The following is a 142,616-nucleotide window of genomic DNA, read 5'->3' on the forward strand; positions in this document are numbered from 1 at the left end:
CATGAAAGGTGGCTAACACCTCACACAGACTCTTTTCATCTTCAAAGCTTTCCAGAAGACGTTAGCAAATGAAGGAGCTGAGCGCTATAGCCATTTTCCTGGATAGAGAAAACTCAGACCTTGGGGAAAACAGGTGGGAAAAGAAACAGCAGAGAACTGCTTGCTCCTGAGTTTCCCAAAGCAGAAAAAGCAAACAAATCCTCACCAGGATGCTTATTAAAGTGAAGCACAGACCACTAATGGACGATTGCTCAATGATAATAAAGCATTCATTTATTCATACACGTCACTCAACTCCTGTAATTTAATAGAAGCATCGTGTTGGTTTTTTTTTTGCAATGTTACAGATGGGATTTGCCACTGCTACCTTCTAGGATTTTCTTTCTTTCTTTCTTTCTTTCTTTCTTTCTTTCTTTCTTTCTTTCTTTCCTTCCTTCTTTCTTCCTTCCTTCCTTCCTTCCTTCCTTCCTATCCAGCCTATACCCCTCAGATTGCTTCCCATCCCATATTAAGTCATTGAGTTTGGCCAGATATTGCAACTACTGCAAAAGTTTCATCCAACTACTTTAAAAAAAAATTTAAACGGTGTTTTTATTGTTTGTAAGCCACCTAGAGTCACTGTGGGTGAGTAGGCGGCTATATAAATTTTCTAAGTAAATAAATAAAATAAAGATGAATGCATTTGCACGGGAGAATTTTTTTTCATGCATATATCTTTGGTCTAAATTTAAGGAAAGATGAGGTTAGGGCTATCAGAACTTTTGGACTGCAAAGTTTAATGCAAGCACTAGATGGCAGCAAAGAGCTGTAGAATCACACTGCTTTGCTCTCACCCTGTGGTCATTCAGATTTTTGCAAATCTTGGAAGACTTTCAAATATATTTTAATACATGTGGCAAACTTTTAAGCCAATTCAGATGTCTCTTTTGTGATGGTAATAGATTCGTGTGTCACTTTTACCCAGTTTGGGGTAATTTACCCTGGTTGGGGAAGCTGAACTTCCAAACGCTTCCTGGTTTGGCCCTGATCTCTGGTTGTTGTTGTTGTTGTTGTTGTTGTTGTTGTTGTTGTTGTTGTTTTGTCTTTCTCTGTAGAAACCATATGTTCTGCTGCTGTATCTCAAGTCTTTTTTCTTTTCTTTTTCAAATATAGGAGATTCTGACAATGCTGGAGAAGATTCCCAGGCACAAAAATAACTTTTCAAGAAACTGGGCTGAACGCTCTCCTTTGATCCTTCTCTTGAATTGCATCCCCGCTTGTCAGAACTGATACCATTTCCTGAATTCTGGGGTAAGTGGTTTCCATTCTTGCTGTCTAGAATCTTGTTTATCTACATCAGCGTTTGTTTGTTTGTTTGGTTGCTTTTAGGAGGGAAAATAAAATGCTTTCTCTCTGAGATGTCCCCTGGATCCTTACCTCACTGCTCATCTGCGAAAGCAGAAGGCTGATGAGATGGGCGAAACCGAGACTTCCATTGGAGAAAGCCAGCAGCTTTCTCGGGGATTAATCTGGTTGCTATTGTCACCTCGATTAAAGGGAATCGTGCTAAAAAAACTCCTCTTAAAGCCACGGGGGTAGATTATCCCCCTTTTTGATGGAGGATGGAGGCATTAAGCGTTAATCTATCACGGACAGGAAGTGGAAAACGTTGAATGGGACATCCATTTTCCCAGAGGGAAGACTCTAAAGCAGTGGTTCTCAACCTGTGGGTCGGGACCCCATTTGGGGTCGAATGACCATTTCACGGGGGTCGCCAAACAACACAGTCCGCCATTTTTTCCCCCTTTTCCTTAGCTGTGCTGCTCCCTTTTATTCTATTGGCTTTTGAAAGCCAATAGAGTAGACTCTCTTGAATAGAGTCTAATTCTATTGGCTTTCAAAAGCCAGTAGGAATTGTCCAGGCTGTCTCTGCCCTGCTGAGCCCACCAAAAGTCCCATTCTGCAAATGGTGCTGCACCAGTTGAGTAGTCCTCGACTTACGACCAGTTGAGTAGTCCTCGACTTACGACCGGTTGGGGGTCGCGACATTAAAAAGGTTGAGAACCACTGCTCTAAAGAGTCTTCCTGAAGTTAGGAGGGCACATTTGCTCCATGTCCTTCCTGATTGTGTGTGGTTGTCAAGTTACTGTGCACTTCAGTTTATTCTTTAAGACTATTATTTATTATTTATTATTGCTTTGATGCTGTGGGAAAGACCTTAGGAAGGTCCACAAGACATAAAAGGGCCAAGTTTGAAGACCCCTGCTCTGTAGCATCCAAACCAGCAGCAAGCAATTCCCTCCTTTTGTCGATAAGCAAAATGCTTCCAGATGGACAGCCACCTCGTTCCAACAATGGAGGCCCTAGTAAAGGCTTAGCAGACATAATTCCATGCCCCTCTTTATTTTATTTTATTTTTTAAATCTAATTAAAGCAGCACTGACCCATGTCCGTGTTACTAAAAGGAGATGAATTGTATATATCCGAGTTGATTTTGTACAACCTCCACATTCAACTGACACATAATTCTCTCTCTCTCTCTCTCTCTCTCTCTCTCTCTCTCTCTCTCTCTCTCTCTCACACACACACACACACACACACACACATCCACATGTTTGCCATCCATCCTAAACCTTTCAGAGGACGGTCACTAGATCTTTAGTGACAAGGATTCCAAAATCAGCTTCTTCATTTGCCTTTCGCCTCTGGCTGGAAGATTAAGGATAAGCTTCTTAATGGAAGCCAAGTGTCATTTAAAAAAAAAAAAAAAAAGGATGACACATTTGGATATGTAAATCTGCCCAGGAGATTTGGAATTGGACTCATCCTAAGCAGGTTTCCCTAAGCCCTACAAAAAGCAACAGGATTCTTACTTACATGTCTTGGATTGCTCGTCTACATTTGCTTGTATCTATTTGAGGATTGATCGGATATTCTGCAACCCCAGAGACTTTCTCTTAACCCCCTCAGCTTGCCATGAATCCTTGTTATTGATTCGAGCGATTGCTTTTTTCACTCAAGGCCCGGAATGAACGCAGTAATGAATATTGCATGAAATATTCAACAGACCCACACTGCAAACCGGAAACCTGCAAAGTCAAGCAAACATTTGGAACGCTTAAACACCATTAACATTAACAAAACCACCATCAGTCAATTGCAAAAGGCAGCTTTACTTGAAACAACTTACATCCTGCGACAATAGCCTCGCTACTATTAAAACAGCAATATCTGCCTGCCCTTGTGAAAGATTTGACGGGTGGTGGACAAAATGCCAAATCCAGCCTAAACATCTGGCTGACTGCACAACAAAACATCCCAATAAGGCGGATTGTGAAACGAAACAGAAGAAATCGTAGATAACACGCTCAGCTCAGGCAAGAAGATTGTAGAAAGTGATGGCAAACGAGAGTCACAAAATGATTCACTGGAGCATCGGTAAAAATTATCACGTGCTATTAGTGAAAAACTGGTGGGAACATATAGACTTGAAAAAGTAATAAAAAACGAGCAAGTTGAAATAGTGTGGGATTTCTGAATAGAGCCTAATAAAGTCTTGGCGCATAACACAACAGATTTAGCTGTGGTTGAAAAGAAGAAAATGAGAATAACTGATGTGGCATTACCAGTACAAAAGAAGGCAAAATAAATAAATAAATAAAATGGAGATCACAAAGCATCAAGATCTGAAAAATCAAAGTTGAAAGATTATGGCATAAACTATCCATGGCGGTCCCAGTGGCTATCGGCACACTGGGTGCCTTACCCAAATCTTGGACAGCACTTAGAAAATGTATACATTGACAAACTTTCCGTCTATTGGTTGCAAAAGGCCACATACTTGGATCCGCATATGTGCTATGCTGGCCTCCTAGATTCTTGGAAAGATCTTCATGCAAATGAAGCTAAAGAACTGGCAGCTGTAACTTCAGATGGTTTTTTGTGTGTGTAACAAGAATAATATAATAATACAGCTCACGTTCAACCTATCTCAACCTCACAGATATGTCCACGGAGTTTTATGGATCATACAGAACAGCTTGCATTGCCTTTTCTTGAGATCTTTTCCAGCTTCTGGATCCAGTCTGCAGCCCTGGAATTCCTAAGCAGTTTCCCAGTAGGACTAATCCAATCTGAATCTGGCTACCTCCTCATCCCAATTAATACCAGTTTAGGGTGGTCACCACTGAGGTTTTTCTGATCCTTAAATAAAATCGGAAATCATAATCAAAGGTACTTTTTTGTGCAAACAACCCACAGCCTCTGGTAAAAGTCTTAAAACTCTCGTGCTGTTCTTTTTCTCATCTCACAAGCATCTGGAATTCCCGTTCATTTGTGGGGTTTTCTCTTTTAAAAGAAAGCCATTCTCTCTCTCTCTCTCTCTCTCTCTCTCTCTCTCTCTCTCTCTCTCTCTCTCTCTCTCTCTCCCTCCCTCCCTCCCTCCCTCCCTCTCTCTCTCTCTCTCCCCCCCCCTTCAGAGCAGGAGAAGGACTGATTGACAGGCTAAGCTCCCAGGCTCCAACTCATTTCTTAGCAATGCAGCCGCAGGGAGCACAGAAATGCTGGTTTTAATTGCTCAGTTTTCCCTTCTGACGCTCAAGCCAGTTTCACTCTCCCAGCAGAAGGCTACCCTCGTGGTGTGCCAGCTGATCACGGCCCCGCTAATTGGATCCGGTGATCGGAGTAGTATGAGGAGGGGGGTTGTTGTTGGCTGGCCCTCTCTTTAGTGGCCTTCTGTAGACCCCTCCTCCCCCCTGCTCTCAGCAGATTCTCTTTCCACCATGTCTATTTTTAATAATGCGCTGGTAGGCACTGCCAGTGGCATCTTATCTGTGAGATGGCTTCTTGCTTTGGGACAGAGAACGAAATCCGATCTCACATTTTACACAAACAGGGAAAACATTTCTTCCCCTTGCACGACAAGGAAGATCTATTCGGTCTCTGAAATGTTATCAGAACCTTGTCTATGTGTATATATAAAAAAGAAAACCACACACAAATACACACACGCAGCACTATGCACACGTACACCCCCACCAAAAAATATATATACCCTTGAGTAAACAGGCATCAAAATGCATGCCATTTTTAGCACAAACTTTTTTTAAAAAAAAAAATTGCTCAAACAGATATCCCCCAAAACTTTGAAATTTAGGATATTCATCTACTCCATATAACTTACCTGATTTGTTTGGCATTTTACCTATTTAGTGATGTTAGTGTTAGTATTATTTTAGTGTTAGTGTTATTTTACTTAAGTATTTTATTTTACTGGTAAACTGACCTCTCCCTAGAATATCGAAATGATGGAATGGTGTCGGTGGTAAACATGTTCAGAGCATCATTGTATGTTTCAAGTTAGAATGCATATTTTATTTCTATTCTAATTACACACTACTTCTCCAATTTACCAGTTTGGGGGAATAGAAAAAGACATGCAGATAAAAGCAGTTGGGGGAGGGAGTTGCTTCTGCAGGCGTTAACTTCCACTGGGAAAGTGATCTGAGTTTTTCCGGCCTCGTTTTTGCTTTCTGGAACAAGGTTATGTCTGTGTTATTTACTCTGGCTGGGATTCAAAAAGACAGACCTGGCATCAAACCGAAGAAAGTCTTGATACCTACAATGAAATAATACACTGTTAGAGGATGTGGTTGGGCTACTCACTGCCCTTGTGAGCATGAAAGAAGCCGAGATGACAGTCTCCGTAATTTTGTAGTATTGTTTCTTATCGGTGAGGGTGACAACAATCAGGCACTTCCATGATTGAAAAGATGCTGGATTAAGTGCACAACAGGAACATGTTTGAAGAGACCTTCTAAAGAACAAGGCTGAAAAGCTGAATCCTTGCATGGTTTTTATTTAGTCAGGGGCACAACCTGTGGGCCTCTCTCATCCTCTCAAGACAGCCATCCAAATATCCATTCAAGGTGCCTCAAGCATCTCCAGATGCCTGCTGATGCCAAGGACACCAATCTGGGACTTTCAACATCATAAAACAGGTGCTCCTGCACCAACGGAAAGCTCCATTCTGTAAATGAGGCAATGAGATTACGTTAAAGCTTCCTTGTAATGAACTTATCTTAATCAACAGGGAGCTAATTATTTATCCCGTTCCACACTTCTCTGAATTTTGCTCGGCCTTTTGTACGTTCAAAGGAGTCATCTACAAAAGCGAATTGGGAACGCCACGTCGGGACCCCCACACGGATTTGGTTTGCAGTTTTGTTCACTCAACGTCTCCCTTGAACCAGGCTGCACTTAGTTTTGTGGCTTTCACCACACATTGTAACTTCCCATTGTAGAGTCCAACAGCCACAGTATGCTTGGCCAAAAAGTGTCTAGCTAGTTTGTGATTGTCACTGATGCATGCAGGAATTTTGATAGGGCTTTGTTTCGTGGGTTTTATTTGCTACACAAATGGGAGAGCACAAATTTGTCTTTGAAATATACATATATTGGCTTCACGAGATCCCAAGAAAGACATCAGAAATCTCTGCCAGAGCACCCTGGAGTGCTAGGAACAGCTAAGATCCTGCACAAAACCCTCAAACTGCTAGGTTTCTAGTAAAGGATCCACGATTGAGAAAGACAGGGATCACTCATAAGGCTGAGAAGGGATTTTTTTTTTAATGTAAAGATTCTGGAAATCAAAATCAGATGCCTTCTTCCATTCTTTGCTTTTCCTTTTCAACTCGCACTTGGGCTTGGCTCCCTGTCAGGAATTGTCACTGCTCTGAATTCCAGAGGAGTCAGTTGAACCTGAGCAGATAATTCAGCTGATATCAGTTTGTGTCTCCTGACAGGGATAAAGCAGTTGGCATCGCGTAACTAATCACAAGATTAAAACATGAAAAAAGTAAAAGCGCCCCAAGACCAACTGCCTCTGAAGGGACCCCCGAGGATACGGAGCCGACAGGATCTGCCGCTTGCAAGAAAGATGACACTGCCAAGATTAGACACTCCAGTGAGTGACGTGGATTAAGACACTTCTTGCTTACGGAGAAAAGGCCATCTGCAAAGGAACGGAAAAAATAAGTCGGTATTTCTAGCCTGGCCTTCGGTCTCCAAACAGAGCCCAGGATGGCATTGCAAGCAATGACATCAAGGTCATCTGTTCTACAAATACATAAAACATGGAATCATAGGGTTGGAAGGGATCTTCTATCCAACCCCCTGCTCAAAGCAGGAGACCTTATACCATTCTGGAAAAATGGTATTCTCTTCTTGAAAGCCTCCAGTGATGGAGCACCCACAACTTCTGATGGGCAAGCTGTTCCACTGGTTAATTGTTCTCCTAACGTCTAGGTTGGACCACTCCTTAACAAGCTTCCACCCATTACTTCCTGTCCTGTCCTTTGGAGAATAACTCAACCCACTCATCTCTGTGCGAGACCCTCAAGTACCAGAAGACAGTTATCATGTCCCCCTTCATCCTTCTTTTTGATAACTAGACATACCTAGCTCCCTCAACCACTCATACCACACTGTTGAGATTGAGGGGCTTCCAAGTCAAAGAGAATTGCCTTCCGCGTGGGAAATTCTTTTGGGAGGAGGGGAATAAGGTGTAGAGCAATTGGTGGAGAACATTAGGGGATGAAGGGTGGAACATTCTCCAAGAAGATCTTGGGGGAGTCACTTTTATTCTCAGAGAATCTTATGGCAGGACAAGAGATAATGGATGGATCATCGAAGAGAGAAGCAACTTAGAACTAAGGAGAAATTTCCTGAGAGTGAGAACAATTAACCAGTGGAACAGCTTGCCTCCAGAAGTTATGGGTGCTCCATCACTGATGGCTTTCAAAAAATAGGTTGGACAATCTTTTGACCGGGATGATATAGGTTCTCCTGCTTGAGCAGGAGGTTGGACTAGAAGACCTCCAAAGTCTCTTCTAACTCTGTTGTTCTATGTTCTACCTGTTGTTTAAGTGCTTCCCTTGACAACATTTCTTTACAAATCCTGTGACTTTGTCCCCACGACCACTGAAAAGTTCCTTCTAGAGTTCAACTAATTTCCATCTTTCTTCTTTATAACAACATACTTATTCTCTCTTCTATGTGCCACCCCTGCAGATATCTCAAGAGCTTAATGGTGACTGCTCTTCCGTGTTATCCTCACACTCTCTCTTCCTCAGGCTAAACAACCCAACTCTTTCAGCTATCCCTTTAAGGATTTAGCAATAATAAGATCAACATCTGCAGTTTGCAGATGAAAAAATCTTCCAGCACTTAAGCTTTGGGTAAACACGCTGTCTTTTGGAACACTCTATATTTTAGGTCACTACTTCACACAGTCTTCTGCTAAAAAAAAAGGTTATTCTCTGAGAGAAGACTTTTTAAAATAAGCAAAAACATTCTGGTTTTTATAATGCGACTTTGGTGTTCTGGTCTTATTGTTTGAAGGAAGCACAAAATTTGTGAATACGGCCGTGTTGTGATAAAATCGTGCTGAGCAGGTAGAACTGGGAATTCTGTTTCTAGAGGCTTCGTGGACTTTCAAAAAAAAACCCTTTCAGTCAGATAATCTGTTTGGAAGCTAATACAATTTTGCAACTGCATGTCTAAGGTTTATCAGTTTCCTGATGAAATTTTTTTTTCATGGTGCAATTTCCAGAGCTTGGAAGAGCACAAAGATTTATTTTAATTTATTTCATTTGGCTTATATTTTGTTCCGATCATAAATGATTCTGAGCATCTTATAAACCTACCAGAGGTAAATAGGATTAAAAGAGCAAAACTAGCCAGACAAATAAGACAGCATTGTAAAATATTATGCTAAGGAGCCATTAAAACCAATGCCATCTTATACTATACTGGGCATCAAGGTTGTGTCCAGCTTCCAAGATAAAATGTAGAAGAAATCTGACAGAAGAGATTTAAAAAGTTTAAGGTTGAACTGTGCAGTTCTTGATGCTCTCTGAGCTTGATTTTCTTGCAGACGTTTCATTACCCAACTAGGTAACATCATCAGTGCTAGAAGGGAATTGGGTGGGAGGAGGAGGAGGTCATCATTAGTGCTCTCTAGAGATTGGCTGTTTTCTTGCAGACATTTCATTACCCAACTGTAACATCATCAGTGCACTCATTCTGTGTATCAGTGGCTTGGACTGTCAGTGTTGTTTGTGGTGATGGATCTTTGATTAGATTTGATTGTTTGTCTGAGTTGGTAGTTCCTCGATAGGGTATTATTTATTGTTTGGTCTAGTGTTCATCTTGGTGTTAATCTCTTCTCATCTGGATATTGATTGCTGGCGAGTACATGTTCTGGCCTTTTAGTTTCAGTTTGGGCTTTTTGGCTGCCTCTTTGGAGAAGTGTGTAGACGTTGTTTATCTCTATCTGCCTGTTGAGAGCTGATTTGTTTGAGCGCCAGGCTTCGAGGAATTCTCCAGCATTTTCCAGCATTTTTAGACTCGGCTTGATCTAGGATGCTCACAATTTTCCAGCTGAAGCTATCGTTGAAACTGTCCATGTGCTGTGAATTTAATCAGAAGTTAACGCCCAGAGTGGGAATGCGCACGGTCGATCCAACTTGCTCGGTTTTACCAAGGTGACTATTTTTCACTCTTTGCAGCAATGCACATCAGGTCGCACATTTCATGCAAATAGGTCTTCTCTTGGGGAGGGCCAGCGTCTTACCTCTCTTTCGGCAATGCGTAAGTGACTGCCATATGCACCGAGCATAACAGATGCTTTTATAACCTGCTCTCAAGGCTGGGAACGATGCAGTAAATATTTATTTCTCTCTCATTTCCCTGGTGAAGCCAGCCAAATTATTTCAGCCTCTCTGCAGTAAACCCTCCCTGGTTTTGTCCATCTCTTGAGCAATACTACAAAAGCAATAAATGCCATAAATAAAGGCTCTTTCCCTTCCAGGATACCCCTAATCAGCTGATATTGTCTGAATACTCTTTTTTTTTTTTTTTTGCCCTTCAGTTGGGCTAAGCCTCATGTTGTTGAACAGGAACCCCCCAAAAATGTGCATTTAATGTTTTTGAGCTTGTCTCTTCCTTTTCAGCTCCTGAACCGTTAAGTCGCTTTACCGTTAGGCCTCTTTCTATCCTGACAGGTGACTCAAGCGTGATTTGAGAAATCAGTGGCATGTGTTAAGAATGTGCCAAAATTTCCATTTGCCGTGACTCAGATGCGCTTGGAGAAATAAATAACTTGTTAAGAATTTGCCCGCTTCAGGTTGCCACGTAAGCAGGCATGCGGAGAACTCTGGAACAAAGCAAAGGATTTGTCTGAGCTGAGGTCAGATAGCGTTCGATTCATTGCATCTCTTCCTTTAATATCTGGGGAGATGGCCTTACGGAGGAGAATTTGCGCTTTTTTAAAAAAAAATGGCAGATGCGTTTCCTTTCCCCAACAAACGGACAATAATCTCTTCCTATCATAAACAGCTGCTTTTGAAAAAGGAAAGAAAATGGGGGATTTCGTTCCTCTTCCCTTATTTCTGCCATACTGTAGTTTTCCAATAGCGTCTGAATGGTCAGAAGCTTGATTCTGTAGGCAGTGAAATGCAAGTCTTCATTGGACCGAGTTTAGGTTTAAAATCTACATGCTTTCCCAACATCTTTTCTAGCCAAGGGTCTAGAAAAGATGTTGGGTACCTTTTTGCTTTAAACAGGTCCACCATATATGATAATACGTACCTGACTTGATGTAAATTACTTTTTTCATTGTAACTTCAAATGGCCAATTCTTGTAAATCAAGGATTATTTGTATAGTCTTCAAGCTCTTATTTGTGCTTGAAGCGATAATACAACTTTTCTAAGAGAAAGGCAGAGTTCAGCATAGATATAGCAACTTTTTCAGTGGGAGGGAAAGAAAGAAGAAAAGACATTTCTTGAAAGACTTTGGGGAGCTTCAAATTGGATATTGAGAGCAACTTTGAAGAAACATTAAAACGGAGTTCCACCTTAACTGTCCTATCTCTGTGTCTCCACAATTTAGTACAGTAAGTGAATTCCTATTTCCCCCTCTGCTTTCCCTCCTGTTGTTATCCTTGGCGTAATTCATAACAAGAATTCTAAACTGAGCCATCAAGAGAGCAGGTATTCAGAATATTTACTTAAGGCTCCAGTCAAGATGTCTTTTTCCTAGCTGTTGTTTTGGTAAGATCTTGCTTTGGCATTGGAGGGAGGCCAACAGAGCAGCTGTTAAACAGGAGATAACAACAACTGGGAAAAAAAAGAGGACAATTTATGTCTATCTTAGTCTCCCTACTTGCGTTTTGGGAAAAAAAAAACAAAAAATAAAATGGGAACAGCCAACTTTTTAGCCCTTAAAAATGTGAAGATTGTGAACTAGTGCTTTTTCGGGGGGGGGGGGAGAAATCCTTCTTGCTTAATTAGTGTTGCTGGGTCTTCTTATTTATATAATAGGAAAATAGGAAACAGAAAAGTGTACAAAATGTGAAAAATAGGAAACAGAAAAGCTACTGTTAGTGACAAGAGAAGCTTCCTATATAAACGTATTATTGGTCCTCAGGCTGAGACATCGTAAGTTATCTGGCATGCTAAAAAGTGAGTAGTGAAGTGGCCAGATTTGTGAGTGATGATAATAATGATCTCTTTAGATACTGCATGGAGTTTTGCAAAGGAAAGAAAAGACACTTCCACCCCAAGAAATGCAGAATCTAAAATTTGATGTCCAGGAGATAGAAGCATGGTGAGTGTAAAATCAATATTTGCTAGATATATATGTTGGTTTGATTTTTAACAGCCTTGCACTAAAGTACTTGTTTGATGGAAATAGTTTACAAAATGGGGAAGTTTCCCTTCTCTTTCCTTCTTTCTTTTGATCCTTCTTCCCTCCTTCTCTCTGTTCTTTCTTTTTCTCCTCCCTCCTTCCCTTTCTCCCTTTTTATTCCTTCCTTCCTTCCTCCTTCCTTTCTTCTTCCCTCTCCTCCCTGAAGGGATTTTATTGTGCTTATGATTTTAGTATGTTTGAAGTTAGCATTTATTTTATATATAGTAACATCCCTTCTTTCCTTCCTTCCTCCCTCCCTCTTTTTATTTTCCTTACTCCCGCCCTCTTGAATCAAATTTTAACATTCATTAATCAGAGACAGGTACAAATACAATAATTTCTTCAAAACACAGATTTTAAGAGGCAAGATCTTCTCTGTAACTAGTTTCAGGCAGTGTACAATATTTGAATGAATTTCTATGCCCTTTTGACCAAAATGAATCTCCTCAAACTCATGAAACTGAATGAAAGTTTAAAGTAATATATAATGTCATGTAATATTAATGCTATTATTAATCCAATAGAAATGTAATAATTTTGCATACATAATGAAGAGGCCTGGGCTGATGGTGATTAATTAGGTCTCTGGAATATGATGACCATCCAGTTGAAAGCACTGATTCATTAAGAAGAACAAAAAACCAAAACAGATCTAGGGGTTCTGATTAAAAAATTATACACAGATCAGCAGAGCTTATTTTGCCTGTATGCATTCCTTCTAATGCAGCCGCTTTGAAAGTGTTCAAATGCCTGGTTTCTCTTTTGTGAGATAGATAGATAGATAGATAGATAGATAGATAGATAGATAGATAGATAGATAGATAGATGGAAAAGGGATAGATAGATGGAAAGATGGAAAGAGGGATAGATAGATGGAAAGAGGGATAGATAGATGGAAAGGTGGATAGATAGATAGATAGATAGATAGATAGATAGATAGATAGATAGATAGATAGATAGATAGATAGATGAGACAGAAACAGACAAGTAGGGAGAGGGAGAGAGAGAGATTGGTGTCAGGTAGATTGGCCCCCAGAATCAATAACAAGGGAGGGTGCTGCCCATCATGGGCACATCCATGCTCGCCAGCTACTCTCCAGCCTTCAGAAAATCTCAGCATCGAAGGCACATTAATAGCCATCCATTTGCAGTCCCTGCAAACTGCTTCAGTTGGAGATGCTGGCTCCGGACACGATTTCCCCTGGCATTGAAGGAGCCATTAGACTTCTGCAGTGACTGCTCGAGCAGTGGGCATCCTTTGTTTGGTACCAACCGTTGCTTTTCGGCCATCATTGTCAGAACAAAAGCTTTGCCACCCCCATTGGGTTGGTATTTCTAGGGTCAGCCCAGCTGGCGTGCAGGATCAATAGCTTGGACGTTAGAAGTGCAACCGGGCCATTGAGAGAGGCACTTCATCGTGGCTCAGCTCCCTCAGCTCTTGATCTCTCTCTCTCTAGATTCATACAGGTCACAAACCAGGCCCTAAATCCAGGTTTAAAAGCACAATTGCTCTCTGGTTTCTAGTCAACTTGCACCACCCACATACAGCACCTGTATTGCTTCTCACCCTGATAATTTAAAAAAAAAAAAAAAAACGATATTGGAAACTTTTTCCTGTTTCCAGGACTTGGATAGCAGAAATGTCCTCTTGCAAGAATTTTATTTTATTTTATTTTATTTGCGGTGGCTTGTTACTTTTTCTAGTTGTGGTTTTTCCAAATGTTTTCTTTGTGGACCCGACCCGTTTTAGCATGCTAACCTAGGGCATTACTTTAATGCCTTAAAAGCTCAGCCTCACTTCGCCTGCTGAACGGGGCCTCCACTTTCTCTCCGCCCTGAACGTCTCCTTTCTCCGCTGACCTTTAAAGCCCTCCAGGGATTTCTGTTATTAAAACCGATATCCTGAATTTTTGCCAGGCGCTTCGCAGCATCGCTTATCCGACCCCCCACTGCCCAGAAAAGTAGGGAAGGGCTGGTTCCCCCTTACGCAGCCCTGGGGTTCCTCTGGATTTGCGCAGCCCGCTTGCCCCTCTTCAGACGACCCCTTGTCCTATCTCGAGGAAACAGTCCCCCCCCGGGGGGGGAGGATGGGTGGCGCAGAAGCAGCTGCGCTCTGCACGTGGCCAGAGGCTCCTTCTCTACTCCGCCTGCTTGCTAAGGCGAGGAAAGGAGGGGCCTTCTTCGTGGAGAGCACCCCACCGAGGAAACGCCACCCCTCCCCGCCCACTAGCTCCGCTCGCCGGCTGCGCTCCGGTCTGTCCCCCGTCCCGCAGGCACCTCCGCGGGCTTCGCCGCCGGCGCTGCCAGAGGGCGAAAGGGGAGGCAGCGGCGGCGGCGGCAAGCCGGGAGAGCCCCCCCCCATCCCCCCGAGGCGCGCGCCCGCCACTCCGCTCCGGCCGTCGGGTGGTGGTGACAGGCGGAGGGGCGGGAGTGCCCGAGAGCGCGCCCACCGACCCCCGAGGCGCCGTCGGGAGCCCGAAGAGGCGTGGACGGGACAGCCCAGGAGGGGAACCGCGAGCCGGAGCGACCCAGGCGAGTGACGGGCTGGGGAGAGGGAGGAGGGAGTCGCGATGGGGTCGCGATGGGGTGCCCCGGGCACCAGGCTGCCGATGGTGGCGCATCCACCCCTCCTGGCGCCTCGGGCCGGCGAGGACACCTCGGGTGGGTTGGCAGAGCCTGCTCGCCAAATATAGCACGTGCGCGCCTCTTGCCAAAGGGGGCGGGCAGCGTAGCACGCCCCCTCCCCGCTCCTCCCTCCCTCCCTCTGCCCATCGGTGGGGAAGGCACATCTGGAGAGGCGGGGGGCCGGCGCGCTCTGCCAGGGCGCGTGGGCTTCGCTTAGCAACCCAGCCTCGAATCCACCTCCGTTTAGGGGGAGGGGAGGCAGGAAGGGGAGGGGGGGGGAACACCTGAACTGAAACGGGGGAGGGGAGCGTACGTTCCACTCTCCGCCGCTGCGTCCTCCCCCGCTTCTTCGTCACCACCACCCCCCACCCCCCCCCCGTCCCCGTGTCCTCGCCGAGTTGGAAGGAACTTTGATAGCTTGAAGTATTTGCCGCGCGTTCTCGATTGTGGCTGAAATTCCCACGACCTGCTCCCCGCCGGCTAACTGGACCCAGCCTGGGTTTTTGTTTTGTTTTTGTTTTATTTTGGGGAGTTTGCAGGCAGGTCGATGGAGGCTTGAGCGGCTGTATTCGCGCGCGGTGCGAACTTTGCCGCTTTGATTCTCTGGTGGCTAGTTGCTGCTTTCGCGTTTTTGGGTGCGTCGATTGGATGCCTCGATACCGCAATCGCTAACCAGGTTCAGGAATGCGGACCCTTCGCTGGGAACTCACCACAAGGGGCCCAAAAGCAGCTGGTTAGATTGCGCCCGGGGGAGGACCCCGCAGCCATTGAAGGAGAACGTCTCAGTGGTTGAACCCCCAGCCGGGCGAGCAACAGTTCCTCAAGACCAGCCTTGGGCTCGTATGATTCCCCCCTCCCATTCCCAACCAGCCCTTGCCTTGATGGGCATGGCGATGGGAGTTGTAGTCCGCCGCTTCCAGGGAGTGGAATGATAACTTAGAAACGGTAGCGTGTTCTGCTCTTTTCTACCCTACTCATTTCTGGAAACATCCCCAAATTGGTATATGATCAGATTAGGGCACTCTGAACAGTAGTAATAAGTGCAGGGTCCAATCATGCTGGAGCCCATCCTCAGGGGACTTCTCTCACGCTAGAATGTATGCTTGAAAGGAAGGCAAAACCACTGGACCCAGATTGGATCCTGCAGCGTTATCCTGGATGGAACATGCATATTTGTCTTCATTCGTGAGTACCGTAGTAGTGGTCATTGGTCACAAGGTGGATCTAAATGACATCCTTTCCAACCTCTCATGATGGGAGTGTCCCTGCAGCTTCCAGGCAACGTTGCTCCCTTAGACTCAGTTTCCATCCAGAAAATGGGAAGATTTTTAGCCACTGGATATTTTTTGTGCCTATCCACACTCCCCCCCCCCCCCCCGCTTATCACTTATACAGTATTCCAGTCATTCCGGTTGGGGTTAGTATAAGACTGCTTGTTAAGCAATTGGTGCCATAATGAATTCTCTTCTTTGCTGGAGGCGTCTACAGAAAAGCTTTATGGCCCTCTGCTGGAGATGCTATAGAAGTACATTCCTACACTAGGCATGGGGTCAGTCTGGATGACCTCCAAGATATTTCCTACCCATAAGTCTTGGATTCTAGTTTGGGCGGCTGAGGTGACAGAGTCTTCTGCCAGGGATCCTTTGAGCTAAGCTGCTGTGAGATACCTGGAATTGTTTAAAAATGGGCAGTCAGAAGAGCTTTAAGTAAAATACATATATAATAAGCCTCTGTCCACTGCTTCAGCTGTCTATTATGAAAGCTGCCTTGTAAGCATCTGCAGTGTGGCTCATGTTGCATTACCAAGTGCGAAATTAAAAACGGCAGTTGATGAGTGAAAGTTAGGACCAGCATTAGCCCCGGACACAGCAAAGGTTTTAAGGGATGAGGGTTGATACCTGTTTTAACTTTGTTCAGAGATGTGTCAGGATGAAGCTTGGATGTTGGGAGGGGGGGGGAGAGGGACAATAGGGTCTTCCAGAACTGAATTGTGGGTTGTGAAACAGATGGAGCTGCAGGAGACATCGTGGATGCTTTAGAACCTGCAGAAGAGAGATTTTTTTTGTGCAATTTGGGAGGGCTTACTTATATCTCACCTTTATTATTTTTATAAACTAGTCAAGGCAGTGAACTTATCTAATACACCTTCCTCCTCTTGTTTTTTCCACCACAATAACCCTGTGAGGTGGGTTAGACTGAGAGAGAGAGGGACTGGCTCAAACTCACCCAGCTGGCTTTCATACCTAAGGCAGAACTAGAACTCACTGTCTCCTGGTGATTGACCTAAAATCACCCAGCCAGCTTTCATGCCAAGATGGGACTTTTGTTGTTGTTATTAGTTGCGAAGTCATGTCCCACCCATCGTGACTCCATGGACAACGTTCCTCCAGGCCTTCCTGTCCTTTACCATCTTCTGGAGTCCATTGAAGTTCACACCTCCTGCTTCAGTGGCTCCATCCAGCCACCTCCTTCTCTGTCGTCCCTTCTTCTCTTGCCCTCCATCTTTCCCAGCATCAGGCTCTTCTCCAGTGAGTCCTTCCTTCTCATTCGGTGGCCAAAGTACTTGAGTTTCAACTTCAGGATCTGGCCTTCTAAAGAACAGTTGGGGTTGATCTCCTCTAAGACTGACCGGTTTGATCGCCTTGCAGTCCAGGGGACTCGCAGGAGTCTTCTCCAGCACCAGAGTTCAGAGGCCTCCATTCTTTGGCGCTCAGCCTTTCTTATGGTCCAACTTTCACAGCCATACATTGCAACTGGGAAAACCATGGCCTTGACTATATGTACTTTTGTTGGCAAGGTGATGTCTCTGCTTTTTAGTTTGCTGTCTAGATGGGACTAGAAATTATTAACTCTCAGTTTCTAGTGCCTTAACTCATTGAAACAAGCCAATACATTCATTTGGACTGTTTTGTGTGAAGGGTTCCCCAACTCCGCCTAGCCAGGGTTGATCAACTTTCTTGCAGAATTTAGGTAACACTTCACAAAAAAAGTTTATTTCGCCCATGTTTCCATTTGCTCAGTGAATACATTGAAGCACAAAACCAGCATAAATGAAAAACAAAAAGAAATTATCCAATGATATTTAAACTGTCAGGATGTGCTGATCTGCAACCATTAAGCTAGGTCAACGCAGCTCTTCAGGTTTATAAAATGTGGTTTGCATCTCAATTTGTCATGTAAAGCCAGCCCCTAGTTGAGGAAATTAGGGTCAATTCATGCCTTAAAGGGTGAACCAGAGATTGGAGGAGACTGTTCGTGGCAAGGAGAATTAAAAGGTGTCTCAAAACATTTCGGAATCACCCTCCCTTGATATGATAAGGCAGGTCTGTAATATCTCAGGTGGATTATGATGCTGGTCCCTCAAGAAGAATATTGTAAAAGCAGCCCTTTGGGGAGAAAGAATGCAAGGACTAGCTGCCCTTTCCTCCACCCAAAATCAATATTTTGAGGCAGCTCCATGTCGTTTTGCCCAATGACAGCTTTGCCTCCCAACAGCCTCGTAATGTGTGTTTTTGCTGAGCTAGCTTTACAAAATGAAGGTTAGTGTGCTCTTTCCTCCAGGGACAGGGACTGGCTCCAGAGTCACGAGTTTCTTTGCTAAATATATACCAAGAAGAAGGTGTACCAAAACCCAGTGGGGTCGTCTATAATCTAAGTGTATCTCAGATTATGGATAAGTTGCGTTTTAAGCATATAAATTGCTCCAGGCTGCCCCCTTCACTTCTGCTTTTGAGAGCACAGCAGTGAGAGAGAGAGAAAAAATTCTCCAGCTTTCCTACGACTATTATTCCATTAGGGAAGCAGAAGGATTTGAAGCACAGTCAGTGAAAACCAATGTCATCATAACACTCTAGGTTGTTTGTTTTTTTAAAAAAAGCGTTGCAAAATCTCTGCCACAGCAATTGTGAGTACGGGATAGGACGCGCAGAAGGATGAATCACGCACACACAGACACAATCCTGCACCTGTTTCAGGGTGGGTGGATTTGAAACAACGCAGGATTCTGTTCAATTTGCTCTTTTTTTTTTTCCAATCCATTCCTTGCCCGCCAGCTCTCTGAGGGATTTATTTACTGGCTGAATTGATCTTGCTGAACATTTCTGAGCAATCTGCAGAACTGAGACTAAAGACCATATTTGAATATACTGGAAGTGCAAAAGGAGCAATTAAAAGACAACAGTGCACTGGCTGGGTGAAGGGTAGAAATTCAATTTCTATAGTTGATCCGTTTGTTAGTTGATAATATATTTCCTTGATCCTCTCTTCTTCCAACAATATTCTCCTTTTGTCTACATTAAAGAAATATAATTCTTAATACATTCAATACATACAGAGTGGGGTATAAACATTTTTCTAGTATTTATACATATGACAAAAACATCAACATACTGTATAACCTCTTTTCTAATCAGCTTATGTTTCGATTGTATTTAAAAATAATAATCTTATTAAATCATTTAAAAAAAATAAATCTTTCTTAGATAAATGTACTCCAGCAAAAAAAAAAAAAAAGAGAGAGCGTGCAAACTTTTCAAACAGCCTCCGTGAAATTAATCAAAGGTCCTCATTTTATGAGCAGCCAGTTCTCGTGCATTCCAGTAACTTGGAGGTGTTTCTATGCAGGACCACGTAAGTGGGTTTGCTGCAACTGGTGGAGAGCAGTTGCTTCTGGATTCATTCCCTGAATTTTTCCGCCTAACTCCACAGATTGATGTCTAAAGCTGATCTGCAAAACAGAAAAGAAAAGAAACTATTCAGCACAAAGAACATTGCCTTAAGACGATGCCTTAAGGTTTGCTTTGGGGAGTTTTGATGAATCAGTGCAGCATTTGGCTTGAGGGCCCTGCAAATCATTTGGGCCACAGTGAGTTTAGGTAACCTCTTCCAAATCTATACACTCACACGGACACAAACACACACACACAGAAGACCCTCACTTGCATCTCTTGCACGTCCAGTCACGTTGGTGAGAAAGGCAAACCGATAGATCCGTATTGAGGTGGATCCAGAGAAATCTTATTTCTTGCTGGTTCTTTGGAAATTAAAAAAAAAAAAGGCAAAATGGAGTCCCTCCACCCAGTGAGAAAAAGTGAGAACGGCCCTTCCTAAGAAAAGGAAAGAGAAAGACCTACACCAGAGATGGCGAACCTTTTAGAGACTGAGTGCCCAAACTGCAACCCAAAACCCACTTATGAATCGTCGAGTGTCAGGTGGGTGTGGCCCATTGGGTGGGTGTGGCCAATTGGGTGGTTGTTGTGGTAACGGCAGACTGGGTGGGACTAAAACGTTCAATCAATTTCAACTTTGCAAGACCTTTTTTTCCCACGAGAAGTTGAAATTGACTGATTAAATCTTTTTTTTTTTTTGCATATGGCGGCGGAGGCCTAAAGTGAAAAGGTTTTATAAAACCCAGCTGAAGGCCTAGGACTGGATGATGGCGCGCATGCCCACAGAGAGGGCTCTGAGTGCCGCCTCTGGCACCCGTGCCATAGGTTCACCACCACTGGCCTACACCCTGTGATGATAACCAGGCTCTCCTTGATTTGGACATTTTATCAGAAACTGCTATTGAGTCTCTTTTCCCAGCAGATAAAGCCATCTCAGTTGTCGTTCTCACTCGGATACCAGATATGGAATTCCCTTACTTTTAATCAGGAGTGTTCAACTGCAGCAAATTTAAGACTTTTGGACTTCAACTCCCAGAATTCCTCAGCCAGCACGGGAAAATGTGCACGCTCCATCACAGGAGGTTCTTAAGAAGATATTGGACAGCCATTTATGCAGAAGGGCATAGGGTCTCTTGCTTGAGCAGGGGGTGGAATTAGAAGACCCCTGTTGTTCTATTTTTTTATTATTCTAAGATTTGGAAATCTAGAAGCCCAAGATAAGGAAGGAACAGTCCTGGGACCTTCCCACATCATTATTATTAGCTGCAGCCCCCTTGGTCTTCCTCCAGATCAGCTGCACATTCCCACACTCCTGCACTCCTTTAATATGCCACTGAGATGATCAACTGGCATTTTTCTCTGCAAGAGGTAGAATTTACAATGGTTTTCACCTTGACAGGAACAGGTTCAGCTGGCAAGTAAGGGTTGTTCAGCCTGTTCAGAGTGCCATCAATCTTAATTCGTTTGACCAGAGCAGAGGAATGCAAGATAATAGGAAAAACTCCAGATTTTGCCTGAAAACCTTTTCTGCTGCTGGCCAGCATTTGTTATGAGTCTCGGTCACAGGAAAAAGGTGCCCTTAGCCTGGTGGGCACAGAATGCCTGAGGTTGCACACTTTTAGAACCATCTGCAGAGTTTTGTGTTAGGTGGTGTTGTTAGTTGCGAAGTTGTGTCCGACTCATTGCAACCCCATGGACAACGTTCCTCCAGGCCTTCCTGTCCTCTACCATCTTCTGGAGTCACTTTAAGATCATGCCTCCTGCTTCAGGGACTCCCTCCAGCCCCCTCATTCTCTGTCGTCCCCTTCTTCTCTTGCCCTTCATCTTTCCCAGCATTAGGCTCTTCTCCAGTGAGTCCTTCCTTCCCATTAGGTGGCCAAAGTACTTGAGTTTCAACTTCAGGATCTGGCCTCTAAATCAGTTGGGTTTGTGGCAACTGATAGATGGCCTTTCCTAACACAGCACTATTTGAGCCAAAGAATGACCAACTTCTCATGACTACAGCTACCTGGCACCAGCAGGCGAGGGGGCCTTCCCAGTAAGACTTCCCAGTGCCCCATTTGAACTATAGGGAGTGATCACTATGCTCCAGTGCGATATAGTACAGGGGTTAAGAATGCTGCAGTTGCCAAAAAAGCTAATTAGACTGCATCAGCAGAGAGATAGAATCAAGATCATGTGAAGTGTCCATGCCACTTTATAATGTAAGACCACACTTGGAAGACTACATCCAGTTTTGGTCAAGATGTTGAGACTCTAGAAAGAGTGCAGAGAAGAGCAACAAAAATGTTTAGGTTGGAGGCTAAAACATATGAAGAATGGTTGCTGGAATTGGGTATGTCTAGTTTAATGAAAGGAAGGACTAGGGGGGAACATGAGATAGCAATTGTTTAGGCACTGCATGTTTAAGAGACTACATATTTACTCAGACCTTCTAACTATTTTGTGTGCATAGGGTTCCCCCCCCCCTTCTCTCCGATCACATTGAAATGCTTTTTGCTTAAATTATTATAATTCTAGATTATTATCTTTGTAGCGTAATTGTTTTTTTTAAAAAAAAAATACCATGTACACGACTCCACAAGAGGTAATATAAAATGTCTTAAATGATAATGATAATATATGTGCTTTTCCACCTACCCATTCTCTTTTGTTAGGCCTAATTAAGGATATAGCGTACTGTATCTAGCGAGGAATGAACAATCCTTGGCTCCCTTCAGAACTAGCTTAGTTGTTATACGTTTTCTTAATATGTTTGGGTATGTTTGGGTGAGGAACCTTGGTGCAAGTTCTCTCCTAATTCACAGGGTCCGCCCATGCAAAACAAAAAACAAAAAAACCCCTTCCGCTCCAGCCACTAACGTTGGCTTTTAGGAGAAGCTTCTTATAAGGATTATAACCACGTAACTATCTTAGGTCTTTTCTCACCCATGTTCTTGTTTGTTAAGCTTAAACTAATGCCCGGTTAATGTAGGAAGTACATTCATTCTAATAAAAACAAATTAAAAAGAAGAAAATCCTTGCATTAAACATTATGACCTTTGAAAGCCAAAGAAAGTAAGAAACAAATTGCTGGAAACTGCCAGTTCAGCTAGAAGGAGGAGTCAAGCGCAGGCCTAGCTTGGAGTCCTTCCGCAGTGGCAAGTGGCAAGCCGCATACGCTTGACTTCTGCCAAGATCCATAAAGCCTTGTCTGGTTGTTCCCAAGGGAAGGCAAGCAGTCTGAGGAGATTCTTGTAACGTAAGTGGTAGGCAATAAAGTTACTTACTTTAGGTGCTTGCAAGAGGCTCTGGTTGTTTGTGCCTGACCCAAGTAGGATGTCCATACAGCATGAGGGACAGTTCTTAATGATGTAATAATGACTTCTGCCTCCAAAGACTGCCAGATTGTGCCATTTTCTCTGTAGAACTAGCTACCTATAAAATATACATGTGATACCAATAAAGGAGAATATTTGTAGCTCAGGGTTGACCTGAGGGGTCCTTGGTACTCTCTGAGCTTGCTTGTTTTCTTGCAGACGTGTCATTACCAAAACTAGGTAATATCATCAGTGCTAGAAAGGAATGGAGTTTGGGGATGGGGATGGGGATGGGGAGGGGGAGGAGGAGGAGGAGGAGGAGGAGGAGAAGAAGGAGGAGGAGGAGAAGGAGCAGGACTGGATCATTCCTTGATGCTCTCTGAGCTTTCTTGTTTTCTTGCAGACATGTCATTACCAAAACTAAATAATATCAGTGCTAGAAAGGGATGGAGTTTGGGGATGGGGGTGGGGAAGAGGAGGAGGAGGAGGAGGAGAAGGACTGGGGCATTCCTTGATGCTCTCTGAGCTTTCTTGTTTTCTTGTAGATGTTCATTACCCAAACTAGTTATATCATCAGTGCTAGCCCATTCCTTTCTATCACTGATGATGTTACCTAGTTTGGGTAATGAAACGTCTGCAAGAAAACAAGCCAGCTCAGAGAGCACCAAGGACCCCACAGTCCTTTCCTTTCCTCCTCCGCAAACCCCACTCCCTTCCAGCACTGATGATGTTTATATGCTCCTTTGCCACAGTGCTTCTCCGTTCTTGGGATAACAATTACCCTATGGGTGGCCAATAAATTTGATAAATACATACATACGTACTTGGGTTCATTTTTTCCCCCGTAGCCAAGCAGAATCCTGACACGTCCAAGGCACTTGGGCTGTCTCCTATCTATTTTGCAGGATATCCCAACTCTTTCCTGATCCTTTTGGTTGCAGAGGCCCTGCCGTGCCAGCTTCCCTCATCCAGGCACCATTTTGAATCTCCCCGATTTCTGACACTTGATCCGGAGGTTTATTCTTAGCCATCTTTTGCCCTTCCCGGGCCTTCTCCCCAGGGGCTGCGAGCATCCCTCCCCCCCACCCCATGTCTGCTTTCATTTCACGTGTAAATGTTTTCCCTTAATCTGCCCATTGGATACGGCTTTCGGCTTTCAAGGCACGTTTGTTTGTGACTGACATGCTGTCGACAAACATTGTACAGTTCTGTCTGGAGTAGCTCGCTTCCTCCGTGAGTGGAAGTGAGAGGAGGCTTGATGCTGTTTGGAAATAAATTGCGAGGTATGAAATATGCTCTTCGTGGGCATATTTAATTGCCAGTTATTACCGTCATTATCTTTTTTTTTCCTAAGCTCCCACCCATACGCATCCTGAAAGCCCATGGATTTTTCAGAGCTAAGAGTGTGCATCCAAGAATAACAGAATCACAGAGTTGGAAGGGACCTTGGAAGTCATCTAGTCCAACCCCCTGCTCAAGCAGGAAACCCTATACCATTTCAGACAAGTGGTTGGCCAGTCTCTTCTTTAAAACCTCCAGTGTTGGACCACCCACAACTTCTGGAGGGAGGTCGTTCCACTGATTGATTGTTCTAACTCTCAGGAAATTTCTTCTTAGTTTGAGGTTGCTTCACTCCTTGATTAGTTTCCATCCATTGCTTCTTGTCCTGTAATAGGGGGACAGAGAGAGAGAGAGAGAGAGAAAAGAAGAAGAAGAAGAAGAAGAAGAAGAAGAAGAAGAAGAAGAAGAAGAAGAAGAAGAAGAAGAAGAAGAAGAAGAAGAAGAAGAAGAGGAGGAAGAAGGAGGAGGAGGAGAAGGAGGAAGAGAAGAAGCAGAAGAAGAAGAAAAAGAAGAAAAAGAAAAAGAAGAAGAAGAAGAAGAAGAAGCAGAAGAAGAAGAAGAAGCAGAAGAAGAAGAAGAAGAAGAAGAAGAAGAAGAAGAAGAAGAAGAAGAAGAAGAAGAAGAAGAAGAAGAAGAAGAAGAAGAAGAAGAAGAAGAAGAAGAAGAAAGTTCCTCAGCAAGCCAATATTCGTCAGCAGCAGCATAAAATTGCAGTAAGGAAGTAGCAATAAACCTCAATATCCTATAAAGACTGAAATATGTGTTTAAATGCCTAAGAAGAAATAAAGACCCCATGGTAGATGTTGGTGAACTGCGAAGCCCCCTCTTCTCCCAGCCACTGACTTTCTCTCCTTGGAGGAGAAAACTCTGCAAAAGGTCCTGCACCCCCAAGCAGATTTGGGAAAGAGCCATCTCATCTCGTGAGCCACGAGATGTTCCAAGAATCCACACCCTCCGTGTGGTTTTCCTTTGAATGAGGACATTTCCTAGCCCTTGTCTAAGATAAGCCACCCCTTTGGGGACTCCAGGCCAAAAACATAAAATAAAATTCTAGTTTGGCTGAAGGAAGGACACACACATTGGTTTCAGAATTTGTTTTCAAAAGAGAAGAGGCGGGCTTCTTGCAAGTGGAAAGTAGTGTTGTGACATTCACGGTCTGAAGAGGGAAAGTAGGAAATGGAGTCAGTGTGGATGCTCTCCTTTGCTCTATAGAATTTTTTTTCCCCATCCAACCCAAGGGAGGAGGAAAGCTGTTATAAGGTGCTGCACTAAGACGTTGGAGGATTAAGGAGGTTTTAGTGAATAGAAAATGTGTATCAGAAAATGAGTGCAGCACGAACATCTCTGCTCACAGATTCTGAGAAAGGAAACTTGAAAAAATGGAGGAGGAGGAGGAGGAGGAAGGAGGAGGAGAAAGAAGAAAATGTGAACAATTGTAAAGCAGGTTTACTCCCCAATAATGCATCTCCAGCATGAAAGACTGACTGTTTGATGTGAGACAAAATAACTGTGGGAGTTCTAAAGGAAGCAGGAGGAAGAAAAGATAAAATAGAAAGTAGAAAAATAAAACAAAGTAAAATGGAGTGAGATATACTGTATATCAGAATGACAAAACGTGTAACACATAGCCTCACACAGCCTCTCCCCAAAATGGTCTGGTCCCTCTTTTAACATTAAGCCTTTCAAAGGCCCCTCAACTGGGTTCAAGAGCTCTTTGTACATAACTGATGGCTCCAGAAAAGAAGGCGAAAGAATTTATCCTTGACCAGTTCTGCCTTCGCCCCAACGTTGCCTCCATCACCATCACATCATCACCTTTGGGAAATGTGAATTCAGCAGAAATATCAACTGACCCCTTGGCCTGGATTACTGGCCATCCCAGTCCCGGGGAGCTTTTTTGCAGGCTGTAATTCTGAGCACGTTTCTCCTAGAAGGAAGTTCGTCACATCACCTGAGTGGTTTGGAGGGAGAAAATTTGGTTAGGATTTAAGACCTTACAAGAGTGCTTTATTCCCCTTTTCAGACGAAAGCCTGCAGCCTTGTCCCTGTATTTATGAACTAAGAATGATCTGGAATGTCAACAGCTTAGTTCTCTCTTTCTCATTCACTTCTCCCCTGCGCCGCGCATACCCGTCGTAACGCTCAATATTAAAACACACACAGAGACAGACACACACACAAAGAACGGCTTCACCAAGGGATGAGCAGCATAAAACATTTCTTGTGGCATGCATAACTATGCATGAAATTAATGTTGTTGTTGTTGTTATTATTGAAATATCCCAGTAGACAGAGCAAGCTTAAACACCCCCCCCCCCAAAAAAAACCTGTGCTTATCGCCCTCTGCCGATCAAGGAAATTTAGCTGGTCATTAAAATACAAACAGCTGTAAAAGGGAATTGCAGGAAGCCTGTTGAGACCCACGATTCTAGGCTATGCCAGTTTCCCCTTCTTCCTTAAATTGAGTGGAAAAAAATCTCAGGGTATTGTTGAGTTCCCGTGGTCTGTTGAATCATGGTTTACAAGTCATACTGCCTCCTTGAACTGGTCTGTAATGGTTTACTGATGTTTCAGTGGCTGCTTGTATGTTTTTGCCGGTGATTTTTTAAAAATGCTTGTCGACAGAGTGGCATCTGTTTATGAAATAGTCCGCTGCCATTTGACGATAAGTCGCTGTGCGCAAGAATTACGTCCACCTTGCCTAGCCAAACCACTTTTTCTGTCACTGCCAGATTTTTATTGCGCTGTCTGTGATTTATTCTCGGAAATTGAGTGAACCGTTTTAAGCCATCTCTGGATGAATTAACCTTAAAAATCCTTGCTGATCCCGAGGGAAATGAAATCCTTCTAAAAATGAACTTGCATTGACTTTAAAATCCTTGAGGTTTTTGGGTTTAGGGCAGCAGGAAAACCTCAGTGCACACTGGATAATATCTTCCCTGGTGGGCAATCTAGACTCCTGGATCTTGGAACTAGTTGTTCCCCCCCCCCAGAACAAATTTTTTATAAAATAAGAAACAGCACTGACAAGCTCCAGTATAAAATATTGTTCTCTTAAACTCCTATATTCAGATGCACATAGGTTTTGTAATGCAATGAGCTGAAATCTGGCATTTGATTCCCAATAACGCTGAAAGCTCAATCGCTGTGTATCTTTTCAGCATGATTCTGATCTTCTCTGTTTGCTGTTTTTATTCCAAGCTGCCAGGGTGTGTTCCCTCCTCGCCCAGTTTTCCCTGGCTGTTGTCCCAAGCAGATTTCCTGCCCTTGTAAATCACATTGCAAAAAAGTTACATTTCCTTTGATTAATAATAATAATAATAATAAAGCAAACAAATTTGGCTCTTAGGCACATAGTATGTCATTTGTCTGGAGGGATTTCCCTACCCCCTTCTGTTTGAATAAGCTAGCTATCTTGGCACAGAGCTACCAGCCACCTCACCTATCCAGGAACCCCAAACAATGGAGAGAAGCCAGATTATGAACACCTGGACGCAGGGCTAAAACAGTTTCCTGCCATTGAGAAATTGTAAGCGGGAAGCAGGCAGCCTGCAAGTCAAACTACCAGGTTCCTAGCTGCTTGCCCTGTTCTTCATTTTGCTTGGTTCCTTCGGTACCAAAGGGTAGAGAGAGACTGGATTTTTGGTTGTATTTTTTCTGCAAATGACGTTCAAGGTTTTGGAAAGTTTTTAGCAGAGCCCGTGTTGAAGGTTGCATCTCTTTGCATTTACACTGTCAACATTGCTACGACAACGCCCTGGCATTTGAGGAAGAGGCAGAGTCAGAATGGCAGGAGAAAGAAGACAGGAGAAGGGGCATAAACCCCGCTTCTGTTTTTCCCATCATGGATTGACCCTACCCATGATGGATGGCCTTAGACCACCGCGCTAAATTAATTCTAATGGATGAGATCGAATTAATTTAATGTATTTCATTTAGATCTAAATAATAGATTTAAATTCATCTAATTTAGAGAATTCATTGCTAAAAGCCTAATTCTCACAGTGCTGTCTCTCTATATTTATCCATGTAGTATGGCTGCAGTACTATCGTTATCTATCCTTATTGCCTTCTTTACTCTCCCCAATTATTGGTATGATGATGGTGACGATGATGGCGATGGTTCTGTTGCTTTGCATGTAGACTGAGAACTTACTTCCTGCAAAGTTGGCTCAAGATGTTTTATTGCTTGCAGTGAACCCAACGGACAGCAATAGCAATAGCACTTAGACTTATATACCACTACACAGTGCTTTGCAGCCCTCTGCAAGCGGTTTACTGAGTCAGCCTATCTGGGTCCTCATTTTACCGACCACGGAAGGATGGAAGGCTGAGTCAACCTTGAGCTGGTCAGGATCGAACTCCTGGCAGTGAGCAGAATTAGCCTGCAATGCTGCATTCTAATCACTGGGAAGGAAGGAAGGAAGGAAGGAAGGAAGGAAGGAAGGAAGGAAGGAAGGAAGGAAGGAAGGAAGGAAAAGGAAAGGAAAGGAAAGGAAAGGAAAGGAAAGGAAAGGAAAGGAAAGGAAAGGAAAGGAAAGGAAAGGAAGGGTAATAGCAACAGCACTTAGACTTATATACCACTTCACAGGGCTTTGCAGCCCTCTCCAAGCAGTTTACTGAGTCAGCCTATCTGGGTCCTCATTTTACTGACCACGGAAGGATGGAAGGCTGAGTCAACCTTGAGCCGGTCAGGATCGAACTGCTGAACAGCTGGCAGTCAGCAGTCGGCAGAAGTAGACTGCAATACTGCATTCTAACCACCACACCACCTCAGCTCATTCCAGTTGAGCTAATGGGCATATTAGCCAAACCTAGTCAAATTATTTCTGCTCACCAGGCAGATCCGTCTCTCTGTCTACCCTTCGATAAAAGCGAAACCATGACAATATACCTACATGATTTAACAACTGGCTTCCCCTTTGTCATCCCCCAAATCTGTTGCCTGTAGCAGCCAAAAGGCAGAGGCAGCCCTATCAGTTGGAATTCCCGTAGAGAAGAAGCTTGAATTCAGGTGATTTGCTGATCCTCAATGCTTGCTGTTCCTCCGTCCTAACCTTCGGTCTCTTTCAAGCAGTTTAGCCTCCCTTGAAAGCCTCTGCATTCCATCAATTGATACCACCCAGTGGCCATAAATTAAAGGGAGCAGGATCGGACACAATGGGATTATGGGCCCTGAAATGATAAATCCAATTTGCCAGATAAGGAAATCAAAACAGCAGTTTTAAGCTTTGAGATGAGACAGACCTGCTTAAAGTGGAAAGGAGGAGGGGAGAGAGAGAGGGAGAGGTGGAGAGAGAGAAAGGAAGAGAGAGAGAGAGAGAGAGGAAAGAGGGAAAGAGAGAGAGAAAGGAAGAGAGAGAGAGAGAGAGGAAGAGTGAGAGGAGAGAGGGAAAGAGAGAGAGAAAGGGAGAGAGAGAGAGAGAGAGAGAGGGAGGGAGGAAGAGAGACAGAGGGACAGAGAGAGAGAGAAAAGTGTGAAAAGTGTCATAAGAGAAATTAGTTAGAGACCCCATCCAGTCTTTTGACTCTTTCCCATGCATCCTCTGAAAAAGTCTGCAGAATATCCTTTCATGGATATTTCTCCTGCTGGCATCTAACATAGAGAATGTAGAATCAGAGGGTTGGAAGGGGTCTTGGAGGTCTTCTAGTCCAACCCCCTGCTCAAGCAGGAGATCCTATGCCATTCTTGACAAGTGGCTGTGTAGTCTCTTCTTGAAAACCTCCAGTGATGGAGCACCCACAACTTCTGGAGGCAAGGCGTTCTCACTGTCAGGAAATTCCTCCTTAGTTCTGGTTTGGTTCTGTCCCTTATGAGTTTCCATCCGTTGCTTTTTGTCCTGCCTTCAGGTGCTTTGGAGAATAGCTTGACCCCCTCTTCTTTGGAGCAGCCCCTCAGATATTGGAAGACTGCTATCGTGTCACCCCCTCGTCCTTCTCTTCGTTAGACTAGACATATCTAATTCCCACAACCGTTTATTGTGTAGTTTAACCTCCAGACCCCTTAGCATCTTTTGGCTCTTCTCTGAACTCTCTTATATTTATATGAGTGATAACTTACAACAACAAGGTGGTTAAGTTGTTTGAACAAAAGTTAATAGAAGGAGCTTGAAGTTAATGTAAAATCTTTGGATAATTGATTTGATTCAGACACTCAAAGCAAAATGGAAGCTCAGCGCGATTTGCTTCAGACCTCCAGATCGATGTGGACCAAATTTTAAAAGAGACCTGATTTGATTTGGATGAGTTTGTGCCTTTTCACATGAAGAAAGCACCTGGATCGTCGTTCCCAATCCATTTGGAAGCATTCAGTTTGACATATCAATTAATCAGTTTGCTTTGTTAAGTTATTTCAGCACTTGGATACTGAACTGGAATCCTGAATGTTCACATAAGGCCAGTGAATGTTTTTTTTTGTCCTCTGAAAGAAAAAGTTTGTTAGATCTTTTTAGCTACCATAATAGAGCTTTTTCTGCAATTCAATAGGAAGGAGAATTGAAACAAAGGTTCCCTGATATTTTAAGATGGTATTATCTAGCCAAGTACCTTTAGTTGACATCATGCAGCAGTAGTAATGAACAAAGAAATCTCGCAGCAAATTTTCCTATTAACATTTTTTTAAAAATCACCTCTTGTCAATTTGAGATATAAACTGACTTTTTATTGAGAATGCAGAATAACAGAGCTGGAAGGGACCTTGGAGATCTTCTAGTCCAACCCCTGCTCAGGCAGGAGACCTGACCATTATGGACAAATGGCTGTCCAATTTCTTCTTGAAAACTTCCAGTGATGGAGTACTCACAGCTTCTAGAGGCAAGTCGTTCTACTGACTAATTGTCCTCACTGTTAGGAAGTTTCTCCTTCATTCCAGGTTGCTTCTCTCCTTCATTAGTTTCCATCCATTGTTTCTTGTCTTGCCTTCAGGTGCTTTGGAGAATAGCTTGACCCCCTCTTCTCTGTGGCAGCCCCTCAAATACTGGAACACTTCTATCATGTCACCCCTAGTCCTTCTTTTCAAGACATACTCAATTCCCAATGCAGAAGAAACGTGACTTAAATTTTTATGAAGCTTACCTGGAGATCCCAAGATTCTGCACCAATTTGAAGGCGCTGGTCTTTCCGAGCCCCTGGTTTTATAAATGTGATGGTGCCTCTCTCCACCCCCCAAAAAAGAGTGCCTCTATGGATATTAAGGAAGAGTTTGCAAATAGTCTGTGTGCATTCCAGTCCTTATCAAATCATGAGATTCAGAACAGCTTAGAAACTTTTTAAACTCATCAGGAGAGCAAATTTTAATCAGTAGGCCTGACTTTTGAAGGGCACGCTTGTTTTGGTTTTTTTTGTTTTTCTTTCTCCTGAAAGCAATTTTCTGTCTGGTATGTCAACGTAACAAGAAATGAGAAATATTTATAGATGACCTTTCCTCTCCGTTATTAGTACGTAGGCATCTGTGAATTAAATGGTTACATGATCTTTCGCTTCTGCTGTTCTTAGAAGGAACCTATGGATAAGGAACGAACTGGTTACATTTGCCAGAAAGTTGGATAGAAAACAAGCCATTGTGTAAAAGATGGGGGGGGTTAAAGGGGGTTATTCAGCCATCTCCTGTTGCCTCACCTTAACTGACCTCTGCGTTTCAGACTCTCCAACGTAAACGTGGCGCAGCCAAGCGGGAGGCCACTGTGCTGAAATCTAAAACTCAGATGCTGGCTTAATAGTGTTAGGAAGCTGATGATCGTTGCACGGCTTCCAGTGGGACCGAGCAAATGAACTCTAATTCTCTAATGTAATTTCCCTTTCCCGGCCAGACTAAATGCTCTTGGCCACTGGGAATAGATAGAGAAGAAAGACAGTCTCAGAAGGGCTGTCAAAGTTGATAGCATCACAAACCAACGGGGCTTCTGCAGCGGGCTGGCAGCTGGGCTGGCGCAGCCGTCCTTCCAAGGCTACTGGTGGGGTGCATTCATGGCAGGTCTGCAATGGGTGCAACTCGGCATGGATGCCTTACGTTAGTTGCCATATGCGCAGATAGGTCAAGAGAAAAACAGGAGCCTCAATAGAGTGCCTGGTGATTTTCTGTTGGGGTTTTGCCCATTGTAAGAGAAGTCACCAGACTTCCAACTGCTGGAGAGGAGCAAGGAAAATACTGGGGAAGGTCAAGATTCAGCCGGGAATAAAAATAGTTCCTCTGAGCGGCAAAGCTTTTTTCTTAAGCATCAAGACCTGGTTGATTTGATTACGATTATTAAACCATGATCTCATAGTTATGAAAATACCCCTGAAATGAAAGAAGCTGCTTCATTATGCGACATGCATTATCTCTCTGGCCAAATACATTGACTGCACCGGGCACTGGTTTCCAGGGTTCAGAGTCCTCCCCATCCTTTTATTTGAGCTGGAATTGTTGCAGATAAACTAAAGGACCCTGAACAGGCGAAGTTTGGGGTGGATTATTTACAAACTGCAGACCAATGCTTCTCAGCCTTGGCCTCTTGAAGTTGAACGGACTTTGATCCTGTGAAATTAAGATGCTAGTCCTCGTAGTCACAAGAATAGGCTTGAAATCCAAGAACCGGCTTGATCTTCTGGACCAGAACTGGCGTAGCTGTTGAACTATACCTGGCGACATCCTTTTTCCCTGGCAACTTCTGAAAGACCTCAGGTTCTGCATCCCTGCAACAGAGAGTTGCTTTGGAGGGTTGAGAAGTTGATTTGAATAATTTATAAGACATTTAAAAAAAAAAAAACCCACATGGGACAAAAGATTCATTTGCATCACAAATGTCAAAACCCTTCCCTCGGCTCCCAGCTCATATTTATAGCACCGTTGACACCTTGAACAGGAAAGTAAAATCTAAAATTCGACTTTCCTGACACAGAGGAGGTACAGAGGCTCCAGCTCTGGATGCCAAAGTGATTTAAAACCCGTCTGGGAGAGCCGTTTGTGCCAAGGGCGCCATTCCTCACTGGTGGCTTACAAGCCTTCTAACGCCTCTCCAGCTATGGGGTTGGTTGAAGTATTGCTCCAAACGCAGACATTTCCCGTAGAGAAAATTTGTCCCCTCCAGTCTGGAAGTGATGGACGGCAATTGGTTGATGATTTATAAAGGTCTGGGGAAAAAGTTCCCATGGGTCCCTGACCCACAACACCAAGTCCTCTGTGGCTTCTTCAATGTCATTTGAACAACAATTTGATGGCACAGTGGCTAAAGGGCAGTACTGCAGGCGCAGAGGCTAAAGTGCAGCGTCTGCCCACATCCTGAAGTTCGATCCAGATGGGACTCAAGGCTGACTCAGCCTTATATCTTTCCAAGATCGGTAAAATGAGGGTCCGGATTGTTGTGGGGGGGCACATGCTGACTCGGTAAACCGTTTAGAGAGGGCTGCAAAGCACTGTGGGGCAGTATATAGGTCTATGGGGCTGGAGAAGACTCCTGCCAGTCCCCTGGACTGCAAGGCGATCCAACCGGTCAGTCCTAGAGGAGATCAACCCCGACTGCTCTTTAGAAGGCCAGATCCTGAAGTTGAAACTCAAGTCCTTTGGCCACCGAATGAGAAGGAAGGACTCGCTGGAGAAGAGCTGGGAAAGACTGGGGGCAACAGAAGAATGAGACGACAGAGAATGAGGTGGCTGGATGGACTCATTGAAGCAGTAGACGTGAGCTTAAATGGACTCCAGAAGATGGTAGAGGACAGGAAGTCCTGGAGGAACGTTGTCTATGGGGTCGCAATGGGTCAGACACAAATTCGCGACTAACAAAGCCATTGCTAATATAGGCTGGCCAAGCTGAGTAAACAGCTTAGGGACAGGACTGGTATTGCAATGGCCTGTGGCAGGGTAGGCAACCTCAGCTCTTTTATAGTCAGCATTGCTGACTCAGGAATTCTGGGAGTTGAAGTCCATGAGTCGTAAAAGAGCCGAGGTTGTCTACCCCTGGTCTATGGGAAGGATCTTGCAAGACAGCAGGAAGAGCTGCAGCCAGAGGGGGGCAGCAGAATAGAAGGAAATTTAGTCCACAAGAAGGTGGGCACGACAACCTAGTTTCAGCCTAGTTTCTTAGGCTGAAAATGCAATGGGGGGTGAGGGTGGGGAGAGATGTCCTTTCAGACTGGCGAGATTGAGGTCAGCCTTGTGAGGTGATCCAGACAGAAAGCACACCCACATGAACTACTTCTATTTTACTGCAAAGTGACGTTAATAGAACATTGCAAGGCAGAAAGTTCAATTCTCCCCTATATAGCCTGAACTTGAGAATCTATGGAGGGTCTCTTCTGAACTTCCACCCATTATGCAGCTGTGGGCTATGCCGTCTCTTGTCTGACCATCCCCTAGGCAACATCTCTTGTCCTCCTGACTCTCACAGTCATTCCCACATGTCTGTGTGTATGTGAATATGAATCTTGCAAGTAGAATTTCCTTCGTCTCCTTTACAGCCTGAGAAATTAGGGAAGGTCCCTTCTGAGATGTTGGACATGCCCCCCATTCTGTCTTCAGTCAAAGCTGCCTCTTGCTTACCGTTCCCCTGGCTGGGCCTCGTCCCCCTGTCTCCCAAGCTCATTCCCACAGACCCTTCATCTTGCAGGGAGAAACATCCCTAATCTCCAGATAAAAGGAAGACATAAACAGTGGACTGAACTCCGCTTTCATTCCGCCACAGCAGCTCTCCATGTGAACGCAAGTTACCGATTCGCCTTGTGTGAATCTAGACATCTGGATTGCATAAACCACAGATTTAGGGCATAGCCAGGAGTTGCTGAAAGTGCAGATTGTGGCTTCTTTAATAAACTCATGGACCTGGGATTCAAATGCCTCCGGTGGGCGCCAAGTAGAGAAGGCTGTGCTAGATGTTAAGCCTTCTAGACTTCAAGGGGAATGGATGTATTTTATCTATAATGCACAACCAGATCTTAAAATCGCTACAGAACTCACTGGTGGTTATTTCATTGGCTGCGGATGCTGCTTTTAAATTGCCGGAGACAGATTGCAAGAGACACAGAGGCAATTCCTTTCTTTAGGACTAGCCAAATGTCATCGCACAGTGGGCAGGCGTTCAAGTTCCCCAGCTTTCTGCCTCTGGCATCAAGGAATAAGAAAGTGGGCATCCCACTAGCCCCTTTAAAATCTGCCCGCTGCAACCATCTTTCAGTTCAGTGCTTCGGGGTTGTGGAGACAGAGAGAGGAACCGTTCGGTCCTGTCCATTCATGTCTCGTAGAGCTATAGGCATATCTGTCGTTTCCTCCACACGATACTTAAGAGCAAAGGGTCATCTGGGGCTGTGTGTGAGCCAGATTAAGGTCATGTAGCTTCTGTGGAAAGGGCCATGATTAAAGTGGGATGGAGATACAGACCTTTCCAGACTGCAAGAGACAGTTGGGATATGCGCTTCTCTTCTCTTCTCTTCTCTTCTCTTCTCTTCTCTTCTCTTCTCTTCTCTTCTCTTCTCTTCTCTTCTCTTCTCTTCTCTTCTCTTCCCCTCCCTTCAAGGCTAAGCTGATGTTTTTTGAACAACTGCTGCATGTTTCTTCAAGGCTATCTCCGTTGTTCTCAGTTTGAGAAAAGGACCTTGCTGCGTTCTCTGAAGATTCTTTGTAAACACACATTATGCGGTTCTTTGTAAATATTACATTAAGCATGGAGGTGGTAGCCCTTGCTGAAGAAATTTAAGCAAAGGTTGGGTGACTAAGATGCCAAGATGATTCTGAAGGGGCTTTTTCAGCATCTGCATTCCTTTTTATTGAGTGTAACCTTCTTCTCAGAGTGAATCTAGAAACCTTCATGAATGGTTGTTTAGAATAGAATAGAGGTGGAAGGGATGGTGGAGGTCTCCTAATCCAGCCTATACCCTTTCGGATAAGTGACTGTAGATAGTGTATGTGTTTCATGCTACAGGTTCTGCTTTTCAAATAGGACTAAAAAACATGAAAACCTATCATCAGGAAATATAGACCTGCTTTTCCCAACCTGGGTCCTCTTTCTACAGTAGGTACCAATCCACGAAAATGGGTGAATTCAATAGCCAAGTTCATCATATTGTGTCAATCAGAGGTCCTCAACCTTGGGGCATCAGGGACCGGTTCCGTGGAGAGAGGTTTTTCCATGGACCGGAGGGGGCGTGGTTGTGTGTGCTGCCTGCATCTCGCGGATGAGGCTTTGCTTGTTTGTGTGGACCGGTTGCTGGCATGCCATGGCCCGGTACCGGTCCACGGACCAGGGGTTGGGGACCCCTGGTGTAAAAGATGTTTATGTAGCTAGACATGATGTGTGAACCCAACCACTTAATTTGCAATCCCTGTGGGTTGGGGAGTTTTAAAAACTCAGCCCATCGGGAATTAGCAAGTCATTTCAACACATAGAACATAGAACAATTCGGTTGCAAGGGACCTGCGAGGTCTTCTAGTCCAACCCTCTGCTCAAGGCAGCAGTCTTACGCCATCCCACTCAAATGGTTGTCCCATCTATTTTTGACAACTTCCAGAATCCATTGATTGTTCTTACTGCCAGGAAATTTCTCCATAGCTCTAGTAATGAGCAACATTATGTTAAACTGTATAAAATAAAGGCAGGGTATAACTATTACCACCATCAAGTCCTTTTTTACCAGAATAAGTCAGAATAAAACCATTTCCTATACAGTTACTTAAAACAGCATCCAATAACACTCTTTTCAGGACTGGCTTTTCCACAGTGTGTAGAAGCATCACTGCTTTTCACCTTCTTTCAAATCTGTTGGGATCTCCAGTCTATGATCCTAAGCGGAGCTGAAAGTAGAACGTGACTTTAAAATAATAATAATAATCCAGAAATCTCAGCAAAGTCCCTTTGGTTTGGTGGCAGGCAAATTAATGAACCTCTAATAAGCTTTAAATTAAATTTAACAATTGAGCTTGCCTGGTGGAAGGGCAATTTTCATCTCTCTCCCGGAAGTGCTGTTATTACAAATACGTCAGGTTACAAAGCACCTGTTCAATATCCCATTAAAATAATTCTGGTGATAAATCTACCAACTGATAATCTGTAGGTGAATGGAGCCATTTGGAAGGAAAATTTAATTGACCACCACCACTTCTGGGTTTATATTACCTAATATTTTTTTCCCCAGAGATGATGAAGGCAAGTGGGGGGGGAGGGATCGGTTAGCTGCCCACTGTGGCTCATGATATGTCAGAGAGAGAATTTCCCACTACTGTTTTACTGCTAACTGCAAGCTAATGATTTTTTGCTCCAAATGGCTGAGAAAGTCCAGATTTGTTTAAATTTCATTAAGTTGTGAGAAACCTATTGGAATGTGTTCGCTTTTGTTCTCCGCTAACAATTATTCGTGCTTTTTCTGAACTGTAAAACGGATTTTGCCCATTTTAAAAAGTTCTCTCCAAAAATTTGCATCTTCTGAAACGTTGAACAGTCTGTTGATTGGGAACAACTTCACAGTCACTTCTTTCTGTAAAGGCTGCTGGGTTTCCAGTGCACTTGTTATGGAGCTACCAGTTGATGCCTTAAGGTCAGTTGGAACAGCTGATTGTGTCTCCCATTCCATAGAGGAAGTTCTCCTTTTTAAAAGTGGCTTCCTTTCTAAAGGTATGAACTCGAACAAAAGAGACCAGTAGCGTTAACATTGCCAGGCAACAGACGGCACAGAATTTTCCATTACAATGTGATGGATTTTGTATTTCTATTTCTATTTCAGTCTTTTATTTATAATTCCACACCTGCATTTATAAAGCACTGTATGTCTTGTGGCAAACTTGCAGTCAAGGTTTGTTCACTGCCAATAGCTGACCTATCCAACGAGTCACAACATTTTTTTTGGGGGGGGAAGCAGTTTTTCTGGGCCTCAAAATCAGTGATGCCAACGGTTGGAAGAAGCCTCAGATGGGGATTTCTTTGCCGCTGCACATAAATTGTGGCCCTTGTGGAAAAAGTCTCCATTTGGGGACTAAAATGCAGGGCTGTGGCCAACCCCAGTTGCAATTGGGATAAATGTCTTATTGTCAGTCTTCTATGTCACTGATAGAAGGGGATGTTGGGTAGCTCAGGGTTGAACTGTGGGGTCCTGGGTGCTCTCTGAGCTGGGTGGTTTTCTTGCAGACGTTTCATTACCCAACTAAGTAACATCATCAGTGCTAGAAGGGAGTGGGTTTTGTGGAGAGGAGGAGGAGGAAGAGGAGGAGGAGGAGGATAATTGTGGGGTCCTTGGTGCTCTCTGAGATGGGTTGTTTTCTTGCAGACGTTTCATTACCCAACTAGGTAACAGCATCAATGCTAGAAGGGAGTGGGGTTTGTGGAGAGGAGGAGGAGGAGGAGGAGGACTGTGGGGTCCTTAATGCTCTCTGAGCTGGGTGGTTTTCTTTCAGACCTTTCATTACCCAACTAGGTAACATCATCAGTGTTAATGAATTGTCATTGGTGTCCTTGGGCCCAGCCGTGCTGTCAGGCAGCGTGAAAATCTCCTTTAGAAAGAAGATACTATACTTTGAATAGTATGCAAATCCAAGCCTTACCTTGATGATTTCTGGAGACAGAAAGTGCAGAATTCCTCCCAGGGATGTTTTCTAAAGAACAGCAGCACCTGCAACTTCAGTCTAGTTCTTACAATCCCCAGCTCTATTCCCCACACATCCGTAGGACACCAGACGGATTCATCTTGTTAAGAGTGAGCAATCAGATAAACCCCCCCCCCGAATATCCTTTCTGATCTCCCCTGTTGCCACATTTCTTCAACGTGGACAGTCTCACGCCTGGCATAAGCTGCCCTAATTTTGCAGCATCTCAGGGCTTTCCTAAAGCTCCCGGGGCCCTTTTTGATCAACTGTTTCAGTAATTAGCTTCTTTAAAAGCCTCTTTATAGGTCTCTTCCTAGAGGGAAGGGGAAATGAGTCTGCTGGGGGGGGGGGAGAAATCATGAAAAACGAGGATTAGCACGTCACTGATTTCAATTTGAGATTGGCTTGGACTTTAAACATCCTGGGTAGGACCGGGGGGGGGGCTCAAAGTTGACTTCGCCTGTTTTCTGGTTTTATTAAATATTGCATTAAATTTTTGCTTTCTTTCGCTGCGATGAAATACACCCTCTTTGCTCTTGGATTTATTTACGCATCGCCCGGTTGGTTGTAAATTGTCCAAGCTCATAATTGTCTTCACAGTTTCCAAGCTGATGCCGTCTCCTAGACGAGCGAGCGCTGGTTAAAGTTTATCTTAGACTTGTAAAAATGAACCAAGACATTTAGACTAGAGGTCCCCAACCTTTTGGGGCACCGAGGACCGGTTCCGCGGAGAGAGGTTTTTCTGTGGACCGGAGGGTGCGTGGTTTTGTGTGCTGCCTGCATCCCATGGATGTGGCTTTGCTTGTTTGCTCTGACCGGTTGCTGGCATCCTAAGGCCCAGTACCGGTCCACAGATGAGGGATTGGGGACCCCTCTGTAAAGCACTGTGGGGTAGTGTATAAGTCTAGGTGCTATTGCTAGCTATTGCTATTGAGAACAAACAGTGGTCTGTCCATATATATCTATCTACTTGATTTAATGGATTCCATTCTTCTAAGAAGTGATTTTTCTCACAAAACACATGTGTGCTTCAGCCTGGTTAGGTTATTTCAAACCCAGCTCAGATTCACCATGCAGAGTTCTTCTGAAGACCAGCTAGATCAGCTGCCCCCCCCCCAAACCTTGTGGGCACCAGGGACCAGTTCCGTGGAGAAAGGTTTTTCCGCGGACTGGAGAGTGTGTGGTTTTGTATGCTGCCTGCAGAAGCAAAGGATGGAAACTAATCAAGGAGAGAAGCAACCTGGAACTAAGGAGAAATTTCCTGACAGTGAAAACAATTAACCAGGGGAACAGCTTGCCACCAGAATTTGTGGGTGCTGCATCCCTGGAGGTTTTTAAGAAAAGACTGGACATCCATTTGTCTGAAATGGCATAGGGTCTCCTATTTGAGCAGGGGGTTGGATTAGAAGACCTCCAAGGTCCCTTCCACCTCTGTTTTGATTGATTGATTGATTGATTGATATCTAAATAGCTGGACTGAACATCCAGTTAGGGGGCCACTGCCACATCCCCATAGAGATTTTACTTATAATTACGTGGACTGTGTATTTATGTTTACTTCTCTTCTGCCATATCCTCATCATACACTAAACAATAAAATAAATAATAATAAAAACTGCTCCCAATGAGAACATTTCCCTATTTAAGCCCACTCATAACCAGAGGGAAATCCATGGGTCTATTTTATTTATTGGTTATAATCTCTACCTCTTCTTCCACACTGGCCTATCTATGGGCATCAGCAAAACAAAGAACGCAAATGGTGAAGTGCCCTCGACAATGGAGTCATGCAAATGTCACAATTATGCACTTGAATCAGAGGTCAGGGGGCAAGCTCATCATTGCGGCAGTTATGTAGTTGTGTCACTGTGTTCCTCTTTTGGCACGGACATATTGTTTGCAGGAGATATTGCCTGGACCTACTGCTGTTTCTAATGCAAAAAGCGAGCAAAGTAACCAGGACTAGAATTCGCAGTCTCCTGGTGATTGGCCCAAAGTCACCCAGCCAGCTTTCAAATCTAAGGCAGAACTAAAATTCACGGTCTCCTGGTGATTGGCCCAAAGTCCACCAGCTGGCTTTCAAATCTAAGGCAGAACTAAAATTCACAGTCTCCTGGTGATTGGCCCAAAGTCCACCAGCTGGCTTTCAAATCTAAGGCAGAACTAGAATTCACAGTCTCCTGGTGATTGGCCCAAAGTCCACCAGCTGGCTTTCAAATCTAAGGCAGAACTAGAATTCACAGTCTTCTGGTGATTGGCCCAAAGTCCACCAGCTGGCTTTCAAATCTAAGGCAGAACTAGAATTCGCAGTCTCCTGGTGATTGGCCCAAAGTCCACTAGCTGGCTTTCAAATCTAAGGGAGGACTAGAATTCACAGTTTCCTGATTCGTAGCCTGGTGGCTTAACCTACTGGTTCTATGTACTGTAAGTGTGTTATAGATTTGTCAGTGGAAGCTAGTTATAGATTTGTCAATGGAAGCCATTTTTGGTATATCATCCCCTGGTCCATCTTTTCTTACTAGGCTTGGGGGGGTGATTCCCCCCCAGACCATCTGCATTCCATCTCCAAATATGCCCCCTCTGCACTTGACAGGAAAATGTTTCCCGACAGGCATCAGGGTCTGTGGCTGGGTATCAGATGCCTCTCTATTGAATTAGTTCTTTTCTTTATCCAAATGAGAGGGGTGGGGGTGGGGGGGACTAATAAGATTTTCATTAGATAAGAGTGATGCAAAACATCCCAAGTTCCCCGTCTCGCATAGAATACCAAACTCGCTGGTGTTCTTCTTGTTGTTGTTAATTGCAAAGTCGTGTCCGACCCATCGCGACCCCATGGACAACGTTCCTCCAGGCCTTCCTGTCCTCTACCATCTTCTGGAGTCCATTGAAGCTCACGCCTCCTGCTTCAGGGACTCCATTTAGCCACCTCCTTCTCTGTCATCCCCTTCTAATATTGCCCTCCATCTTTCCCAGCATTAGGCCCTTCTCCAGTGAGTCCTTCCTTCTCATTCGGTGGCCAACGTACTTGAGTTTCAACTTCAGGATCTGGCCTTCTAAAGAGCAGTCGGGGTTGATCTCTTCTAGGACTGACCGGTTTGAACGCCTTGCAGTCCAAGGGACTCGTAGGAGTCTTCTCCAGCACCATAGTTCAAAGGCCTCAATTCTTTGGCACTCAGCCTTTCTTATGGTCCAACTTTCACAGCCATACATTGCAACTGGGGAAACCATGGCCTTGACTATGCGTACTTTTGTTGGCAGGGTGATATCTCTGCTTTTTAGTATGCTGTCTAGATTTGCCATAGCTTAACTGGTTCTCGCTTCTTTTCACTTTTCAGCCACGGGGCTCTTTCCAGTCCAGAAACTATCTTTACTCTTTGGCGTAACTTTCCCCCCCCTCATACTCCTTGTTTTAGAGCCAGATCAATACCCAGATTTAGCCATCCTTAGAGCTACACTAATTCCCAGGAAGGACCTACTGAAAGACAGACCACAGAAACTAAACGAAAAACACCACTGGTTATCACTTAGAGCTCTCATCTTGAACCACTCACACGCATTATTTATAAATTTGAGCCCAGACTGGACAGTGTCACTGCACTTTCTTAAGCCCTGAGTGACAGCCCACACTTGCATCCAGACCACTACCCAACCTGGAGCAGACTCTCAGAAAAGAAACACTGCTAAAATGGGAACCAGATGCCCCCACATTTACACCAGCAGTACCACCTCAGATCCCCACAACTTTCCACACAAGATTAGAAGCACCTTCGCACCCTCTGTCTCTAATGGGATGCCTGCCACCATCTGACAGCAATGTCCTTCTCATGTCTATGTAGAGAAGAAACTGGACAAATTGCACGAAAACTGGGTGTAAATTTGACTCAAAACATGAACTAAATAATATCAGGACCCAGAACATGGACCAAAACATGGACGTTGTTGTTGTTGTTTTTGAACTTAACATATAAGGTTTCACACATTCTCTGGAGGTCTCAACCCACACAACGGATTTCAACATATTGCAGTTCTTAATTGATTCATTTAATCCAGGGCTCTTCAAATGTGGCCCTTTGATGACTTGTGGACTTCAACTCCCAGAATTCTTCAGCCACTGGGGGCGTGCCTGGCTGAGGAATTCTGGGAGTTGAAGCCCACAAGTCATCAAAGGGCCAAGCTTGAAGAGCCCTGATTTCATCTGTACTTTGCTTGCTTCTGACAAAACCGTGCTGGCTGACCTTGAACCCAAAGCTCCCTGCTGGCTTTTGAAACAACCCAGGGTGGAAAGAGACCCTTGGAGACTGCAAAAGCTAAAAATGAGGCTTCTTACATCTCCCCTCCCCTTCTTTCTCCACCTCCGTTTTTTGATCAGGTGAAGGAGAACTCTTGATCACGAACAGAAGGTGTGTTTCTCTCTCTCTCTCTCTCTCTCTCTCCCTCTCTCTCTCTCTCTCCCTGTGAGTGTGAGTGTGCATGCACGAACGCACACTCATGCAATTGTTGCCATGGATATGAGGAGCAATTACAAAGATGGAGCAGCTAGGTTGAACCTGACTTCTCACTGTACTTTTAAGAAGGTAGGGGAGGAATGGGGAGGGGCAGAAGAGCTGGGGAAGGTTAAAATTACAGGTGGGGCTGAAAGTTAGTGCCCCCCTTTTCTCCTTAATGGGGCGAAGTGGGGGTCTATCCCCTCATATTCACCTGGAACATGGTGTCCAACCTTTTGGCTTGGCTGGGCCGCCTTGATGGAAGAGGAATTCTCTCAGCCCCATGTAAAATATAACATAGTTAATATATGTAAATAATTTTAAAATATTTTTTTATTGTATCTCAAGGCAGCGAATATATCCGACACACCTTCCTATTTTCTCCACCACGACAGCCCTGTGAGGTGGGTTGGGCTGAGAGAGAGGGACTGGCCCAAAGTCACCCAGCTGGCTTTCATGGCTAAGGCGGAACTAGAACTCCCAGTTTCCCAACCAGGTGCTTTAACCACTAGACTCTCATCAACCTGCTGCTCCCATTTTTGAATCCAGCTTTCTTTATTTTTTCACACAGCAGAAAAACTGACTTTGGGGAAACAGCAGAAAAAAGCTTTGGTGCTTCAAATTTCAGTGGCCATCACCCAATTGTCCTGTAATAGGGGGAGAGAGAGAGAGAGAGAGAGAGAGAGAGAGAGAGAGAGAGAGAGAAAAGAAGAAGAAGAAGAAGAAGAAGAAGAAGAAGAAGAAGAAGAAGAAGAAGAAGAAGAAGAAGAAGAAGAAGAAGAAGAAGAAGAAGAAGAAGAAGAAGAAGAAGGAAGAAGAAGAAGAAGAAGAAGAAGAAGAAGAAGAAGAAGAAGAAGAAGAAGAAGAAGAAGAAGAAGAAGAAGAAGAAGAAGAAGAAGAAGAAGAAGAAGAAAGCAAGGGTAGTACCAATAGTGATAGGCTCCTTGGGTGCAATCCCAAAACAACTGGAGCATCATTTGAACACCATTGGCATTGACAAATTCGCTATTAGTCAGTTGCAAAAGGCGGCCTTGCTAGGAACTGTTTCCATCCTGCGACGATACCTGTAATACCATCAAACATTCACATCTGTCTATCCCAGGTCCTGGGTAAGGACTCGATAATTAGACAAAATGCCAAATCCAGTCTGAACATCTGGCTGACTGTGCGATGATCTATGATGATGATGATGATAGGTTTTATCATTTGCAATTATACTTTAGGAGAGCACCCCCGTTCTTATACTTCTGTACATGGTGCATATGTAGGACAGGCGTTGCCAGCCAAGTTTGTTTAGAGTTCATTTCTGCTTGTTCTTAAAACCTGGCTCCATCCTCGGGCTGGTTCAAAGGACTGATGGATCTTCGGTTTTGATGGTTGTTTTGTTCTGAGCTTCTGATGTGGGTTTTTTTCCAATGCTTTTATTGTATTTTTTTTTTTACGGTGTATTTTGCAGGCTGCTCAGGGATGTAAGAAATTAGCGCAACCTAGAAATGTCACAAGTTAATAGGTTATAAATAAATACCTTTCATAACAAGCTGGGGCGGCCCCAGTTTTATGTATCATGGAGTGGTTAAGATCTTGACATCAGCTTGCGACGCGGAAGGTCCCTGGCTGATTTGGGACCAAATGTTCACTCTCATAGCCTACCTGACAGGGTTGTGCAGAGGAAAATAGGAGGAAGGAACACTGTCTCTCTTCCTTTGACCTCTTTGTTTACTTAGTAAAGATTTAATAAATATTGGAGATAATATTTTACACTGGGAATCATTCATAGTCTTATCAGTGGAGATTCTAACATTTGAAGAATCAGCAGTGATCTTTCTCTTCATATGACTTTCTATGCAGGAATATACTTTTTTATTTTATTTATGGCCTAACTTTATTATATTTATAAATAGCCCAAGGCAGGAAACATGCCCAAGACGCCTTCCTCTCCCTATTTTTCCCATAACAACAACTCTGTGAGGTGGGCTGGGCTGGGACAGCGTGGCTGGCCAAAGTCACCTAGTCGCTTTTCATGCCTAAGGCAGGACTAGAATTCCCAGTCTCCTGGTGATTGGCCCAAAGCCACCCAGCTGATTTCCTTGCTTAAGGCGGGACTAAAACTCCCAGTCTCCTGGTGATTGGCCCAAAGCCACCCAGTTGATTTCCATGCCTAAGGTGGGACTAGAACTCCCAGTCTCCTGGTGATTGGCCCAAAGCCACCCAGCTAACTTTCATGCCTAAGGCAGAACTAGAACTTTCAATCTCCTGGCTTCTAGCCTAGTGCCTTAACCCTACTAGACCAAACTGGCCCTTTTCTTGTTCTTTCTGTTCTTTCTTTGTCCTCTTGTGGTTAGTTACTGTGAGAACTAAAAGCTGGGTCTGGGCCCCTTTGCTTTCAATCGGCAGTACTTCTTCTGCCCTCGAACCCCTGAAAAGACAATGTGGATATTAAGCAGAAGTGATTGAAATCTGTTCACACCATTGTGCTTAAATGTAAAAGTAAAGACACGCACGCGGCGCTTGCCAATTTATTTATTTTCCTGTTTTGATTTACAGAGTTCTATGGGTGAATTTTCGCTTTCCCCTTCCATTTTTGCACCTTGAAGTAACTGGACAATAATAACAAATATTTTAAAGGGCTTGAGAGCAAAATACAAAAATTCTCTCTCTCTCTCTCTCTCTCTCTCTCTCTCTCTCTCTCTCTCTCTCTCTCTCCCTCTCTCCCTCTCTCCCTCTCCCTCTCTCTCTCTCTCTCTCTCTCCCTCCCTCTCTCTGTCTTCCGCACCTTTGTAATTTCTGCAATTCTGCTAGAGAGGAGGGTGGAATGTATTATACTAAGATTTAAATTTAAAGCACAATTCACCTTCCCACGAGAGGATGTAGAATGTTTTGCAATTCCATAAAAGAAATGGGTCCCATCCCTTCCCCCCCCCCCACACACACACCCCTTCCCCACCACTTCTCTTTCTCAGCCTGTTCCACCTCACTAGCTGTTGTAGCAAGGGGCGCGTTTTAACTTCGCTTCTGAAAGCGGGGGAGAGAAAAGGGGAGTGTATCTGGGTTTGGGGCTCAGACTTAGACGTTCCCCAAAAAAGGACGGCTCACCGGACTTTTTAAAAACCAAATCTGGGTGAGCAAAGGCCTCCAACGGGGCTTGAGAAGAGGAAGATACGGGTTACGGGGTCCAAAAAGCCAGAAATGACCGCGGGGAGTGCAATGTTGGAGCATCAGCGATGCAGACTGGCTGACTCTTTGATCTCCCTCTTCCCACCCTCCCCGCTTCAGTTTCGCAACGTGGGCTTATAATCCTCAAGCCGCGCTCATTAAGGGCGAGGCAACCGCCAAGGTGCCTGTTTTTTTTTTTTCCCTCCGGTTTACTCAGAAGTAAGTCCCAACGAGCTCCTTCTGCACTTTCCGCGGGGAGTGGGTGGGTTCTGTACATACTTTACGTGGGAGTAACTCCCTCCGAATGCCGTGGGGGGGGGGAGATGGAAGCAGCGCCTTCCCAAAGGCGCGCGTGACTGGCGGGGGCTGCGCTCGACACCTGAAATGGAAGGAACTAACTAAGCCATTTCCGAGCCTTTTCCCCCCTCCAAAGGCCGAGTAGAGAAAGCGCGTTTGGTTTGTCCGTGGGTTGGATTCCTAACCGGCCGGGAGCTGCGCTCTCCATACAACCCGCCCTGCTGGCTCCGAAGTCTTCGGGGGGCCTCGTTCCCAGGGAAGCGCGCCAAGGGCGTTTGCAACCCGGGGTGGGGCGTGGGCTGCAGCACCAGCCGCCGCCGCCGGGTCCCCAGGCATTGGTGATCTCGGGGAGGAGGAGGCTGGAGTGGGTACAAATCCCTCCCAGCGCTTTGCCTGGCGAAGGAGTTTGTGATTCGGGCTCCCGTCCTGGGGCGTGGAACTGGCGCGCCTCTATATAAAAAGGTTTCCCGACCAGGCAGCCTCGGAGCTGGCTGCGCCCCCGCGGTTGGCCCTCGGTTCGGTCCAGAGCGCACAAAGGAGGCCCGACCGGCGGAGCCGAGGCACAACGCGACGCAGCGGATCCCCGGTCGGGCGGTCGGTCAGGCGGGCGGGCGGGCTTCGCGCGCGTCCCCCCCTCCTTTGTTTCCTTCCCCGAGAGGGGGGGGGGAAGGCAGCAGCGGCCGCCTCTTTCGTGGGAGGGAAGCGGAGGAGGCAAAAGCGGACCGACCGGGGCAGAATTGTTCCGAAGTGAGCCGCGCCGGGAGGACTCGCCCGCCCGTGGAGCCAGGTGAGTGGCAGCGCCCCTCGGGAGAAGCCCACGGCCGCCTTTCCCAGTGGGGGTTTCGGTAACCTTCCCCGCAGGGACTGTGGTCAGCGTTTAGGGTCTCCTCCCGGCACCCCGCCGCCTTAGACTTCTGCTGAAGACTCTTGCGCGGACACTCTGCGTAGGCTCAGAGACACAGCTTCACCATTGACTCTGGCGCGGGATGTTCTTATTTGGCGGTTCTGGCACTTCGTTCCGGCTTTCTCTGAACAAGGAAGTTCCTCTCCCGGTGTCTCTCAAGTTGCCAAGACTACAGTTCCCATCGCCTCCGCCCGTTCCTAGTTGGCAAGGGCTGCTGGAACTGGCCCCGAAACTCACCTAAGCCGCTCCTTCTGCTCCGTGGCCTGAGTTCTACGGACGTACCTGCCCAGGCTCGCACCGAAAAGCATCGGTGGGGAAAGAGGGTGAGGAGGGGAACAGCGTCGCCCGAGGCGCTTAAATCCGACGGGCTGAGGCGTGGGGGGGGGGGGGCAAGCCGACCTTGCGCCTTGGGCAAACTGAGCGCCGAAGCGGCTGTCCTTCGGTGCGCGCCGGAGGTGCGGAGCCCATGGCGCGCGCATCTCTGCCAGTTTTCCCTCGGCCCTTCTCTCCATCCTGCGCGCCCAGACCTGGGGGAGACTCGGGCGTCCCGGGACCCGCTTTTCCTTCTCTAGATTTACGCCTCTGCCGAGCTTCCTGCCCCCGCAGAGGTCGAGCTGTGCCCGCGTGGAAGGGCGTCGCCTTGAAGCTCTTCCTGCCGGCGCAGCCTGAAGCCCGCCACCTCGGCGCTTGGCCTCCGGGCACTCAGCAGGTGCCGCAGACTGAGCTGCTCCCTTCAGAACCCGGAACCAAGAAGCTTCACCCCCGTCTTGACCCCCGCACTGATCCCATCGGCAGTTACTTCCGAGGGAAGGGTCGGCCGCTCCGCATGTGTTCAGAAGCACCCGCGTTCTGGGCTGGTGGGATCCTCGACCTGAAATTAAGCGCCACCGCTCAGGTTTATCCCTGGCTTTTATTTACCTGCCCTCGGCTCTGTTTTCTAAGCAAAGGGCGAGAATCCAGAAGTTCGCCCCTTGAAGCCCGCGGACGAGGTGCCCGCTCCGTCCAATCTCCCGCTGGCGTTCTTGGACCCTGAATCAGGGCTGGGGGCTTCTAGAACCTACGGCGCCGGTGTTCTTCTTTTCACCCGCGCAGTGTTCCAATAACCATCCAGAATTAGCCTCCATAAATTAACCTTTCCATCTATTAAGGACAGGAAAGGAAGGTGCGTGCCTGCATTTGTGTGTGTTTCAGGAGGAGGAAGGTGGATCAAAATAAAAAGAAAGCAGCGCAAAGAAATTACGAAGAGTTTGTTTGCTTTGACACTCTTCTTAGGATTTCCAGAAAACCTTTTGTGGATGGGTTTCGGGGCTCGCGGTCCGGGCGCTTGTTCTCCGCACCTTCTGCGGATGGGAATTCAGGCTAGCTAGAAGAAGGTAGATGGTATTAGAATATACAGTATCTTAATCCGGACTGACGCCTGTTCTCCAAAAGTGGCTCTGCGTTTCTGTCACGTGAAGTCGGGAAGGGATTGAAAGTGCCTTGTAAGGACGTGGGGAGTCGTTTCTATCAAAAGACTCTCTAATCTGAATCTGATAGAGAAATCTGATTTTAGACGGGCAGGTTTAGCGAAAGTAAATTCTCGGGTCTGCCTCGCCCGCCCCAGGCGGCCCTCAAACCCTGCCTTTACCCCGGCTCCTGCTGCCTCTTTCCTGCCCTTCAGAGTCGCCGCAACCCCCTCCCGCTATCGGGAGTTGGCAGCGACTAAACAAGCAGACGCAAACCTGGGTTTTGCCTGTCCGTAGGAAACGAAAAAGGAGAGGACGCGCGCTCTCGCAAGTGAGAGGCGGCGCTGGCGGCAAGCCGGAATCAGCCTTTCCCAACCGGCGCCGTCCGGATATGTGGCGGTTCCAAACTCTCATCATCCTCAAACGGGGAGGGCGAGGAGTCGGTGGCCAATACATCTGAACCCCCGGTTGGTTTTGGGGACGGCCGGGCGTTCTCCGCGCGTCGGTCCTTTCGCGCTAATTCTTGGGGCCGACGCGCTTTCAGCACCTCGGACAGCTCACGAGGCGCTTCGAATGAGCGGCAGCGGCGCCTTCCTCGGCACTGCCGGTTCAGCCGCGGCGGTGGCTGTGTCAAGCTCGCCCATGGGTCTCTCTCGGGTTTCATTGGAAAATCTGACCTCTTTACAAATGCGTGAAAGTGGGTAGTCTTGTGTATGTCTTACCAGCAGTACAGTAAGAGGTAGCAAGACAGAAGATAGCCAATTTGATCTGGTGTTTAAGGCACCAGGCTATCGAGCAAGAGAGTCTGAGTTCAAGTCCCACCGTAGCCATGAAAGCCAGCTGGATGACCGTGGGTCAATCACCAGGAGACTTGAGTTCTGGTCCATCCTTAGGTTATGATCTCGGACCAGTTCCTCTCTCTAAGGCCAATTCACCTCACAGGGTTGTTGTTGGGAAAAAGAGGAGAAGGGAGATGTGTTGGATATATTCACCGCCTTGAGCTATTTGTAAAAATAATAAAGGCAGGATGCAGATTTTTTTTAAAAAAAAAAAAAGCATAGACTGTCTCAAGGAACCTTAGGCATGCTTTGTATACAATCCTAGATTTAGGGGAGAAATCCATTTGAAATCTTAGAAAGCTCTTGCTGAGATTGAATTTTGCTTGTATTCCTTTCTGTGAAACAAAGTCCCAAAGGCAACTGGACTTTGTTTTTCCTTGAAGACTTTTCACTTCTCATCCAAGAAGCTTCTTCGGTTCCGATAAAGCTTCTTGAATGAGAAGCAAAACGTCTTCTGGGAAAAACGAAGCACAGTTGCCTTTTGAAAAAAGCACCTTTGGGACAACCATGACCTGGATGACGGAGTCTCCATAGGCAAACAAACCCAAGTGCCATCAAACCACCCTCATCCTTCTCTCCTGGGAACTTTGTGTTTCTAAAGCAGCCTGTGTATCTACATGCTGTGGGGCTTTCCTCAAAATGCATTTTTGCCGAACAGGTTCACACTCTGTACAAAAACCATGGTTTGCTAAATGCGCCACAGCAGTCTTGTTTCCACCAAACTAACAGAAAGGCTGGACTCCCACTGCAGCAAAAATAAATAATGCAAATGATGGAAGGATGCTGAATGATGGCTGTCTGTTCTGGGATGGTTTCTCCAATAGAGTTTGGAGGCAGTTTTTAGGCAAAAAATTAAATTCTAATACTATTGTGGGGTTTGCTCCTAGATAAGTAGATATCACACCTGGGGGGTGTTGTGCAGACCCCAATTATTGTGCAGTCAATCGTAACTTATTTCTTTCATGCGTAGAACAGTATGAAAAAAAATTGGAATGTTTACTTTGTTTACACTTTGACTGAGATGATTACCCTCCCATGGCTGGTCCCAATCATTTCTGATAGATGGAGAGAAACCATGCACAAAGTCACTGGCCTGTGAGGTGTCTCAGGATTTGACCCTTTCATCTTCCTGTAGATGTTAGCCATTGGATGTGGTCATCTATTGAGCCAGGGTCAAGTGTCATGAATATGCAGATGACAATCGTCTGGGCTGCTGATGGATCAAGGGATGCTGTCAAGATATTGTCCCCGTATCTGGAAGGTCTGGATGGGGAGGAAGAGGTTTAAGGGGTTTAACCCTGACAAAACCAAATGGGCTTGTGATTCTTCTGGTGCTGGGATTTTCCGTCTTTAATTCTGAAGGGAATTTAATTTCCTGCAGTTTGAAGGCCTTCCTGGACTCAATGGTCCTGCTTGAAAAGCAGGTGGCAATTGTGGGCTGGGGAGATCTTTGCATCCATCCCTCAGAAGGAAGTCCTTTCTTACAGTCACTTATGCCTTAGTCATGAACGGATTACTGCATTCATGCACATGGGGCAGACCTTGAAGACTCTTCTGAAGATATAATTGGTCAATGGTGCAATGGCATCCAGAGTTATAGACATGCCCTTTGTTGCCCATATAATGACTTTGTTTTGGAAGTATACTTGTTACCAGAGAGTTTCTGGTTGGCAAGTAGAGACAATTGTCATGTATAAAGCTTTTCTGACATAGGACCTGGATGTCCCAGGAACCAATTGTCTCTCGTTGTTTCTCTCCATCTCATAAAAACTGAGAAAGTGTTCCGTGTCCCATATCTCCAGCATTGTCATTTGATGTGGTCTAGGAAGCAAGCATTGATATCATAGTATCTGCCCAGGATTTGTGGGGTCCTTGAGGCATGTATCTGGGTTGAATTATGTGGATTAGTTTACGGCTATAGTTGCTCTCTTATTATGATTGTCTTTTATGTTCTTAATTCATGAGCTGTGCAATGGTGCCCTTGAACTGGAAGGCTTTAGAAATCTAAATTATAAATTGAAGAATGAGATCACAGTCAAACAAACCAGAATGGGTTTTAGTTTCATGTGTGAATGGAGCCAATCTAAGCCTACTGAGAATTCTGAGCTGGTTCTTTCTGTCACAAGAAAATAGGAGCATCAGCCATTCAGTTTGCATGTATGATACATAATGAATAAACATCTTAGAAAGCCTTTAGCCAGCAATTGTAGATTTTTTTTCTGAATAAACGTGCATATGCTTTTGTTTCGAATAGTACATCTGGAACTTTCTCCACTTGCTTGCAGGTGCTCTGATATTAAGTAGAGAGTGTTTATCATCGTGCTGAGCCAATTTACTTAGCCATTGTTGTTGAATACATTTATGTTTGTTGGGTTCACAAAACTCACTTGAACCAAAGTCTACCAACCACACTGACTGGGAACACTTAAACAAACCATACCTTTTGTGTTAGTTTAGCCAGTATCTGATTTTCCTCCCAGCTCCACATTCTTCAAGCTGTTGAAAGAACATTCAATTCTTATTCTTGAGTGTTTGATGTCTTAACCATCTATTCATTTTTATCAACCACATTCTAGTTGTTGTTTTTTTATTGTTTTGGAATGGAATTGTTCTATCCTCAACTGCAACCCTGTTTAGCTTCAGCCAAGGAGGTGATTTATGAACCTTCACACTGTGTTGCTAAACTGCACACTCTAAGTTGTGCATATTTGTGCATGTTTTAAAATGCAGGCTGATACATGCAGCAGAGTGCAGGTCCATTCTTAAATCTTCCATGGAATAGAGATGTCTGGCACTGGAATTACCTTGGTCTGCACTTGTGAACCCAAATACTTGCCTTGTTTATTCTGCTTGCTCTCCTTTCTTAAGAATTGTCAGTTTCCGACATCTCTATAGCAACTTTCCTGCTTTCATTGATTTTAGGATGTCAGTTTTCGATCTAATACCGCAGGTAAGTTTACTCTTCGTGCACCTGGGCCATGCCATCTCAAGATTGCAAAAGTGTGCGTCATGTGTAGCCCTTCAGTCTTTGCTTGAGATGCTTGTGATGTTTGCAGTTTTATGTGAGTCCATGAGCTTCGAGGTCCTTCTGCGAAGGTGTGATCTTGCGCAACTGTGCTGAGAACTGGATGTAACGCACACCTTGTCTTTGTGATTAACCGAATGTAAGGCTTAGCAACACCCATTGCTCCATCTTACCTTAGAACATTGCAGTCTCGCTCCGAGGAGGGTTAGTTCAAACACTTTGAACAGAGCCGTTCCTTTGAGGACGAATCCTCTTTCCCACTCATTGCGTTCATTGTCTTCCTGTTTAAGCCTTTCAGCTTGCTGTTCCTAAGTGCAGTTGCACCGAGAAACACACCACATTCTTTACTCTCCCTTTTCACCATCCTCTCCATTATTCGTAATCTTCTGAGGAAGATGTTTGTGGTCTGAAATGTATTTCTTCCAACAGCAAGAGGGGACGGGGTTCCCTTTCACTTAATGTGTAATGCTCAATATTTTAATATCTGTTATTCGCAGAGTTTCAGAGCAGAGCAAGAACAAATGGACCACGGGGGCAGGAAGCTCAAGGTATCAACAAAGGAGGATATTTGTAGCTCAAAGTTGAAATGAGGGATCTTTGTTGCTCTCTGAGCTTGGTTGATTTCTTGCAGACGTTTCATGACCCAAACTAGGTACCATCATCCATGCAGACGAAGCTCAGGGGCTGATCCCATTGTAGCTTTGTAAGATACAACTTCCATAGCCTCTTCTCCATTCTCCACTACCAGTTTTAGGGCTCTTCCTTGCACTTTTTTTTCTTTTTTCTTTTTCTTCCGTTCTTTTCTCTTATTAGCTGGCATGCAGCTCTGTCAATGACAGGGGAGATGATTTCTGAGTATCCAGGATCACTCCTTGGTTCTCGTAATTTCTGGCATTCACTGGTAGAAGAGGTGGCAAGGATTTCACTGAGTTCCTGATCTGTTGCCTATTGTAGCACAGAAATAATTGTCTGCAAGGCAAGCTAATCAAGTTCTCTTGACCCCTAGACGTTGGCTTTGGAAGGCAAAAATGGTAAGTATCACCGGTTACCTTTCCCCAGGAGTGGCAGCTAAATATGATTAGTAATACTAGTAATACTGTCAAATGCAGACAATCAAGTCTAGGCAGTTCCAACGAATGTAGGCTCACTGCATGCTAATTGCGCTCCACAAAAACTGATCTACTAACGGTCCAAGCAAATTGGTGGTAGGTAAAAGTCAATGGAATTCAAGGAGGGCTGGAGTTAGATCTCTTGTGGGCACGAAGGGACTCGTGATGACATGTTTGACCCCCTCCTTTGGGTTCAGCCTGGTCATCACAACCTCAGGTTTATTTCATGCTACCTTTAAACAAGAATCTGAACTACTAACGGTCCAAGCAAATTGGTGGTAGATAAGAGTCAATGAAATTCAAGGTGGGCAAGGATTAGAGACTGATGACACATTTCACCCCTCCCTCAAGCTCAGCCTGATCATCTCCTACAAATACTCATTAGCAGACAGAGGTGGCTAATCAAAGGTTTTGGAGGATTTTGTCCTTGTGACCTTCAGACCCTCTCCAGAAGTGCCACTCAAGAAGACTGTTCAATATATCAGAAAAAAAACTTAAATACCTAGAGACTAACAATCTTAATTAAGTTTACACAATTGACATTAATTTCAATGAAGTTTCAATTTAAGTGAGATTAATGAAGTGTCTTTTTGATGGCCCTATTCTCAAGAGGATATCCTTCACTTGACTTTGCAGTGGACAGAAATCCTTCACCTGTTCCTCCCTTGCTGCCTGTGCCCCACTCAATGACCCTTAAAGAGAGTTCCACTCCTGTGGATTTGTGGAAATATTCATATAGCTTATTTCTGACTCTAAAAGGTTTCCTAGTGGTGTCCCATCCAATGCTAAGCAGACCTAACCTAGCCTAACCCTCCAAAATTATATAAGGCCAGTTTTGTGCTGCCACCTGGCTGGTATTTAATGTTCCACATTATACTGAATACGCACCCAATTTTTAAATCCATCCCAAAGCAAAACTGCAACAAAACTAAACAATTTAGAATGAACCCAGTTGAGAATAAACTCCTCTTTAACATTTTGCAGATGATTAAAACTATGACATGCAGTGCAAAATAAACCAACAAATCTCAATCCAGCATAAAATATGCAGAAATTTCTTTAAAAAAAATATATAGGTGAAGCCAGCAATGCAGATTTTAATCTGAGGTCTTAGAGAATCAACCCATGTTCAGTACTTACTGCCAATTTCCCAGACTTGGCTCCAGCTGTTCATTAACTTTAACTTCCAAAGAGGAAGGAAAAATATCAAAAGAGTTACAGGCGATTGCAAACATCCCAGTGGCTCTCCATATTTATGCAAGGTTTAAAAAAATCTCAACGGCTGGCGTTGCATCTCATTTTCTCCTCTGTCCCTTTATTTCCTTCTGGCTCCTAATTCTTTCTGTATACCTGCCGGTGTGCGTAATTTGAAAAATTTCCAGAGAGTGATTAAAAAAAAAAAAACCAGCCCTTTTGAAGGAGAAGTGTGAACTGAAAACTGCACACTCACATTCAAAGATAAATCTGTTCTTCATCGGGCTAATTTCTTTTAAATGGCAGCGAAAAGGACCTGGGGATGTGGTAGGGAGTCGGGGGGGGGGTACAATCCAGTCAGAAATCTGCAATGTCATGAATGCCTCACAGACGCTGGACATTGCTCCCTGAAAACCAGGAGAGATGGGATAATATCCCCTGCTTTCCAAAGGTAGCAGAAGAACTGTAAGGCCACACTGGGAACACCGCATCTGATTTTGGTGACGCGATATAAAAAAGACCTAGAAAAAGTGCAGAGAAGAGTAACAAAGATGATTAGAGGGCGGGAGGCTAAAACATATGTTGAACGGTTGCAGGAACTGGGCATGCATAGAGCAGGGGTAGGCAACCTTGGCCGTTGTATGACTTGTGGACTTCAACTCCCAGAATTCCTGAGTCAGCATGGCTGGTTCAGGAATTCTGGGTATTGAAGTCCACAAGTCATAAAAAGAGCCAAGGTTCCCTCCCCCTGGCATAGACTAACAAAGAGAAGGATTAATGGTGACATGATAGCAGTCTTCCAATATTTGAGGGGCTGTCACAAAGAAGAGGGGGTCAACCTATTCTCCAAAGCGCCTGAAGGCAGGACAAGAAGCAGCAGATGGAAACTAATCAAGGAGAGAATCAATCTAGAACTAAGGAGAAAATTCCTGACAGTGAGAACAATTAACCAGTGGAACAGCCTGCCTCCAGAAGCTGTGAATGCTCCAACACTGGAGGTTTTTAAGAAGAGACTGGACTGCCACTTGTCTTGAATGGCATAGGGTCTCCTGCTTGAGCAGTGGGTTGGACTAGATGACCTCCAAGGTCCCTTCCAACTCTATTAACAGAGATTGGTGTGGTAGATTCTCGTTACAGGTCTTGAAGTTTATTGTCTTAACAAATTATCAGTGATGAGAGATCTACCAGGAACTACCAGGAACATTGCCTGTTAGCCTTCATTTTATTCTGGAATGTATTTGGGAGTGACTTTGGCTTCATTTCTATATTCTTGATTTAACAGGGTTTTATAATTTTATTTTAAAAAGTCTCAGAGTCCTCAGGAGTTCCTTTCAATAGTCTCCTTCAAAAATAAAAGAATACCACAAAAGAAAGAGTAACGTAGAATTGCACAATTCATATCAGGGTTTCAGAGTCAAGGTGCTTGTGCCGTCTTTCTTTCAACACCAACTCAGATTTTGGGTTTGAGGAAGGAGAGAAAAAAAAAGGGGGGGGCATAATTCATAAACCTCACGCTTAGGCACACGTTGAAATGTAGTTGACAGAATTACAGTCTCACTTTTTTGAAAAATGGAAAACATTTTCAGGAAACCTAACACGGCAATGTGCATCATTTTTTTTTTTTAAGGTCTTCTTGTAAGGACATGTTGTCGCAGATGGACGCCAGCAGGCCTTCTAAGACCCGCTGTGTCTAAAAACTGTTTGTTGGAGTCATTGCCAGATTTATCCTCCAGAAACGAGAGACCACGTTGGAGGTCAAAAACATCCACGTTGGCCTGTGCTAATGACACAAGAAGCAAGGCAGCTTTTAAAACCCACAGCGTCTTGTTTAGGTAGCACGTTCCTGTGAAATCAGGGTGATTCTGTATCATGCTTCTTCGGTCGAGGGATACTTAAGACCAATAAAGGAGAATATGTGTAGCTCAGGGTTGAAATGAAGGGTCCTGGGTGCTCTCTGAGCTTCTTCTGTTGTAACAGCTTTCTTTATTGATTTTTGTTCCTTGGTTTCTACTTCATTGATCACCATCCCGAGTCGTGCAATTAGAGCATTTAGCAGAGGATACAAATACAATCAATAAATAAATACCATTTGCTTCACACATCAGGTTAACACACCTCCCCCTCACCCAATAATCTAGCTGAGCATCGGTGTATATAAACATGGTGGCTTGAGTGAGCTGCTTGCCCCTGATGAGCAAACATAGCTGTTAAATGCTGGAAGGTTATGTTTCACTCTGGAGAATTTTCTCAGCATTCTTTTCTTGGGAAGAAGTTTGGAGAGCAAATTTTTTTTTCATCAGCTTGTAGGTGAACAGGCCAGGGGAAAAAATGTAGAAAAATTGCAGACCTGAATTAGTAGTTAAGTAAAGCTAACTCACTCTCAGCTCTAGAAAGAAAGTAATGGCAAACCAAGTCCAAAAATCTTGACAAGAAAACTGTAGAGATTTGTTCAGGCAGGTGCCAAGAATCAAGACTGACTCAAAGTGACAGAAAACCAGCAGATATGCCAGTTAAAGGCACTAGGCTGGAAACTAGGAGACCAAGAGTTCTTGTTTAGTCTAGTTCTAGTCTAGTCTAGTTCTAGAGCAACAAAGATGAGGCTAAACTGTACAATGGAGAGAACTAGATATGTCTAGTCTAATGAAGAGAAGGATTAAGGGTGACATGTTAGCAGTCTTCCAGTACTTGAGTGGCTGTCATAGAGAAGAGGCAGTTGATTTATTCTCTAAAGTGCCTGAGGGGAGGACAAGAAGTGACCTGTGGAAGCTTATCAAAGAGAGACCCCACCTAGAACTAACGGTAAATTTCCTGGCAGGAAGAACAATTTGTCCGTGGAACGGCCTGCCTTCAGAAGTTGTGAGTGCTCCATCACTGGAGGTTTTCAAGAAAAGATTGGACAAGCCATTTCTTTGCAATGGTATAGGGTCTGCTGCTTGAGCAGGGGGTTGGACTAGAAGACCTCCAAGGTCCCTTCCAACTTTATTATTATTATTAAATGGTTCACCTCAAAGTCCCTTCCAACTCTATTCTATGTTCTACGTTCTATCTAGTTCAACAATGACAATACTTTCACATCCCCAGACTGAACAAGCCACTCTATAGCCAAGCGTAATATGCAAGTCCAGCCTCATGTACATCTCCTTTTACAATATCCTAGCATTCAGACTGAACGCACAGCATCCATAAGAGCGGAACTCTGAAAAAAAAAACAACTATATTTAGCTTTGCTTACACGTTGGCAGCTCCCATCCTTCTCACTTTAGTCCTTTAACGTTCAATACATGTTGTATGTTGAACAGAAAAAAAAATCAGCTGGTGAGTGGGAAGGGGAATTCCTCTTTTGGGTGGGGACCCTTAGCCACACATTAGCTGCACCACTCTTTCTGCCTCCATGCACCAAAGAAGAGAGATCCTGTTCTTAGATGTGAACAGAACTGTAAAGGAAGACTTAGGGGGGCTATAAATAGATAAAGCCACAAGCTGGTCTGTTCCTTAAATCAGAATGATTTTTCCCACCAGCTGGATTGAAAGGGATGCTTCAAGTTGTTGCTCCGACCTGTTCTGGCTGCCTGTGATTTTTGACGCCGGAATGTGACGGATTCTGAAGAAGCAATAAAAGTGTCAGGAGAGGAAACCCTTTTCAACAATGGGGAATAACCCTATTGTTTTTATGGAATGTAACCTACCACCACAAGGGAGCCTAAAATTTCTGTTTCTACGTCAGATCATTGTTAAGTGAGTTTTGCCCCGTTTTACAACTTTTCTTGCCGTGAATCACTGCAGTTGATCAGTTAGTAACCCCGTTGTTAAGTGAATCCCTCTTCCCCATTGACTTTGCTTGTCAAAAGGACGCCAAAGGGATCCCATGATCCTGGGACACTGCAACCATCATAAATGCATAGAATTTGGTGGGCATTCAGTTGGAGAAGATTGTTCTAGCCATCTGGGAGAATTAAAGACTTGCATCTCCGTAGCTGATAAATCTCTCTCCTTCCAGTGGGCGCAGATCAATGAATTGAGTTTGGAAAAGAAAAATAACAGCTGCCTCATCCCAGCTGTGGAAGAAATTTATCTGTGTCTTCTAAGCCTTCCCTTATGGGTGAGGTGGGTGGCACAGAAATTTAATCCATAAAACAAGAGGCCACTGGCAAAAAAGCGAAACCCAGTCCTGTGTAAAACCATGTTTTAGGTTTAACGTGATGGAACTTTGCACATGCTAACTGAAAAAAAGTCTTAGTCTTTGCCTGGGCACCCGCTGACAATCCTCTGAAGTTGTGATGAATTACCGCTGACGCACCCCATCTGTTTCCATTTCTAGACATTTATTGAGTGGCTTAATGCTTTAAATTAAACTATTATTTATCTTGCTTTGGCTTAGCACAATGTACAAACGTTGCTTCTGTGGTTTGTAAAGAATGTTTTATGAATTAAATGCGAACCTAGCCAATTATGGTTCATTCAGCATACAGTAGCCATGATTAGGGGGGGAAAACTTAGCTCAAAACTCAGCATGCCCCTACCATCGTAAGTCATATTTTGTTTAATATTGCCTTCTTGAAAAAAAGGGCCCTCAGTTTTGGATGAGTTTATATAGTGCATTAAATTAAAACCTAGCAAATCCCACGGAAGCATAAATCGAGCCCCTCGATCAATTACACCGTAGTATTTTTTTTGAAAATTATAAGAGATTCCCCCCCCCCTTTGAATGGCTCCTGATAGTAATTAGGACTGAATAAATTATAATGGCATCCAGTTTAGAGATCCTTGGTTCTAACATATGTTTATCCTACCTTTTTGAACATGCCATACAAAGCAGTTTGCTTTGCTTTTCTTTTTTTAAAAAGGGAAAAATAAAAGGAGAGCATTGAAAGAAAAACAACTGCACATATATTACAAAGGGAGGGGGGAGAAACCAACTATTACAGTAAGATTAGCAGAACTGCGATTTTCTTTTCACTTAATATGGGATATATTGTGTACCTGTTGGATATCCGTAGGACGAAGTCGTTGCAATAGAAAAGGGTGTGAAAACTATTGATAAAGCATGATAAAGTATGGCAGAGGGAAGCATCTGAATTCAATTGATGCTAAGTGACTGGTTGTTATAAATTGTTATCTTTCATTCTTTCTTTCCCTTTTGAAACAAGGGGGGGAAGTAGGCTTATGGTTAGGGATTTTTCTTAACAAAGTAATAATACAGACACACGGAACACTATTTTTTGATCAAAAATATTATTATCTTTTTTATAATTATCTATCTATCCATCCATTCATCTCATTTATCTATCTGTCCATCCATCATCTCTCTCTCTCTCTCCCTCTATCCATTTATCTCATTTCATCTCACCCACCTCATCTCATCTATCTATCTATCCATCCATCCATCCATCCATCCATCCATCCATCCATTTATCTCTATCCATCCATCCATCATCTCATATCCATTTCATCTCATTTCATCTCATCTATCCATCTGTCTGTCTGTCTATTTATCTATTCATCCATCCATCTCATCTATCTGTCTGTCTGTCTATATCTACCCATACGTCCATCCATCCGTCTCTCCCTCTATCCATCCATCCATCTCATTTCATCTCATCCATCTATCTGTCTGTCTATTTATCTCTATCCGTCCATCCATCTCATGTCCATCTCATCTCTGTCTGTCTGCCTGCCTGCCTGTCTGTCTATTTATCACTATCTATCCATCTATCCATCCATCCATCCATCCATCCATCCATCCATCCATCTCATCTCAAATCCATTTCATCTCATTTCATCTCATCTATCCATCTCAACTATCTATCCATCCGTCTGTCTATTTATCTCTATCCATCCATCCATCCATCTATCTATCTAACCATCTGTCCATCTACCCTCTCTCTCCTTCTCCCTCCCTCCCTCCCTCCCTTAATTCTTATTTAAGCCATACATTTTCTATTCTTCTATTCTCATTTCTTAGTCTTATGTCTATCAGTCTTATGGGTTTTAAAATACCTTAACTATTTCTTAGCTCTTCGGGGTTTTTTTTTTTTTAAACTCTTCCCCTTCCTCACAGTTCTTCACCTCTTGTCGCCAATTGCACCCTCTCTCCTTAATCATCTTTCAACGCTAAGAACTGACACTTTTCTCTCCCTGTCTGCTTTGCTGCTGGCACTTGGATCGGCGTTTTTCTTTCCACATCTCTGCCGTCTTCTAGACTGGACTCTTTTTCTTCAGGCACCCACACATATACTTTAGGCTCGCCTTCAGTGGCCTTTTTATAAAACAAACTCCAATTAAGGAAAGAGTGGGGGGCTGTTTTAGCCCTCCTCCTTGCTAGAGAGCACCAAAACTCTGAATCCCAGGAGAGAGAAATGCTTGCTCACTCCAGATACTACGTACCTTTGTTCTTCCACTCTTTAACAACCTTTCTCTCTGCTGGTTTTTTTTTTTTTTTTTTTTTTTTGAGTATCTTTCAAACTGCCCGAGATTTCTGCAGTTGAATTCCCGGATGAATTGGTTTGAAATCTCATCGGGGAATTGCTCTTTGCTCTGCCTGGCTGATGAGCAGGAATGAGAGTTATGCTTTTTGAGCAGGAATAGCAAGTTTGGGTTGCTCCAACACTGGAAGTTTTTAAGAAGAGACCTGACGGCCATTTGTCCGAAATGGGATAGGGTTTTCCTGCCTGAGCAGAGGGTTGGACTAGAGGACCTCCAAGGTCCCTTCCAACTTTACTATTATTAACTATTAATGATTAACCTTCACAGACAACGGATACTAGAATGACTTTGAGGCGCTGAACAAAAGATAGAAGAGCAGAATTGGAAGGGACCTTGGAGGTCTTCTAGTCCAACCTTTTGCTTGAGCAGAAGACCCCGTACCATTTCAGACAAATGGCTATCCAGTCTCCTCGTATCCTTTAGAAGTTCATGCATAGTCCTTCCTTGCAGATGGCAGCCCTGATGGCAAACGTGATGAGATACCTTGAGAAGTAACATTTTCAAGGCAGCTTCTGGAACCGTTCCTGAAGTCTTTCTGTCTTCTGGAAATTTTGCCTCTTCACATTCACGAGAATCGGCATTTTCAAATCTGATGTTATTTCACGAGATTTTTGAATAGTTGTGAGTCATTCTTTTAAGAACAATTAGGTTTATTACCAACTGATGCCTTAATTGGTCCGGTTTTGTCTTCAGCTCATTATATCAGGAACACTTAAGAAGTGAATTTCCTGGCAACTGATGATAGAAAAATGTGGTTTTCACAGAAATTAGTGCACACAGCTAGTCCCTTGGTACATGGGAGGTTTCTGTCATCAGCACAACTGCTGCTAAGTTGACCCAACTTTGTTGTAGTGTTAAGTGTCTTATTAAGCAAGGGCATGTTCCTTGTCTTCTGCTCTAATTGGATTTCAAACTTATCTCTGGAGTGACTTTTTTTCTCATTTGTTGGTTTCCCCATCTACCTCTGCTAAGCTTTTGGGTGAAGCTTTTTTGCAGTGTGTGTGTGAGGCGGAAAAGGAATAAGTGTTGTGTTGATTTCATCCTATTTGTCAAATGGGAATCCTTCATTATCAACTAATGTTCAGTTCCATAAACTGATCTCTTTGTGTGTGTGTGTGTATGTGTGTGTGTGTCTTTCCCCCCCCTCTTTCTCTCTATCTCTCTTTCCCTTTCTCTCTCTCTTTACCTCTCTCCTTCTATTTCTCTCTATCTTCCTGTCTCGTTCTTCCTCTCTCTTTATCCCTCTCTCTTTCTCTTTCTCTTTCCCTCTCTCTCTTTCCTTCTTTCTCTCTTCCTCTCTTTCTCTCTCCCTCTTTCTCTTCTTCATCTCCCTCTTTCTCTCTTCCTTTTTCTCTATCCCTCTTTCTTTCTCCCTTTCTCTTCCTCTCTCTCTCTTCCTTTCTCTTTCCCTTCCTCTCTCTCACACACACAGATTGCTACATTGCTATAGATTTTTTTTGAAAGATAACTGCTCCAATCTCTAATCCTTCTCATTCCCCATTTCTAGTTTTGTTATAGGTGCTATAGCCAGAATTATATAGAGCCCAGGTAAGTTTAAAATAAATCCGTGCCCACTTTTCTTCGGAATGTTTAAGGCTACCAACACCCCTGGTTGGTTTTCCCTTCTCTTCTTTCTTACAGTAACCCAGGAAGAGAGCTTAGAGCAAGATTAACTCAAGTTTACCCCAGGGATTTCATGATCCTTCTCTTACAGTGGAACTCTGTCAAAACATGTCAACATGAATTCAAAATTCCTTCTGCAGTTTATATTTTAGAGACCATCACCCCCCCCAAAAAGAATTGGGAAATATTTTAAATGCTTGCAAGAGTTTTCATTTCTTTCCATTTCCCCTAATAATGAATTTTGCTTTCTCAAAGTCCTACAGATTTCCCCCCCACACACACACACACTTTTGATAGTGGCTCTGTACGAAGTGTTGAATTTAAAATGCATTCAATTTAATCCATTTCTGACTTTTAACACCATTTCATCTGATTTCTGCATCAATTGGTGAGTACAAGAAGCAGCATGCATTTTGCACACATTTCGCCTAATATTCAACTATTTTGTGGGCATTTTCTCCTAACATTTGTGTGGCTTTGTGTTCCGCACTTTTTGTGTGCGTTTCCTTTTTTTCATGCACATTTCCTGAATGCATATTTCCCCCGAATGTCATTCCTTTTTGAAGCGAGAAGCACTTGTAGCAACTGAAAAATGACAAGCTCTCAAAATGCTACTGTATTCCAGTTTGTGTGTTGACTAGGGATGCGAGAATTGGATCAATTCATATTAAAATGCCAATAAAACTAATTTCTTCTACGTTCTTCTTATTAAGAACAAGACACATTTTCTACAAAAAAGTCCTGCCTGGCTGAAATGATTTCCATAGCATTTCTTTCTTACAGTGAGGCAGATTCAAACATCCCCTAGCTTAACGTGCGGATGAAAATTTAAAATCTCTCTGTAGATATATGAACACAGCTAGAAATAAATGTACCTTTAAAAAAAAAAGAAATTCCCAGCTGAATCTCAGGCTATGGATGGAGCCAATTATTTATTCAGATTCATGCATATTTAAACCCTGGTTTCTTGAATGGTTCATCACATAGTCAGCCAGATGTTTAGACTGGAGCTGGCTTTTTATCCAGATATCTAGTCCTTCCCAAGAACCTGGGATAGGCAGATGTTGCTGTTTGATAGTATTGTCATAGGTTATCAACTGTTCCAAATAAATCTTTTGCAATTGACTGATGGGGGTTTTATCCATGCCAATAGGATTCATCGCAACAGTCTGCCAGATGTTCAGACTGGGTTTGGCATTTTGTCTACCTATCAAGTCCTTTCCAAGGACCTGGGATAGGCAGATGTGGATGTTTGACAGTGGTACAGATAACACCACAGGATGGAAGCTGTTCCCAGTAAAGCCGCTTTTTGCAATTGATCAATGCCGATGGATGTTCAAAGGGATGCTCCAGTTATTTTGGGATTGCTAAGGCGACCATTGCTATTGGTACTACCCTTGCTTGCCTTTGCCACAGTCATTCTATTTCTATTTGTAGGTCTTTGCATTTTGTTATCTTCTCCAGTTCTTTCTCTTCTATTCTGCTGTCTCCAGGTGCTGCCACATCCACTATCCAGACTTTTTTGTCTTTCTTATCGACAATTGTTAACTCTGGGGTGTTATGTGGCAGGTGTCTGTCATTATTATTGTTGTTGTTGTTAATCTTCAATTCGATTCACAGTCTGGGACTGGTAAAAACTTAACAATTCAAACCCTAACCAAGGACCTAAGACCTGTTAAGGTAACCTCTGAGTATATAGGCAGTTCCAGGTAGGCTGGAGTGTTTTTGCAAAGCCAGGATATTCAGATCCAGTAAGATCAAAATTCCCATTTATCTAGGCAGCCCTTTGGGTTTTGTTCAAGGGCTCCTATTACTATTGGTACTTTGATTTCTTCCTCCACAATCGCTCAACTTCAGTTTGCAAATCACAGTATTTTGTTATTTTTTCCTAGCTCAATTCATGCCCCACCTGATATTTCGATATCAATGAAAGAGAAGTTTGGATAATAATAATTACTACTAGTGGTATCCTGTATGCTGCTTGACTCTCAACAATTCTGGGTGGTTAAGTTGGATTCTTACGTAATCCAGTGAACTGACTGATACATAACACAAATCATAAATGAAAATGCATCATAGCTTAGTGTGACCCTGAACTCATCTGGTTTACAGCGTTCCCAGTTTATTTAGCTGTAGCCCAAAGCAGCGAGTATGATGCATGCTGAAAAAAATAGAGAGTTCAAATGTGCCAGTGGCTAACAAAGAATGGATTGTGATGCTCTGAAATTCAATGCAATCCTTTGCTAGGGGGAATTAGGTAGACATTGGAGGGAAAGAGAAAGCAAAGTTGGGCAGGTAGTGAGTTATACATGGTGGAAGAGACAGCCTTACAGAACTGACAAGAAAATTAACTGGCCTGGACATGAATCACGGTATTTCATTACAGAGATTGATAAGTAAAACTTCCATGAAAAATAGATTTCTGCAGCTGAATGCAGCCCAAGTGCACTTTTCGTGGAAACCAGAAGATAAACTTTAAAACAAACCCAAAGTTAAAACATCTTTACTATTGGTAAATGTCCAAGGCATGGAGTTTCCTTGAAAGCTAAACCAGGCAGAAGGACAGATGGCGATCTATGGATCCTCTTTGCATTCTCATTTTCAGATTTAGTTGCCCTTTGTTGGATCTGCTCAGCTTCTTCTTCTTGTTGTTGTTGTTGTTTAAAAAAAAAAGCAGAGGAAGAAATTAAAGTGGCATAAATCCATCAGCCTCAGGGGCTCTTTTCTACTGGCATAAATCCCGTTGGAAACTGATTAAGTGAGACAATAGGGAGCATTTTAAATCTGGCTGGTGAAAATGGAGGTCATCAAAGTGAGAAGATGGATGGAAAAGGAGAAAGGGTTGACTTTGGGAGCAGGCTGTTCCCAAGGACAGGGCGGGAGAGAGGTAGGTTAATATAGCTGTGGTTGCCTTCTATACATTTCCAAGTGTCAGATTTGCAAAGTAGAGAGTCTAGGTTATCTGAAAGATCATCTCTTCCTGGTTACATCCCGTTACTTTTTCCATGCACCCTAAATGCAAACGGTCACTGAACGAGTCAGGACTAGAATTCAGTTGTGCAATTATATACCCAGAGAACGGTCTGTTTCAAAAAAAATGCTCTGTGCTGCAGCACCTTATATTCTCTCTCTCTCTCTCTCTCCCCTCAACTGCCTTTGCAGTTCGTCCTATTGAACTTTTCAATTTCAGGGTAGCAGTTTTGAGGTTTTTCAAGGTCCAGCTGAATAGTAGAATTACATTAGAGCCGCAAGCAACTTGCACCATTCTAAGTTATAATTGTTTACGTTGTAATGCTTGAACTTCGGTTGGGTTGCTGATGGCTGGGGTGACCTTAATTCCTTGGCAGGGTCTCAATCCCATGTTAAAACATTTTAAATTCCAGCGTGCTTGGAGTAAAGGGCACCGTAAGGCAATTAGTACTTTCATCCCCTTCTCTCTAGCAATTTACAACTTTCATTTCCAAAAGAAACACTGCACGCTAAGAATGTTTGTTTATCATATATGAAAGCATTTGGTAAAGTAAAAAGAAATTAAAACCAGCTTCTGCTTATTTTTGTCCAGAATAAATTAAATCAAACCGAATGCTTGGGGAGTGGGGGTGGAAGCATACTTTATAAATCATCTCTTTGTCTACAATTACAGAAAAAGCTCACTTTTTTCCCTTATCCATTTTTTCCCCTAATCATCACAACCATAAATTATAACTGCATTTTTTCTTCTTCTTTCATGCAATATGTCTACAAGGGGTTTCGCCTTCAGCCATCAAAGTAGATATTGTTTTTTTTTTCCCCTAATCAAATCTGTTAATTTAGCCAGCTCTGCAAGTGGCATCATCTTCACCAGCCATTCTTTGGATAATTACCTGAAGTGTTTGTAGAACTTTCAAGAAGTTTCAGTGAGTTAAAGAATGTTTGCCTTGATTCATCATTGTGTACAACAGATGGCATTCTGGCCATTTAGGTCATGAAAAAAGCCAGCCACTGCAGCTGAGTCAATAAACTATGGTTAAAAGCAAGCCCAGCTTAAGCCAGAGGTCTCCAAATGTGCAAACACTAAGAATTGTGAACTTCAACTCCCAGAATTGAAGTCCTCAAGTACAAATTCTGGGAATTGAAGTCCACCAGCCTTAAAGTTGCCAAGTTCGGAGACCCCTGGCTTAAGGCAATGTGTGAACCTAGGGTTGTTTGTGTTTTTAGTCCAATAAGAGTCAACAGGACCAAGGGCTCCAATCAGTTCTGCCCCACTATCACCACTTCAGAACAAGCTCATTTTCTTTCTTCTCCATCAATAAGACTAATAATTGAATTTTTTTTTCAGGAGCAAAAATATCTGGGGCAGTCCAGTTGCTTGCATGCAGTTGTTTCAGAGGAAGCTTAAGGAACTGAAATGATTGCATGAAGAGTTGGAAGCACTTTTTAAAAATGTTTAAGTGCCATTTAAAAAAAAAAAAGTGGGTGGTGGTGTTGTTTTTTTTTACTGGTCCCATTTTTTTAATCCTAGAACTCAAAAACTTATTTTTTTTTCCTCTCCACCTGAAATACTATAGAGTAGCAGCATTTTTTTCCCCCTTTCTTTCTTTCTGTTGAAACTTGCTTGCTCCTGTACTGGAGAGTTGTATGAAATAAATGGAAATGATGAATGATGAACGGCAACATTAATGAATTGCCATCTAGCTAATAGTTGTCACATTTGTCCGGGAACATATATATATAACTTGCAGCTGCTGTGACAGTTTGTCCTGTATGAATTGTGCACAGTATAGGTTTGGTTTTCATTTTGTGCTAAGTCATTTGATTTTGTTTTCTTTAATAAGATACAATCAGCTTGTGATGACCAGACATTCAGTCATAAACTCTGATTTACAAACCACCAAGAAAGGGTTTCTATGCATATAAGCTAAGCCCAAACCAGTGATGGGATTCAGCCAATTTGCACCAGTTTGGCAGAACCAGAAGCTAATTTTTTGTTGCCCAGGTCCAGAATGGACTTCCGGAAGCGGCATCCACACAGAGAACCAGTTGTTCACCTATTTGAATCCCACCACTGACCCAAATCCATTGCAGAGCAAGTGAAATCCAAACCTAGTGCCTATTTTAGGTTGTTATTCTTATTTCTGCTGTTGTGAATAACTTAGTTTTTCCACTGTTCTTTCTCGTGAAAGAAATCAGAGCAGTGGATCAGAAAAAAAAAAATAGATGCAACATCTGGCAATACAGCAAGGCAATCATTTGAACCCGATAAGAATATTTTTAATTGCTTAAACCAATTTTTATGCCTTTAGGGCATTGTATGATGAATGCTATCACTGGCAAAGGTGAGGTGGGTTTATTACATCTTTTTTTTTTTAAGAACGAGGATTGCTTATTAGAGTCTAAATGCACGTTTGACTGAGGAACGGCAGAAAACTGTATGCCTGCTGTAATATCATCCCGTCTTACAGTTCGGAGTTTCAGTTCTTTATGGAAACTGTCAGCAGATTTTTTTAAATGTTGACAGCTTCTTCTTTCATATGGAAATAGAAGACTGATTGAGCATCCAATCTGCCAATGTCTATTTCACACTTGGGACTTACCTGAATCTCACTTTCAACCAATTCTACAAATGATTGTCTTATCATCAGACCAGGTACTTTCGGGGTGTCCAAATTGGACTTAGTGATAAGCAGAATCTGGAAGTTATCTGGAATCCAGATGGTGGAAGGTTGTCCAGCTTTTACTCAAGACCGGTCAACAATAGTGCGATGTGGACCAACATTTTTTCAAATCCACGTTGTGCAAAGCTCTCCCCTCCTTCAAGTCTGTTTTACATCTTTCCCATCCACCCAGCACATGCCACCTTCCATAGACGTCAAGATAGCTGGTCCAATTTGTTCTGAGTGCCCAAGCCCAGAGAGAAGGCCCTCCCTTCTCCTTGCTGCCTACTTGCCTTGTTAGCAATTCCAATTAATGGACAAATCCAGCAGATATTCTTCCTGGTCAGCCAGCCTAGTGAGGGAATGAACGGGTCAGCCAGGCACAAATCAAAAACATTTGCTGGTGAACACTTTTTGCTCAGGGTGCAGCCCTATTAGAGGCCATCACTTGTCAGATTGCTAGAAAACTCTCTCTCTCACTCTCACTCTCTCTCTCTCTCTCTCTCCATCACTCTCTCTCTCTCTCCATCTCTCCATCTCTCTCTCTCTCTTTTTTTTTTAATCAAGCAGATGTCACGAAAAGATGGGCAAGAAAAGATTCTCTGTTCAGAAGAGACCATATGCCTGAAACTATTGTTAGGGGATAGTTAAAAAATACACTTCCCTGTAGGAGAAGAGTTGTTATTATTTTTTTTTTTTTGTAAGTTGAGATGGAAAAGAAAGAGACCTCCTTGGGAACAGGTGGATGAGGTGAGCTCCAACAGTTTCTTCGTGGTAGAGAGAATGCATCCCGGCCAAGACATGTTTCTCTCTTCAAAAAAAAAAAAAAAAAAAAAAGCTCTTGGTTTTTGAGAGGTTCCTAACTGAATCCATGTTGTAGACCAGGGGTCTTCAAACTTGGCCCTTTTATGATTTCTTTGAAGACCCCTGTTGTAGGCAGAAAGACCCAGTTCAAGAGCTGGGTTTTTTATATATAGAGATTCTTGGTGTCCTCTGAGCTTGGCCATTTTCCTGCTTATATTTCACTAATAGTTTACATGCTGTTGCCTAGTAAAGGACTGAGCTTGGTTGTTTTCTTGCAAATGTTTCATTGTCAAATTAGGTAACATCACCAAGGGTAGAAGGCAGTGGGGTTTGTGTAGAGGAGGAGGAGGAGGAGGAGGAGGAGGAGGAGGAGGAGGAGGAGGAGGAAGAAGAAGAAGAAGAAGAAGAAGAAGACGAAGAAGAAGAAGAAGAAGAAGAAGAAGAAGAAGAAGAAGAAGAAGAAGAAGAAGAAGAAGAAGAAGAAGAAGAAGAAGAAGAAGAAGAAGAAGAAGAAGAAGAAGAAGAAGAAGAAGAAGAAGAAGAAGAAGAAGAAGAAGGAAGAACGAAGAGAAGGAGAAGGAGAGGGAAAGGGAGAGGAAGAGGAAGAGGAAGAAGAAGAGAAGAAGAAGAAGAAGAAGAAGAAGAAGAAGAAGAAGAAGAAGAAGAAGAAGAAGAAGAAGAAGAAGAAGAAGAAGAAGAAGAAGAAGAAGAAGAAGAAGAAGAAGAAGAAGAAGAATCTGGATCCTTAGTCAATCAATCAATCTTTATTATGGTCCCAGACCAGCATTAGAGGTCCTTGGTGCTCTCTGAGCGTGGTGGTTTTCTTGCAGACATTTCATGACCCAAACTAGGTAACATGATCGGTGCTAGAAGGGAGGGGGGGTTGTGGAGAGGATCCTTGGTTCTCTCTGAACTTGGTTATTTTCTTGCTGTTTGGGCAGCTCCGTTTAATTTGACATCTTCGCCATCTTTGCCTCATATGATCTTAGAAAGCTATATATATTGACTTTCATCTAAGCTGCTGATTAGCTGCTTTTGTGTTCAGCAAGGGGCCATGCAAATAAATAGAGTAAGACTGGAATGTATCATCCAGAACAAAAGATAATTGATGGAAACGAATCAAGGAGAAGTCCAACCTAGAATTAAGGAGAAACTTTCTAACAGTGAGAACAATTAAGCAGTGGAACAACCTGCCTCCAGAAGTTGTGGGTGCTCCATCATTGGAGGCTTTTAAGAAGAGATTGGACAGTCATTTGTCTGAAATGGGATAGGGTCTCTTACTTAAGGAGGGGCTGGACTTAGAAGTCCTTCAAGGTCCCTTCCAATTGTATTATTCTGTATTCTACCTTTCTGCCTCTCTACAGTCTGATTTAATCATGGTAGCTTTTACCAATAGAAAACTTTCTTTTAATTTAATCCTCTACTGTGTAGCAACCTGTTAATATTTCCCTAAAGCAAATTATTCCTCTAACTTTGTGCATTTCTTTTAAATGTGAAAATTAATAACCTCAGTCAAACATTCTGTTGGCCCAGATTTTTTGTCGTTAGCTATACTGTACCTGCTAATTAGCTCACAAGGTTTTTGCATTGACATCCCACTGTTATTTTCCAAGGTTTGTTCTAATTATTATTTATTACAATTATTGATACCCACCATGCAGCATACAAAACTGACCTCAGAAGCTTAGAAGTGACCTCAAAAATAATAAAAACATGATATGCATTATTATTCAAATGAAAAATAACAAATCCTTGAATTTTTTTCCCGTGTGGTGGTTGACAAAACCTGGCTGAGATGCAGTGAAGGAGGAACATTTCTCTCCTACCCAAAATGCTGGAGCCCAGAGTCCTCCGTTTTTATTTTTATTTGTTTCTTTATTAAAATGTTAAGCCACCCATCTTTCTTATATAAGGCAACTCTGGGAGGCTTACAGAAATAGAAAAATAATTAAAATATTAAAGTTATGCAAATTAAAAATGTAAAACTAGAGGTAGTCCTATCCCATTTCAGACAAATGGCTGTCCAGTCTCTTCTTAAAAACTTCCAGTGTTGGAGCATTCACCGCTTCTGGAGGCAGGTTGTTCCACTGGTTAATTGTTCTAACTGTCAGGAAGTTTCTCCTTAGTTCTAGGTTGCTTCTCTCCTTGATGAGTTTCCATCTGTTGCTTCTTGTCCTGCCTTTGGGGGCTTTGGTGAATAGCTTGACTCCCTCTTCTCTGAGATATTGGAAGACTACTATCATGTCCCCCCTCGTACTTCTCTTCATTAAACTAGACATACCCAATTCCATCAACTGTTCCTTATATGTTTTAGCCTCCAGTCCTCTCTCTAAGCCAGTCTGATATTTTCATTTTTCTGTCTCTTCCTCCCACCCTCTCTCCATAGGTAAAGGCGATGTGAAGCAGATTCCGTGTCCCAAGACACCGAAGAATGCTTGGCAAGCACCATCTTTTCCAGCCATCTGTTGAAGATGTTCAATGTGGCTGTCCATCCATTTCATGTTGGGCAGATGGCTTTGTTGCCTTCTAGGGAATGAAAACCAGCCGGAGCAGATCTGCGGAGATGGCTGCGTGATCTACCAATTCATCTTTAATCAAGAGGTGAAGCTCCTCAAAGGAGACCGTATTTTCCCAGCTTGCAAACAGATATAAAGCCTTCTGCTCTGCCTCTTTTGCTCATTAGAGGTTGGTAGCTCAGCCCTGGACTAGCTGAGAATCCTCCATCTCTATACTGTGAGATCCTGTTCTGGAGGGCTGGACGATTTCAGGACTACAATGGAAGAGAATGTATTCAGCGTCCAACAGATTCAGCCCAACGTGATCTCGGTGAAGCTCTTCAAACGCAAGATTGGTGGCCTCGGATTCCTGGTGAAGGAACGAGTCAACAAGCCGCCTGTGATCATCTCTGACTTGATTCGAGGAGGGGCAGCAGAACAAAGTGGCCTTATTCAGACGGGAGATATTATCCTAGCAGTTAATGGGAAGCCCCTGGTTGATATGAACTATGACGCAGCCTTAGGAGTCCTTAGAAGCATCGCTTCGGAAACTTACGTTGTTCTCATCTTAAGAGGCCCCGAGGGCTTCACCACTCACCTAGAGACAACTTTTACTGGAGACGGGACCCCAAAAACCATCCGAGTCACCAGACCTCTGTGTGGGACGCCAACCGTAGGTGATCAGGCATCTGCTCCGAGCATCCACACCAAAGACAAGCAACAGGGGCAAGAACACAGCATGGGGGGCTCCGTCAGCTCCCGATGTACCCGGGAGAATGGGCAAGAGGAAGAAGACCTGGTGCACATCAACGGCATGGTAGCCAGCAACGTGGCCAAGGACACTCTGAAAGCAAACCAGGATATCCCCGACCATTGTCTGAATGGCAGTGTTGAAAACAGTGAACTGCTCAAGGAGATTGAACCCGTCCTGGATCTTCTGAAGGGCAACAGCCAAGAACTCAACGGCAATGCTGAAGCCCAGATGGCGATGAGAGACGTTGAAATCCAGGTGGACAGGTAAGATGCGAAAATCATTTCACGCTACAGGTAGTCCTCAACTTACGACCACAGTTGAGCCCAAAATTTCCATTGCTAAGCAAGGCAGTTCTTAAGTGAGTTTTGTCCCATTTTACTATTTGTGCCATAGTTAAGCAATTTGCTACAGTTGTTTAGTTGAGTTGAGTTGACTTGACTTGACTTGACTTTGGTCATTAGGCAACTTTGGCTTCCCCCATTGACTTTGCTTGTCAAAAGCTGGCTGGGGGGGCTGCAAGAGGTGATCAAATGACCCTGGAACAATGCAACTGTCATAAACACCCACCAGTTGCCGAGAGTCCGAATTTTGTGACCATAGGGATGCTGCAACAGTCATAAGTATGACAAATGTTCATGTATACGCCATCCATCTCCCCAATAAGGCAATTCTGGGCACCTTGCAAATCGTAACGAGACAAACAGAAAGCCATTAAATTTTAAAACTAGGTGCTAGATAATCCTACAGGATGTAAACCGGTGCATCCCAAATTTTTTCCTTGGTCACCTGTCAGAAAGTCTTTTTATTCCAAGGTAGGGAAAACATTTCAAGTCCATTTAAGTGTCCTTGTTCCGAGTGGGTCATGGGTTCATGTGTTGTGACCCTAAACTACCCAATTTGCTGGGTCGTTTTCTCAGATTTGGGGAAACTCTGATTTAAACAACTTGGCAAACCAACACCGAGCCTCTTTTGTCTGGATAAAAATAGAACTGGGGACAAGGTCAGCCGGTCAGTTTACAGCCACCTGGGGGGCAGTTCTCTTTCCTCCCTGTTTAAGCAGGAAAGTTAAGAATAAAACAGGAAGCCTCTTAGTGGCCTCTTTCCACTGAATAATTATATTTCTCAAGCAAATACAAGGAAGGGAAACACAGGAAAACCTGTGCAGAACAGATCATCCAGGGGTACTGATTTTGCAGCATGTACAGGTCCCTTGACGTACGACCACAATTGTGCCCAAAATTTACGTGGCCAAGCGAGACAGCAGTTAAGTAAGTGTGGCTCCGTTTTGTGACCTTTCTCGCCACCGTGGTTAAGCTAGTAACGCGGTTCTTAAGCGAACCTGCCTTCCTCCGTTGACTTTGCTCGTCAGACGGTGACAAAACGTGACCCCGGGATCTTGTGACCGTCATAAATACGAATCAGTTGCCAAGCATCCAAATTTTGATCACGTGACCAAGGGGGAAGCGGCATACGGTTGTGTGAAAAACAGTCGTTAAGTCACTTTTTTTTCAGCGCCATTCAGTCACTTTGCGCAGTCACTCAATGATCCGTAGTAAATCAAGGACTAATGATATCTTATTTTATTTCAGACACGTGGATTCAAAGGGTTATTTTGTTTTTTGTTTTCAATGACCAGGAAAAAAAAAACTCGAAAGAAAAGGGTGCTTCAAATCAATTGAAAGGAGCAGATATTGGTGTAGAACCGACGTCCTGCTTTTCTGGCAGAAGGTCCCATATTTACTATGAGGAATAGATGAAGGTCACTATATGGGTCGTCCTTGATTCATACCCATTCATCTAGCAGCTGTTCAACATAACAACGGTACCAAAAAAAGTCACTTAGGACTGTTTTTCGCCCTTAAGACCGTCACAGCCTCCCCGTGGTCACCTGATCAAAATTAAAACGCTTGGCAACTGGCGTGTACTTACGACGGTTGCAGTGTCCCGGGGTCACGTGATCCCCATTGGAGAACTTCCCAGCCAGCTTCTGACAAGCAAAGTCATTGGGGAAGCTGGATTTGTTTAATGGCCGTGCGGTTCAAATAATAACCTTGGCAAAAAAAAAATTAAAATTGGATGTGACTCATTGAACAACCCCCCTTGATTAGTACTGGAAATTCTGGCGGACCTGTGAGCAGTTGTGACCGTAGCACTGCCTGTAGATCAGCCTATCACTCTCCTGCTGCATTGGTTATCAGTTCCCATCATCCCCTGCCTGGACACTTATGGGAGAAAGCTTAGCTCCCTTGGATGGCTTCAGATTGGAGAAGGGTGCAAGAAGGGAATATTCAGCCAGGCAAACCAGCGTTCCGAATTGAAATAATTTTCCAAAGTAGCGTATTCCATTCTAGGCCTAACAATCTCTGCAACCTGACAAAAACTGATTCATAATTACCATAGCAACCTATGTAATTACTACCTTAAACAAAAAAAAATACCCACAACGCATGGACTGCTCCCTGTTTACATCACGTTCATTGCCTTGTATACTCTGGCGGTGACCAGCTGTTTAGAGGCGCATAAAATGACATGTTTACATCTCATTAAGCTAGGATTTGTTTGCTCATGATTTATTAAGGAAGTCACATTAAGCCCTAAGCTGGGACTTGCAAACCACAACAGTTACACTTTGCAAAACACACTGAACGGAAAACACACCAACTACACTATGGATCAAACAGGAGGACTTGGATAATCTTTGGGCAGCCATGGATATGACTTAACATAGTTTGAGGGATGGATGTCAAGTTGCCTTACACCAAAGATATTAAAAGAGATTCCCCCCCCCCCCCGTTAACCACTGGTTGAAAGTTGACCACGGTTCTTTCGATAAACATTCTTCTGCTTCTATTTTTAGCCCGCCCAAAGATGGTTGTCATATCTTATCTCCTTTACCAGCTTTTAATGCCTCAAGTCTAGCTCGGCTCCTATATTTTCCTTGTGACTCCTGAGGCTTATTATGCCTTTCGCGAACTCGTAAGGCAGTGGATGTATTTTTAAAGGCTCTTATTTTCCACAATTGGGGTAGACAACATGCTCTGCCCACGAGGGCACCACCTCTTAGTCAAAGGGGAAGATAAAAATAAATAAAATCCGGATAGGATTTTGCCCCTGAAGAGAGTTGCTTGCGGGCTGTGGTGATTGCAGATGTTAATGTGTCATATGTATAAACTTAGCACTGGAAAGAAACGTTGAAAATGTTGAGTCCAGCCTTTTGTTCAGTGCAAGAATCAAAACTAAATTGTCCAGGACAGAGGTTTGTCTTGCCTCTGCTTGAACTTTTTCAGCGAAGGAAGCTCCCTACTTCCTTTTAGTAATTTATTTCCATGTCCAATTGCTCTTATTACTCAGCATTTTCTAAACTTTCAATGGGAATCTGGCTTTCCTCTTTCTGTATCCTGCTTCCTGGAACAACAGGGCATCATCTTGATCAACTAGGGAACATTCCTTCAGGTAGCTAAAGGTTAAAAGGTAAAGGGCCACCAAGTCAAGGTTAAGTCCTGGTGACTTTGCAGATAACCTCATGACTTGATTTTTTTAAGCAGAAAAAAAACACCAGAGGTTGAGTCCTGTCTGAGGTCTTCATGGTGACTGTCTGCTGGCTTCCCCTTAATGTGAGTTGATCAAATAGAAAACAGGATATTCACACGGACCCTTTGCTTACATCACCAGTCAATGAACGCGCCAGAGAAGATCACCAATGTCCTCATCTCCTTTCCAAGGATTTGAAGATAGTCTGTGTCTCCTCAGTTTAAATGAGACGTTGTAAAAAAAAAAAAAGCTAGATGTTTTTCCCAACATAATACTAAGCGGAAGGCTTCCTTAAAATATTACCGTTCATCCTTCAATAAACAAATTCTTGTTTCATGTAGGAAGGCTGAAATTCTTTCAAAAAAGAAAGGAAAGAAATCATACGTGACCACAAAACAAAAATCACTCCGGAAAGTCTTTTGCTTGGTAGAGCTTGAAATCTACTTGACCAAACTTCTTATTCAGAATAATGTTGTCATCAAACAATTTTGCTCTTGCAAACTTGAAAGGCTTCAGGTATCCGTGCTGTTGGCTGCAAACCGAGAGATCCCTTTACAGTTTAGCATAAAGTTTAAACAGAAATGAATGTGAGCCAGGAGGTATTTGTGAAAATATTTTCAGTTTGTAAATCAAGTGTTCCAGAGTGGGATTAATGGAAGGACAGACTGAACCACCCCAGGGCTTTGGTGAAATGCCGTGCTGTTCCTTCCAGAGCTTTTGTATCATGTTATCTCTAAATCTTTTTTCTTTTCTTTTTGAACTCAAGTCTAAACTTCTGAGTAACGACCTGTCAAGTACATCCCTGTTAGTTAGTTCTGAAAACCAGCAAACCACTTTGGAATCCTGTGGGAAAGTATCTTGCCCCCTGCTGCTGATTACATGAGCATATTATGTTTCCGCATGATGATCTTGCATTCCTGAGTAGGAAGTGTTCTGTTTGTGCTTGATACATTTCAGATTATTAATTATAGACATGTGTCTGGGAAAGAATAAAAGGAGAGGTTTTGCTTTCTTCTCTTTTTCGGGGTCCTATTCCTGCACTGTGGGGTGCAATGGCTCAGCAGTTAAATACACTGAACTTTTCAGCTGGAAAGCTTGCAACCTGGATTCGAGACCTGAGCACCGGGTGACAGGGTAAGCTCCTGTCACTAGCTCCAGCTCCTTTTCACCTAGCAATTTGAAAGCATGCAGATGCGAGCAGATAAATAGGTACCACTTCGATGGGGGGGTAAAAGCATTCTATGAGCCTTTAATATATAGTCATGTTGGCCACATGACTGTGGAAAAGGTCTTCGGACAATGCTGGTTCCCTCAGCCCAGAAAAGGAGATGAGCACCACTCCTTAGAGCTGGACAGGGTTAGAAAAGGAAATCTTTATTTTTTTTTCTTTATTCCTGGATTATGTGTGACTTCAACATGCAGCCCTTTCTTTAAGGTCCTTTTCAGCTTTTATGGCATCTATTCATTATGAGTGCAAAAAGGAGAATGGAACTGCATCTCTTCCTCCCCACACACACACACACACACTATTTCCACACCTTCTAACCACTCCCTTGCTCTTTGGAAACGCAAGCTCCTGCCTATTGTATTCTGCTTATCAGAAGAAAATGCAGTCATGCCATAGTCCAGAGCGGGGAGCCACTGGTGTGCTATGCAAACAGCTTACTCTCTTGCAATCCCATTCTCTCCAATCTCTCCACTCTGCAATGGGGGGGAGGGAAGAGTGAGAAAAAAACCCCAGTTTCTGTAGGCCATCTCACCTTTCCTAACCTTTCCCTGCTGCTGGTGAAGTTGAATTACTTTTGTGTATGCAGAAGAGCAAATAGCTTGTTCTCTTGAAATCCCTTCCTCTTCAATCTCTCTGCTTTGCAAGGATGGAGGGACAGTCAAGGAAAGGACACTGCCCATAGGAATTACTTGCTTTTGTCCTGATGTTCATGAATATTCTATTCCATTCCATTCCAATAATCAAGGCAGGATTTTAAAAAAAACCTAACAAATAAAGTTTTAAAAATTGAAAAATCCAACATACCTGCCTTTGCATAATTGTGTGTCTTAGACAAAAGATGCAAATACACACCTAGGAATGATGCTAGTGAGGAGGTGGCCTGGTGAGAAGCCGATCTAAGTTCAAACATAGAAGTGGAACATTTTAATGTTGCTTAAGGCAAATTAAGGCTTTCCCGTGCCATAGAAGGGAGTTAAAACGGGCCTGCACAGGAACGAGATAAGCTGTTAAAAGATTATTGCGTACAAAGGCAGCTTGTCAAGAACTTCTCAATAAATAGAGGTGTGCATTGTGGAGCTGTTTCTTAGGTAGGCTGGTTGCAAAAGGAAAATTAGTCAACAGTTAAACCTCCCTCCGAGCTGTGAAGTTCAGGCTGCTTTGTATCTTATAGCCCTGGGATTTCCTTGTTTTTTTCACTGAGGAAGAATAGAATGGAAATATTGCTGCCTCCACAGCTGAAGGGAGGGGCGAAACCCCAGTGGAGAACGGTGCTTTGCAGGTTAAAAATCAATTTTTGTCCTCACTGTCTCCCGTTAACTAGCCGCAAGCCCAAATGCAGGTCATGTGATCATGAAGACGCTGCGATGTTCATAAGTGTGAGGAATGGTCGTAAGTGCCGTTGTAACTTCACCAAGTGAACTGTTGTAAGGTGAGGACTAACTATATATGCAACCCTGCTGGGTTTTCTCTGCCAGCTAAAAGCTGAGGTGGGCGCTAGGCCAATAAAATAGTCCTTTTTTTTTTCATGCTATGGAATGTTCCTTTTTTATCGTCAGCCTGGGCCATCTTGTCCTTGGCTGGCAATTTCATGGTAAGCTGGGTCCTGCTCTTTATCTGATTATAATAACAATAAAAACCCAAGCTAGGGGGAAAAGATTACTTCCTCCACATTTTTTTTAAAAAAATGTGGGAGATAATCTGTGCGGTTAGAATACCTGGGTTGAAAGGCCTGGCTCTGAAGCACACCTTTGTGGTCCAGCCAAGGAAGTGGGGTGCAGGGAGACGAGAAAACCCCTGAAAGAGACATAGACATGCCCCAAACGTTGCATAAACTAGCTTCAAAAGGGAATTCATATTTATATATTTATATAAATATATAATATTTATATATTTGAGAGACGAAATTAGCTGAAATGAAGCAGTTTTGCTGGATCTGGAATTCAGTGGCCAGCTAGACAAATCTACAATTTTAAGCCAATGCAGGTAGTACTTTGGTTTATCTTTCAAATTTAAAGACCTCCCATCTCACTGTGACTGTTATTTCAATTGTCACAATCTGTTGACAGAGATCTAATGGGCCTCGGTCGGAGATCAAGCTTTGGATCTGGTGGGCTATTTTCTTTTTAACTGATCACTACATTAAGATTTAGTGTGGGTCCAGCTTCACATTAGACCCAAACTCTGATCTAAGCAAAGACACCTTACTGACTTTGCGTGCTCCTTTGTTTAATGCAAGAAACTTCTTAAATCCCACTTACACTTTGTAGAGAGTAGGGAAGATGGCCTTGACAGAAAAAAAAAATGCAAGAACTGTTCCATTAGCAAAGAGGGTTGAAATGTTTTATTTTTCAGTCCAGAGCAATGAAATATAATTCAGAAGTAGCTCCGTTCATTGGTTCACTGGAGTATAAGGAGGAGGAACAGCACAAATTAGATTTGAAAGATTCTGCTGTTATACCCAATATCGATAAAGAAGTTTTTTGAATTTCCCATGGAGTTCATTTCCTGGTTTGATCTACCTAGGGCGCCGACACGCCAAACAATATAGATTCACTAGATTCGGTTGCTTATGTGAATGTAGTCATCAGAGAGAATAGAAAAGACGTACAAGATAATTAATAGAGATTTGCATTGCTTTGGATTTTGTTCCAAATTACTGTTTGAAAATATACAGGAGCAAGAATGCAGCACCTGCCAGTGACTCATTAAAGCAGCTGCATCTGTTTTCAGAACTTCGCCATACCTAGAGACAGATGCAACTGCTTTAAATGAGTTGTAACAGTTGCTCCGCTCGTACTCCCACACACGTTGAAATCCAAAGCATTGCCCAGCTTGAGTAATTTTATGGATTCTGACTAGTGCCATGATGATGCTAATTTAGCATTTGTGTGTGTGTTTTAATAGTCTTCCAAACTGCCTACTACACTTAGATTTGACTTTGCAACAACTTCTGTAAAGTTCATTAATATTATTGTCCTCGTGTGGTACCTGTATCAAAGAAACAATGGTCTCACGGAAATAAGGTCTGAAGCAGTCACTTCCTGATTTATTGTTCTGTTCCTTGGCCATTCCGAATTAAAAATCCAATAAATAAACCTTTTTTGTTGGTTTGTTTAAAGTGGCTTTGATACAAAGTGCAAGAGAAAATGTTCTTTTTTAAAAATAAAATAAAATCTGCTTGGACCTGTGATGTACTTATTCTTAAAAGTAGACAATGGACACCCTGGGAGAATGCAAGCCTTTGTGTTTGCGTGTAGAATTTAGTTTTGCCTGACGTGTGCGTGTGTGTGCATGTGTGTGTATCTCAATAGGCATGCACAATACAGATATAATGAAAGAAAAGCAGCTCCCTGTTGTGTGAACGATTTGATGTGTTCTTGTAAATACACAGGAATAAATCCTATAATGGAGAAAGTCACTTTAATGCCATAAGAAATAAATATCACTAAAGGCTGAAGTATCTCTGCTTTTGAAGTCATCATATATTTGCCAGATTTTTTGCAGTTCAGGTAACACTCCATGTTTGCGAGCTATGAAACAAAACAGCAAAATAAAATGTGCTCTCTTTCTCCCTCTTTCTTCTTTCGATTGTGACTTTAGCTACAACATTGCAAGATCACGAACTAGCCCTAAAGCTAGGTGGATCCTTAAGTATCTTTAAGGATCAAGCATTCCGGAAGTGATGCAGAAATGATTAAATAGTATAGCTAAGTCTCATTGTTTATATTTAAAATAATAGAATGATGGATGACTTAAGACCAAGGTAATTTCCAACTGCTAAGAAACTAGATCAGTTCCTGCATCTATTCTGTTCTGTTCTTTTCTGTTCCACTCTGTTCCATGTTTTCTAGACTAGTCTAATTTAGTCTAGTCTAGACTAGTGTAATCTATTCTATTCTATTCTATTCTATTCCATATTTTCTACTATATTTCATTCCATTCCATATTTCTATTCTAATTTCTAATTTTTTAAAAAAATTTATTGAAGGCTGTTCAACTCCACCATGACTTTGGGTATGTATACGTCCATCTTCAGTAAAAGCAATCATGTAATACATAAACCTAACCTTAACGCCTTTAACCCAAGCCCTGGAGAACAGCCAAGATGGGGACCAGATGGATTTTAGATTTCTTTCGGGGGGGATGTCTGCCCAAAGAGATAACAGTTCAGATTTTTTTTTTCTTGGACTGCTGAAGCAAATGCCTTGGTAGATTCTGTACCCTATTTCTGTATGTGTTGCTCTCTAAAGTGGGGAATAATTATTATTTTAAGGAGTTTCATTTCCTTTTCCTTTGTGTGTGTGTTTTTAAATGATTTGTGTACTATTACGACATTTCAATTGTCTGCCACTGGGCTGAGTCCTTTCCCTGCATTGTATTGATGTCCCACATATAACCTTTAGAAAATAATCTCTGCATTAAGGAGAAATGGAGCAATCAGAAGGGTAAATGGGTGAGACCTCTTTATTTGCCCCAAATATAGTTTAAAGCCTGAGGATCCAATCTAGAGAAGATTACTTTAGCCTCCTTAGAGCCAAACAGCTAAACGTCCTGGTTCCAACAGATGAAACTCTTCAAAAGAACTTCGAGGCATAGTTTACCTTAAAGAATCTTTATTTTGAGTAGCATAATATCGGCACTGCATAATCGAAGCCCAAAAACTGAATTCCCCTCCCCTGAGCACATAGTATCAAAGCACAATTCCCTCCTCCAATTAATAATCATAAATCACATTCCCCAATTAGCTTGAAGCTCAGGCTTCCTCTCCCGTTCTCCAGCCCGCCAATTCCTTATCAACTCTGGTTACAATAACCTTGTTTCTCATGCTAGTTTAGTGTTATGTCTAGCTGGACTCTCATTCACATCCCCTCTCCCAGCATCATCTAACTCTAAAAGCAAAAGGAAAAAGAAATGGAGGGACAGAGAAAAATCTTCAAATCTCTGGCTTCGGTATCATAAATATGAGTCCGTTGCCATGCGTCTGAGTTTTGATCACGTGACCACCGAGACGCCGTAACGGTCCTAAGTTACTTCTTTCCAGTGCCGTTCAGTAACTTTGAACAGTTATTAAACGAGCTGTGGTTAAGCTGAGGAATACCTGCATCAGGTTTGCACGTTTGGTTTGCAGCTCTCTCACAAATATGGAAGGTGAGCAGGCTGAACGTTAGAAGAATTCTCCTTCGTTGGGGCAGAAACGTCTGTGTTTTTTGCATGGAATTCTGCTAGTAGAACAGGTAGGCAGCGTGTGGCTGTGGATTCAGCCATCGACCCATCCTGGTTTGTTTAAAAATACTTTTTTTTCCTATTTTTTTTTTAACAAACTAGGAATCTGACCGCTGTCGAGCTAAGCTGTAGCTCTTCCGTTGTATCTATTTGCAGGAATGCCACGAGATCCAATTAGAGTAGCACAAGGCATTTGAAGGGACTCGTTAGAACAGTTGCTAGAATTGGGTATGTCTAGTTTAACGAAGAGAAGGACAAGGGGGGACATGGTAGCAGTATTCCAATATCTCAGGGGCTGCCATAAAGAAGAGGGAATTAAGCTATTTTCCAAAGCACCTGAAGGCAAGACAAGAAGCAACGGGTGGAAACTAATCAAGGAGAGAAGCAACCTAGAACTAAGGAGAAACTTCCTGACAGTGAGAACAATCAATCAGTGGAACAGCTTGCCTCCAGAAGCAGTAAATGCTCCAACACTGGAAGTTTTTAAGAAGAGACTGGACAGCCATTTGTCCGAAATGGTGTAGGGTTTCCTGCCCGAGCAGGGGGTTGGACTAGATGACCTCCAAGGTCCCTTCCAACTTTACTACTATTATTATTATTATTGCTGGATTTTATTGTAGCTGGGCTCTTCGCACCTGTGTGACACCAGAGTGTCAGGTTTCTCCTTGGCACGCTGGACTGAAACTCATTAAATAACCCAGAAAAATCCAGGAATGGCCAGGAATCAATCAACTTTTGATCAGAAACGTATTGTAGAAAAGTTTGAGGCTCTGTTAGGGAATTTCGAATATCCAGTGCAAGTTCAGTTTATAACTATCCATCGTCTGGGTTTTTTTTTTTCTCCTTTTTGCTCTCCACAACGGGCCAGAAATAATTCTATTTTGGGCAGGAAGTAGAGTTTCCGTTGTTCCTTTGTGTAGCCAGGGACTAACTCTTGGTTGTGTGAGAACTTGTGTTCAAAAGCAGATGGAAAAGCTTGCCTGTATTTGCAGCAGGCAAATGCTCTCCCTGCTCCAGGAATGCACAGTTCATCTCAGAACCTGGTTTGAGCCCAGTTATCATTTGATCTCACGACTCATGGGTTGATGTGTGCTTTCCCTTTCACCAGTTTATGGGAAGCCGGCCGGAAGTCGCCAAGGACATTTCCAACGCAGCTGGAGAGCGACCGAGTCGTCAATGATCAGTGGGGGGCATCTAAAACAAGCTCCATGCCAAGCAACATGTCTTCAGACAAGGACCAGGCAGGTGGCAACAAGGTAGGCGATAAGGTGACTCTCTGGCAATGATGTCCAGTTGAGATAGGGTGCAATTTTACAGTTTTCTGAGGAATCAGGGTAGCAGGTAAATGGCCGCTTTTGAATCCTCAAAAATAAAAACTCAATGTGTCTCTTGCCACTGAATTGTCAATGGCGCTGTCAGCAATTGGTGGATAATATGGCCGAATAGCCCAGAAGTTAAACAGATCGACAAAAAGGCCAAATCCTAACTGCGTCTCCTTCCTTCCTTCCTTCCTTCCTTCCCTCCCTCCCTTCCTCCCTTTCCCTTAAAATCAACTTTCCTTCCTTTCTTCCTTCCTTCCTTCCCTCCCTCTTAAAATCAACCTTCCGTCCTTCCTTCCTTCCCGCCTTCCCTCCCTCCCTCTCTCCCTTTCCCTTAAAATCAACTTTCCTTCCTTCCTTCCTTCCTTCCTTCCTTCCTTCCTTCCTTCCTTCCTTCCTTCCCCTCCCTCTTAAAATCAACCTTCCTTCCTTCCTTCCCTCCTTCCCTCCCTCCCTCTCTCCCTTTCCCTTAAAATCAACTTTCCTTCCTTCCTTCCTTTCTTCCTTCCCTCCCTCTTAAAATCAACTTCCTTCCTTCCTTCCTTTCTTCTTTCCTTCCCTCCCTTTTAAAATCAACCTTCCTTCCTTTCTTCTTTCCTTCCCTCCCTTTTAAAATCAACCTTCCTTCCTTCCTTTCTTTATTTCTTCCTTCCTTCCTTCCCTCCCTCTTAAAATCAACCTTTCTTCCCTCTTTCCTTCCTTCCTTCCCTCCCTTTTAAAATCAACCTTCCTTCCTTCCTTCCTTTTTTTTAATTTGCTAGTTAATTCTCAACTTCCCCAGCTGAGGAAATGCCTGATGGTGATGGATTAATTCTATTGCGCTCATTATCATCTCTCGTGGCCCTCCCAAGAAAAGGACCTCTGTCTGAATCTCACTTTCAGCAAAGTTTGGGGGAGTTTGTCTAAATGGTTGAGAGCTTTCTGAATTTGAAATCTGCCAGACTAGATCTGGCTTATTTCTTAAAGAAATGGTTTGCTTGTCACTCTTCAGAACTACCCATCCACCTCAGCATTCTGGATAAGGTATATATTTTAAAATATTTTAAAAGACAGTGTAGAAGCAATAGTTGTCAAGCATCCGAATGTAAACCACGGGGATGCTCCAACGGTCGTAAGTGTGAAAAATGGTCATAAGTCACTTTTTCTGGTGACTTTCAACTTTGAACGCTTACTAAATGACCTGTTGTAAGTCAGCAACAGTCTGTACTGGTTTCCAGTTCTAGTTTCTCCCATTTCCAGCTTTAAGGTTACCCATTTCTACACGCCCAAATCTATTAGCTGAAGAATAAACTTGGAATACTGTAGAGCATTTCTTGGGGGGGGGGGAATTATAAGAACCACAAACAATCGGAAAAGCTTTTAATTGCTTCACCTTGAAGCAACTTCCTTTTAAGACTGCATGAATGACCTTAAAGGTTAAAACACTTGCTGTTCCCGAAAACAAAGGGAGACAAACAAACAAACCACTTACGATGTTCATAATGAGTTTTAGAATTAGAGTGCAATTTGAAACTTACACCTACTGGAGACCTGATATCAGGAAATTAAAAAAAAAAAACCAGGCTAAATTTTGTTCCTTCTGTACGGTCTCTCCAGGTCTCCTGGTCACGGCGTTGTTCGTTAGTGTGTTTTAAAAAGGGGGGAAGACATTTAACTACTCGCTTCTCATACCTGTATTAGTAACACTGAGCCAAAGTTTGCTTATTCAGCCAGTTTCTCCAAAGGATTTGTGTAATGCGTCTTAATTCTGCTTCTTGGTATGTTACCTGTGCCATGTTTTCCATTAAAGACTATAGGGAGTGCATGGAAGGAGGAACATTGTGTTCAAAAATAAATTTTTCCCCAGAGAGAAGAGTTTCCTGTAAGAGGTCATTTCTTCCCCGTTGCTCCTTAAATAAGTTTTCTACCTTTTGACCCCAATCTATTTTTTTTTTCCCTTCTCTAGAGGCTGCCATGTTTTCTTGAAACATTTCCCGGGGTTTCTGCAGCGTTCACCTTGGTAAAGGCAGTTCTCAGTTTATCAACATTTATAAAAGGAGAGAAAATCTGTAGCCTTATCTGAAACTGAACAAGAAATATTCAGAGATTCTTAAACAAGCAGAGTTTGGCAAGCAGGCCAACATTCAGTATGGGAGGAATCCCTTGGCAGAATTCACATTCTGCTCTTACGGAAACACTGGATGTAGAAAATTGGGGTTCCTCTATCAGTCTGTTTGCTCATCTTCCTTCCCCAATATTTTGCTATTTGGAACAAGGATGCCCATCAGCCTGCCTAGTGGTTTGGGAGGGTGGGAGCTGTGGCCCAAAACATTGGGAAGGCATGATATCGGAGAAAGAAGATCTATGCCAACTGACACAAAAGGAATGGAACGGTATGTGAGAATAACCTTGGGAAACAGGAGGAAGAGCTGCAGAGTAAGCAACAATCAGATATGATGAGGCTGAACTCACAAAAACATCTTAGATCTCTAGTGTCTTGGACAGTAAAAGCAAAGTGGGGGCAAAATGTACTTTCAGAGTTGCAAGATTCTGTTACTACACGCTTACAATACAAACAGAGCTACAAATAGTGTGTTTCTTGCCTGGACTACTTTGCAAGGCTGACAAGGACTGAGCAGAACCTGTACAATCTAGGCTAGGAAGTTAAATAGGCTTTATTCTAGCTAGAACTAGAGAAGGTTTCTAGTATTAACTAGAAAAAGAGTGGATTTCTTACACCCCAGAAGAAAGCAAGAGTCAACTACCTCTGAACAGTGGCAAAGAAAATTACATGGATTAGTTCTTGAAATCCCCAGCTTGACTTGAAGGAAATTTTACCTTTATGGGGAAACAATTGGGGATCGTGTGCAATTGTGAAGCATGCACTCTGCTTCTGATTGACAGTCCACCGCCTTGGCAGTTCTTTCCTCTCTGCCTTTTTCAGCAGGTACTTCCACCCACACTTGCAAAGTCTTAATCTCCATAACCCTCAGGATGACAGACACCGCAGCCCTCCTGAACAGCTCGTTTGGAAGAGCAAAGAGGGTGATTTGAAGCATGAGAAGAAACCCCGAATTTATTTCCAGCATCATAGTATAGCTGGGTCCCTTTGTGAGAGAGATGGGTGGTTTCTAAATATGATAGCTAGATAAATAGCTAGATCGCCAGCTTATCTCTCGATAGATAGATAGATAGATAGATAGATAGATAGATAGATAGATAGATAGATAGATAGATAGATAGATAGACAGACACAGACAGACACAGACAGACACACAGACAGACAGACAGACAGACAAGAAGGATAGACAGATGATAGATAGATAGATATAGAGATAGATAGATAGATAGATAGATAGATAGATAGACACAGACAGACAGACAGACAAGAAGGATAGACAGATGATAGATAGATAGATAGATAGATAGATAGATAGATAGATAGATAGATAGATAGATAGATAGATATAGAGATAGATAGATAGATAGATAGACAGACAGACACAGACAGACAGACAGACAAGAAGGATAGACAGATGATTGAGAGAGAGAGAGAGAGAGAGAGAGAGAGAGAGAGAGATAGAACTCCAGCTTCTCATGATCCTTCTTCCTGATGTTGCTATCACTTGTCCACATCTATCAGCACCACTCTCTTCTGATCCTACCACGGTGCGCACACACACACACACACACACACACAAACATATCAATTTGCAGGAATGTTTTGGAGTTCCATGAAGATCCTACTAGGATGGTGAGGAACTAGTTGGTCTTTTACGAAATGAGGGTTCGGCAGTTGGTCGGGGCCTCCATTTTGTGAGTGGATCCACCACCCGCTTCCAAATTTGCACACGTACCATCAGCGCCCAAGGAACTTGCCTCTCTGCTCTATGTCCCCAACCCTGAGACCATCAGCCTCTTTCTGAGTGCCTGGGCTGGACCAAACAATCTCATAGACCATTATTCTCTTTCTACTCTATTTACTCAGGTCCCTTCTGGCCAGTGGTCACCTACCAAAAAAGTGGTGAACGAAAGCCCTTCCAAATGCCCCCGTTTTACCAAAGTGAGGAACTGGGAAACTGGCTGTGTGCTCAACGATACTTTGCATTTGAAGTACTCCATGGTAAGTGAGATGCCCACCTGCTTGAGTATTCTTCCAAACGTTTGGGGTCCACTTCCAAGGAAACCTCCTTGAAACATGCTTTTCTCAAGGGCCGGCTCTACCATGAGTGGAGTGAAGCAGCCAATCCAGGCAACTAGGCTTCATTCTCAAAGGTTGTGACTAACCTTAGGGAGGAGGAACCTTGACTGGAAAAGATGGGGGAGGTGCTTCAGGTAGTCCTCAAATGGAGCCTGCAGTGGTTAGAATGCAGTATTGCAGGCAAACTCTGCCCACAGTCTGGAGTTCGATCCTGACGGGGATGAAGGCTGACTCAGCCTTCCATCCTTCTGAGGTGGGTAAAATGAGGACCCAGCTTGTTGGGGGCCATAGGCTGACTCTGTAAACTGCTTAGAGAGGGTTGTAAAGCACTGTGAAGCGATATAGAAGTCTAAGTGCTATTGCTATAACCACAATTGAAGTTCAGAGAAGGCCTGGAGACCAAAACATGTGAAGAACACCTGCAGGACTTGGGTTTGGCTAGTCTAAAGAAAAGAAGAAATAGGGGAGACATGATAGCAGCGTTCCAGTATCTGAGGGGCTGCCACAAAGAAGAGGGGGTCAGGTTGCTCACCAGAGCACCAGAGGGAAGGACGAGAAACAATGGTTGGAAACTGACCAAAGAGAGAAGCAACCTGGAATTAAGGAGAAACTTCCTAACAGTGAAAACAATTAACCAGTGGAACAGCTTGACACCAGAAATCGTGGGTGCTCCATCACTGGTGATTTTTAAGAAGGGACAGTCACTTGTCTGAAGTGGTAGAGCTTCTCCTGCTGGAGCAGGGGGCTGGACTAGAAGACCTCCAAGGTCCCTTCCAACTCTGTTATTTTTCTCCTCTCTGGATAGTGCAGTCCTGCAGTGGAGCTGCAAATGGGAATAAATACTGTACTTCTTTGATCATTCCATTCGTGTGTTTCATTTCCTCCCTTTTGCATTCAAGCCTTCTTCATCAAATGACTGAATCTTTAATTCTGGAATTTGCAAGAGTGACTAATTTGTGCTCCGATTCAGTTCTTCAGCTAAGTCTCCCTCTCCCCGCTCCCTGTCTCCCTGTTTGTCGTATTTCTTCCCTTCGCCTCCTGTGCGTAGATAAGCCACCGCAGAGTGCCATTTACCGCACCATTCATATCAGGGTTCTTTCTGATAGTGCCACATGAAAGAATGCCAGCCACAAAGGATGTTGATGCTGCGATGTGCCGGTTTGTTAGCTGAAGAATGCTCCTTTGCCGTTCAATCAATGCGCCTGAGCGCACGTGCGCGACATATTAGCAAAACACCAGTAACAAAATCGGGAGCGAAAAGGAAACATGAATAAATGAGAGAACGTAGAACCTAGGGTACATTTTTGGGGGGGGGGAGTTAAGGTTTTTTAAGATGCAAATAAGAAGGTCTCAGAGGATAGCACCATTTAAAAACATCCATCCAGGGTGCAGCAGCTGCGAAGCGGGCAAATTCCACACAGGGCGGATCATTAAGGGGAAAAAAAGGGTACAAATGCCTCCGTTTCATATTGCTTTCATAGAAATGTATACAGCGCGGAAGGCTTTTTAGAATTGCGTTTCTTGCTTTTCAAGAAAAAGGGACTGGGGCAAGGAAAGAAAGCCGTCACCAGAACAACTGGAAGAAAAGTTACAAAAGGAGCTTTGATTTGCCCATCTGATTATTTTTCTTTTTTAAAAAAAAATCAAATAGGGGAAGGAGTAGAATAGAAATTCTGATATAATATATATATTCCTCCTTCTTTCATAATATTCATGCGAGAGAGAAAGACATTTGCCCAAAGCTGCTGTTTTTCAGGTGTGTGGTTCTCGCAAATGCAGGCCGTTTGTATTTTGTAAGCAGCCAAAATGATGTGTTAAACTCTTAAGAGCATTAAGATTCAGAGCAGAGTCCCACAATGGTGAGATCAGCGGCGTATAAATTTAATAAATAAATAAGTAAATATCTCTGATATTCCATCATCCCTGGAGCATCCTTGGCACGTCCTCTGTGTTCTTCAAACTCCTTCAACGGGTGAACAGAATCTTCACTAGGTGGCTTTCTCCTTCTCCTTCTCCTTCTCCTTCTTCTTCTCCATCGTCTCCTTCTCCTTTCTAGTTCCTATCTCTTATCTTTCAGGTGACCCCTTGCAGTGATCAGGTCTGCATGGGGTCCATCATGATCCCTCCTCAGCATGTCCGCAAACCGGAAGAAGTCCGGACGAAGGATCAGCTCCTCCTCCTCGCCAAAGAATTCATTGATCAGTACTACTCCTCCATCAAGAGGTAAGTTGGAGGCCTCTGCAATCCCTGGCCCCAGTAACTGTCATGATTTCTGCAAGGTATTTGACCATGGGCAACCCTGCACCAACTTGTCCCACTGGCTACGATCAGGGTAGCCTGCTTGCAAATTAAGGATGGGTCTTTAAAATAAGTGGACAGTAGAGTCTTCCTGGTTAATTATATAAAATCTGGCACGAATCTGCCCTTAATTTGTTAAAACATGCTCTCCCCTCTGCAATGCTCCATCACTGGAGGTTTTTAAGAAATGACTGGACAGCTCTTTGTCTGGAATGGTATAGGATCTCCTGCTAGAGCAGAAGGTTGGACTAGAAGACCTCCAAAGTCCCTTCCAATTCTATTATTCCATATTCTGAATCTCCTTGTGCTCCTTGTGATTACGAGGATGGCCAACTTTGGCACAATGCCTGTTCCCTTTTGGAGAACAGAACTTTTGCTTGGGGCAGGATTGCCTTGCGCAACTCAACTGTGCCCACCACAGTGGCATGAATGAGGGCCAACCTCTTTCCTTCTCTGGCCTGGCAGGTCTGGCTCAAAAGCTCACATGGAAAGGCTGGTGGAAGTCACCAAAGAGATAGAAACCACGGACACTTACCAGTTGCACGATACGGAGCTGATCTATGGAGCCAAGCACGCCTGGCGTAATGCGTCTCGTTGCGTGGGGAGAATCCAGTGGTCCAAGCTGCAGGTGAGGAACTCAGGGACTTGGACACGGCCTGCAGGCCACCTGCCTACGTGCTTATACTTTGGCAAGTGCAAGTTCTTCTTAGCAGGTGTGAATATTCTTGGCAAGCCGGCATGGCAGTAAAGAGGCCTGCAAGAAGGCTGAAAGCTCTGGTGAAGCCAGAGGATTTGGGGAATCTGATGTAAAACAAGCCCTCCAAATATTTTAAGTTCAGGATTTTGCAAGCACCTACGCCCGGCCCACGCAGGGTTTCTTTTCATTAAACCAAAAAGAAGAAAAATCTTTATCAATTGGAGGCATGTGGGAGGGGCAAACAACCTTTCTGTGCAAATATTAATCCTCAATTTCAGAGATTTGCATGCGAAAATAGAGTCTCTCCCCATACCTGAACAACTGAATTCATGTTAAGCCTGCTTAAGAGTTTATGCGGGTTTATTTGCTGAGCCAGCCCCAGATGTAAGGTGGAAGGACTGTCAAATTCTTTCCTTCTTTTACATGGTTTTTTCTAGTTGGCGCTTCAGGATCTTAAAAGCTTCGGGTCTAAGCCTGCCTTCCGTGTCTGCAGAAATTAAATCTTTCTGCTACTGTACATGGCAGCCGTTCAGCATTTAAAATGTACGATTATATGCATGAACTTACACATCAGTACTGCCTTCTCTTCTTCAAGACCAAAACTGGGCCTTCATTCTCTTTGTAGTGGATCATAACTCCGACTCTTCTGTTGCTCCCCTCTGGGAGGAGGTTTCGAAGTATTTATAGCTGAACGACTAGATTTGTAACAGCTTTGTTCCTTATGCCATCCGTCTTGTAAATTTGCAGGATTCTTTTTTTTCTCCACCATGTATATGTATACATTTGACCTAGACTGTGATGTCATATATGTGTATGAGGTTGGTGCATAATGGTGTTTTTTTCAGAGCTGAATGGAACAAAATTTCATTTTAATGTCATGCTGATTAGTGTACATTTAATGTGACAATAAAGATTCTCTATTCTATTCTATTCTATTCTATTCTATTCTATTCTATTCTATTTCTGTTATTCTATTCTATTCTATTCTATTCTATTCTATTCTATTTCTGTTATTCTATTCTATTCTATTCTATTCTATTCTATTCTATTCTATTCTATTCTATTCTATTCTATTCTATTCTATTCTATTCTATTCTATTCTTCCAGGTTTTTGATGCCCGGGACTGTACCACAGCCCATGGGATGTTCAACTATATTTGCAACCACATCAAATATGCAACGAACAAAGGGAACCTCAGGTACGTGTGTGTGTGTGTGTGTGTGTGTGTGTGTGTGTGTGTGTGTGTGTGTGTGTTGATGCCCAAATGGCATGATGGCATTGGACCAAGACTCGTTTTGTTATCTTTGCTTGGGAAGCTTAGAAAAAAACAGAGCAACCCAAAGTTAGAATCTCCCATAGCCAGTTTAGTCTAGTGCAGGGGTCTTCAAACTTGGCCCTTTTATGACTTGTGGACTTCAACTCCCAGAATTCCTCAGCCAGCGTGCCTGGCTGAGGAATACTGGGAGTTGAAGTCCACAAGTCATAAAAGGGCCAAGTTTGAAGACCCCTGGTCTAGTGGTTAAGGCACCACGCTAGAATGCAGGAGAGCATGAGTTCAAGTCCCGCCTTAACCGTGAAAGCCAGCTCAGTGACTTTGGGCTGATCACCTGGAGACTCCGAGTTCTAGTCCTGCCTTAGCCATGAAAGCCAGGTGAGTGAGTTTGGGCCAGTCCCTCTCTCTCAGCCTTGTGGAGAAAATAGGAGGAAGCAGGTTACTTGTAAAAATAATAAAGGCGGGGTGCAAACTGGTAAAGTAAAATGAAAAATAACATAAAATGAACGTTCTAGTCTAAAATGGGATGGATTTTCCACTTAAATTGATGGTATACAAAGGATTCCAGAGGAGCTACTGGTGCCTATAGAACATGGGGTGGCAACTTAGAGACCTATGGCTCCCCGTGGCTTGCATACCCCCTTCTTTACCGCCCTCTCCTAAAGCATCTCCGGCAGTGTTCCTGAATTGCTATAATTGCTGTAAATTGGAGGCTGGCCTTCCTTTTCATTTCAAGATGGAAAAATAGTATGGTGAAAGCTAAAATGAGCTTAACGCTATTTACAAAGGAAACCAAGGCAAGAGAGCTCCACTTCCAAGCAAACCAAGCCATTCCAGGGATACAGCTCCAATTATTTTGCAGAATCAAACAAGACCGCCTAAAACAGAGGTGTCCCACCTTGGCCACTTTAAGACCTGTGGGCTTTAATTCCTAGAATGTTAAAACTGTGCCCCTTTTTCTCTTGCCCTCCTAGGTCCGCCATCACCATCTTCCCCCAGAGGACGGATGGCAAACACGACTTCCGGGTCTGGAACTCCCAGATCATCCGTTATGCTGGTTATAAACAACTGGACGGTACCATCGTGGGTGACCCAGCTAATGTGGAGCTGACTGAGGTTGGTGCATGACATGGAGGGACATACAGAATCCTATCAGGGTAGCATACCTGTGGTGGAAAAAATCCATCAAATTATTGTCATGGTCTGTGAGAATGATCTTGGGAGACAGGAAGGAGGAGACTGGCATATAAAAGATGTCTCAGATCACAGATAAGGAAAAGGGATGTGGGAAGTGTTTCAGAAGGGACTGTCCCACTTTTCTGGAGAGGGAGAGGAAGAAGAGAGAAGAGAGGGAGAGGAGGGAGGGGAGAGGGAGGGGAGAGGGGAGAGGAGGGGAGAGGAGGAGGGGAGTGGGAGAGCAGAGGAGGGGAGAGGGAGGGGAGAGAGGGAGGGGAGAGGAGGGGAGAGGGGATGGGATGGGAGAGGAGGAGGGGAGTGGGAGAGCAGAGGAGGGGAGAGGGAGGGGAGAGGAGGGGAGAGGGAGAGGAGAGAGAGGAGAGGGAATGGGAGGAGGAGGAGGGGAGTGGGAGAGCAGAGGAGGGGAGAGGGAGAGGGGAGAGGGAAGGGGAGGAGGAGGGGAGAAGGAGAGGAGAGAGGGAGAGGGAGGGGAGAGGAGGGGAGAAGGAGAGGAGAGAGTGGAGAGGGGATGGGATGGGAGAGGAGGAGGGGAGTGGGAGAGCAGAGGAGGGGAGAGGGAGAGGGGAGAGGGAGGGGAGAGGAGGGGAGAAGGAGAGGAGAGAGGGGAGAGGGAGGGGAGAGGAGGGGAGAAGGAGAGGAGAGAGTGGAGAGGGGATGGGATGGGAGAGGAGGAGGGGAGTGGGAGAGCAGAGGAGGGGAGAGGGAGAGGGGAGAGGGAGGGGAGAGGAGGGGAGAAGGAGAGGAGAGAGGGGAGAGGGAGGGGAGAGGAGGGGAGAAGGAGAGGAGAGAGTGGAGAGGGGATGGGATGGGAGAGGAGGAGGGGAGTGGGAGAGCAGAGGAGGGGAGAGGGAGAGGGGAGAGGGAGGGGAGAGGAGGGGAGAAGGAGAGGAGAGAGTGGAGAGGGGATGGGATGGGAGAGGAGGAGGGGAGTGGGAGAGCAGAGGAGGGGAGAGGGAGAGGGGAGAGGGAGGGGAGAGGAGGGGAGAAGGAGAGGAGAGAGGGGAGAGGGAGGGGAGAGGAGGGGAGAAGGAGAGGAGAGAGTGGAGAGGGGATGGGATGGGAGAGGAGGAGGGGAGTGGGAGAGCAGAGGAGGGGAGAGGGAGAGGGGAGAGGGAGGGGAGAGGAGGAGGGGAGGGAGAGGGCAGAGGAGAGGAGAGGAGAGAGTTAATGTGAAGTTAATGTAACTTTACAATAAGCACTCCTAGTTGTAAACTAATAATTAGAACTCCTAGTTGTGCTTCTTGTCTGGAATACTTCGAAGGGCTAAAAAAATTTAACTGCATGTTTTTAAAAAACGCTTCTGAATCCACGTCTGCTTGTCCTTAATTGTTATCTTTTAGTTTTGATTGTCGCCAGCATCTTACAAACTTGGTTCTGCAGCCAGCATTAGCTGCTTTTTAAATAGCAGCTTTGACACCAATTAACATGATCCTTCATGCTTATTCCAAAGCATCTTTTAGAAACCGAACACTTTATAAATGATGAGTATTTGAAGCTTACTCAGGGGAAACTGTGCAAAATTTGAAACAGAAGTGCCCTGTGATAACATCACTGCTCACTACTAAACATTAAATATATATATATAGCTTGGTTAGTTTGCTTTCCTACTGATTTAGATTCCGCCAAGCCTTACGAGAACAACATTGGACTGTCTGCTGTAAATTGATCATAGAGTCCTGGCAGTAGTTTTGAAAAAGGCCAGTTTGGTCTAGCGGTTCTGACATCAGGCTAGATCATGAGTTCAAGTCCCACTGTCCCCAACATCCCAGATCCAGGGAACTCTCTGGATCAATAAACAGATGTTGGTAGATGTCACGTTTTACACCTGTGTTTTGTTGCATGGATATCCACAACCCTACCTTGTTTCTTTGGGTACAGATTTGCATACAGCAAGGGTGGAAAGCCCCCCATGGCCGATTTGATGTCCTGCCACTCCTTCTCCAGGCCAATGGAAATGACCCTGAGCTTTTGGAGATCCCACCTGAGCTGGTGCTGGAAGTCCCCATGAGACATCCCAAGTAAGTCCAGATGTGTTCTTGGCTCCCGTTAAGTTGACGCCAAGCGGTTGTGAGTTTCCCAACTTAATGATGTTGTGGGACATTCAGGATAGCGCTCCATTAACCCATGTGTAGACGACCCTTCTCATTTCCCCGAGTAAGTTCTACCCAACGTAATGGTGGTTGCCTTCCTTTCTGTTTTCTTTATTTTATTATTATTATTATTTTTAATTTTGCTTTGTATTTTAGTCCTGTGCTGGGATGATGTGCTTTATGGATCAACCCTTAGGCATGGAATTTGCTGTGAGCCTCAACACATGATCGACTGATCATTGATTGAGTCATAAATGTCCTTCCAAAACTGGACCATCTTCTTCTTCAGAATTGGACCAGAGGCTCTTCAAGTAGATTTAAGCTTTTGCAGCTTCTCTGGAGGCAGTTGTCCTAGTTCAGGGGTCTTCAAACTTGGCCCTTTGATGACTTGTGGACTTCAGCTCCCAGAATTCCTCAGCCAGGCACGCACGCCTGGCTGAGGAATTCTGGGAGTTGAAGTCCACAAGTCATCAAAGGGCCAGGTTTGAAGACCCCTGTCCTTGTTGTTCCTTCTTTTTATGTTTTTCCCTTTAACAGATTCGAGTGGTTTAAAGAACTCGGGCTCCAGTGGTATGCCTTACCAGCTGTTTCCAACATGCTGCTTGAGATTGGAGGCCTGGAGTTCACTGCCTGCCCTTTCAGTGGCTGGTACATGGGGACCGAAATCGGAGTGCGGGATTACTGCGACAGCTCTCGCTACAACGTCCTAGAGGTAGCTCTCCTCTCTCAAATCATACTTCTGAATCCTTGAAACCCTTCCAGGAGATTGCAATAGAAAGTGACTGCCTCTGAGGGTATGTGAGAAAGGCCTTGGGACAAGGAAGGGAGGCGGCGGCAGCTGCTGCTGCTGTTGCTACTGCCGCCTTGGGACTGATCCGATAAGAGAGGGAGTAGCCTACAGCTGCATAACAGGCAGAGAAAGAGAACTTCCCTAACTTCACACGCTGGAAAAGAGACAGCAGCAAAAACTTGCAAGATTGATTTTACTTTTCCTAGGTAGACCAGACAGAAAACACAATCAAATGAGCTAATTCCACTTTATTGTAAGACTACATTTGCAGGATCTCGCAGGTCTGATTTCTTTCTCTCTCTCTCTCTCTCTCTCTCTCTCTCTCTCTCTCTCTCTCTCTCTCTCTCCCTCTCTCTCTCTCTCTCTCTCTTTCTTTTATTTCTATAGCTGCCCATCTCAGTAAATGACTATGATTGTTTTAGACATTTAAAAACAACAGCAACAACATTTGCTGCAGCAGATAAACAAAGCTACCCCACGTTACACCTTAGGTGTAACTTTAGGAATTCTGAAGTTGGGTATCTAAATTTTGGATGTCCAAATTCTTTGAAGAAAGACATAAGCAAATACAGATACAAAAATGTTTATGTGTGTGTGTGTGTGTGTTGTTGTAGCTGTTAAAATGATTTTCTAACAGCCTAGCTCAAATCAGATTGAGGAGTAGCATATTGCTTAGAATCAATAACCAGAACCAGGTTCACAATGGATAAACTTTTGGGGTCTCTTTCGAAACTTACTGCATTGACAAGGCTGTTCTGTTTTCTAAAAATTTCTCATCCGGCCCTGCCATTTGATCAAGCGTCATTTCACGTCTAATTGTGATGAGCCTGTGTTGTTCGTACATTGCAGGAAGTTGCCAAAAAGATGAATTTAGACATGCGGAAAACATCCTCCCTCTGGAAAGACCAGGCACTTGTGGAAATCAACATTGCAGTCCTGTACAGTTTCCAGGTACTGGCAGATTATTACATAAAACAATAGCCATTTGTTAGAAATACACAATCTTCGGAAAGCTGTAAGAGTAGTCCTCATTTACTGACCGTAATTGGGACTGGCAACTTGGTCACTAAGAGAAACTGCATCTATGATTGTAATAACCAAGACTTCAAATTCTCCCAAAGGTTCTTATTCAAATAGCAACTGGACTTCGTTTTTTTCTTATTTCACTTCTTATCCAAGACGCTTCTTCAGCTCTGACTGAAGGATTTATATCCTCCACCATTCGGTCAGAACTGAAGAAGCTTTTTGGATGAGAAGCGAAATGTCTTCCAGGAAAAACAAAGTCCAGTTCTCTTTTGAAAAAACATCTTTGGGACAAATATGACCTAGATGACTGAGAATCTCCATAAACACCTTGAATTGGACCCAGACGTTCATATTGCGTGAATTAAGCCCTAAAATGTTGCATTTGTTTAGGTGTAGTTTGTACCTTCTCTCTACAGAGCGACAAGGTGACGATTGTGGATCACCACTCGGCCACCGAGTCCTTCATCAAGCACATGGAGAATGAATACCATTGCCGGGGAGGCTGTCCAGCTGACTGGGTGTGGATTGTCCCACCCATGTCTGGAAGCATCACCCCTGTCTTCCACCAGGAAATGCTCAACTACAGACTTACACCCTCCTTTGAGTATCAGGTACCGTTTCCTCACCTGCTCTTCAGTTCAGATTCCAGGTGACGTTTAGGGATGGAGAACTAGAACATAGAACATAGAATTACAGAGTTGGAAGAGACCGTGGAAGTCCAACTCCTTGCTCAAGCAGGAGACCCTATAGCAGTGGTTCTCAACCTTTTTAATGCCCCGACCCCCAACCGGTCGTAAGTCAAGGACTACTCAACCGGTCGTAAGTCGAGGACTACTCAACTGGTGCAGCACCGTTTGCAGAATGGGGCTTTTGGCGGGCTCAGCAGGGCAGAGACAGCCTGGACACTTCCTATTGGCTTTTGAAAGCCAATAGAATTGGACTCTGTTCAAGAGAGTCTATTCTATTGGCTTTCCAAAGCCAATAGAATAAAAGGGAGTAGCACAGCTAAGGAAAAGGGGGAAAAAATGGCGGACTGCGTTGTTTGGCGACCCCCGTGAAATGGTCATTTGACCCGAAATGGGGTCCCGACCCACAGGTGGAGAACCACTGCCCTATACCATTCAGACAGCTGGCTGTCTGGCACCCCAGAACTTCTGGATGATGAATTGTTCTCACTCTAAAGAAATTTCTTCTTAGTTCTGGAATCTCTTTAGATCTCTCCTCCAATCGATCAGAATAGAGCTGGAAGGGAACTTGGAGGTCTTCTAGTCCAACCCTCTGCCCAAACATTCCAGACCTATACCATTCCAGACAAGTGGCTGTCCAGCCTCTTCTTAAAAGCCTCCAGTTTGGTCTTTTTTAACTGAGATTCTTTCTCTCTCTCTTTCCAGCCTGACCCGTGGCACACTCACGTCTGGAAAGGTGGCAATGGTACCCCAACTAAGAAGAGAACAATTGGCTTTAAAAAATTAGCTAAGTAAGTATGCAGCCACGCCATTCCATCTCCCTGTGTATAACACATTTTTAGACGTGCCATTAAAACTTTAAGCAGCATGCCAGCAGTGCCCATCTCAACCATGACACCCAAACGCTGAAAAGCCTGGTTGAGTATCTTGAGTTTGTTCGGAAAACATATTAACTAAAAAATTATCCCTTCAAATGATTCTATGCATCAAATTGGGCGCACGATTCTCAGTTCTGTCTACGCAATGCTTCAATACACTTGATCTCTAATAAAATTATATCTCATCAAATGGAGCCAAGGATCCTTTCTATCTAGACATTCAAAGTTGTGGGCAGTCTGTTAGCAGTATTCCAAGCCTGGCGGTATAAAGTGGTATAATGCTCAGGAGATCTTTCCACAATAATGAATTTATCTTCTTTTCATCTCTCACACAGAGCTGTCAAGTTCTCTGCGAAGCTGATGGGACAAGCGATGGCGAAGAGGGTCAAAGCAACCATCCTGTATGCCACGGAAACAGGGAAATCCCAGGTCTATGCAAAAACACTCTGTGAAATCTTCAAGCATGCCTTTGATGCCAAGGTAAGCACCTAAGCTTGCTTGGGCACCCACAGGAGACCACAGGAGTGAATGGCCCAACAAACTGTGCCACATTCCCGAGAAGTTGAGAGCTCTCCCAATTTCACTGAGGCTGAAATACAAAATTCTCCTAGATTACCCTTGAAAAATCCCCATTCTTTCAGGATCGTTTGGAGGGTGGCATGTGAGCTTTGAGGCAGAGATCAATTAATAGCATCTGCAACGTTAACAACTCCATCTCAATGCCTCGCGATTCCCAGAGCAGGCTTGCAACTCCTCCAAAGTGACGTTTCCTACTTGTTGTTTCTACTTGGCGATGTAGGAGATGAGCAGGCCTGAGACTGAGGGAGGGGTCAAACGCGTCATCAGTCATGAGTCCCTTCACGTGAAATCCAGCTCATTGTGAATGCTTTTTTATCTCCCGCTCGTTTCCCTTGACTGTTAGCGGTTCAGATTCTTGTCGAGAGCTTAAGCTTGCAATAAGTCTTAATACTCCTTGGAACTGCTTGAATCTCCTGATTCTGACAGGCAAAAGGAAACGTTGCAGATGCAAGTGGAGTTTTTTAAAAAAAGGCCATTTGAATCATAAGAAAAAGGGAAGGGACGGAGGGCAGACAGCTAATTTATAAATAGCATGCAATCTGGCAGCCCTTTCTCTGTGGTTTTGCCTTTTGTCTCTGGAGCTTTTAGAGTCTGGGAAGAAAAAGGCAATTGTCCAACTGTTGCACACAAATGTCCACATTGGTGCATATTTTCAGTTATGGAATACCATAATTGGAAGGGACCGTGGAGGTCATCTCATCCAACCCCCTACTCAAGCAGGGGACCTTATACCACTCTGAACAAATGGCTGTCCAGTATCTTCTAGGAAGCCTCCAATGATGGATCACCCACAACTTCTGTTCAGTTACAGTTGGTGGCTTTCAACAGTTGGTGTTCTTCTGAAGCTACCAGTTTTATCCTTTCAGGTGATGTCGATGGATGAGTATGATACCGTTCACCTGGAACATGAAACCCTGGTTCTGGTGGTCACAAGCACCTTCGGCAACGGAGACCCTCCTGAGAATGGAGAGGTAGGAAGGGAGGTGGCAACCACTAGTAATACATGTAGCAACCCAACTGGGTCTATTCTATTTAACAGAATAACAGAGTTGGAAGGGGCGTTAGAGGTCTTCTAGTCAAACCCACTGCTCAAGCAGGAAACCCTATACCATTTCTACCAATAGATTCTGCATAATCCATGCTGAAATCATCTTAAACAGTTAGACCAGGGGTCTTCAAACTTGGCAACTTTAAGACTTGTGGACTTCAACTCCCAGAATTCCTCAGCCAGCCCAGGGCTAGCTGAAGAATTCTGGGAGTTGAAGTCCACAAGTCTTAAACTTGCCAAGTTTGAAGACCCTTGAGTTAGACCAGTGGTGGGATTCAGCTACTTCGCACCAGTTCAGCAGAACCGGTAGCTAATTTTGTGTTGCCCAGGCCCAGAATGGACTTCCGGAAGCAGCATCCACACAGAGAACCGGTTGTTCACCTATTTGAATCCCACCACTGAGTTAGACCATTCCCAAAATCCTCCAGCCAGGACAATTCTGAAAGTTGGACTCCATGTATCTTAAAACTGCCAAGGTTGAGAAACATTGATATAAACTAAGAAACATTGGACAATCACAAAGCTGGTCTCTTCAATATTTATAAAAGAACCTGTCATCTTTCAGACCTGGAAAAAAAAAATCTTGCAGCTGCTCTAAGAGTTGTATTCATTCTGATTAAATTGTTTCTTAAAACTGCCCCTTTTTAGACAGCTCTGAATGCTGGAGAAATGACAGGAAGTTTTAATTAATGACAGGAGGACCACAACGGCATGAATCCTGTGGCATATTTTCTAAATTGTTTTTGGGCTGTCCGTAACCCTAATCATGGGGTATATCTGTTGGGTTTCTCTTTGTTCCTCAGAAATTTGGGTGTGCCTTGATGGAGGTGAGAAATCCTAACTCCAGCTTAGAAGAGAGCAGGTAAATTTAATTTAACGAGATTGCTTAATAGAATTCCTTTGCAACATGGAAGCATTTCCTGAATTTCTTGTAGTTCCTTCTTATGTGCTGGTCTATGGTGGGGTTATAAGAATTTCAGTCAACTCCCATAAATTTGCAGAGTTCCTGGGTGGGCAGAAGTGTTAGGTACGTCTCTTTTGTTGGCAGGTAAAAATCTTAAAATAACTTTTGCTAAGTTTGTAATTGCAGCTTGCAAACTCTGTACTTTGCTAATAGTATAGGAGTTTAAACAAATCGCACTCCTTTTCATTACATGCATTAGAGCAGCAATTTGCAAAATAATAAAGTCGCCGTTACAGAAGCAACAGAAATTACTGTACGATTTCTTTCCTTATCATGATAGGTGAGCACTAACCACACTGGGATTTCGCAACTGGAAATTCCAATTTTCCCCTCCTTGGAAAAAAAACAAAACCCTACTTTCCTGATTTCAGGAAAACAGACACATCTCTTCCTAATCCAGATCTAAGATCCATTTAATTAGTGGAAATTGTTGCTGTTAATGATGTAATTGTGTGGACAGCAGTAGGGGGGGAAAAAGAGCTAATTGACTCAGCAGCAGTCCAATTTCAGCAGAAAATAAGCATTACATTTGTCCTGCAGAACACCACATTTCTCTCTATCGCTGCCTCCAGATAATCTTTTCCCCAATTAACAAATTAATCAGTTTTCTGAGATTTGCCAATGACATTGAACCATCAGTTCACAGGGCTTTTTGCAACCTGCAAAATGCAGAGAAATGTCCCTAGCTTATGCTGTATTTGGAGAGTAGTTAAATAATGTGTAAACTTAGCCTATGAATTTTTTTAAAAGTATAGTAATTACATCGACCTGCCACTAGATGTCAGGGTTTTATCACATTTCTTTGACTAATTTCTTGAGCCAATTCCTTTTAAAGCAAGATTCCCCCCACACAAACACACTTTTCAATGTTTTTTCTATTTTGCTGCATTTTCTTTATTTTTAAAAAAATCCTAATATATCATAGATAGTTTGCGATTATTCTGTCTTTGGTTGTTTTCGTGGGCCTGGTGCCCTTAGAATGTGAAGAGAATAGAACTGTTTTAAAGAAATATTAAAACATTCTTGCACGTACCAACTCAGAAGCAAGGGCCACTGAGTGCAAGAATGAAGGCTTGCCTCCAAATAAGCAGACATTTGCAAGCCCCAGGGACTTCCAATTTGTAATATTTACTGCGGCAGACGGGAAAAATTATCCAAACCGTGACCAGAGAGTAAATAACCTGAACCGAATGTGGTTTTGGTTGAAATCTCCACAGATGGATCAAATTTAGTTTTGTCCCAGTTAACTTTCTATTTTATGGCAAGGCAGGTACCAGTGTCTTCTGCAAAGGTGAGTTTTGCACCCCACAGATACAGGACAGTGAAATCAGATTTATTTCACTCTTGTCTCGCTTTAGAGCCGGTTGCAAATGCTTTTCAAAAAAAAAAAATAATGATTCTTTTTTTAATTTTTAAGTGAGGAGATTTGATCATAGGCCTTTATACATTTTTGGGCCTCAACAGGGAAATAACTACCTGGAATGCACTCACAAAGAGTAGCATAAGGTTGACTTTCTCTCTCTGCCTGATTGCTTTAACTCTCCGTCCTGGTTTGCAGAAGCTACAAAGTGCGCTTCAACAGTGTTTCCTCATATTCGGATGCTCGGAAATCCTCTATTGATGGACCTGAAGCCAGGGATAACTTTGAGAGTGCTGGTCCTCTAGCCAACGTCAGGTAAGCAGAGAAGCTGAGAGCAGCTGGAGAAATCCAGCCTCTTCAGCCATTTTGGGGTGAAGGAGAATGGGCCCATTCAGAAGTTCGTCCAACTTTTTCCCCATGTGATTTGTCTTGGATCAGCCCTTTTCTATCTCCTTATAATTTCCGTAGCAATATATTACCCATTGCAAGTTTGCTAGGCATGTTGCCACTTCACCAGAGCCCCTATAGACAGGCTGTTTGAGGGTGGCCCAAGATGGCCTTCCTGGCTGCCGTAGCCATCCTGTGGCACAAGGTCACTCCATACTTCGCCCAATCTTAGCAATCCCTTAATAGAATAACAGAGTTGGAAGGGACCTTGGAGATCTTCTAGTCCAACCCCCTGCTCAGGCAGGAAGCCCTTTACCATTTCAGACAAATGGTTGTCCAGTCTCTTCTTAAAAGCCTCCAATGTTGGAGCATTCACAACTTCTGGAGGCAAACTGCTCCACTGGTTAATTGTTCTCGCTGTCAGGAAGTTTCTCCTTAGTTCTAGGTTGCTTCTCTCCTTGATTAGTTCCCATCCATTGTTTTCTTGTCCTGCCTTCAGGGGCTTTGGAGAAGAGCTTGACTCCCTCTTCTTTGGGGCAACCCCTGAGATACTGGAAGACTGCTATCATGTCCCCCCTAGTCCTTCTCTTCATTAAACTAGATATACCCAACTCCAGCAACCGTTCTTTATATGTTGTAGCCTCCAGTCCCCTGATCCTCTTTGTTGCTCTTCTCTGTACTCTTTCTGGAGTCTCAACATCTTTTTTTTACATCTTACTTTGTCCTGTTACCACTTCTCATGACGTGGATGTGGGATTGGACTCTGAGAGTCTTTGCCAGAAGTGCAAGAATCAACACTTTGTACCTCTCTTGACACCCAAAGCGGGGGGGGAGGAGGAGGAGGAGGAGGAGATAGAGTTGGAGAAGGAGAAGACATAGATAACATGACTTTCACTGTAGAAGCAAACTGCATCCTTCTTGCCTCCATGCTGGCTCTGCTTGGGAGCCAGAAGTTTGTGGTCATTTGTGCCTTGCCTTACTTCCTTGCAGGTTCTCTGTCTTTGGATTGGGCTCCCGAGCTTATCCTCATTTCTGCGCCTTCGCCCGTGCTGTGGACACACTCCTGGAAGAGCTGGGAGGGGAACGCATCCTAAGGATGGGCGAGGGGGATGAACTGTGTGGTCAGGAGGAATCCTTCAGAACCTGGGCCAAGAAAGTCTTCAAGGTAAGCTACATTGAACGGATGCTTCTTGGTATCTAGGAGGGGAGTTGGTTGTTGAAGAGGGCCTATCGGTCCCTACACAACAATGATCGGGGCAGATTTCACACACCCCTGCCCATAAAAGCCTAACCTCTGCAGGACCCCAAATGAAAACATTCCCTACAGTGGAGACTTTAACCTTTGCTTTAAGATTGCATTAGTGCAGTGGTTCTCAACCTGTGGGTCGGGACCCCATTTGGGGTCGAACAACCATTTCATGGGGGTTGCCAAACAACGCAGTCCGCCATTTTTCCCCCCTTTTCCTTAGCTGTGCTACTCCCTTTTATTCTATTGGCTTTGGAAAGCCAATAGAATAGACTCTCTTGAATAGAGAGCCTTTCAAAAGCCAGTAGGAATTGTCCAGGCTGTCTCTGCCCTGCTGAGCCTGCCAAAAGTCCCATTCTGCAAATGGTGCTGCATCAGTTGAGTAGTCCTCAACTTACAACCAGTTGAGTAGTCCTCGACTTGCGACCGGTTGGGGGTCACAGCATTAAAAATGTTGAGAACCACTGCATTAGTTGAAGCCAACATCTCCGCAGAATTGGCTCTCTTATCAAGCGGTGGGGACATTTTATTGAGTCAGAATCAGCCTTTGACTCCTTTCTTATTTCATGTCCAGCACGCTGGAAAGATAGCAAAGAGGTCTTGATCTTCTATAGAACCGCCTTTCCATTACCTGAAAAACAGAGTGAATAATTTCCCATAGTCTCCTACCTTCAATTTTAACTGTTCCTGATTCCTGCTGATAGGATAACGAGCAAGCAAGAACCTTAGAATTAGAACAACTCACCAAACCCCAGCCTGGTTAACACAGTTCAATTCATGCATCTGCACAGTCACTTAGATAGTGGAGGTGGGCAGCGTATTAATCTGAGGAGTAAATAAATCGGAGGCTACTAATTGCCTAACCCTTCCCCACACTCATCTAGGGAAGGGGGAGTCCCGTGTGTTTCACTGTTGAACTGCACTTGGAGGAGAAGATTTGGCAGAACCTGGGGGGGTGGAGTCAAAGGAGAACCAGCCTCGAATCCTTACATCACCACAAGCAAACTAAGTCCTCTTGAATTCCATGGATGCTTATCTAACCCCAAGCAGGTGTTCACCAATAGCTGAGAAGATTTTTTATTTTTTTTTTGGCGTGGACATGATTAGCAATACATTAATTGGTTTAATTGATAAGTTTAACTGGACCTTCACATTTGGACCTGGTCTTTCTTGGACCTGATAGTTCTTGTCATTAGACCCAGAATGATAACCTTCATCGGGAACCCGTTTTCCTGAATTTTAAGTCCATCTCTTGTTAATGGGGGGAAAAAAAACCCAACCCAACAAAACAGATTGATGGGGGAACCCCTCTGAAAGGGACTACCAAAGAGCCTACATGATTGGTTGCTTAGTGATAGTCCAAGGATGGATCACCTCGGGGTTACTTACAACCCACTTGTAAGTTATTTACAATCCATGGTCACATGATCGCAACTCATGATGTTTTTGCCAAGACTGGTGTATACTTCTAGTTTTCAGCAAGAACACCCCACAGCAAACAATGGGCTTGCTGAACTGTTGCAATGTTTGCTTTACGACCGCACTGACACCCCCCCCAAAATGGTCATAAAATCAGATCTGGTCTTGTGATGATCCTCTTTCCATAACCATCACAACTAATGGTGAGGCTCCACTGCGGTCGTTGGTTAAGGACTACCTTAGTCTTCAACTCTGCTTGTGCTGTGTGGGTAGCTCCTTAAATCTCACCTCTCTACTCTGTTTGAGAAGAGGAGGATCTTGGTAAGACCCTTCTCCTTCCCCCCCTCCCCTCACCTTTCCTGGCCTTTCCTTGAGTGCTTGTTGTGTCCTGCAGGCAGCGTGTGATGTCTTCTGTGTGGGGGATGACGTCAACATCGAAAAAGCCAACAACTCTCTCATCAGCAACGACCGCAGCTGGAAGAGAAGCAAGTTCCGGCTGACCTACGTGGCTGAGGCTCCAGAGCTGACCCAAGGTATTATTCTGGGCTTCCTAAAGATGCTTTTCTTCCAGATGCCATCTGGGTGCCTTGGAGGTCTTCTAGTCCAGCCCCCTGCTCAAATAGGTTAAGAAGTTAAGAGCAAGTGCTCCATGCATGTCTCCTTATGCTCTGAAGCACCTCTGTTGGAAGCCTGAGCGAGGCAGGTGTCAGTGATTGCTAGATAGGAGAGCACTGGAGGCAAGCAACACCTGGCCATTTGCTGACCTCCTCCTTGTATCAAACTGGGGTATCTTCACCTCTGGGAGCCTTATACTCTGCTCTCGTTGCTTATGGATTGCTTTTTCCTTCCCAGGTTTATACAGCATCCACAAAAAACGAGTCTACGCCGCTCGGCTGCTGGCCCGTCAGAATCTCCAAAGCCTCAAATCCAGGTAGTTACTGTAGGAAGGGATTTACTCCAAAATGGGCTTATAAAGAGCTTTGCAAGGACTCCTGCACTGTGGGATTTTTTTTTCAAGAGTGGCACATTGGAGCCTCACCAGTGGGACTCAAAACCATGGCCCGTGTCATTATTGTTCCACCGAATGAATATTCAGTAATGCCCTTACACCTGAACAGGAAGATAATGTTTAGCCATCATTAGACGTAAGCCTGGCTCAAGCAAAAGATGGACTGTTACAGACCAGAGATAGAGTAGGCCAAATATTTTTTTGAAAATATGTTCATAAAGGAGAGTATGATAACTCCTTAAACTCCGGCACAGGCTGTGTGTGAACACAGAAATGTTTGTCTGTGTGGTGGAATGCAGTCTGGATTCCCAGGTGGGAGGGGCCGCATTCCAGAAGACCAAGAGACAGCACAGTTAAGAAGGCTCCTCCTTAGCAATTCTCAGGATATATCTTCAATAATACAAGTAGTTGCTTTAGTTTTTCGAGATTTCTGTCCATAGGTGAGGAATTATAAAGAGAATTGTTTTGAAGTGATTCAGTCTGTCTTTCCTGCTTTTGAAGACTGACAGTGTGAAACTTGAAACTTCTCTTTTTTTAGCCGTTCCACCATTTTCTTGCGGCTTCACACGAACGGGCAGCAGGGGTTGTGTTACCTGCCCGGAGATCACCTGGGAGTGTTTCCGGGAAACCATGAAGATTTGGTCAACACTTTGATTGAAAGGCTGGAGGATGCACCTCCCACCAACCAGCTAGTAAAAGTGGAACTTCTGGAAGAGAGAACTACAGCTTTAGGTGAGAGGCCCTCATTTCATTCTTTTGCCTTTGTTTAGCAAATAAAAAACAAACACAATTAAAGAATACTTTAAAAAAAGCAGTTCAAAAATAAATAACAACCAATCTGGAAGATTTGCTCCAGGTTTTGCTAACATTAAAATTAATTCATCTGACATTTTATAACATCTACTGCTCCAAAAGGAGAAATTTAAGGATGATTAAAATTTAAGTAATGATATTGCCCAATTATTACAGAATGGGAGTTTGTCGTGTAATTTCACATATAGAAATGATCACTTATGCCTCATTATTTTAATTTTAAAAAAAGTCCACGAGTCATAAAAGAGCCAAGGTTGCCTACCCCTGCTCTAGCACATGTGAGGTCTTCAAAGCCAGTCCTAACTTGAACTCGTGACATGGGGTTTGAATCTTCAGGTACCATCAGCAACTGGACCGATGAGGACCGCATTCCTGCTTGTACCATATTCCAGGCGTTCAAATATTACCTGGACATCACCACCCCTCCCACACCGATTCTGCTGCAGCAATTTGCCTTACTGGCCACTGACGAGAAGGAGAAGAAACGCTTACAAGTTCTTAGCATGGTAAGAAGGTGGTGAAGAGGGATGATGGGGAATCTTAGTTAGCTCCCTCTCTTCCACAATGTCCAGAGCATCCATGTGATAATTTATCATAGGGGTATCCAACCTTGGTCATTAAGACTTGTGGACTTCAACTCCCAGATTTCCCTAGCAAGCATTCTGACAGTTGAAGTTCCCAAGCCTTCAAGTGGTCAACTTTGGACATTCCTGACTTAGCATGTCTAGACCCACCTTAGGCTACATTCAGACAGGTGGACTTCAAGGCTGGCTGGGGAATTCTGGGAGCTGATGTCCACACACCTGCAAGTGGCCAAGGTTGAGAAAAACTCTGTTCTAGAACTCTGTTCTAGATCTGATACATGGTTCAAAAGCTGAACTGCGAGGATGAAATTGAAGAAAGTTATATAAATGTAATGGCCTGGAGTTGTACTTGCATATTTTCTTCATCAGAACATGAATCTTGCTGATCCCATTGGGAAGGTCTTGTTGGACTAGAGATAATCTGTCCGTCTGCTTGGCTGTAATGATTCTACTCAGCGTGTCAATCTCCACTTTTTGCCTGGAGCTAAACTCCCTGCCTTCTTTCTTCCACACAAGGGTCTTCAGGATTATGAGGAATGGAAGTGGTCGAAAAACCCCACCATGGTAGAAGTGCTGCAAGAATTCCCATCCGTGCAGATGCCTTCCACCCTCCTCCTCACCCAGCTCCCTCTGCTTCAACCTCGTTACTATTCCATTAGTTCCTCCCCAGACATGTATCCAAACGAAGTGCACCTCACAGTGGCTGTGGTGTCCTATCGCACCAGAGGTAAACCACACTCTCCGTGGCCTGGAAATCAGGATCAAACCCAAACAAAGCAGGCCACGTCCCAAATGAACAATACTGCCTTGGCCTAATAGTATAAGGCTACTTGGGAGAGCTGAATTTAGCAAAGCACTAAGCTGGACTGATTTGCAAAACAAATAGCTGGCTATGTCTTTTTGGAAACATACGGTAAAGAAACTAAGACAGGGGTCCTCAACCCCTGGGCTCCGGCCTGTTCAAAACTGGGCCACGGGAGAAATAGGCAAGAGCGCACATGCGTGAAGCTCAATTTGTGTGAGTGGAGGGTGCTTGCACTCACATGTGAAACTCCATTTGCACGAACAGAGCTTCGCGGATGAGGGCAAGCATCCTCCGCTCGCACAAGTGGAGCTTCGCGTGTGAGCATAAACACTTGCCCCTCACACGAGTGGAGCTTCATGCGCAAGTGCAAGGACCCTCCGCTCACATCACGAAGCTCCATTTATACGCATGGAGGGCGCGCACGCACCACTCGCACAAATGGAGCTGTCAATTCAAGCAAATCAGCACCGTGGAGAGCTCCACTTGGACAGATCAGTTTCTCCTGCTAACTAGGTTCCATTGCTCTGATCTTTGTGATGAGAGACCTTTGGGGAAAAGATCTCCGATGTTCACTGAGCCTTGGTGTTCTTCTCATCAACGTTCTTTGCGCCTTAGCCTTTGTCTCCAAGCCCAAAGTCACCACAGTAGTCCAGGATAATGGCATAATTTTGCCAAGCACAACGTCCTCCGTGGAGATTAGTCTTTCGTTTCAAATGTAAAGATAAAAGCATATTACAAGCAAAGTTCTGAGGAGAGCCACTGGCCCCACATTTGAGGGACTACAGAATGTGCTACATCTGGACCACAGGTAGTGGCCTGCTTTAGCGAAGGTGCTGGTTTTGAAGCTTGTGGTGAACATCAACCAGGAGACAAAGGAAGACGCCTGGCCTGGACAGATCTACTTTTCAGGTCCAAGTAACTCATACTGCTGTCACGATGATTGTTTGTTTCAATGCATTTGGGTTGTGCATTGCTTCATATTTGAGTCCAAAAGGGTGAGGTAAATACCATAAATATTGTATTCATAAAAAATACTATAAATATAGTATCTATACACTTTACAAGCCTGTTTATGATGCCCATTGTATCATTGTCTAGAGCAATGGTAGACAACCTTGGCTCTTTTATGACTTGTGGACTACAACTCCCAGAATTCCTGAGTCAGCATAGCTCATTCAGGAATTCTGGGTATTGAAGTCCATGAGTCACAAAAGAGCCAAGGTTGCCTACCCCTGTTCTAGAGTATTTATAGATTACTTCCCTACGGCCACTTTGAACAACTTAATATATATATATATGTATGTATGTATGTATGTATGTATGTATGTATGTATGTATGTATGTATGTATGTATATGTATATGTATATGTATATTATATGCATTGGAATCTTACTAAATATTATCCAACACCTTCTGCATCTTTTCCTAGATGGGGAAGGTCCAATACACCACGGAGTATGTTCTTCCTGGTTCAACCAGATACAGGAGGATGAGGTGGTGCCATGCTTTGTTAGAGGGTAAGAAAGGATAAAGTGAAGATTCAAAAATGAAACTAGAACATTTGGGTGCCAAACTGTTGTTAATCTTGTTGAAGTTTTCAAACACAAGTTCCAGTTTCTACTCTATGTTGATCTCAATGTTGGGAGTCAATCCGCCCTTGATTTAACTTTGGCTGAAGACTCCCAAATGTGTCTTGCTCAAAGCAGAAATTGCATTACAGAGGGTCCTCGACTTAAGCGATTCAACTAATGATGCTTCAAAGTTACAACAGCCTTGGAAAAAGTGACTTTATGTTCCTAAGTTATAACGGGAGATTCTGGTTGTTACAAAACTTCAACAGTAGAATCAGTTCCCTAGGGATACTGGAAGCATTCTTTCTCTGGGTATATTCATGCAATAGTCGGATGGCTATCAGATGTTTTACTTCAGATTAAAATAGTATAGCCTCTTTCACCGTCAGAGCTCTCTAAGCCTAAGGCAGCTGGCTGGGGAATTCTGGGAGTTGCAGTTGCATCTTAAAGTGTCCAAGGTTGAGAAGCATTGCTCTAAAGCAGGGGTCTTCAAACTTGGCCCTTTTATGACTTGTGGACTTCAACTCCCAGAATTCCTCAGCCAGGCACGCTGGCTGAGGAATTCTGGGAGTTGAAGTCCACAAGTCATTAAAGGCCAAGTTTGAAGACCCCTGCTCTAAAGCCTATAAGGCTGGATTGATTTAAGGTTGCGATCTTATGCTGCATTGAGGGACGTGAAATTCAACTGCACGCTGATAAGGCAACACCTAGACGTTCAGTCACTCTGTGGATCGGGATTTTGTGATTTTCCTTTTGCAACTAGATTCCACAAGAGAGCCAGTTTGGAGATCAAGAATTCTACTCCTTAGAAAGCAGTTGGGTGACTTTGGGCCAGTCCCTCTCTCTCAGCCCTAGGAAAGAGGGAATGGCAAGCCACTTTCAAAAACATTGCCAAAAAAGCTTTAGGGACCTGTCCAGGTAGTTGCCATGAGTCAACCCTGACTTGAAGGCACCAAAAATATAAAAAGATCCCACAGACTGGAGCATGGATTTCCTCTAACCTTCTCAACAGTGGCTGGTAGAAGCATTCTACTAGTCTACTTTTCATGACTTCCTGATGGAAGCCAACTTGTGTGATGACAGTGAGACTCCCGTTTTGTTTCTCCAGAGCACCTGGATTTCACTTGCCACAAGATCCCCAGATTCCCTGCATTCTGGTTGGCCCTGGGACTGGAATTGCACCTTTTCGGAGCTTCTGGCAACAGCGGCTCTTTGATCTCAAACATAAAGGTTGGTTAATTTGGGGAACGCGGATGGATAGGCATGCAATAGTAGCAAATGAGCTGATTTTAGGAAGAGCATATATTTTGGCACACATGAGTAACGAGCTAAAAGATGTCCCAAAAGATGCTTTTTCAGGAGGCCACTGGACTTCCTTGTTTTTCTTTGAAGATGTTTCGCTTCTCATCCAAGAAGCTTCTTCAGCTCTGACTGGATGGTGGGGAAGGGAAGGATTTATCCTTCTGCAGACAGCTGTTCATCTGCCTTCTTTTAGCGAGCCGTTCACGCTACCTGGAGGCTTATCTATGTCTTCAGGGTCACCTGAGTGGTGCAAATGGGTGTAGAGCCTTCTTGGAGCTGTTGAAAGGACTGTGTTGTAGACTGGAGATAGATGGTGTCATATCCCCCCCTCTGTTGAGATAGGGCTGTTCAATTTTGACCTAGATGGCCTCTTTGAGTCATCTTTCAAACCAGCGGTCCTCTCTGTCCAAAATGTGGACTTTGCTGCCTTCGAAAGAGCGAGAACAATTAATCAGTGAAGCAGCTTGCCTCCAGAAGTTGTGGGTCCTCCATCACTGAAGGTTTTTAAGAAGAGACTGGACAGCCATTTGTCCAGAATGGTGTATAGGGTCTCCTGCTCAAGTGGGGGGGGGGGTTGGACTAGGTCCCTTCCAATCCTATTGTTCAATGTTCTGTCTTCTAAATATGGACACGGGTCTTATGTATGCTACTAGGATGACTGGTAAGGGGAAAAAAAAAACCTTTTTCTTCTCCCAATCTTCTCACTAGGGCTGAAACCATGCCCCATGACACTAGTCTTCGGTTGCCGACAATCCAAGATTGATCACATTTACAAAGAAGAGACTTTGCTGGCCAAGAGCAGTGGGGTCTTCAAAGAGCTGTTCACAGCCTATTCTCGTGAACCAGAAAAACCAAAGGTAAGTCACCTCCCCTGATCCACAGCCCACCCTGAGCAGATTCTCCTGATCATTGCCTAAAAGTCTGTCCCTAAGACAAATTGGCCATCAGCAAGCACACAGAGATAAATAACGCCTACACCCCATTCCAAAGAGACAGTCAAAAAGCAGCGTCAATAGGGGGAGCTGGATTTGCTGAACGACTGCATGATTCGCTTCACAACAAAAGGTGGTAAAATCTGATGTGATTCCTTTCACAACTGCCCTGTTTAGCAATGGGGATTCTGGCCCCAGAATTGGTCATTGGTCAAGGACTCTCTGCCGGTGTGCTATAAAGCTTTTGTCTTTTTTCCTTTTTATAGAAATATGTGCAGGACATCCTGCAGGAGCAATTGGCAAGCTCGGTCTACAGAGCTCTGAAGGAGAAGGGTGGTCACGTCTACGTGTGCGGTGATGTCACCATGGCTGGAGATGTGCTCAAGACCATCCAAAATATTGTTCGGGAACAGGGGAAGCTGTCAGCCGAGGAAGGCGCAGCATTCATTAGCAAGCTGAGGGTAAGCCAACATTCCCATGGTGTGTTTCAACCTTCCCTGTACAGAGCCCTGGTGGCACAGTGGTTAAAGGGCAGTATTGCAGGCAAACTCTGCCCACAACTGGAGTTTGATCCTGATTTCTGTGTTCCTTCTGTCTCTCTCTATTGCTTTCTCTGTCCTCTGTTTCTCTCCCTCTCTTTTTCTTTCTCTTTCCCTCTCATTTCTCTTCTCTCTCTCTTTCTTTTTCTCTCCTTTGTTTCTCTCCTTCTCTTTTTCTTTCTCTTTCCCTCTTATTTCTCTTCTCTCTCTCTCTCTCTTTTTCTTTTTCTCTCCTCTGTTTCTCTTCCCTTTTTCTTTCTCTTTCCTTCTATCTTTCTCTCGCTTCTCTTCTCTCTCTCTTTCTTTTTCTTTCTCTCTCCTCTGTTTCTCTCCTTCTCTTTTTCTCTCTTTCCTTCTATCTCTCTCTCTCTTGTTTCTCTTCTCTCTCTCTCTCTCTCTCTTTCTTTCTCTCTCCTCTCTCTCCTCTTTTTCTTTCTCTTTCCTTCTCTTTCTTGCTTGTTTCTCTTTTTTCTCTCTCTCTTTCCCTTCCCCTCTTTCTCTATTTCTCTCCCCTTCCTTCCTTCCTTCCTTTCTTCCTTTCTCTTTCCTTCCATCTCTCTTTCTCTCTCTCTCTCTCTCTCTCTCTTTCTGTTTTCTCTCTCTCTTTCTCTCTCTCTCTCTCTTCTGATTCTCTTTCTCTCGACCCCATAAACATACCATTTTGCAGGATGACAACCGATACCACGAAGATATCTTTGGAGTCACTCTGCGCACGTACGAAGTGACCAACCGCCTCCGATCTGAGTCCATTGCACAGATCGAGGAGAGCAAAAAAGACACAGATGAGTGAGTGCCTTTTTCAGCTTTTGTGAAGTGTTCCTTCTAAAAACCTGGGCTTCTGGGTTCTCAAAACCTGTGAGGTGGGGGAAAAAATAGACACTTTTAATACCTGGGAGGGCTCAGTGGTGAAATGGCTCAACTTTCATAGCGAATGTAGGTGGGCGGATGGTTTGGAAAATGTTCTGTGTTTCTTCTACCAGATCTCACATACTTTGACAAACAGAGTTTCGCTTCAGAAATTATTCCAAAGCAGAAGAGAATGTTGCAGACATTCTCTTGAGTGTGGTCTTTTTGCTCTTACTTTGTGAGGAGATGACCAATGAATGTGTGTGAATGTCCTGTTTTACGTTGCCCGGTCTTCTCCCAGCCTTCCCACACCCCTTGGCATCTCAAGGGATGAAATCTGGAAGGAATTACTTCCTTCGGGAAGGAGCTTGAAACCCCTGGAGAATTCTCTTCCTCCAAGAGTCCTCCTGGTTGAGGAGTCCTCTGCCCACAGATCTGATGGAGAAATTCAGTTGTGTCCCACCTGTACTTTGAACATTCCTAGCACGGCAGAATATATGGGCCAATTTGATCTAGCGCAGTGGTTCTCAACCTTTTTAATGCCGTGACCCCCCCAACCGGTCGTAAGTCGAGGACTGCTCAACCGGTCGTAAGTCGAGGACTACTCAACTGGTGCAGCACCGTTTGCAGATTGGGGCTTTTGGCGGGCTCAGCAGGGCAGAGACAGCCTGGATAATTCCTATTGGCTTTTGAAAGCCAATAGAATTAGACTCTATTCAAGAGAGTCTATTCTATTGGCTTTCAAAAGCCAATAGAAGAAAAGGGAGTAGCACAGCTAAGGAAAAGGGGGAAAAATGGCGGACTGCGTTGTTTGGCGACCCCCATGAAATGGTCGTTCGACCCCAAATGGGGTTCCGACCCACAGGTTGAGAACCACTGGTCTAGCAGTTAAGGCACCAGGCTAGAAAATTGGAGTTGGTGAGTTCTAGTCCTGCCGTAGCCATGAAAGCCAGCTGGGTGACTTTGGGCCAATCACCAGGAGACTGTAAGTTCTAGTTCCACCTTAGGTACAAAAGTCAGCTGATGACCTTGGAGCAATCACAAGGAGACGGTGAGTTCCAGTTCCACGTTAGGCCTGAAACCCAGCTGAGTAACTTTGGACTAATCACCAGGAGGCTGGGAGTTGTAGTCCCACCTTAGGCATGGAACCCAGCTGGGTGACTTTGAGCCACTCCACCCTTCTCAGCCCAACTAGCCTCACAGGGTTGTTGTGGGGGAAACAAGAGGAAGAAAGTGTGTTGGATCTGTTTGCTCTTTTGAGTTATTTGTGAAAACAAGAAAGGCGGGATATAAACAAACCAACCAACAAATCTGGCCGGATCCAGATCCTCTTTATATACAGTTTGTCAAAATGCGAGATTAAGAAGCAGTCCGACGTTGCAAGCTCTCGATGCAAAGGGTAAGCTTTGAGCAGTAAACATAGACTTACGATAGCCCCTCACTGAAGTGGAAGGTAAAAAGAAAGGATCCTATTGTGCCTTCTCTGGGGGTTTTTTGGGGGGGGAAGGGGGTCTCCTCTATCTATCTTATAGCTCTGGGATTTCCAAGGGTTAAACAAGCCTGGCCCCCACTCAGCCTTTGGAGACCAGCCGATGCTAAGAGGAAGTCTTATGCCAGTCCTAACTGCCAGCTTTCTTGCAGGGTGTTTTGTTCCTAATATGGACAGTGGGGCCCGAGGTGGGATGCCAGGCCAGGCCGGTCACAGCAGCTCTTGCTGCACGGTTCCAGGCTGAGGGGAGCTGGACCCTGTAACTGACCGCTCGGCATCCATTCCATTTCTCCAGGGATTTGACCGTCCACGACCTTTGCTCTTCTGTGTCTCGTCCGGTTATTGTATCCTGAAGGAAGCGTTGCTACCGATGCACTGATGGGTGATAAAGAAATGGACCATGGAGTTGTTTCTCTTTCTCCTCCACCCCCCCTAACCCCTTCCCACCCTGTGGTCGCTTTCTTTTCTCGCCCTGTGCCCTCCTCTCTGGAGCTCCCCTGCTGAAGCGCAATGGCTGTTAACAACCTTGCCGTGGCTTTTTTCCGCCAAAAAAAAAAAAAGCACAGCCACACTCTTTCATCCTCTCTCTTGCTGCGGACAAGGCCGTTTCCCAGGGCTGCATGAAATCCCCTCTTCTTTAGCAATCCATCCTCTGCAAGTTTGGGGCTTCGGGGTTGGGAGGCCAGGCTTTTCTCCGGCTGGTGGCGGCAGCGTGCCCGATGCAGAAAGTTGGGGCTCTGCCCAAATCTCTGCCCGTCCACTCAGCACGATTTGCTTCAAAAATCATTGGCTCGCTTTCTTTTTCCTTTTTGTCCCATTGTCTTTTGCAAATGGGGGGGGGGGCGGTGAGGGAGAAAGGGAGAGGGCCGATGCCTGCTTTTTCTGTATCTCTGCTCGTGCGCAGCCTCTCCGGCTGCTGTTTCACACAGGGGTCCTCTCCCCTGTGAAGGCAGCCACCCACTCCCCCCTCTCAGCATGCCGTGTTCCCTTCGGACTGTCTTTATGTAGCTGTGTTCTATAGGGCTCTCCTCCTTCTGTCCCGTCCCTCGCAAGTTTACAAAACCCAGTGGCCACCAAGCCGAAAAGGATTTGACCGAGAAGCAATGGTACCCCAGCTCTGCCTTCTTGGGATTTAACGAGATGATGAATGGACAGCAGATCCTCCCAATAACTCTGAAATTGTTTTGCCTTCATACTGGGAAGCAGAGAGAACAAGGACGCTGCCCAAAGACCAACTCTGTGGAAACATAGATACAAGCCAGAGACGCTCCCACAATCTTCGCAAAAAGCTTCGAAGTGTGTGTGTGTGTGTGTGTGTGTGTGTGTGTGTGGTGTGTGGAGGAGGTCCTTTTCAGCCTCTTTGCCAAATGACCCCTAAATCAATGGCTGGATTAATCAGTTTCAGGGAAATTGGTTAAACCAAGGTTGGAATCGAGGTTGGAAATGGGGAAGATAATTGACAATGCTGTCATCACTGGGGTTGGTTCCCTCCCTTTATTTCATCTCTCCCTCCCTCTAACTTTCGGATTTGAGCCCGGTCAAATATCCAAAACAAGTCGTGCGTATTTGGCAGTTTGCATCCAGGGAGGTGGTGGAGATGGGGAGGGGGGGAGGGTTAGGATATGCGAAAGGGCTCATGGCAAAACCCATCACTTTTTTGGTGCGTTATTTTTCCATAGCAGTTTACAGCAATTTTAACTCTCATTGGGGAGAAACTACCAAATGGGGTGGATGTTGGAGACGGAGGACAAGCTAATACTTGGAGTAATCCAGTATTTGAACTGATATTGAACTTGTAGTAGTTGGGTTGGGAAATTAACTGGCCACTTTGGATGTGAGGTTTAAACACATCTTAGTCAGCCATTCTTAAATTTGCACATCCTGATAGATGACACTCCATTCTGAATCCGTGGTTTGTTTGGAAAATGACCTGGCTACTTTTGCCTCTGTGAACTTAAGACCTATTTTTTATTTCTGTGCGCTGTCATCTACATTTTAAGAAGACATTTTAATCCCTCGTACATTACCATTCTAGTTCGGTCCTCATTCATGCCTTCCTATCTCTTGATTGTACCATGCCTTTGTGATCAAAGAAGAAATATAGCTTGTTGCCTTCAAAATATATATTAAAAAGAAAAAGAAACTGAAAAAGAAGAGAAAAAAAATCAAACCACCACACTGTGATAGGATCAGATCTTGTCTTGCACTGTGTTAGGGTATCAGCGTTTCCCCAGACAGACAATCAACTGCATAGATGTTGCCTTTTAAAGCAGCCACACCACTGGATGTCTGGAGCGCAAACCGGTTAATTGTGAGTTTACATAAAGCTGTTCCTGTATGTATGTTCACCTTACTTGTATTCCTCTATGGATTATCAGTCTGTTCTGTGGTTGAAAAAAATAAATAAAAATGAGCAGAAATAAAATGAGGGAAGCGCGCTAGAAGAAAAGAGCATTGCTAACACCATCAATGAGGATCAGCCAATCCACCAAGGAATTTAGCATTTGCACAACTCACTAAGCCGACAACTTGCCAGGCCTGAAATGTCAAGCTATGCTCTAACCAAGGTCAGTCATAGTTTACTGATTTTAAACCTGGTTCTTTGAATCATTTGGACCTGGACAGAAAGAGTCCTATGAAGTTATGGATCCCTCCTAGCCTTCCAACCAAACAGTTGGAAGGCTAGAGTGGCTAAAAAATTGAGTCCATTCTAGCTGCAACTCTTGTTCTCCTATTTCTATTTTCCCCCCTTCCCCTATATAATATATCATCCAAGGGGAGTGGGGAGGAAAATAGCTTCTCCTATCCCATCTATTGGTGGTTCTGATCCGAGTTGGGCCACTGTTGTGTTTAGTTTTAGTTTTGCAGTTAGAACTTTAAAAAACCAAAAAAAAATCAACAATGAAATGTTTTTTCATCGCTATGGCCAACTCGCCAAGTAAAATTTCTAGAATCACAGCAAAAACACCTCAGGCTTTTTGTGGAATCTCTTCCAGGACAAATATACAAAGTTAAATTAATTTTGATGGAACCGTGGCCAATAATAATAAAGTAAAGTCAATCCAGAAGCAACCAGAGTTAACAATAGTTTTGACGAAAACGTGGTCACCGATAATAAAAGTAACTAAATGAAATGATTAATTGATGCAGCGTTGAATTGTCCTGCAGCATCTTCTCCCATGATGAGCTGGCCATGGCGAATTGTCCTGAAAAAGTGGTTGAGCTACTGGCCACTCTTTGCTGCTAACAGGAAACTGAGCTGGCTTCAGTTTTGCTGTATCATCTACGTATATATTTTATCCAGTGCTTTTTTTGTTAAAAAAAAAAAAGGTGCCAGAACTCACACAGGTCATACAACCTGTCTTGCCTATCCTACAAGGTTTACCTTTGTAGTTGAAAAAAAAAAAAACCTTCAATTTTTAGTGTATTTAAAAGACTAGGATTTTGTTCAAGGTAAGTTAATACTATTAATGTTACCATGCACAAATCCGTTGAAAAAAGGTACTCCATAGAACTCCATTCCAGTGCGTTCTATGACAAAAAAAAAAAAAAGCCCTGATTTTATCCATGGCTCTGGCTGGACTCCGCTTAGTCCGTTGTACAAATCTTTGTTCCTCGAATGCTCCTGAAAAAAAAAGATGATCAAAAAGTTGGGAAAACGCTAGGAGGGACCTCATCCATTTTGCCTGTTGTGTCCTTTTTCTCTTGGCTGAAACCTAAGGAACCAAATGATGTTTACAGTCTTTTCATTTTCCTCGTGCGGCTCTGATTTATTTTTTTTCCCTTCTCCTTGTGTGCTGCCACCACCACGACAAAAGCGAAGAATCCTTTCACAGTAGAGGTTTTTCTCTCTCCTCTCCCCCACCTTCCTGTTCCAGCATGTTAAAGACCCATTGGTGTCATGAACAACCTTGCTTCGTTTTGGCACTGTGGAGGGCTGTGTCTACCTCCACGGAGCAAAACCGTGAGTCAGTTCCGACACAAGGGCAGGATTCTCAAGTTTGCGCAGATGGTGCCCGACGGAAGAGAAACGAGCAGCCTAATCCAGGTTGATCCGATGCAAAAACAGCTGGGCGGACTGGGCAAACTGGATTCTGTCTGGCTAGTTTCAACAGTTTAGAGTGCCCTAAGGGGGTTGAGGGCTGAAGGAAGACCTCGTTTTGGGCTGGAAACGGCAACTTTATAACACAGGCCGTGCTGAAATGTTTTCCCGGCAAATTCATATCCCTCTTTCTCCTGTCCTCTTTTACCTTGTCTCCCCGTTGTGCCTTCACTTTATCAGTGATGATGATCAAATCCCGGTTGCATCTCCAAAACGCAGGTGGGCAGAGCAATTGATAACAGAAGAAGAGAGTTGGAAGGGACCGTGGAGGTCCACTAGTCCAACCCCCTGCTCCAGCAGGAGACTCTGTGTGACTTCATAGCCTCTGGGGGAAACAAGCATCCCAGCCCAGCCCACCCCTGCACCACCAGAAAACCCTTTCTTGTGAAGGAGGAAAGGAAGGAAGGAGCTGTGTTCTATCATCACAATGCTTCAAGCGGCCGCCCCCCCCCCTCTTTTTTTTTTCTCCTTCGAATGCCCTGAGCTCTGGATGCTGCGAAATCTCCATTTGTATAACGTGCTCAGCACCTCTCTCATGGACTGATTCCTGCTCATGTTTGCAAGATATCCACACTGTTCTACAAGCATGCACCTTTATGTATAGTTTCGATCTGATTTTATGGAACTAAAACAAAATCAAAAAAAAGGAAAAAAAATACTTATGCCTGTTCGCATTGCAATCAATTAAAAATAATAATAATAATAACAATAATAAATTCCATGCCTTGTGCTTGTCCGGCCTTGTGTTTTTGAAACTGCTTTAGAATTCGTTTGTTAGAATGGTGTTTTAGCACTGCTGGGGCTTGGATGGCAAGCCCCCCCCCCGCCCTCCATAGGTCCCCTTCATAGGGTTGATGTGCGTTTGGTTTAACCTGGAAGAGGGGAGGGCAAGGAATTGAGCCCCTGCGGTTTGTGCACTCTGATCAGGACTTAGCATCCTATGCAGACACTGCCAGTGGTGGGATAGCTAACAAACTATGGTTAAAGCTATGATGGCTTAGTGTACATCAGTGGTTCTCAACCTTTCTAATGCCGCGACCCCATAATACAGTTCCCCATGTTGTGATGACCCCCAACCACTTATACATCACCGGGTACCAAGGGCGTGGCCAAAGAAAAGGGGGAAAAAATGGCGGACAGCCATGTTTGGCGACCCCCGTAAAATGGTCATTCGACCCCAAATGGGGTCCCGACCCACAGGTTGAGGACCACTGGTGTACATGGTAGTGTAGGAACACATTCTGTAAGGGGTATCTCAAAATGGAGAGTTTACAAGTACAGGTATGACAATACAATACAGGATTGAAATGTGGGGTCCTGGGTGCTCTCTGAGGTTGGTGGTTTCCTTGCAGACGTTTCATGAACCAACTAGATAACATCATCAGTGCTAGAAGGGAGTGGGGTTTGTGGAGAGGAGGAGGAGGATGATTGTGGGGCCTTGGTGCTCTCTGAGCTTGGTTGTTTTCTTGCAGACGTTTAGGACCCAACTAGCTAGCATCATCAGTGGTGGAAAGGATTGGGATTGGAGGAGCAGGAGCAGGAGGACTGTGGGATCCTTGATGTTGTCTGAGCTTGGTGGTTTTCTGGCAGAGGAGATGGGGGAGAAGGAGGACTCTGACATTCTTGATGCTCTCTGAGCTTTGCTCATTTCTTGCAGACATTTCATTAACCACTAGCTAACATCATTAGTTATCTATCAGCAAACCCCACACTCACTAGCACTGATGATGTTACCTAGTTTGGTAATCAAACATCTGCCGAGAACACAACCAAGAGAGCACCAAGAGTAGAGAGAGTAAAATCCAATTCTGGTTGCTTGCAGATTGTTAAGCTCTATTCAAGAGACTGGCAGCTATTTCTAGGAGATTGATTTTTAAGGAGTTTAAGGACAGCCTCTCATCCTTAGATTATGAAAAGCAACGCAGTCACACCGATTCTTGGCTACTGAATCACAAGCAAATGCTGGACCCCCACATTCTTCCCACCATTAACATCCCTCCTTCCCACCCACCCACCCGGCCCAAATAACTGAGAAGGCATATCTTTCCCCCATTGTTTGTTTATTTATTTTAATGAGAAGCTCCAAGGTGTGCAGATGGAATGGCAAATAAATAAATAGAGCCTTGGCCCTGCCGAGGTTGTTAAGGGGGGGGGGGCTGGATGAGATTTCAGCATGAACAATGGATCCCCCCCAAAAAAGGCAAGATCCTAAAGGGATCAGGTGATTGCACATCCGCAAGAAAGCCTGTGGCTCTTCTGATTCTGTTGTTTTGGCCAGGGGGGTCAAGAAACGTCCCCGCAAATGTGAATAAAACTTTCCCACGCTATATTGCAGGAAATCCGAGGGGCCGTTGAAAAACCCTACTTCGCCTTTATGTTCTAAGCTAACATTTCTCAAACTGGACCTTTCAAGAGGGCTGGACTTCAACTCCCCGAATTCCCCAGCCAGGCTTATGGCTTAGGTCCCTGCCAAGAGCAACAAACCAGGGCTTACTTAACCATGAATCAACCAGGATCGCATCATGCCCAGTAAACATCTAACTACAAAGATGTCAACCCCCTTTGGCATTAGCGCAAACTGATAAAAAGAGTCATCACTGAGAATTGGGCAACATATAAAGTATCAGTATAAAATCAACGGTTCTCCATCTCAGTGTAGGACAGTGTTTTCCAAACTTGACAATTTTAAGGCATGTGGACTTCAACTCCCAGAATTCCACAGCCAGCGTTGCTGGCTGTGGAATTCTGGGAGTTGAAGTCCTCATGCCTTAAAATTGTCAAGTTTGGGAAACACTGGTGTAGGAGATGAGTAGGTTGAACCCAAGGGGTGGGGCTTCCACTCCCAGAGCGCACAGGGCATTCTGGGAGTTGGAGTCCACCCCGCTGAAAGGCAGCCGAGGTTGAGAAACGCCGATGCAAATCGAAGAAGAGCCAATAAAAGCGAATAAGAACCAATAAAAATTCATCCTCGGCTCCATCCCGTCGAGCGGGATCAGGAAGCCCCAGCGAAGAGGGAAAGCCACGTGCGCTTCCCCGCCGCGCAGGCGCGTTGCAGTCGTCCCCGGGATTTTTACCCCCTCCCGCTGCGCATGCGCCGCACCGGCCTCTTGAGAGACGCAAGATGGCGGCGGCCGAGAGGGAGGCCTGTGAGGCGGCGGCCAAAGAGGCCGAGGAGCAGCGCGAGGGCCCCGGCCCGACCCCGGCCCCGCTCGGCCTGACGGAGCTGCCCGGCGAGCTGCTGGAGCTCATCTTGTGCTGCGGCTCGTTGGGCGCCGCCGACCTGGCCCGCCTGGCCCGCACCTGCCGCCACCTGAGGGAGGCCTGCCAGCCCTGCGGGAAGGTCTGGCGGGAGCAGCTGCGGCGCAGGTGGGTGGGCAGGGCGTCTCTGGGCGTGGGCAGAGCGCGGGGGAAGGACAGGCCGGCCGGGGGTGGGAGCTTCCGGGTTTCGCCGCAGGGTGTCTGGGCATGTGCAGAGCGCGAGGGTAACTCCCAATCAGGAGGGACTTCCGGGTTTTGCACCGACCCAGGGTGTCTGGGCATGTGCAGAGCGCAAGGGTAACTCCCAATCAGGAGGGACTTCCGGGTTTTGCACCGACCCAGGGTGTCTGGGCATGTGCAGAGCGCAGGTGTACAGGACGGGGTTACTCCCAGCCAGGAGGAACTTTCGGGTTTTGCACCACTTGTGCACCAGGGTGTCTGGGCATGTGCAGAGCGCAGAGGTAGAGGACGGGGTTACTTGGAAACAGGAACTTCCGGGTTTCCGGGCATGGCCAGGAACAGAGCAAGGAGGCTTCTGAGCATGGGCAGAGGGCTGGGGGCAAGGAGGACGGATGAATCCCAGCTAGGAAGAGCTGGGTTTGCAGCACACGAGGCATCTGGGTGTCAGGTTGTGAAGGGAAGCCTCTGGGCATGTGCAAAGAGCCTGGAGCAAGGACGAGGCATCTGAACGAATTGTCATAACTTGAGGACCTGCCCAGACAAATCAAAATTCTGTTCCTAAACAAAAGGACGTGTGGGGCAGGGCCTTCCCCTCACTCTTACCTGCTGTGGTTGTGATTGTACAATCCTGGGCTGCATTCAGGAGGGACATTCGGACTTTGGAACCCCCCTCCCCAGGATAGATGCCCCCCCACCTGCCCCCAGCCACTTTTAAAAAATCTTTTGCATGCTTCATTGTTTTAGTTATTCAGAGATTAGAATGGCTCAATCCTGTTGGCTTTTTTCAAGGCTTTAAAAACTTGGCTGTGTATTCACGCCTGGAGCTAAAAATGTGTTATTTGGCTTGACTGTTAGTTGATTAATCATCATGGCTGCTGTTTGTGGATGTTTTTACTGTTTTAATGTCTTTTTAAAATTGTTTTATAATTTTAGAATTGTAAGCCGCCCAGAATCACTTGTTGAGTTGGGCAGCTATAGAAATTGAATGAATGAATGGATGGATGAATCATACATATATACATACATACATACATACATACATAATTGCTATGCTGGGTTATTTATCTAGCTGTGACTTCAAAAAATCCTAGTTAAAAATTTAGAATGCTTTTATCTATCCTCTTTCATAAGCATCTGGTTGTCCTTGCTTATGTTGAAACTTTTTTTATTGTTATTATTTTACTATCTGGAGTTGTCAAAAGGTAGCATTTGTGAGGTATGCTTCCAATAACTGACCTTGCCATTCCCAAAGTTTCTATTGTTTTTTTTTGTTGTTGTTGTTGTTTTTGTATCTGCTTGCTTTCATCTCTGCCTTATGCAGTTCCTTTTCAATGACAGATGAATTTAGTGACATGGCAGTGCCAAATGACTCTTTGCCTGGAATATGGTCCGGCTACATTATTATTGCAACTGTTTATTTTAGGCCAGCGGCTAGGGAATAATTCCTCCAACTGAATTTGCAGGAGAGGATTTAAAGCTTGTAATTACTTAAAATGGAGCCTGGCCCAAAGGAACAGGGTCAACAACTGTTTGCTTGCCAGAAAGTCTCACGTTCAAAGAAATGGCTGCTTTTGGAAGACAGGCCTCTATTATCGCCAGCCCACATGGTTGGATCTGAATCTTTGGATGGTCCAATTTGGCTGCTGGCACTCTGAAGCCGATCCCTGAATCGCGGACGCAGCTTGGAAGCAAACTCAAAGTTTTAGCTTGCTGAACTCACTGATGGTTCGGCCTCTTCTGCAGGTGCAGACGAAATATCTGCTTCCTTTGAACTGTTCAGTCGGAGTTTTACAAGCCAACTGGCAGTTGGAAAAAGGGGAGGGAAAAAAAAGCTTGTCTTCCCCTGCCAAGACGTGAATAAAGCGGGCAAACTTCGTCTTCTCCCTGGAAGAGAAAATTTGCACATATCTCTTTCCAGCTCTCTTGTCATTATTGACTCTGCAGAGTGTGAATGCAAATGCTTGCAAGTTGTACTTTGCTCTCCAGCAGGGGAAGAAAGAGAGATCAGTAAAAATCCTGAGCAAAAAAACAATACGCTGTGTGGCATCATTGCAAATTTCTGTAGTTTATTTGTGTATGGAGATTCTCAGTCATCCAGGTCATGGTTGTCCCAAAGGTCCTTTTTCAAGACGTTTCGCTTCTCATCCAAGAAGCTTCTTCAGTTCTGACTAGCTTTATTTGAGATGCGTCCTTTTATTTATGAAAAAACGCTTATGTGGCCATCCAAATTGAATCATGCATCATTAGCTCGAGGACCTGAGTCATAAATAAGTTAAACGGAATTTGCTGCATTGGATTACTTTAATCCAATGATTTCTTTTAGAACATTCACATAGTATGGCAAATAAATTCGATAACATTCATTCAGTCACATCTGTATATATGGCCTTTCTTCCTCTTTGACTTAGCCATTACAGTGGTTTTGAGGCACCAGTGCACTTTTGAATGAACGGCATCCCTAGTTGAAGGAGCAGAATAATGTCATTAAGCTATTTATTTTTATGTAATTAGGAGGTTCTGTCATTGAGGAGGATATGGTGGGTCTGTTGTGGATAGGGATTCCCAAAATAACAGCTCTGCAGAGCTGAGCAGAAGATGGTTGTTTCCATACTAAGCCATTTGTTCAGGATCAGCAGCCAAGTTTGAAAAATTCCCCATCTTTTTCCCCCTTCCTGCTCACCCAAATTCAGTGGACATTCTGCTGCAGTGTTTCTCAATCTTGGCGACTTTAAGATATGTGGACTTCAAACTCCCAGAATTCCCTAGCCAGCATGGGAGTTGAAGTCCACGCAACTTAAAGCTGTCGTGGTTGAGAAACACCGCTCTATTACATTTCTTTTGGTAGATGGGCAACTACTTGTTTAATTTTTATTTAAATGTCTCTACAGCACAAATCTAAAATAAATGGGTAAAAGACATGTTCCCCCTTAATCTGCTAACAAAGCACAAGCTTGGTTTGGTCTGCCCAGACGCTAGCATTTGGTTCAGATTTTTTAACTGCCTTGTGGCGACTGGAGATGAATTTCCATACAGTTTGTCTTCCTCTGACGCAGGTGGCCCTCTTTAATGAAATACTATAATCAGGCAGACAGTGTGAATTGGCTGGAGGAATACAAAGAACGGCATAAAGCGGGATTGAAAGCCCAAACGATCGTCGCCTCGTTTTCCAAAAGGTTCTTTTCAGAGCACGTAAGAGTTTTCTGGTTGATCTTGCAAATAAAGTCAATGTGTTGCTGTTATTTGTTGGTACAGCATGCTGGCTGGGCCATCTTAAAATTGCCAAGATTGAAAAAACCCTGGTCTAAGCAGTGGTTCTTCCTCCTGTCTTTCCAAGGCTTACAGATCTTACATCTGGAGATAAAATGGAAGTTGTTCCCTGGAGCTCCTGGGTATCAAATCTAAGAATAAACACATGCCAAGAATGCAGGTTGTCCTCAACTTACGACCATTTGTTCAACAACCAAGGGCCTCCTCCCCCTCCCCCCCAGGGAACCCCTTGCTCCACATAATGACCGCAGCGGGGAGATGCAGGACTGTGTGGTCACCTTGCTTAATGACCACAATAGCTTATGATCATAATTCTGGGTTCAACTGTGGTTGTAAGTCAAGGACCACCTGTACATTTAAAAAAAAAATGGGCATACACCCCATGAATCAAAGTAAAGGTTTGCCCCCCCAAACATGAAAACACTGCCCCCCCCCTCCACAATAATTTAAGCAGCTTTGCTTCAAACTCTCAACAGGCTTCATTGGGCCTTGGAGAAGTCAAATCTGCTATAGTGGTTGCATCTGGCTTTTTTAAAAAACAACCAGTCAAACAGCTACAGATGAAACTGTGTCTGATTCTTCTTGAGGTTGTTACAGAAAGCTTCTTTAGCAGTGAGATCATTGCCCTGTTTTTCCATTTAGGTGCCCTGTGATGGCTTCACTGATATTGAGACCCTTGATTGCCCCAGCCATTTCTTTGAGGATGAGCTGATGTCCATTCTTAATGCAGCAGGCAGGTGAGGCTGACTCTAAGGAAAGAACATTTGGCTGTTTCCTCAGGGTGCATAGCATAGACATCGGCTTTATGTTTTACTTTTAAATTACACTTGTGTCCTGCCTGTTCCCCAAGGAGCTCAAGACCTGCCCACCTATGTTTCTAACAAACCTTTGAGGTAGATTCAGCTGAAAAATCACCTTACAAGTATTAAGAATTCATCTAGATCAGGGGTCTTCAAACTTGGCACCCAATAAGGTGACTCACCACAGTGGTTTCCTTTACTCTGCAGGAAAGGGCTGACCTGGAAGTACTATGCAAAGAAAATTCTTTACTTCCTGCGGCAACAGAACATTTTAAAGAAACTGAAGACTTATCTGGAGTATCCAGCAGATGAGCAATCCTTTTTAGAAGGTTAGTAATGTCCCAGAAAGTTTGACATGGACACAGTGTAATATTTCTAAGACTGTAAGACACATATGTAGGAAACAACCTAATATTTAAAGAATTGTAACACACAAAAAAATAAGACAGGAGAGTTATTTAAAGGAATGGGAGATTAGCCTAGATGATTCTGAAACAGAAGAGGAAAGAAATCCCAGAGAAGAGCAGTGAAAAAGACAAGTCCTTCAGTAAAAAATGACCCTGTTAAAAGTTAAAAATTTTAAATGTTAAAATATATCCATTTGAAGTCCATTTTCACACTGAGGTTGGGCAGCCAATTCTGATTTGGTGTTTCTCAAACACAGCCAGTTTAAGATATTGGGATGCTGGCTGGAGAATTCTGGGAGTTGAAGTCTACACATCATAAACTGGTTGAGGGGACCTTCACCTAAATGTATGATTCTATCATTCTGTGTAAAAATGATGTTTCTACTCAGGATTGTAGTCTGCCCTCCCAAACCCACATCCTGGATCTCTCCTGTCTTTATCCAGGTGCTGTGCTGATTGACCAATACTGTAACCCTTTGTCGGACATCACATTCAAGAGTATCCAAGCTCAGATTGACGACATCGCTGCTAAAGTGTGTAAATTTCTCAAATCCAGAAACCCCAGACATCCCACTGTGGACCGAAAAGCAGGTATGGTGTGAAGTTCTCTTGGGTCAACTTTTTCTATGGTGGACCTGTGGAAACCCATCCAACTGTGGCAGGCACGCTTGGCAACAAATGTCGGACTTGACTCATCAATAAATTTAACCCATCCATGAGTAACTTGGGCTCCAGAGTCAACTTGCCTTGGATAGATAGTTAACTCGCACAGTTCCCCAACCAGTGTGGTTGTGGCTGAGCATTCTCAGATTTGAAGTCCACGGATCTGAAAGTTGCTGAAGTTAGAATAATACAGTTGTCATTCCAGCAGTTGTCATTCAGCCACATCTGAAAAACATAGGTTGCACACACCTGGTTTAGTCTCTAATGCAGGGGTCTTCAAACTTGGCCCTTTTATGACTTGTGGCGTGCCTGACTGAGGAATTCTGGGAGTTGAAGTCCACAAGTCATAAAAGGGCCAAGTTTGAAGACCCCTGCCCTAATGTCTCTACCTTCTGCTAGTTGTGTGAAAAAATCGGAAGAGGAAAGGTTACATACTCCGAAGGGAGACTAATGAACAATTTGCATTTGTTAGTTTAAACCAATAAACCAAATGAGACAATGTGGAAACTCCATATCTTTATTTTATTTATTATTTTTTATGCTGCTAAAAGGTACCTTTTGGGACCCATCATTTATCAGCCTGACCAGCCTTGCTGAGAAAACTTGGGGGAAGGGGTGACAACTCTTAATGGAAGAAAGATGAGGTACAAAGAAATAAGAATATTCCTTTCTCTTATTTTCATGGCCTTCCTATTTTTTTTTCTTTTCTTAAAGAAGAAGAGGTCCTGGTAGTCCCTCAGGTGGAGCTTCAGGGGCAGGTTCTCGATGCCATGAACTGCGTCCTCTACGAGCAGCTGAAATACCGAGGAAACGAGTTGGATTATTACAATTGTCAGAATTCATACATCCATCAGGTAAGGCGTTTTCTTTCACCAGACAAGGACGTATTTTTAGTCTATATTACAGTTAGGAATATTGTTCAGTTGGATGGGCACATAGTCCTTGACTTATAACCGGTCACTTAACAAGTGTTCCAAGTACCAACACACCTACCTGGGCTACTCACAACCTGGGTTCAAAGTTCTCACGGTCACATACCGTCTCCCGTGGTCACGTTTGTGAACGCTCAGCAACCAGCTTTCATTTACAGCTCTGTTACGGCCGTAACTCAATAACTATAATATCCTGAAACTTATTGGCACAAAATTTATGCAGTTCAGCTTCCCCAAGCATACTAATTCTGGAGACTTGATCTTCCCTCTGTTTTTAGCATATATATATTTTTAAATCCAGTTCCAAGGGGCAACCAAGACTACTCGTTCTTCTCTCTTTCCTTCAGGTTTTGATTCGCAGGACCGGAATCCCGATCAGTTTGTCGGTGCTGTATTTAACCATTGCCAAGCAGTTGGGCGTCCAGCTTGAGGCTGTCAATTTCCCCAGTCACTTTCTGCTCAGGTGGTGCCAGGGAAAAGAAGGGTAAAGCTTTATTTTTATTTTTATTTTTCCCCTCCACTCCACTTCTACGCAGTCCCTCCCCGGCTAGCAAGAGGGGAGACTATCTCCGTCAGCGCTGCATTGAAACAACCCAGGTCGCCATTCTGCGGTTCGACCGTGCCAGACAATGAAGTCATAGTTTAAAAAAAAAGTATGTGTGTGGGGGTTATAATGTGTTTTCTTCCATGCAAGAAAAACGGCGGCGCTCATTTCGAAGACCCTGTTACTTAGTAATAGAGAAATCCGTCATCACGAGCATCGTCCTACAGTCTCATTAACTCTGGGAGGAGACTTTGGCGTGTGAGCAGAAAGCGATGAATCCACCCTCCCGGGGCTCTCTCGATGTTACAGGCTGATGAAGGCACAGCTGTCTGGAAGGGGAAAAAAACACCAGATTTCCCCGCCAATGAAACAGCTTTTCACTCGCAGGCCGCTCGTGATGCTTTCAGAATCCTATTGATTCTCTTTAACGTTTAAGTGGCGCCATTTCTCACCCTCCAGCATCGTGGCAGGAGACGGAGCCTCGCCTTCCTCCCCCCCCCCCTCAGTGTTTTGCAAAAGCTCCATTTAAGCTTCCAAAGGGGGCTCCGGGTTCAGCCTCCCGAAGGGCTAAAAGAAGAGATGGGCTTTGCGTCAGCCCTGCGAAGTAGTCCTGGAGTACTAGCTCTGTCTTTGTCGCGAGGCAGACTGGCTGAGGAATTCTGGGAGTTGAAGTCCACAAGTCTTAAAAGTTGCCAAGTTCGAAGACCCCTGCTGTAAGGCTACGTTAACAGAACTCACAACCACGACTGAGTCCCAGATTTCTGTGGCTAAATGAGACAGCGGTTAAGCGAATGTGTGCCTCATTTTACGAACTTCCTCGCCACCGCTGTTAAGTCAGTTGCCGCAGTGTTTTTAAGCTAGTCACACGGTTGTTAAGTGAATCTGGATTCCCCTTGTCAGAAAGTCCCAAAAGAGGGATCACGTGACCCCCCCAGGGACCCCGCAACCGTCAATAAATATATGCCAGTTACCAAGCGTTCCAAATTTGGATCACGTGACCGTGGGGATGCTGCAACGGTCATAAGTGTGAAAAACAGTCATAAGTCACTTTTTTCAGAGCCGGGGTAACTAAACGAACTGTAGTATGTTGAGGACTAGCTGTATTTCTCCCCTCCTTCTACTCTCTGGAAAACTAGGGAGGGTCCTGTCTGGCGCCAAAGGTGAGCAGAAGCATGACGAGAAACTAATTCCCCTTTGGTTTCGTTTTTCTTTTGTCAGGAGCACAAATATATTTGACTACACATACATTGATGCTTTTGGGAAGGGGCGGCAGCTGACGGTCAAAGAATGTGAATACTTGATTGGGCACCACGTGACGGAGGAATTTTACGGTGTGGCAACAGCCAAAGAGGTTCTGCAGCGGATGGTGGGCAACTTGCTAAATATTGGAAAGCGGTAAGAATCAGCAAAGATTGCCTTAGCGTTTCCATTGCATTAGGGGAGGTCCAAGTCCTCCTTGACCATGGAGAGCCATGGTCCACATTGATCATGAAGGTTCAGGTCCTCACTTTACCATGGAGGTCCAAGTCCCCATTGACCATGGAGGTCCAGGTTCCGATTGATCATGAAGGTCCAAGTCTACATTGACCATGAAGGTCCAGGTCCCCACATGACCATGGAGGTCCAAATTCTCATTAACCATGGAGGCCCAGGTCCCCATTGATCATGAAGGTCCAAGTCCCCATTGACCATGGAGGCCCAGGTCCTCATTGATCATGAAGGTCCAGGTCCCCATATGACCATGGAGGTCCAAGTTCTCATTGACCATGGAGGTCCAGGTTCCCATTGACCATGGAGGTCCAGGTCCCCATTGACCATGAACGTCCAGGTCCCCATTGATCATGAACGTCCAAGTCCCCATTGACCATGGAGGTCCAGGTCCCCACATGACCATGGAGGTCCAGGTCCACACTGACCATGAAGGTCCAGGTCCACACATGAACATGGAGGTCCAGGTTCCCATTGACTATGGAGGTCCAGGTCCACGTTGATCTTGGAGGTCCAGATCCATATTTCTTGACTGTGAGAACAATTATCCAGTGGAACGACTTGCCTCCAGAGGTTGTGAGTGCTCCACTGCTGGAGGCTTTCAAGAAAAGACTGAATAGCCATTTGTCTGGAACAGTATAGAGTGGAGGCCCTATAGTGTTCCGGACAATCAGCTGTCCAGTCTCCTCTTGAAAGCCTCCAATGAGCAGGGGGATGGATCAGAAGACCTTCCAGCTCCGTTATTCTGCTATCGTTATAGAACGTGGAAGGATGGTTAGAAAAGGCAGCAAGACTTGGCTAACCCTTGAAAGAAACTTCAAAACGGTAGCAGTCGTTTGACAGCAAAAGAAAAGAACAGTTGTATTGTAGCTCTTGACCAGCAGCAATGTATAAGCAACAACATGAATTATGAATTTGATGCAAGATCTGGGTTGGTGACTTCTGTGAAGGACAGGTCAGCTAACTGTGTAGTTAATTGGTGGTGGGTCATCGCAGCTAGGTGAGGGTAAATATCCATGAAAACATGACATTAAACGTGTTGGCCCCTGTTTGCTAGGGAAAGCACTGACCAATCATACCAGCTCCTGAGGGACTCTTTGGACTTGTATTTGGCCATGTATCCGGACAACGTCCAGCATCTAATGCTCCAAGCAAGACTCTATTTCCATCTTGGGATCTGGCCAGAGAAGGTACTTTGGATTCGTGTTACGTAGGTGAGGTATCCAATATATGAAGTAAGCAAAGAGATGGATGGATGTTGCTTCTCTTAAAGAGCTTAGTTGTCTCTCCTTCTGCTTTCTCTTCTCTTTTGAACAACTGGAAGGTGTTGAACTCAACCACTTTGCGTTTTTGATAGCCCCATTATGACCCCAGTACTTGCTTCTCTTAATTGGCCAAACTCCTACAAACCTTAAAACAGGGGTCTTCAAACTTGGCCCTTTTATGACTTGTGGACTTCAACTCCCAGAAAGGCACACGTGCACGTGGCTGAGGAATTCTGGGAGTTGAAGTCCACAAATCATAAAAGGGCCAAGTTTGAAGACCCCTGCCTTAAAATCATTGCTGGCAAGCATTGTCTGATACAATTCTCACATATCGTCCCCCCCCCCCAATAGTCCTTTGTGGCTCCAAAGGACCTTTTTTTTTTTTTAATTTATCCTGTTCAGTTTTTGAATGAGTTGTGTTACCCATCTGGATATTAGATTCTGTATGGCTGCTTGTTTGATTACTCTGATTTACTGCTGTTATTTTAGCCACTAGTTTTTCTGTAACTTTTTTTTTTAAACCTCCTGTTGCCTTTCCTGTATAATTCAACTTTGTTTTTTCTTGCGGGGTGAGGATTTTTTTTTTAAATTAAAAGTTGCTGGATTGTATCTAGGTTGCTGAAAAAGCAAAAAAAAAAAAAAGGAGAGATTTCAGTTCTTGCTTATTTAACTTATCTTTTGGGGCTGTGTAATAACAGTTTTTTGTGTGTTTTAGTCTTTTAAGCGATCTTCAGAGGACAGTGTATCCTGAAAGGCAGTTTAAAAAAAAAAAACAACTACATAAATTCAGAGAAAGCTAGCTCACTTTTGTAATCTTTGGACTAAAATAGTTTTCAAGGCCTGTCTCTGAAATCAGAAAAATACAGTTTCTCTCTCCCACTCTAATTATACCAAATGGGATGAAAAAGGGGGGGGGATCCCAGAATGTTGGTTTAAGCTTCAATGCATTCTATTATGATTAATATATTTGTTAATTAACCTACAAAAAGAGTGTGAAAAAGTAATACACATAATTGTCCCACAACCTTGACTTGCAACTGATTGCTTAGTGATTTTTCAAAGTTAAATGGATCCCCCCCCCAAAAAAAAAGATACCTACAAATTTCTAGCTGTTTGCAGTGTTGTGTGGTCATGTGACTTCAATTTACGGTGTGTGTGTGCTGCAAATCAGCATTTACTTCTGGTTTATGGCAAACAAGCCCCATCCGTTGTGGACAATGGGTTTGCTTACTGAGTGCGGATTCATACTTAATGACCATGGTGATTTGCTTAATGACCACCCCAAAAAGAATGATAAAATTGAATCAGTCACACGGTAACCTATTGTAACGACCGGCACGGCTTACAGTTGTAATTCTGGGCCCAGTTACCTAAGTGGTAAGTCGAGGACCAGGTTGCCCTTTGCTAAGTTCTGAAAGGATAAAATAAATATACCCTAGATTGGATATTAGCTAAACGTTGCGTCGCAGGATGATTGATTGGGAGCTGTTCCACTCACTCTGTTAAAGGTTCTGGACATCTTGCAGCACATTCAGGCCTTGGACCCCACCCAGCAAGGAGCTGTGGGGTATTTAGTTCAGCACACCCTGGAGCACATCGAACGTCGGAAAGAAGAGGCCAGTCCCGACGTGAAGCTTCATTCCGACGAGAAGCACAAAGACATCCTCTTTTCCGTCGGCTTGGTTATGAAACACAAAAGGTGAGGCCGCCCCACCTGTCCACACTTCCCCAGCAGGATTCTGTAGCTGCAAATGTAGGAATCATCGACATCTGTAGAGCCAAAGTATGGTACAAGATGGGCGGGTTTGGTCAGCCTTCTAAGGTGGACCAGTTCAGGAAACCACATGACCACGTGGGACTCTTGCTTTTTTGTTAGAGTAATAAGTAGAAGAATGACTTCTCAAATGGATTATCTCATCATCTCATCTCATCTCTCTCTCTTCCTCCCTCCCTCCCTCCCTCCCTCTCTCTGTCTCTGTCAATCATCTGTCTATTACTGCTCCATTGATGGCATTATGTCTCCTCTTTCTGCTTCAATTTAGATACGGCTACAACTGTGTGATCTATGGTTGGGACCCAGCGTGCATGATGGGACACGAATGGATCCGAAACATGAATGTCCACAGCCTGCCCCATGGTCCTCACCAGCCTTTCTACAATGTTCTGGTGGAAGATGGATCATGCCGATACGCTGCCCAAGGTAGGCAGGCAGTATTTCCAACAAGCTTAGACATGGTTGCTTATCCGCTTTTTGAAAGAAATTAGATCTTGAAGGGGAAAAAATGAAGGGAGAGAGAGAGAAAAGAAAAATTGATTATTGAATATTGAAATAAAACATAGTCCAGTGTAGGGTAGTTAATTAATATAAAGATTCCCTTTCAGTAAACTATGCTCAGAATTAATAGGGTTTTCACATAGGTGGAACTCACAATAGCCATTGCGTCTTCCACAATAAGACCAGCGCGAGAAGGAAACCCAATCTGCAAATTTCCTGTTATTTTTAGTTATTTTGATCTTTATAGCTATTTAGGCTTAGAATAAATCGTTTTCCCAGCAGAGGGCACTCTGTACAATTGCAGCTTGTGATTAGAAATAGTTTTTTCTCACTTCTGGCTTTCTTCCCTTCCTCTTGCCCCAATACTTTAAACCTGGTCTGCAACTCAGCTTCGGTTATAGAGATATAAAAAATTTCCCTCTCCAGGGAAATTACATCCGGGAATCTCACCAAAACACACAAGAGCACAAAAGCCTCATAATCAAAGTTAAATCGGACAACTACGGCATAGAAACAGAGAGAAGAACGTGAAACGTGTAAATATGCAATCTTTTAAGGACACCGCACACGGCCATATGCTTTCCCCTCCACTGAGAATTGTCCTAGTCCTAAAATTGTTCTTTCTTAGGGGAAAAAAACACCAGCAACTTTTCTATAAGATGGGCATAACAAATGCAAAAAAAAAAAAAGAGAGAGTAGCTTTTCAAGAAAAAGGAGAGTTCAGCAGCTTTGCTTTTTTGTTCAGCATCTTCATTTCAAATAACAATTGAAGTTACTTCTCCCTTTTCCTTCCCTCTGCAGAGAATCTAGAACTCAACCCAGACCCTCACGAGATCCCTCACCCAGACATCGGCCGCTACTTCGAGGAGTTTGCCGACACCTACTACGTGGCCAACCCAGAGTTGGAGATCCGATACCCCGAGGATGTGGCGCTCACACGTTTAGCTGGCCAGAAAACTGAAGAGAGCAAAGAATGAGACCTTTTCCCCACCCATCCCCTTCCTCTTTGCAAGGACAGAAAAAAAACTTTGTGGTGAGAATTTCATCACGAGAAAAGCTGCTAGTCTGAGGGGAACTGCATTTTGCTAGCTAGCAGGGAAACGTGGTGTTATGCAACCCCCTCGATTGCGTTGTGTCGACACGTGGATCGTGCAAAGTTTGGAGACCTCCTCTGAAGGGACCTCACCAAATGAAGAACTTCTGAGACTTAAAAGTTCTTATCCTGGAAACTCTGAGTGACCTGCCAGATGGAAGCTGTGGATGATTTCTAGTTAGGACTTCCTGGAACTAACACAACATCTGTCATGGCTCAACTCTGACCAGCAATGAAGTGCCAAAACCTTAGGAAGGACATTGGTGCTCCTTTACTCAAAGATCTGATAGAAACACCGTCAGGATTTCTCTCTGCTGCTTCAGAACAACAACTCAATTTAAAAACAAAAAACAAAACCCTCTACTGGGTTGTTTTTTTTTCCTGCAGGTTTCTTGGGCTCACATTCCAGCACGTGTGCACACACACACACACACACAAAATGCCACTTTGGTGATGATGCTAGAGATGAGTACCATCCTCCTTTTGTTCTGCTTGTTTGCTCACTCCATAAAAGAAAGGATAATCAACCTAAGCAGCGTATCTCTCAAACGCTGGAACAGACAGCGCCGAAGGACGTAGCATTAATGTCTAAAAGTTTCCATTTCTCAGGGAAAAAATCGGAGTCGGTTGATTTTGCAAGCCGTCTGGCAGAAAGGACTGATCAGGCTTTCATCAGGCGTCGTAAAATAATAGGTTGCAAGGCTGTGGAATGTGTAATTTCTAAATTGGGGTCTCTTGAGCAGCAGAGTGCAGCTTGTCACTCGCTGGAGTGCGTGCTTGGGAGAAGAGAAGGTAAGCTTTTAATCATCAGCGTTGTAAAGGATAAAATGATACGCTTCTACAACCTTAGTCCCAAAGATTGCTGTTTTGTAGCGGTGAAATTGTTATTTTTCAGGAGTGCCCTTCGTTTGCATGCTGTGTTTTCATATCCTTTTCGGCAAGCGTGAAATTTAGGGTTAACCTCCCGGGAAGGTCTTCAAACAGCTCAAGAGGTTTGAGTTAAGAGTGTCGCTCGGGGAACACGTGTACACCCTTCGACATGCATGCATACAGGCAGTCCTCGACTTAATGGAGGCTGCCCCTTATAGTCATAAGTCATGATAAGACACATTCTGGAGAGAGTAGTACTCTGAGGATTTGCTCCAGCACAAGCCTAAAAGCTTGGAACAATAAAGTTTCGGTCCTGGTGACCGACTCGGATTGGATCCTGCAATAAGTTGTCGTTGGTCATAAAGTGGGGCATCACATTTTTACGGCCTCTTGTTTCGTGTGCTCTGCTCATTAATCAAATCATGGTTGTTAAACAAGTCCGTTGTTCGCGATGGGGCATTTTTGCTGAAAAACGGAAGCAAATACTTGGTTTTCAGCAAATGTCCATTGCAGCCGTGTGACACCCCCTCCCCAGCACCCTGTAAATGATTGCTGAGCACCCCGAAATGCAGGCGCAGGGGAGGGACTTGGAACTTCAGGATCAGGATGTAAAACATTTTTTAGGAGGCCCGGCGTAATTTTGAACAGTCGCTAAGCGACCGTTGTAAGTCGAGGACTACCTGGAGCCGAATCCACTGGGGGTTGCATCAGACTGAGATAATTATCCCTCGCAACGGCAGCCGCCAACAGTGATTGCCTCCCTTGAGACAGGAGCCCGTGCTGACTCCCAGGCACAGGACAACGTCTGAATCGTCCCGGGAGATGCAGCGAAGATGACAACCGCCGATGCAGAGAAGTCTGACGGGGTGAGAAAAAACCCACCCTTCAAGGCTACTTTAAAGGGAATTGCAGAAGCCCAATTGGAGGAACTCACCTAGGCAGTCCCCTCTTGTTGATTTGAGGGGGTCTTAGCAATACAGAGTCCAAATTTTAGCAATACACAGTCTCCCTTGTTGATGGGGAGATGCTGCAACTCACAAACGAACCATGAAGCTGCCTCAAACCGCAACCTTGATCCCGCAGCTGGCTGTGGGTCCCTCTCATCCTTGGTCAGATAATCGGAGGTTTTTGCATTTTCCCACTTTGGATTGTTGTGGGTCTGATGCATGTGTGCCACACTCTTTTCTTGTTTTTTTCTCCTGAACTTCTATTCCCCCCCCCAAAAAAAGCGCTTTTCCTTCATCTGAAAGGTGCTATATAAATCCATCCATCCCCCCCCTCTCTCTGTCCATCTATTTACCTTCAAGCATTTTGAAGATACTGGAAAAAAGGAGAATTTGTGCAGCCCCTCCATACCATCTGCAGTTTTGAGCATAAAATGCACTATTTATTTTTAGGAGAGTTACAAATGTAGGGATATGTTTCTCTCCCTCCCAGCACTTAATGGTATTTCTGGAATAAAACGACACCCTTTTCGGCTTGTAACTCTGCAATATTCTTTCTAATGTAAAGCCATTTCTTTTCCTGGGCGTTTTTTGTTCTCTTGAGTTAGGCAGAAGTCAGTGGGAAGTCCTCCTAAAAAACACTTGATAACTGGGATTACCAATGTATGAAATTTGAATCCACGATAATTGTTAGGTTACCGTTTGAACTGACTGTCGCTGACTCTCAAAAAGTACTTTTTGAAATGATGTATAATGATATTTTTTTTCCTAAAGGAGAGAAAAGGGGGTTTTGGCTTCAAGCCAGCTTGGAATTAATTTCCTTTCTGCCTGCCTTCAATCAAATCGCAACTATTCTGGAAAAGCTCTCAGCTTTTCTCTTAAAAAGACAAGACGTTTTGCACATTCCTGAGGTGTTTTATTTTTTTCTTAAATCCTATCATATTCCCGATCTGCACTCTGCTCCTGAAAATAAACTCTTTAAGTGTCCAAATCCCTGGATTCCATAACAGTAGCTAAATCTTTATCCATAAAAATATTACACGTTCCAGAGTGGAAAAATTATAAAGAATTAAAAGTAAGACTGTTACCTGATCTTTAAGGGTTATATTTATTTATTGGGAAAATTTATATTGTCCCCTACTTGCTCATGGCGACCCAAGGAAATAAAAACACAATATAAAAGAAAATAAAAATATTTATTTTGCAAAAATAAAAAAAATAACCCCCCCCCCACCCTGGCACTCATGCCAGCCATTTAATGGGCTCCATCTCTGTCTGGGTTCCCCAGGCCCACTTCAAGGCCTTCCGGAAGAGTGTCAAGAGTGGGGGCCGGTCTAATACCCAGGGGGATGATGTTCCAGAGAGAGGGAGCCACCACGGAGAAGACCCTTCTGGTGGATCCTGCCAGATGTATCTCCTTAGGGGACGGGGCCCACAAGATACCTTGCCTCCCGGCTCTAGTGGGCCAGCTGGATGTGACCGGCAAGAGAGACATACCTTTGGAAGTGAATTGCATTGAGTTAAGGGGAATTTGTTCCCAAGCATATGAGCAGGTGCTTTACCAAGAAGAACGCAGAAAAAAAGAGTAGCCTGCTGTAGGAATGGACTACCTGTTTGAGCAGAGACCAGCCTGATGCCTCAAGGTTCACACTTCAGGTATGAAAGCCCCAGATTTTCCCTCTTCTTCTTCTTTAGATAGACTAGCTGTTGAAGTGACATCTTATAATCATGATGCCTATGGAGATCCTCAATCTTCCAAGTCATGGTTGTCCCAAAGATGCTTTTTCAAAAAGGGCTTTTCTTGTTTTTTTCCCCCCCCTTGAAAACATTTTGCTTCTCGTCCAGGAAGCTTCTCCAGTTCTGATTTCAGCACCTTTGGGATTATAATCGTGACAGTCCATTGCAAACATACAATGCCTACCTTTGTATGCTGGGTTCATCTCCTCAGGATTAAATCAAGCTGCTGTATTTATTTATTCATTCTAGATCTCAGTTTCAGACCAGTCCCCTGCCAGATGCTTTCAGAGCCACAAAGAAGGGCCTTGCACCCAGCTAACCATTTGCTCTCCAAATAGCTTGTAATGGTATTTAGCCCTCAAAGCAAGTAGTTGCAGGGGAACATTTATTTATTTATTTATGAGACTTATATACCGCTTTAAGTGCAAGCACTCTCTAAGCGGTGTACACCAGTAAGCAAGGTATATATATATTTACATTGCCCCCAGCAATCTGGGTCCTCATGCCATGATCCCAACTGGAACTGTAAGGCGAAGTTTGCAAACCAAGGAACACGTATGTTTGGGATGCATGTTCATTTTCCTCTTGCAGCCCAGCTGTTCCCAGAGGTTGAAATCATCCTTAGAGTCTGCGCTGCAGAAGGAGAGTCACTTAGGAGAAAAGGGGGGTGGGTGGGTGGGGGGTGAAAATTCATAATCAGCTTTGGAAATTTACTAGCAAGACCTCCTGCAGAAATGGCCATTCTAGGTTGCTTTTTTTCTCCCAAGCCGAGCCGTGGATCAAAGCGGCGCATTTCAATGTCATTAAAATGGCTTGGAAATTAACGCTGACATTTCCTCGACACCCTTGACTTGAGCCATCAACAGCTTCAAGTTCCGGTTGTTGACAAGCTGAACGTGAGTCGGCAGCAAAATGCGGCTGCCCAAAAAAAAAAGAGAAGCAACTCAAGTTTCCAAACCATGAGAAGTAGTAACTGTTCCCGCATGTTCCCCATTTAGTAGACCTGGTTCATGTGCGGTGACCACTTTCTGAGCACAGCTTTGTTCAGAAACCTTGGGAACAACTGGAAAGTCATTGGAAATGCAGAAAGATTGAAGAAATGCCATACGCTAAATAAATAAATGCAGAAAGATTGTCTAGAGAAAAGACGGACTACTAGGGGGTGACAGGATAGCAGTATTCCAATATTTGAAGGGCTGCCCCAAAGAGGAAGGGGTGATTGGCCCAAAGTCACCCACTTGGCTTTCAGGCCTAAGGCAAGACTAGAACTCACAGCCTCCTGGTGATTGGCCCAAAGTCACCCACTTGGCTTTCATGCCTAAGGCAAGACTAGAACTCACAGCCTCCTGGTGATTGGCCCAAAGTCACCCACTTGGCTTTCATGCCTAAGGCGGGACTAGAACTCACAGCCTCCTGCTTTTTCGTCTGGTGCCTTAATCACTAGGCCAAACTGCCTATCCTTTCTTCTTATCGAGAAGCTATTTTGGAGTTACTATTCCAGCCTATTTGCCCGCTAGACCTGGTTGAAGCTTTGCTCCAGCAGCCAAGAAATAAAACAGGAGCATTTGGAAGAAGAAAATAAATAAAATGAATACATCATCATCATCATAGTTGTTGTTATTTTTATTATTGTTTTTAAAAAGCTCCACTTACTCAGACTTCACAGTCTGATAAAAAAAGAGTTTCAGAAAAAGACATGTAAAACCAGGTCAGGAAACCCTCTCCGTTCCTTTAAAAAGATGGAAGGTTTAGCTTCAACAGCTGGGGTTAATTGCCAGCCTCGTCCAGGAACACCTGTGCATTTTTGGGTCTTTCTGCAGCCATTTTAGTTTCCTTTTTTAATAGCAAATGGGTGCTTGGGCCTTGCTGGGCAGGCTTGGAGGACTTTTGGAGGTGAGTTCCCTCCATTTTACTTCTTTTTGGGGGAGGGGAGGTGAGGCTCTTAACGTGACTCTTTCTCAGTGGCCTTTTATGGGAACTGGCTGGGACAAAATTAGCAGCATTTGGGGGCATCATTTGGAGCAAGTTAAAGGGATGGGTTTATATGGCTGGCCTGGGGGGAAAAATGGCAGTGTGAGGTAATTGTGTAAGGGGCAGGGTGTGTGCAAGTCTTTGGTCCCTGGGTGGTGTTTCTTTTGTCAGCCTTTGTGTTTGTTTGTTTGTTTTTCCTTCTGAAACAATTATTTAATCTGTCTGGCTTTCTCATGCCCAGAAACTCAAAATGGCCGCCGGATTCTGGTTCCTTTGTTTTAGATTATTTATCCTCCCTTTGTTACTTTATGAGGAACTCCAGGTGGCAAACACACATAATGCTCCTTCCTTTTCCTATTCTCCTCACCACAACAACCCTGTGAGGCGGGTTGGGCTGAGGGAGAGCGCCAGGGCAAAGTGACCCACGTTCGCACCCAGGAATTCACAGCTGCCTAGGTTTTAGCCCAGTCTGTTAGGCCAGACTGCTTCTGCCAATCTTTATTTATATTTATATCCCACTTTTATTATTTTATTTTATTAATTTTATTTTATTTTTTATTTTATTTATTTTATTTTATTTTATTTATTATTTTATTTTATTCTTTTATTTTATTTTTATATTTTATTTTATTTTTATTTTATTCTATTATTTTATATTTTATTTTTATATTTTTTATTATTTAATTTTATTTTTATATTTTATTTTATTATTTTATATTTATTTTATTATTTTATTTTTATTTTATTTTACTTTATCTTATTTTTATAATTAACTTATAACTTACTCTAGGTGGCAAACATATCTAATATGCCTCCCTCCTCCTATTTTCCCCACAACAACAACCCTGTGAAGTAGGCCAGGCTAAGAGAGAGAGGGACTGGCCCAAAGTTGCCAAGCCAGTTTTTCATGTTTAAGGTAGGACTCGAATTCCCAGTCTCTTGGATTGGGTCAAAGTTGCCCGATGGCTTTGACGCCTAAGGTGGAACTAGAACTCACTGTCCCCTGGGTTCTAGCCTGCTGCCTTCACCACCATCATAATGCCTCCTTACAACAACCCTGCTAG

General features: G+C 44.1%; 2 protein-coding genes and 1 long non-coding RNA gene across 7 annotated transcripts; 2 read left to right on the plus strand and 1 right to left on the minus strand.

Annotated features, from left to right (window-relative positions):
- The first annotated feature begins 14,771 nt into the window (after positions 1-14,771).
- On the plus strand, positions 14,772-117,355 carry NOS1 (nitric oxide synthase 1). 4 transcript variants are annotated; one of them, XM_039332551.1, is made up of 29 exons: positions 14,772-15,299; positions 71,583-72,708; positions 83,536-83,683; positions 87,714-87,848; positions 90,004-90,149; positions 90,690-90,852; positions 92,029-92,120; positions 93,170-93,311; positions 95,271-95,410; positions 96,020-96,194; positions 97,122-97,223; positions 97,715-97,909; positions 98,690-98,775; positions 99,198-99,342; positions 100,308-100,412; positions 101,293-101,351; positions 103,012-103,128; positions 104,191-104,365; positions 106,260-106,398; positions 106,718-106,796; positions 107,413-107,606; positions 108,024-108,193; positions 108,788-108,998; positions 110,507-110,594; positions 111,757-111,878; positions 112,659-112,807; positions 113,149-113,343; positions 114,089-114,207; positions 116,052-116,109. In XM_039332551.1, exons 2-29 carry the CDS (start codon positions 71,972-71,974, stop codon positions 116,107-116,109), a joined length of 4,386 nt encoding a protein of 1,461 aa, XP_039188485.1. In that variant the 5' UTR covers positions 14,772-15,299; positions 71,583-71,971. The 4 variants fall into 4 exon arrangements, with proteins under 4 accessions (XP_039188485.1, XP_039188486.1, XP_039188487.1 ...); XM_039332552.1 differs by lacking the exon at positions 14,772-15,299 and adding an exon at positions 15,331-15,539; XM_039332553.1 differs by lacking the exon at positions 14,772-15,299 and adding an exon at positions 46,486-46,924 and having other exon boundaries at positions 115,909-116,155.
- LOC120303217 lies at positions 18,231-23,329 on the minus strand. The gene is made up of 3 exons (XR_005555376.1): positions 23,145-23,329; positions 22,291-22,438; positions 18,231-19,080 (listed from the first exon to the last, which is right to left on the minus strand). It is a non-coding gene; the product is annotated as an uncharacterized LOC120303217 (long non-coding RNA).
- A 5,615-nt stretch (positions 117,356-122,970) lies between the features above and the next one.
- FBXO21 (F-box protein 21) lies at positions 122,971-138,385 on the plus strand. Of its 2 annotated transcripts, none has more exons than XM_039332498.1 (12): positions 122,971-123,224; positions 126,350-126,485; positions 127,206-127,300; positions 127,571-127,692; positions 128,215-128,361; positions 129,148-129,287; positions 129,713-129,849; positions 131,128-131,304; positions 132,455-132,587; positions 134,171-134,361; positions 134,705-134,862; positions 135,739-138,385. In XM_039332498.1, exons 1-12 carry the CDS (start codon positions 122,980-122,982, stop codon positions 135,912-135,914), a joined length of 1,857 nt encoding a protein of 618 aa, XP_039188432.1. In that variant the 5' UTR covers positions 122,971-122,979; the 3' UTR covers positions 135,915-138,385. The 2 variants fall into 2 exon arrangements, with proteins under 2 accessions (XP_039188432.1, XP_039188433.1); XM_039332499.1 differs by having other exon boundaries at positions 129,151-129,287.
- Positions 138,386-142,616: the final 4,231 nt, after the last annotated feature.

The sequence above is a fragment of the Crotalus tigris genome, unplaced genomic scaffold (genome assembly GCF_016545835.1).
Source record: "Crotalus tigris isolate CLP2741 ecotype Arizona unplaced genomic scaffold, ASM1654583v1 scf7180000024461.5605484, whole genome shotgun sequence".
NCBI classification, from domain to species: domain Eukaryota; kingdom Metazoa; phylum Chordata; class Lepidosauria; order Squamata; family Viperidae; genus Crotalus; species Crotalus tigris.

What these genes read in the sequence shown, in the direction of transcription:
- NOS1 (XM_039332551.1), top strand. Translation starts at nt 71,972, where the DNA reads ATGGAAGAGAATGTATTCAGCGTCCAACAGATTCAGCCCAACGTGATC. An exon ending in GGGCCAAGAAAGTCTTCAAG is followed by an intron (nt 104,366 to 106,259) that starts GTAAGCTACATT and finishes TGTGTCCTGCAG; the next exon opens with GCAGCGTGTGATGTCTTCTG. An exon ending in GGCTCCAGAGCTGACCCAAG is followed by an intron (nt 106,399 to 106,717) that starts GTATTATTCTGG and finishes TTTCCTTCCCAG; the next exon opens with GTTTATACAGCATCCACAAA.
- FBXO21 (XM_039332498.1), top strand. Translation starts at nt 122,980, where the DNA reads ATGGCGGCGGCCGAGAGGGAGGCCTGTGAGGCGGCGGCCAAAGAGGCC. An exon ending in ATTCTTAATGCAGCAGGCAG is followed by an intron (nt 127,301 to 127,570) that starts GTGAGGCTGACT and finishes TTTACTCTGCAG; the next exon opens with GAAAGGGCTGACCTGGAAGT. An exon ending in TGAGCAATCCTTTTTAGAAG is followed by an intron (nt 127,693 to 128,214) that starts GTTAGTAATGTC and finishes GTCTTTATCCAG; the next exon opens with GTGCTGTGCTGATTGACCAA.